At 36.4% G+C, this 107,045-nt stretch overlaps 4 protein-coding genes across 36 annotated transcripts; 1 reads left to right on the forward strand and 3 right to left on the reverse strand.

The window, feature by feature from the left end:
- The first annotated feature begins 5,450 nt into the window (after positions 1-5,450).
- On the forward strand, positions 5,451-57,568 carry LOC127495576 (TRPM8 channel-associated factor homolog). The gene is made up of 6 exons (XM_051862502.1): positions 5,451-5,971; positions 6,150-6,792; positions 6,863-7,037; positions 7,757-7,948; positions 26,535-26,774; positions 57,301-57,568. Exons 1-6 carry the CDS (start codon positions 5,451-5,453, stop codon positions 57,417-57,419), a joined length of 1,890 nt encoding a protein of 629 aa, XP_051718462.1. The 3' UTR covers positions 57,420-57,568.
- Positions 37,670-41,049, reverse strand: LOC127494997 (endonuclease domain-containing 1 protein-like). The gene is made up of 3 exons (XM_051861353.1): positions 40,431-41,049; positions 39,614-39,770; positions 37,670-38,456 (listed from the first exon to the last, which is right to left on the reverse strand). The coding sequence occupies exons 1-3, from the start codon at positions 40,725-40,727 to the stop codon at positions 38,056-38,058; spliced, it is 855 nt and encodes a 284-aa protein (XP_051717313.1). The 5' UTR covers positions 40,728-41,049; the 3' UTR covers positions 37,670-38,055.
- Positions 57,569-60,040: 2,472 nt separating the features above from the next.
- Positions 60,041-100,448, reverse strand: LOC127494995 (NACHT, LRR and PYD domains-containing protein 12-like). Of its 33 annotated transcripts, XM_051861317.1 has the most exons (16): positions 100,275-100,448; positions 98,853-99,903; positions 98,492-98,593; positions 98,231-98,344; positions 91,708-91,821; positions 74,421-74,534; positions 73,998-74,108; positions 72,112-73,920; positions 71,124-71,294; positions 70,541-70,711; positions 66,705-66,875; positions 66,213-66,383; positions 63,488-63,559; positions 63,008-63,178; positions 61,083-61,261; positions 60,041-60,695 (listed from the first exon to the last, which is right to left on the reverse strand). In XM_051861317.1, coding segments are annotated over exons 3-16 (3,426 nt in total). In that variant the 5' UTR covers positions 98,548-98,593; positions 98,853-99,903; positions 100,275-100,448; the 3' UTR covers positions 60,041-60,693. The 33 variants fall into 33 exon arrangements, with proteins under 33 accessions (XP_051717277.1, XP_051717284.1, XP_051717282.1 ...); XM_051861324.1 differs by lacking the exons at positions 98,231-98,344; positions 98,492-98,593; positions 98,853-99,903 and adding exons at positions 91,969-92,070; positions 93,290-93,396; XM_051861322.1 differs by lacking the exons at positions 98,231-98,344; positions 98,492-98,593; positions 98,853-99,903 and adding exons at positions 91,969-92,070; positions 92,330-93,396.
- Positions 93,799-105,554, reverse strand: LOC127494996 (protein NLRC3-like). Its single transcript, XM_051861352.1, has 7 exons — positions 105,374-105,554; positions 105,013-105,108; positions 104,743-104,856; positions 104,303-104,416; positions 102,389-104,197; positions 100,901-101,071; positions 93,799-93,946 (listed from the first exon to the last, which is right to left on the reverse strand). Exons 2-6 carry the CDS (start codon positions 105,060-105,062, stop codon positions 100,930-100,932), a joined length of 2,229 nt encoding a protein of 742 aa, XP_051717312.1. The 5' UTR covers positions 105,063-105,108; positions 105,374-105,554; the 3' UTR covers positions 93,799-93,946; positions 100,901-100,929.
- Positions 105,555-107,045: the final 1,491 nt, after the last annotated feature.

A 107,045-nucleotide genomic window follows, 5' to 3' on the forward strand; every position in this document is an offset into this window, starting at 1 on the left:
AAACTGTTTCGAAATTTATCGCTGGGGGCGATGATCTCTGTGAACCCATGAATCATGCAGATTCACTAAGATCACCCACCAGCGGTGAAATATTGAACAATTGTCTATGGTTTTTACCTGATCTCTGATCAGTTTTATACATTTGTAGACATTTTAATCAGACATTTGTATTATTATAAGGAATGATAGTAGTTAATAGTCTCTTATTGGCCTGTTTAGCTGAGACATCCATAGAATAAACAAAACAAGCCCTGAAAATTGATAAAAGAACACATTATACAGACACTTGATATTTAATGGTATTAGACGATTAGTTAATTGCATTTGATAGACTTGCCTGTATCTGTACTTAAACATTTAAGTTAATTCAATGAAAAGACCACATTAGGTCAACTCAATTAAATTGAGTTGTCAATTTCCCCATTTCTCAATTGAACTGAGGGAATCACTTTCCTCATATAATTTGAGTAGTCTCAATTTATTAGGGTTTACAGTGTATGTTTTCAATAAAACATTTGCAATGGGTTTGTAAAAGATGTTTTTATGCATGCTTGGCCTGAGTTTTTGTTGCATACACTGTTTTGACCAGCAGGCATTACCAGCGTGTGGAATCATTTTGAATCATTTTGCAAAGCAGTTGGCTCAATAGATTCAAAGCTTTGAAAAGCTTAGTTTGTTCTATCACTAGGTGGCACTCCGCCCAAGCTACACTGCATCCAAAAAATCCAAAAATAAACTAAATCTGCACAATAAGGCATCAAAGTACTATAAACATTAACATCAGGAATTTCAATAATTCTGCTTACAATGCGTATTGTAAATAAAACACTATACACATTCAACTGACTTGACTTTTGATGCAAACATGTAAGCCAAAAACTTCTGCAAGCTGAGACCTCTAAAATGAAAAAGGATTCAAATCATAATAATGCTTTCTTTTCAAGATACAAACATTTCTGATAAGTGTTTCATTTCTGCCAAGCAATATCAATATGAGATGTGTAACACATACAAGTTTACAGAGTTTCAGTAACAGTACTAGCTACATTAAACTACTATATTAAATGTTGAATATAATGTATAATAATTAGGCAATATTTGTGGGTCCTGATAATCCCAAATGTCTGATTATTACTTACATTATTTATATGCATAGTAGCTACAATTCTGAATTTCAAGTTCAGAATCATGAATATTTTTTTATTCTGGTGTCACCATTGTTTTACTGCTTTAATAAGTTCTCTCTTAGGTTTCAGCTATCCTAATTTTAATTTCAAGTTAAAATTCAGACACTGATGAACACCTGCTGTTAACAAGCAGACTCACAAGGAAAGAGAAACAACAAGAACAGAAAAAGATTCAATCAACTGAAGATAAAAGAAGACATTAAATCTCTCAAGATCTGATTAAACAACTCCACAAACAGCATTACCAGCTTCACTTATTACTAACCAGACTGACTTTATTTCTGTCAGACATCTACAGAACTTCTTATTGAGAATTAACAGAGGTTTAGATGTTGTTTTATTGTTTCGTTTGACATTACCATGATGGAGGTCAGTGTTTGCTTTAGTTGTGCTCTTGACCCTCATTGGCTGCTGTAACTGTAGTTTTAAATCATATTTGCTATATCAAAAACATATGGTATGGTGGAATAAGCTCAGCTTGCTGCTGTTCACTCACTTGTAGCTGTGAAACACCATGTCACTGACAGGAACATGCTTGGTGGCAGAAGGAACCATCTCACGAAACTAAAGACAGCTAAAAACAGTGACATCAGTGACTGACTGTGCATTTCTGAGCTTCAATTCTGAAGAATTTCATATTTAAAGTCACTATGAAAAGGAAGTTGTGATAGTCTTTTTTTCCCAATGGTAGCGTATATCTGAGTGAAAGGGCTTCTCAAATGAGAAAAAATTTAGGGCGGGACTTGATTTTGTCCATGGGGAATTGATTGGATGGTTGTGGTTTGCTATTGGTCGATCTCATGTGAGTGACAGGTTGTCCCGCCCTCATGCAAGTAAACACATCATCAGAGAAGTGAATTTTCACATTAATTAAAAAATAATAATAATGATGTGCATGGATAAATCCTTTATAATAAATACAGCAAAAAATAAGTATTGTTAATTTTGATTTCATGGTGACCACAATAAAGACATATACCGTGTTGTAATGCTTTGCTTGTTCCAGACTCGCAGTGAAGTTGAAACACCTGCAGGGGACTCCAGCGTTTTGACTGACATCTACATATCTGTGGAGAAAATCATTGATGGTGCCATTTCAGTTGAAAGACAAAGATAAATAAGCATCTGCTTTGGAAATAGAGGTAGGCACCTTTTTCTAGACTCGGGGTCAGGGTTAGTGTTGTCCACCACTATTCTGATCTACTTGTCTGTGGGTTCTCTGTTGTGTTAACTATGTCACTCAACTCACCCTGTTCACATATGCATAGCCTTTTGGAATGATGTGTGTCTGGAAGAACGTGGATTTGCCTGCTGCAAAAAATAATAACACAGGGGTTATATAATAAAAACTGATCACCGGGCAGGAGTAAGAAGAAAAAAACAAACACTGAAACAGGCTCACATCCAGGGAATCCCACTGCTACAATGACTTCCTGTTTGGTAGACGTGAGGGAGGTGTCATGCAGGAGGATCGTAAAGATGCATTTTAGAGTCTAATTTCCTCTGGACAATGATACAAAAACACAAAATATTATTACAGATGCTTAGTACAGTGATGTCCAAATGTTTGGGGTCAGTAAGAGGTTTTTTTTTTAATGTTTTTAAAAGCAGTCTCTTCTGCTCACCAAGACTGCATTTATTTGATCAAAAATACTGTAAAAACAGTAATATTGTTAAATGTTATTACAATTTAAAATAACTGTTTTTAATTTAAATATATTTTGAAATGTAATTTATTTCTGTGATGCAAAGATTTCAACATCATTATTTCAGTCTTCAGTCACATGATCCTTCAGAAATCATTCCAATTTGCTGTTCAAGAAGCGTTTCTTATTATTATCAAAGTTGAAAACAGTTATGCTGCTTAATACTTTTGTGGAAACCATAACACATTTTTTCAGGATTCTATGATGAATAGGAAGTAAAAAAAAAAAATAATAAAAAAAAAACAGCATTTATTTGAAATACATTTTTGTAACATTATAAATGTATTCAGTGCAATTTAATCAATCTTTACTGAATAATAAAAAAAATCTTACTGACCCAAAGCTTTTGAATGGTACTAACTAAGGTACAAAACATAAATAACCGTACATGAATACACAAGCAAATGTGTAAGTGAAACAAGAAGTATTCCTCTGGGGTGTAAAACTGAAGACCAGTGTTAAGGACAAACTGAGGGCACAACAGAAGAAGAAGAAGAAGAAGAAGAAGAAGAAGAAGAAGAAGAAGAAGAAGAAGAAGAAGAAGAAGAAGAAGAAGAAGAAGAAAAGTTGTGTTTTACCAAAAGCTCATACCATTGTAAAGTTTCCCTTTTTTGTTATACTAAAATGGAGCATGAAAAGCACAACAATGCCCCCTTGTGGCCAGAGTAAGCTATTACACATGATTTGCATCAACAATTCATTATAAAATACATTAACTCTTAATAACAGTAACAAATTCAATCTGCTTATGTGTAATAAAGACTGCAGTTAAGGTCATTATCAGTCTGTCACTGCAGGAGAAGTCTTTCTTCTTTTTCCCCGGAGCCCAGTTAGCAGGACGTCCTGCTGCATCTGTAAAATGAGGGGAAACATTACTGAGCATATGTTATTGGGTCATTTTGGGCTGTGCTGAAAATAAAAGAAAATGATAAAATTGTTGTTAAAACAATGTTTTCTGGTTGTACTTTATTTCAAGTGTGGGTATCTGCAGGTCGGAGTAATGGGTGAAAGGGAGGGGGCATTCGAACGGTCTGTTAGAGTGTGGGGTAGGGTTAGGATTGTACTTACAGTGTACTTACCTATGAAAGTACCCAGTAATATAAACTAACTACATGGGTTATGTGGAACCACATGTTTATGTGGAAGAATAATAAAAAGGCTTCCAAATAAAAATACCATTAAACTACTCTTTAGTTCAATGAAATTGGCCTCAAATCAAAGTACTGAGACTTGAATTGAATTGAGCTCACCTCCTACATAGAAGCTCTGTGACACGTCTATAGTCACTCCACCATTTGCCTGCAAAAGCACAATGGTGTCTTAAAGGTGCAACAAGCGATTTCTGAGAAACGCTGCTGAAAGTGGATTGGACCGAGCACCAAAACACACTTGTAGCCAATCATCAGTAAGGGGGCGGAGCTTTCAAGGGGTGTGATCCTTTTGGGTAGGGGCATGTTTGTTTTGGTTATTTTAAATATCAACATTACTGCACCTTTTATATACACAGGCTACTGTAACCAAACTTGCTGCTTGTTGTATGTAAGTAAAGCAAATGATACAACTTTATAATGCAATTCCTCTAATAGACAACTACAGATAACCACAATAGTGATTCACCTTCTCACACAGATGTTCCCACAAATACAAGGGGCTGTGGAAACAAACATCTGAAAAACACAATGTATTACCATTCATAAATAAATAAGTTAAGAGAAATACATCTACTACACTAAACTTTCAAACTTGCATTCAAAGCTTTCATTCAAATAGTTCGGGGTCAGTAAGGTAATAAATTAATACTTTTATTCAGCAAGGATGCATTAAATTGATCAAATTGACTGTAAAGACATTTATAATATTACAACAACAACAAACAAAAAAATTCTATTCCAAATAAATGCTGTTTTTTTTTTTTTACTTTGCTTTTGAACCCTGAAAAAAAAGAAAAAATCTATCACAGTTTCCACAAAAATATTAAGCAGCACAACTGTTTTCAACATTGATAATAATTAGTAAGAAAAGTTTCTTGAGCAGCAAATCCACATATTAGAATGATTTCTGAAGGATCATGTGATCATCATTAGATGAACAAACAAAATTAAAAAAAGGAGTATTTATGGGCATGCTGGGTGTGCTCCTTATGGGCCATAGTCATAGCCACAAACATATTCACCCAGTAATTACACAGAGCTAATAAGGAAAGTCATTTGAGCTGGTTTATCTACAGATAAAGGTGAGTGTGTGCATATTACATATATAGCCACAATTGGGATGGGATGTAAAGTTTAAATTGTTTATATCATATTTTTATATAGTATATTATACAATATAATTTTTTTTAACAAAATTTTTGTATTTTTCTAAATATGTGCAACTTGTTTTTGTTTTTTTCTCTCTTCTCATTTTCTGTCTTTGTGTAGGACTGAAAACCAATCGGTATCATTTTTCTGCATGCACAAGCTCTGGTTGAACAAACCCAGTGTTCAGACCCTGTACATCTGATTGTTAGTTAAGAGTGATTGATTTGAATTCACTTACTAAACAGAACTAGTCCACCATGGCACGTGAACAGGACTACTGCACTCTCATGTCTGGGCTGCAGGAGCTTGATTTCCAAGGGAATGCAGTGCCCAGCGATCTCGTACTAATAGGTGAACATGCCTTTCCACTTGCCATGAATCCACGAGGTCAGGTGCTGATGGCTGCATCTCATTACGGTCAGGGACGTATAGTGGTGTTGGGGCATGAGGAATACCTAACACGCTTTCCTGGCCTCATAAAGAATGCCATAATGTGGCTCATGCAATGTACCGGTGATGTTGGCATTGTAGGGATCAAGGGAAGTTTACATTCAGTAGCTGACAACTTGAACTGCTCCCCTATCAAGACAGAGCTAGGAGACTTTCGGGATGGATTAGCTATATATATCACAGATGCTTACAGTGTCGAGACCTGTGCAAAGGATCTGATTGCTTTCCTCAAAGCTGGAGGTGGTTTGATCATTGCTCGCCAAGCCTGGAGTTGGTCTTATGACCATCCACAAGAAAACACTATAAGGAACTTCCCAAGAAACAAGGTGTGCAGTGTTGCAGGAATTTATTTCTCTAAACACCCAAGAGAAGTTGGCAAATTTCCTGTTCCAAGAAATATCCCTTCTAATTGGCTTGCTGTATCGTAAGTTCAGAATACAATTTTTGCTTTTTACCCATTCTTTAACAAACCATGCGTTTTCACCATCTGTCTTGTCTTTTTTCAGAATAGGCAAAGACTTCAAAGATGATCTAGGGTTCCTGCTACAAGGTGTGTCCGAGTTTGACACCAAAGGTAGGGATATAGCATCTGAGGTGATGGTGCACGGACCATTAGCATTTCCCATTGCGGTCACTCCAGCTGGAAAAGCATTCATTGCTGGTGCCTATTATGGACAAGGTCGAGTAATTCTGGTATCCCATGAATGGTACCTGAGCCGGGACTCTCTGTCCACACTCATGATCAATGCTATCAAGTGGCTTGATGAGGGTCGGACGGGTGCTATTGGGATCCTACCCAAACTCAAAGCAGCCCACGCAGTACTGAGCAAATCAGGTTTAGATTGCCAGTTGACTGGCTTTAGAGAAGATCTAAGCGTCTACGTCTGCTCTTCTTACAGTGATGCCCAGTGTGCAGAGATCCAAGAATTTGTTGCTGAAGGCGGAGGTCTTCATGCCTGGCATTGGGCCCAGACCCACCCTGGCTGCAATGTGTTGACCGAATGCCCAGGAAATCACATTCTTAACAAGATGGGATTGAGCCTCTTAGGCAACACCTTGGGTGGAGGGTTATATAAGGCCCCAGAAATAGAGCATTGGTGTAGAGAGGGGTACCACTTTCGTAGCACGCTGCAGCGCTTTGTCGAACATGTAAGGCAGGGGCAAAAACTGACTGATCATGAACAGGGCTGCTTGAAGCAGCTGGGTAGGTGTTCCACAGGTGTGCAGTAATTGTCCTGTTGAGAGTGCCAAAGACCACCTGATGCTCCACATTGGGACTGAGGTATACAAAGTGTCACCCAATCCTGATGCCCTTCTTCCATACATCATCAAGGACAGACCCGACTTGCCCACTGTGTCTAATGCAAGAGTTCGGATCAGTGCAAACACTGCGGGTATGAAAGGTTTCTTGCCAAATGCAGAAGGAAAATGTTATTCCTTGTTTAAGTTTTACAATTTCTGAGCACTGTAAAATTACTTGTTTCAGCTTGTGAAGAATGGATAAGCACAGGCTTATATCTTTCTCCTGGTATGAAGACGTTCATAACAATACCTCCAAAGATTGTTGGAAAAAATTGGCAGGTAATCAATAAAGTCGATACTTCAATACTAAGTCTGTACTGAAATTTTAAAAATGTTACTCTTTGAGCGCTGTTGAGCGGATTCGTAAACACCTCTGATTGGCCATTGTGTTCACGCGTTCAACATTTATGTCTGTGATTAGCTACAATGATCAACGCACGGCTATGCACAGGTAGACGCCTGCTTTAAAACTCTTCGTGTGTATCTGTGTAAGTGTTCAGTGAAGAGTGACACTGATGACTATTTACAAAATTTTTTTGAAGCGTTGATCGTTGTAGCCAGTCAGAGACATATCTCATGAGCGTGTGAACATGGTGGCCAATTAGAGGTGTTTACGAATCCACTCAACAGCGCTCAAAGCGTAACATTTTTAAAATTTCAGTACAGACTTGGTACCGAAGTCGGCACTTTTGACAACACTAATATACATTGCATGTCATTCTAGAAACAAATTTATTGCTCATAGGGCTTGGAGAGCATGTTTTTAACATGAGAATGTACTCTATATAGGTGCAGCTTGGTTGCTAGACAGATAACACTGGTAGAGCAAACATCCTGAAACGGGCTCCTGTGGTCCATGAGCGATTCCACTTGGACAAAGAAATGGTCCAGGTCGGGAATCTGTGGGGAGGGCTCATCTACCTAATTGCACCTCCCCAGAGCAAAGTGGACGGGGTGGAAATTGTCGTGCAGGTCTCAGTACAGGCTCCATACTTCAAATCTGGTAAGAATTCTGAATTAATGTTCAGTGAGCATCACAGTAAGGTTTCTATTCAGAACATTTAAAGGTATGTGGTAAAACTTGTTTTGTCCCTCAGGAGAGACAAGTGTAGCTGACTGGGTGAGCAGGATCCGTTCTGCACCTGCCCCCTGGGCAGAACTTGAGTTTGAGAATATCATCATCACATTAGAATCCCAGTTTATAAGGAATCTGGACCGCCCTGATGAGGTGGCTAAACTTTGGGATGCCATAATGAGAAGCATAGCTGACCTGGCAGCCAAGCCTGCCAAGTTTCCCCACAAGGAGCGGTTTGTTGCGGATGTTCAGATCTCTAGCGGTCAGTGGTACTATTGCTGAGATAAAGAACCGTTAACCATCACAATTACAACAGAATCATGGCATTATTATTAATTATATTCACACAATCCTAACGATAATCCTCCTGTTACCCCCTCAGGTTTCATGCATTCTGGATATCCCATCATGATGCACTCCAAGTCTGCCCCAGAACTAATAAACATAGAGGAAGCCTATAAAAGTGGTCTTTGGGGACAAATTCATGAGTTGGGTCATAACCAGCAGCGTGGAGTTTGGGAGTTCCCTCCACACACCACTGAGTGCACCTGCAACCTGTGGTCAGTGTACATACATGAGGAAGTGCTGCGAATGAATAGAGCTAATGCTCATCCCGACATGATTCCAGAAAACCGCCAGGCTCGTACCAAGAGGTATTGCAATGGTGGTAAGGATTTAAATAGCTGGAGCGTGTGGACGGCACTTGAGACTTACATGCAGGTAAACAGACTGCGAATATTGTTTTAGCAGATTGTTTAAAGGTGCAGGTGATCTGGGAAATGTTAACATTAGCCTGCTAGCATTGAAATTTTAAAGCAAGAATGGATTATTTGTGAGCCTTGGAAGTAATGATTTACTCTTTTTTCAGTTAATTTTTAATAAGAAATTTGTCATTTAAAACAATAAAATCATGAAAAAATAAATATAAAAATGTTATTTTATGTAATTATTATAAAAATATCATTATATAAATATAAAAAATATATTTATACCTATTTTTGTGTGATGTTACATCATCTCTCTAACCTTTTTTTTTTTTTCTTTTCTTTTTTTTCAAGCTTCAGGAAAAATTTGGCTGGGATGCTTTTAAGAAAGTTTTTGCCGTCTACCATGATATGAGTGGAGTGCCAAATGACAATGCAGGCAAGATGAATCTGTATGCTGAGACCTTCTCCAAGGTGGTCAACCTGAATTTGTGCCCCTTCTTCAAAGCGTGGGGTTGGCCCATCCAGCCCAACACAGAAGAGAAGATCTCTCATCTCCCTGAGTGGAGTGACCATCCTATGGTCCAGTACGCATAAGAACGTCTCAGATAGCTTTTAAAGTTTGTAATTGAGGGGTAAGATTAAGTATAAAAGATTATATATGCTTATCTGGAGTTTCATGGACATTATTGTATTCATGAGCAATTGATTCATACCAATGTGAGGCACATACTTAGAAATATAATTTTGAAAAATCTGAATATTCTTGCTTTTAATAAAATGTGGCTATAGGGTAAGTGGGTTAAGGTTAAGTACAGTATAACCTGAACATGCATGTTAAAAACACAACATACACATAAAAACTAAAAAGTAAACCTTGGCCTGGTCCAGTTTAGTGCTGAAGGGGAAAATATATTTAGTAGTTTTTGTTTACATGTCACTTATATGCCCCAGTGGTCTTTTGACTTTATACTGTTTGTGATAGAGGCCTTTCATGGTGTTTGCTTTCACACTGTTCCTAGATTTTCATTTCGAAAAACAAGAAGAAAAATGTTTTGTACAAGTTTAAATGTGTTGCAGCAAAGAATGATGACTACTGACGACAATGTAGCAGTCGCCTCAATGCTGTATTGTTTTGTATGATAACATGTTCTGCCACATATATTTGGAATCATGCAACTGTCAAATTAAAGTGATCCTGGGACACTCCTGGGTGAAGTGTGAAAAAATATCACATACATTTAACAATATAACCAATGTCTCTCTGCATACATATAATAAACTCACATAAAGTGATATATACTATAGCTAATCTCAACTGCTTGATTGTTTATATCATTATTAAATGTAAACTATAACATCGCTCAGCTCTAAACTAAATCTGCACAATTAGGCATCAAAGTACTATAAACATTAATATCAGGAATTACCATAATGCTGCTTACAATGCGTATTGTAAGTAAAACAGTATATACATACAACTGACTTGACTTTTGATGCAAAAATATGTAAGACAAAAATTTCTGCAAGCTGAGACCTCTAAAATGAAAAAGGATTCAAATCATAACAATGCTTTCTTTTCAAGATACAAACATTTTTGATATATAAGTGTTTCATTTCTGCCAAGGAATATCAATATGAGATGTGTCACAAAAATGAAAATTTACAGAGCTTCAGTAACAGTACTAGCTACATTAAACTGCTATACTTAATGTTGAATATAATGTATAATAATGCAGTTGGGCAATATTTGTGATAATGCCAAATGTCTGATTTTTTCCGGTAAAAAGGGCTTACATTATATGCATAGTAGCTACAATTCAGTATTTTCAGGTTCAGAATCATGAATATTTTTATTCTGGTGTCACCATTGTTTTACTGCTTTAATAAGTTCTCTCTTAGGTTTCAGCTATCCTAATTTTAATTCCGTGTTAAAATTCAGTTTTATTGTTCAGTGACACACCCAATCAAATCTTGAAATATTGTAAATTCTTTATTAAGTTGTATGTACAATATATCAGGTGTCTAATGACTATATTGGCCAGACTCTGATCACGGATTCTCTTCTTGAAGTATTCCTCCTTCTGTGTCCCTGTCCCAAAAGGCACCCTAAACACTTACGGCCTTCCTATGAGTCCGCACTTTTGTGACGTAACGTCGCTTTGACTGTCGGGAAGAAGTCTGCCGTGGAGCTCGCACCAGTGCGGGCTCAGCAAAAGTGCGCATCGAGGGCGCATATTGGCCACAAAGGGGGCGCTCGTGAGCAGCCTTCTGAAGCCTAAAATTGACAAATGGGACACCCTATGGTCTCGTGGACTTAACAGACACACGCACGCGGCAGCCATTGTAAGTCCACAAGCCCGAAAGTGCATAGATGTGTGCCATTTGGAACAGGGCCTGTGGCTTATTGAAGCCTCGTACCTCTGTCACACGATGGACACACTCAGAGGGGACGAGATCAGCTGCTGCTGGTCTGGAGGTGATCCAGATGAGAGCAGAGGGAAGCAGATTCCCCGCAATGAGGTTCATCAGCACCACGTCCACTGATTTCTTTTTGTTAGCATTTCGTAGAGTCTCATTCCTTTTAAAATGTAAGGGAAGACGACACTCGTCCAGACCATCAAAGATGAACAACACTTTATATTTGTTACTGGATATTTCCTTTTTTTTTTTTTTTTTTTTTTGTTTCAGGGAAAAAGACATGAAGAAGATCTGAAAGACTGAGTGTTTTGTCCTTCATCAAATTGAGCTCTCTGAAAGGAAGTGGAAATATGAGCAGGACGTCCTGATTCTCTTTCCCTTCAGCCCAGTCCAGGATGAACTTCTGCACAGAGACTGTTTTTCCAATGCCAGCGACTCCCTTTGTCAGCACAGTTCTGATGGGTTTGTCTTGTCCAGGTAAAGGTCTAAAGATGTCATTGCATTGGATCGGTGTGTCCTCTGTTGCTGCTCTCCTGGATTGTGTCTCAATCTGTCTCACCTCATGCTCATTACTGATCTCTCCACTCTCACTCTCTGTGTAGATCTCATTCAGGAGTGTTGGGTTTCCCTGCTTTGCTGTTCCTTCATACATGTTGACATAAAAACTACATTTAACTAAGCACTCATAGTCTCTGTGAGCAACACAATATATGTTAAAATATCAGATAAAGATAAAAAAAACTATAAACAATGTATAAGAATAATTATTCATTATCAGAATACTGTTCTGCCATACTATGATCATATTTTAATAGAAATGTTCTACCTGAGATCAGTCTGTGTATCCCCAGATAGCATCAATGATCGAAATAACGTTGAATCAATGTTAATGTGTCAACGTTAACTGCATTGAATCAATGTCACTTTTGCACCCGCAATTAATGTTGAATCAATGTTAAAATTTCAACAAAAAATCAATGGTAATGGCATTGAATCAGGGTTACAATGTGATGTTGGTTCAACATCATGCTTACACTCTCAGAAAATGAAACACAACTACAACTGACTTAAAGCTACACAGCCTGAAATCAACTGAAGATAAAAGAAGACAATCAATCTCTCAAGATCTCAGCAGAAATTCTTTTTGAGAATTAACAGAGGTTTAGATGTTGGTTTTATTGAAAATGTTTGGTCACCATTTTGGTGGTCAGTGGTTCCTTTAGTTGGCAGTTTGACTCTTGCCTTTTTGTGTGAGTTTGTGGTCTTTATAACAGCACAGCTGTTTCTTTCAACAAAAAAACAGCTGAAGTTTATGTCAGTGTGTTTCTGATGTATTGTTATAAAAATATCAAACTTCGCGTTAATACAATTATGATACTGTCATATGCTTTGTCAGCACATAAGTTCTTGGGATCATATTTTCGTATTAACACATCAGAAAATGTTGTAATGGTGTATTTCATAAGAGAGTTAATTTTGCTAACCCTCCATATTCTCTGTTTTTTAAGAAGTTGTGAGTTAATGTGAATTTTTCCATATCAACACACCAGAAAATGTAATGCTCGGTTTTGTTTGAGAATGATTTTATCTAGTTTTCTACGTGCTAGCTTTAGATAATCACTGATTCTTGAGAAGTGGGGCAAAACAGGGTGCGAAATTGAAAAATAATAAATAAAACCTTATACTCAGACAAATTAAACTACATTTATGTATCTTATGTACTAAGCTACTGAGCTATGCTTTGATACAACCTCCCAACTTTTCTCTTTTTTATCAAAATTTGCTTTGTTTATGATGACTACAGTATGCCATCACTTGAACCACACAAAGAGGTCTCTTTCTCTTTGGTTTTTGACTGAGATTCAGCTATTGCAACAACAAAAAATCCATTAAACAAATGCCACCATAATGCTTCAGTGCTAAAAATGAACAACTATTTCTGCTCAGGCTTATACATGAAAACATAGCATACAATCCTCAACAGTGGTGACAATAATTATTCATACTGCAGTGCATGATGGGAGTTTTGTCCTATGGTAATACCCAGCATGCATTGCAGTGTGAAGCATTTTTCTTTTTTTTTTATCACCATTGTTGAGATTCATATGCTGATTCTTGATGTCTGTGTGTGTCTAAGTGATGCTGTAGTTAATTTTTTTATGCAGTGCATGGTTTTAAATTTGCTCAATGTATCTATTTGCTGCGACTCTTTCTTTTCATGCTATAGTTTCACAAGATTGGTAAAGCAGAACCAAAGTATACAAATGAAAATATATGATCAGTTGCTTTGGATGCCATCAGGCAATCTCACAATGACTACATATAAAAGCAGCTAATATCTGCTCACTGTAAAGCACTGACTTCTCTACTTTACGACAGCATATGCACTGTTAGAAAAATCTCACATAGAAAGTCAAGTGTCAAGAGCCCAACTTAATCAAACGCTGTTCTCCATGATGGTGGCGTCTTTTTTCTTTTCTTTTCTTGATCAATAAACTTCTGTTAACTCTCAATTCTGTAGATGTTTGAAAATAAAGTCAATCTGGTTAGATATAATATATGAAGAATATATGAAGCTGGTAATGCTGTTTCTGGAGTTGTTTAATCAGATCTACAGAGATTTAATGATTTTTATCTAAAAATGAGTTGATTTCATCTAAGGCTGTGACTGAAGTCAGTTGTAGCTCTTGTGTTTCTCTTTTCTTCAGTGATTCTGCTTGTTAACAGCAGGTGTTTATCATTATTGCTCAATCATCACTTAATTAATTGCTTAATTATCTCATTAACTTTAACTCTGCTTCAGTGTTATTTTAACACTATTTAGAGAGGGACCAAATGTACTCTGAGTAGAGTTGATCTCACTCCGGGGATTTTGCTGTGTAGTGTGTAAGCAATTTGAAAAAACTGTAATTTGATACGCTACTCTACATAAGAAGAACAGACATGCCAACTAGTTACTAACCCGATGCAGGCACATAGCTGAAGTGGACTGATATTGTCTTGGTCTAGAGCGAGGTTACGTAAGGTGTGTTTACCTAACGTGAAAATAAACAGGGCAGACAAAAATCTGCCCCAATGGCTCTCCATGAGAGCGTGCTGCAGTTCCATTTTTCACCACAGATTTACTTGGGAAATTTGTGGGGCACTGTAAAGCTAGGGAGAGCTCAGGGTCTGCCGCCCCGCTTAGTATCATGAATACATGCCTGCCGAATCCATATGCTTCATTTTAATATATCCTGCTCACTTTATGACTTAAAATAGTATATATGTATATGTATATTTACAATATTTTGATAATTTCAATGTTTTTTGCAGCTCTATTTATGATCATACAATCAAGACTGCAAATATTACAGTTTACAGTTGAGCTTGTATTTTAAAGCAGTAGAAAGCACATCATTTTCCCGCTTTTATCCTTGTCACAGCAACAGGGACAAGGTAAAAAAGCAAACAAAATAATAGAGGTAAAAAGTGAATTTTGTAATTGTTTTCAAGTCTCTTGTTGAGTTTTTACGCAATACACACATATTTAACCTGTGATGGTGGAGAGAGAGACTGAAGGGTGCATTTCCTGTTTTCTGTGTGCTCTTTTGAACCCATATCAGTGCATTGCCACAGTAGGATATCTGCTCCAAATAAACTATTTAAGAGTTAGCCAACATTTTTCAAATGCACAAACCTTGTGAGCAAATTTGGTATATTACAGATTTACACACATTTTCAAAACTTGAAATCAAGATACTACCCATTAGAATTGTGTGTTGTGTTTTTAAAAAATGTTTTATGAAATTGAGTCGAAGGCCAAGAATTAGTGTATGGTATAGTGTAAGGAACCTCTGACCACCAAAATGGTGACCAAACATTTTCAATAAAACATCAACATCTAAACCTCTGTTAATTCTCAAAAAGAACTTCTGCTGAGATCTTGAGAGATTGATTGTCTTCTTTTATCTTCAGTTGATTTCAGGCTGTGTAGCTTTAAGTCAGTTGTATTTGTGTTTCATTTTCTGAGAGTGCAAGCATGATGTTGAACCAACATCACATTGTAACCCTGATTCAATGCCATTACCATTGATTTTTTTGTTGAAATTTTAACATTGATTCAACATTAATTGCGGGTGCAAAAGTGACATTGATTCAATGCAGTTAACGTTGACACATTAACATTGATTCCACATTATTTCGATCATTGATGCTATTTGGGGAATCATTCAAAATTCTACAAAATCAGATGTTACCGAAACAGCCTGATGAATTCTTTATGCAATGAACTGCTCACCCAATCCGACAGAGCAGCTGTTGAATGAATCAACTTATGATTCACTCAACTGAACTCCAAGTTCCATGTAAATGAATTTCTTGTTAGTCCTATTTCTATATATGTGGAACATGAAAAAGTTTGTGTTGGTGCGAACATTCAGTACGAGGTACTTCAATCTTAGTTCACCCAAAAATGAAAATTCTGTCATCATTTACTCACCTTCATGTTGTTCCAAACCCCTAAGGCTTTTGTTCATCTTTAGAACACAAATGAAGATATTTTTAATAAAGTCTCAGTGATTTTATTCACATATAAACATTAATCTACTCACACATCAGTTGTGGTAAACGGAAGCTCAAACGTGCTTGCTTAACGTGCGAGAACCAATGAGGTTCATTCTCGTGTATTACGGAGCATGTTTGAGCTTCCGCAAGAAGCAATGATGTTTGTTCTCACTGTTTTGGATATTGATATTGCTATTTACCTGTTTCAAAGAAATATTAATTTGCTTGCTTTTAAAATAATGCCATATATGCCTAAACAGAAATTCTTAAATGCTATATGAGTGGAAGGTACCTAAAAAAATTAGTTGCATAGATGTATGGTATAAACAATTGTATTTGACTTGCTTTGTTTATGAAGTTGTGAAAAACAGAAACAGGTGTAAAATATGTGTGGGAGAAAATTGAGTTAAATGAACTCAGTGTTTGTAACCAACAACAAAAGTTGGTGGGGGAAATGAATTTGGTAATCCCCAAAAAAGCAGTATAAAAAGACTGAGGAGTGAAGCACAGCTCAGATGCTGCCTGCATTAAGTGTGAAGGACATCTGATACTCTATCGACGGACACTTAACAGCATCTCCAATATTGCTGATTAGAGTTTGACTTTAGAGCTTTTAGTTTAGCCGATTTTAAGTTTTATTTTACTTTGCATTAACTGTTTTGTATTGTAACTAATACAGTAAGTGATTTCATTGTTACTATTGCCTTCCGTGAGACTACAAAACTACAAAACTACAAAACTGAGCCTCGATAAAGAACATCCACAAGAGAGTCTTCTACGTCATTCCTAAAGAGCTTCAACCTGCGGGCGGGTGAGTGCTTTATGATTTAGGCTAGATTTGACTAACCTTACCCTACCTGACTAATCATACGGTTAAAGGTGTAAGACAAAAAGGTCACACCGAAGAACATTACGCATCAAGCGTGTACGGTTGAGCTTCTGGTTATGTTCGCTGATCAATATTTATATGTGAATAAAAGCATAAATTAAATCTGTTTATCATATAAAGCGATCGTGTCTCTTCAGAAAATCTGGACTAACTCAAGTAGTTTTTGAGATCTCTTTATGAACGTTTTGAAGCATCAAAGCGGTAGCTGCGTCGCTGTCAACTGAGGGACAGAAATCACTCAGATTTTATTAAAAAACATCGTCATTTGTGTTCCGAAGATGAACGAAAGTGTTATGGGATTGGAACAACATGAGGGTGAGTAAATGATGACATATATTCTCTTTATTGAGACATGTTCTTTAAAACCCCTTTTTAAATTTCCACCCTCATGCAGGAAGGGAACATATCAAAATAAAAAAATGAGCAAAAGTCAAATAATCAAAATCAATAAGGCAAATCAAATTAAAATAATCAACTCCAAATGATATAACCAATTAACTCAACATAATTAAATTAAAACAAACAATCTGTTACAAATACACAAAATTACAAAATTAACTAAATCACATACATTACTTCCAAATCGATTCACCACTAATAATAATGATAATAATAATTGTAATAAACCCTCATGTGGTGCAGAGGAATCCAATGTCTAACCTTGATTTTGTTCTTCTGAACTTTTACTGAATCTTTCAGTGAACTGTTTAACAACTGTTCAGCAGCAGAGCCAAACACACAAACACTCGAAATCCCACACCATTCACATCATCCCGTTATATCTCAGCAGAGGAGGGTTAAACAACAAACAGCATTACCAGCTTCACTTATTATAACCAGATTATTTGCACAAAGGTTCTTATTAAGAATTAACAGATGTGTATGGATGGTTTATTGAAGGTAATAAAGTTTGATGTCACCATCATGGTGAACAGTGTTTGCTTTAGTTGGGCTCTTGACCTTGACCTTTAACGTCAGAGTTTTTTTGGTTGTTGTCATTCAGTGTTTATAAAACAGCTGTTATGGTGAATGATCTATTGGTTCTGTACTGACGATAATATCATTAAGTATCCATAGGTTTCATCCCTGATCAAATCAGGGATGAAAGTTCAGTTTATGACTGATCAAAAGTATAGCTCATCAATGATGAGCTATACTTTTGATCAGTATATATATATATATATGAGATGTAAGCTTTGGGTTCAGTGTTTGTAAAACAATGTTTAGTATATGTATATGTATATATATATATATATATATGTGCATATATATATATATATATATATATATATATATATATATTTATTTATTTATTTACACATTAACAAATACTTGTCAAAAACACTTTTTGAGCTGGAATAGGTCTAGACACAGAGACATCAAGAATCAGCGTATAAATCTCAACAATGGTGACGTTCATGCTGCAATGCATGCTGGGAGCCATCATAGTTTAACTCATCCATGGCAGCATTGCAGCATGAAGCATGTCACTGTTGTTGAGATTTACAAGCTGATTCTTGATGTCTCTGTGACATATACCAATTCAAAACGTTTTTTTTTTTTTTTTTTTTTTTTTTTTTTTTTTTTTTTGCCAAATATTCTTTAAAAAAGTGGTTTATAAAAGGGTTCATTTCTTGAGGCTTCCCTTAATACCACCTGGTGGTCAAAGAATGTAAAACAATCAGATAGGTTATTACAGATGATCTGATGTGATCTGTGATACACTGTGTTTTGCACCAGTTAAGGCTTAGAAATAACAATGAAGAAAAAATCAGTTTCCCCATAGACTAATCTGTTTATATGAATATATGAAAATAATGTGTATTTACAATGATTGTATAACATAACTGTGTAATAAATGTATTGGTTTGAAATGAATGGGGCTATCAAATGTGTGTAGCCTAAATCAATTTTTTGGTCATAATAGGCAGGAGGGGCGATATTATTATTCTAAAACCACACATACAGTAATTCACTTTTTTTTTTTTACAGAAAATTTACTGTATTTTTTATAAAGTATTTTTTTCTGTTTTCTTAAATTACAAGCAAATGTATGTAAAATTACAAAAATAATCAGTAATTAAACGGTAACAAAACAGTTAAATGATAAAACGGTCAAATGAATGGAAGCCAAAAAACCCTGTAGAATTAAAGTAAAATATCCTAATTTAAATAAACCAAAAAAAAAACACTGTTATTTTAAAGGTATTTCCTGAATTATTACGATCAGATACCTTCACTTTAAAAAAATAATTAAAAATGACTGGCAACAGCGGCTGCCAAACAAAAGCCATAAAATTAAAGTAAAATATTCTAATTTAAATAAAGTGCAAAAAACTTTAACAAAAATGTTCTTTAAATGTTAAAAAATACTTTTATTTTACACGTATTTCCTGATTTGATTCAAATGACTGGCAACAACAGAACATGAAACACTAACAGATCTCTCAAGATCTCAGCACTTATTACAGTTTAGACTTTATTTCTTTTATACAAAGGTTCTTATTGAGAATTAACAAAGATTTAGATGTTGATGTTTTATTGAGAAAAAAAGTTTGAAGTCACCGTTATGGAGGTCAGCGTTTGCTTTAGTTGGGCTCTTGACCCTTGACTTTTTCCATGTTAGTGTGTTTCTGGCTGTTTTAACTGTGTTTCTAATGCATGTTTGTTATAACAAAAAGTGAAGGAAAAATTTTGATCAAGTGATATAGTTATCACGAAATGCCCTGTTACAGATGTAACCTTGTGATATTGTGGAATCATATTATGATAACCTGGTATTCTGATTTTTAAGTCTTTATGCAAAAATGTTTTCAGCTTTTTTTTCTTTTTTTTTTGGAGCACAGAGACATCAATAATCAACATATGAATCTCAACAATGGTGACAATTATCAAAGCTTTTTTGTGACTTTAGTAGCTTGTTTTGTGACGTTCAGAGTTGATCTGATTTTTCTTTTCTTTTTTTTTGGTCACCATTGTTGAGATTCATACGCTGATTCTTGCTGTCTGTGTGAGTCTGCATGACCTTGATGCAACTTTTTCTGAGTAATGATCTAATGAAATTGTTTATGGTATTATGGTTCTACAGTAGTGTTGGCATGTTAGATTACAACTAATATTAAACAATTCAGTCAGAGATCAGTCTCTATTATCAGTGAATCAAACCATTTTATTATGACTACATTATCTGATCTGAGCTTTTCTTGCATTTTTTGGGTCAAGAGCCCAACTAAAGCAAGCACTGACCACCAGAATAGTGATTTCAAACTTTAATAAAACATCAACATCTAAGTCTCTGTTAATTCTCAATAAGAACTTTAGTATGAAATAAAGTCTGGATTGTAATAAGTGAAGATGCTGAGATCTTGAGAGATCTGTTAGTGTTTCATGTTCTGTTGGGATTTAAAGGGTTTCTGTTTTGTGGGTCACCATTGTGCTGGAGAGTAGAGCCTGTGCTTCAGTTCAGGATGAGCCAGAAAACATGGGTGTTGTGTTGCATGTTGCTTTGTTTCAGAGACAGTAACATATAGCTACATTAATTCAATCATGTGTGCTGTTTCTGGTTGAATGCAAGAAATTCATATTTTGCAGTGTTTTGTTAATAACAATTCAGGATATACCTGTAAAACAGCAGTGCTTTTTCTGTAAGAGTGTTTGTACTTTCTTTAAATTAGGATATTTTAAGTTTAAGCAGGGCTGAGCCTGGTTAGTACCTGGATGGGAGACCTCCTGGGAAAACTAGGTTGCTGCTGGAAGAGGTGTTAGTGAGGCCAGCAGGGGGTGCTCACCCTGTGGTCTGTGTGGGTCCTAACACCCAAGTATAGTGATGGGGACGCTATACTGTCAAAAAGTACCGTCCTTCGGATGAGAAGTTAAACCGAAGTCATGACTCTCTGTGGTCATTAAAAATCCCTGGATGTCCTTCAAAAAGAGTAGGGGTGTAACCCTGACATCCTGTCCATCATGGCCTCCTAATCATCCCCATATATATACTGATTGGCCTCATCACTCTGTCTCCTCTCCACCAACAAGCTGGTGTGTGGTGGGTGTTCTGGCACAACATGGCTGCCGTCGCATCATCCAGGTGGATGCTGCACATCGGTGGTGGTTGAGGAGATTCCCCCTTCCATATGTAAAGCGCTTTGAGTACCCAGAAAAGCGCTATATAAATATAAGGAATTATTATTATTATTATTATTTATTTTGCAGACTTTGTTTGGCAGCAGTTTTTTTTCTTTAAGATTACGTTTCGCAGTGAAGGTGTTTTTATTATAATAATTTAGGGAATACCTGTAAAATAACTGTTTTTCTGTAGAAAAATTTCAATGAAAATTTCTGTTAAGGTTTTTTACACTTTATTTAAATTAGAATATTTTACTTTAATTTTAAGGTTTTTGTTTGGCAGCCGTAGCTGACAGTCATTTTACAGTGTATATATGCACTGGGCACCCACCGGCAGAAACATAAAGACAATAAAAGTTCAAAGACAATATTATAAAGATGGAGGCACGCTTGTTTCTCTGACGCATAAGGTCTATACTATATGAAAAGCGGCAATTCCCTATTATTCATTATAGCTATTGTAATGTATTTACAAAAATATATTATTCTGAATATTTTCAAATATAGCCTACTGTTATATCATTTAATATACTGATCATTCATATAGGCCTATAGGAAATATATTTTCTTTCCGTAAGCGTAAGCTGGGCGTATACGGTATGATTTTAGCTCGCAGGCGATTGTTTACTCTCGGGAGAAATCGCGTGGAAATGGTCGCGGCTCGCATTGTTACGATAATTTTTAAACATGTTTGAAAAATTCGGCCCGATTTTGACCAGTGCATAGGCTGTCCTCTATTGCCAAATCATACGCAAATGTCACATACGGTTCTAGATTAATATTATAACAGCCCATATGGCTGTCTGCACACAGTTACCTGGGGTGTGAAGTTCCTGGGATCATATTTCGATATGGATTTCGTTTTAGAATGATTTTATCTAGCCCTCCATATTCTCGATTTTTTTAGGAACTTCCGAATTTATATGACACCGCCAAAATGTTTTGTGGGCGCACACATGTAGGCTACCTGGGGTGTGAAGTTAGGATCATATTTCCATATCAACACATCACAAAATTTTATAATGCTGGATTTCGTTTAAGAAAGATTTAATCTAGCCTTCTACATTCTCGTTTTTTGAGAACTTGTAAAATAATAAAGTAATGATACCTCGAATGTGCTTTGACTGCACAAACAGTTGCTTGTTATGCCATTTTATTACTTTATTAGAATTTGCAACAGATTAAAGATATATTGGCTTCATCGCTTAACTTATTGACTAAAATATCTAAAGCGAGCACGTAGACTAGATAAATCAATTCTCCACTGAAATCCAGCAATACAACAGTTTCTGATGTGTTGATATGGAAATATAATCCCCGTCCCTCAAGCAAATGTAGAACAAAATATTATAAAAAGCGAGCACGTACCCACAGAAAGCCACGTTCTCGTGATCTTGCGCAACGTTCCCTAAAAGTTCTGTAAATTTGACGAAAATTCCGAACCTTTACAGAACATTAGGGACATTCTTCCTGAAGGTCCACATCGTGACCGTCTCGGAACGTAGTGGGAACGTTACTAGACGACGTCCTTAATACCAGTGGGGACGTTCTGAGAATGTTCTGGGAACGTAAAATTTCTAGCGGGGTAACCTGTAACCTGGTAACGTTCCCAGAACGTTCAGAGACGGTCTGTATTTTCTCATGGTATGGCATTGTAAAGTTTCCCTCTTTTAATACTAAAATGGTGCATGAAAAACACAAAAATTTATTATACAACAATTTATTATAAAATACAGTAACTCTCAATAACAGTAACAAATTCAATCTGCTTATGTGTAATGAAGACTGCAGTTAAGGTCATTATCAGTCTGTCACTGCAGGAGAAGTCTTTTTCCCCGGAGCCCAGTTAGCAGGACGTCCTGCTGCATCTGTAAAATGAGGGGAAACCATAACTGAGCATATGTTATTGGGTCATTTTAAGCTGTGCTGAAAAAAAAAAAAAAAAAAAAAAAAAAGATAAAATTGTTGTTAAAACAATGTTTTCTGGTTGCACTTTATTTCAAGCGTGGGTATCTGCAGGTCGGAGTAATGGGTGAAAGGGAGGGGGCGTTTGAACGGTCTGTTAGAGTGTGGGGTAGGGTTAGGATTGTACTTACAGTGTACTTACCTATGAAAGTACCCAGTAATATAAACTAACTACATGGGTTAAGTTTAGGTTTATGTGGAAGAATAATAATAAGGCTGCCAAATAAAAATACCATTAAACTACTCTTTAGTTCCATGAAATTGACCTCAAATCAAAGTACTGAGACTTGAATTGAATTGAGCTCACTTCCTACATAGAAGCTCTGTGACACGTCTATAGTCACTCCACCATTTGCCTGCAAAAACACAACGGTGTCTTGAAGGTGCAGTAAGTCATTTCTGAGAAACGCTGCTGAAAGTGGATTGGAACGAGCACCAAAACACACTTGTAGCCAATCACCAGTAAGGGGGCGGAGCTATCAAGGGGTGTGATCCTTTTGGGTAGGATCATGTTTGTTTTGGTTATTTTAAATATCAACATTACTGCACCTTTTATATACACAGGCTACTGTAACCAAACTTGCTGCTTGTTGTATGTAAGTAAAGCAAATGATACAACTTTATAATGCAATTCCTCTAATAGACAACTACAAATAACCACAATAGTGATTCACCTTCTCACACAGATGTTCCCACAAATACAAGGGGCTGTGGAAACAAACACCTGAAAAACACAATGTATTACCATTCGTAAATAAATAAGTTAAGAGAAATACATCTACTACACTAAACTTTCAAACTTGCATTCAAAACTTTCATTCAAAAAGTTATTAAGGTAATAAATTAATACTTTATGCATTAAATTGATCAAATTGACTGTAAAGACATTTAAAATGTTACAAAAAAAATTTTATTCCAAATAAATCCTGTTTTTTTTTTAAACTTTGCGTTTGAACCCTGGGAAAAAAAAAAAAATCACAGTTTCCACAAAATTTCCACAAAAATATTAAGCAGCACAACTGTTTTCAACATTGATAATAATTAGTAAGAAAAGTTTCTTGAGCAGCAAATCCACATATTAGAATGATTTCTGAAGGATCATGTGATCATCATTAGATGAACAAACAAAATGAAAAAAAATGGTATTTATGGGCATGCTGGGTGTGCTCCTTATGGGCCATAGTCATAGCCACAAACATATTCACACAATAGTTACTGGTTTATCTACAGATAAAGGTGAGTGTGTGTATATTACATATATATATATCCACAATTGGGATAGGATGTAAAGTTTAAATTGTTTATATCAGATTTTTGTATATTATACAATATAATTATTTTTGTATTTTTCTAAATATATGCAACTTGTTTTTTTTTTTCTCTTCTCATTTTCTGTCTTTGTGTAGGACTGAAAACCAATCGGTGTCATTTTTCTGCATGCACAAGCTCTGGTTGAACAAACCCAGTGTTCAGACCCTGTACATCTGATTGTTAGTTAAGAGTGATTGATTTGAATTCTCTTACTAAACATAACTAGTCCACCATGGCACGTGAACAGGACTACTGCACTCTCATGTCTGGGCTGCAGGAGCTTGATTTCCAAGGGGAAGCAGTGCCCAGCGATCTCGTACTAATAGGTGAACATGCCTTTCCACTTGCCATGAATCCAAGAGGTCAGGTGCTGATGGCTGCATCTCATTACGGTCAGGGACGTATAGTGGTGTTGGGGCATGATGAATACCTAACACGCTTTCCTGGCCTCATAAAGAATGCCATAATGTGGCTCATGCAATGTACCGGTGATGCTGGCATTGTAGGGATCAAGGGGAGTTTACGTTCAGTGGCTGACAACTTGAACTGCTCCCCTATCAAGACAGAGCTAGGAGACTTTCGGGATGGATTAGCTATATATATCACAGATGCTTACAGTGTCGAGACCTGTGCAAAGGATCTGATTGCTTTCATCAAAGCTGGAGGTGGTTTGATCATTGCTGGCCAAGCCTGGAGTTGGTCTAATGACCATCCACAAGAAAACACTATAAGGAACTTCCCAGGAAACAAGGTGTGCAGCGTTGCAGGAATTTATTTCTCTAAACACCCAGGAGAAGTTGGCAAATTTCCTGTTCCAAGAAATATCCCTTCTAATTGGCTTGCTGTATCGTAAGTTCAGAATACAATTTTTGCTTTTTACCCATTCTTTAACAAACCATGCGTTTCACCATCTGTCTTGTCTTTTTTCAGAATAGGCAAAGACTTCAAAGATGATCTAGAGTTCCTGCTACAAGGTGTGTCCGAGTTTGACACCCAAGGAGAGGCTATAGCATCTGAGGTGATGGTGCACGGACCATTAGCATTTCCCATTGCGGTCACTCCGGCTGGAAAAGCATTTATTGCTGGTGCCTATTATGGACAAGGTCGAGTAATTCTGGTATCCCATGAAAGCTACCTGGGCCAGGACTCTCTGTCCGCATTCATGATCAATGCTATCAAGTGGCTTGATGAGGGTCGGACGGGTGTTATTGGGATCCTACCCAGCCTCAAAGCAGCCCACACGGTACTGAGCAAATCAGGTTTAGATTGCCAGTTGACTGGCTTCAGAGAAGATCTAAGCGTCTACGTCTCCACTTCCTATAGTGATGCCCAGTGTGCAGAGATCCAAGAATTTGTTGCTGAAGGCGGAGGTCTTCTGATTGGGGGTCATGCCTGGTATTGGGCCCACACCCACCCTGGCTGCAATGTGATGTCCGAATGCCCAGGAAATCACATTCTTAACAAGATGGGATTGAGCCTCTTAGGCAACACCTTGGGTGGAGGGTTATATAAGGCTCCAGAAATAGAGCATTGGTGTAGAGAGGGGTACCATTTTCGTAGCATGCTGCAGCGCTTTGTCGAACATGTAAGGCAGGGGCAAGAACTGACTGATCATGAACAGGGCTGCTTGAAGCAGCTGGGCTGCGACTGTGCAAATTACCTTCATATGTGTTCTTATGACAGTGCCGCCTACACTTCAGTGCTAGCACTTCTTACTGACACAGTGAAGGAGGTAGGTGTTCCACAGGTGTCCAGTAATTGTCCTGTTGAGAGTGCCAAAGACCGCCTGATGCTCCACATTGGGACTGAGGTATACAAAGTGTCGCCTAATCCTGATGCCCTTCTTCCATACATCATCAAGGACAGACCCGACTTGCCCACTGTGTCTAATGCAAGAGTTCGGATCAGTGCAAACACTGCGGGTATGAACGGTTTCTTGCCAAATGCAGAAGGAAAGTGTTATTCCTTGTTTAAGTTTTACAATTTCTGAGCACTATAAAATTACTTGTTTCAGCTTGTGAAGAATGGATAAGCACAGGCTTATATCTTTCTTCTGGTATGAAGACATTCATAACAATACCTCCAGAGATTGTTGGGAAAAATTGGCAGGTAATCAATAGTCTATATACATTACATGTTTCCAATAAAGGAATAGTGTTGTTTGTAATATACTTGTCATTCTAGAAACAAATTTATTGCTCATAGGGCTTGGAGAGCATGTTATTAACATGAAGAGATACTCTATATAGGTGCAGCTTGGTTGCCAGACAGATAACATTGGTGGAGCAAATGTCCTGAAACGTGCTCCTGTGGTCCATGAGCGATTCCCCTTAAACAAACAAATGGTCCAGGTCAGGAATCTGTGGGGAGGGCTCATCTACCTAATTGCACCTCCCCAGAGCAAAGTGGATGGGGTGGAAATTGTCGTGCAGGTCTCAGTACAGGCTCCATACTTCAAATCTGGTAAGAATTCTGAATTAATGTTCAGTGAGCATCACAGTAAGGTTTCTATTCAGAACATTTAAAGGTATGTGGTAAAACTTGTTTTGTCCCTCAGGAGAGACAAGTGTAGCTGACTGGGTGAGCAGGATCCGTTCGGCACCTGCCCCCTGGGCAGAACTTGAGTTTGAGAATATCATCATCACATTAGAATCCCAGTTTATAAGGAATCTGGACCGCCCTGATGAGGTGGCTAAACTTTGGGATGCCATAATGAGAAGCATAGCTGACCTGGCAGCAAAGCCTGCCAAGTTTCCCCGCAAGGAGCGGTTTGTTGCGGATGTTCAGATCTCTAGCGGTCAGTGGTACTATTGCTGGGATAAAGAACTGTTAACCATCACAATTATAACAGAATCATGCCATTATTATTAATTATATTCACACAATCCTAATGATAATCCTCCTGTTACCCCCTCAGGTTTCATGCATGCTGGATATCCCATCATGATGTACTCCATCTCTGCCCCAGAACTAATAAACATAGAGGAAGCCTATAAAAGTGGTCTTTGGGGACAAATTCATGAGTTGGGTCATAACCAGCAGCGTGGAGTTTGGGAGTTCCCTCCACACACCACTGAGTGCACCTGCAACCTGTGGTCAGTGTACATACATGAGGAAGTGCTGCGAATGAATAGAGCTATTGCTCATCCTGAACTGACTCTAGAAAACCGCCAGGCTCGTACCAAGATGTATTGCAATGGCAGTAAGGATTTAAATAGCTGGAGTATGTGGACAGCACTTGAGACTTACATGCAGGTAAACAGACTGTGAATATTGTTTTAGCAGATTGTTTGAAGGTGCAGGTGATCTGGGAAATGCATTAGCCTGCTAGCATTGAAATTTTAAAGCAAGAATGGATTATTTGTGAGCCTTGGAAGTAATGATTTACTCTTTTTTTCAGTTAATTTTTAAAAAGAAATTTGTAATTTAAAAAACAAAAAATAAAATCATGTGAAATAAATATAAAAATGTTATTTTATGTAATTATTATAAAAATATAATTATATAAATATAAAAAATATATTTATACCCATTTTTGTGTAGTCTTCCATCATCTCTCTTAACCTTTTTTTTTTTTCAAGCTTCAGGAAAAATTTGGCTGGGATGCTTTTAAGAAAGTTTTTGCCTTCTACCATGATATGAGTGGAGTGCCAAATGACAATGCAGGCAAGATGAATCTGTATGCTGAGACCTTCTCCAAGGTGGTCAACCTGAATTTGTGCCCCTTCTTCAAAGCGTGGGGTTGGCCCATCCAGCCCAGCACAGAAGAGAAGATCTCTCATCTCCCTGAGTGGAGTGACCATCGTATGGTCCAGTACGCATAAGAACGTCTCAGATAGCTTTTAAAATTTGCAGTGCCGGTTTTATTGTAATTGAGGGGCAAGATTAAGTATAAAATTATATATGCTTATCTGGAGTTTCATGGACTATTGTTTTCATGAGAAATTGATTCATATCAGTGTGAGGCAAAAAAAAAAAAAAAAAAAATCTTGTTTTAATAAAATGTGGCTATAGGGTAAGTGGGTTAAGGTTAAGTACAGTATAACCTGAACATGCATGTTAAAAACACAACATACACATAAAAACTAAAAAGTAAACCTTGGCCTGGTCCAATTTAGTGCTGAAGGGGAAAATATATTTTTAACAGTTTTTGTTTACATGTCACTTATATGCCCCAGTGGTCTTTTGACTTTATACTGTCTGTGATAGAGGCCTTTCATGGTGTTTGCTTTCACACTGTTCCTAGATTTTCATGTCGAAAAACAAGAAGAAAAATGTTTTGTACAAGTTTAAATGTGTTGCAGCAAAGAATGATGACTACTGACGACAATGTAGCAGTTGCCTCAATGCTGTATTGTTTTGTATGATAACATGTTCTGCCACATATATTTGGAATCATGCAACTGTCAAATTAAAGTGATCCTGGGACACTCCTGGGTGAAGTGTGAAAAAATATCACATACATTTAACAATATAACCAATGTCTCTCTGCATACATATAATACTCACATAAAGTGATATATACTATAGCTAATCTCAACTGCTTGATTGTATATCGTTATTAAGTGTAAACTATAACATCGCTCAGCTCTGTCGCCATTATGTCACCATTATGGAGGTCAGCTCTTGCTTTAGTTGGACTCTTGACCCTTTACTTCTTCATGTTAGTTTTTCTCTGATTGATTTAACGGTGTTTTTAATGCATGTTTGATTTAGCAAAAAAATGCACAAAAAACTGATCAGATGATTTTGACTGTTTGTTGATGATACAGTTATCATATATAGCCTGATTCACTAATATCACAGAGTGTCAAATTTCTGAGTATGTTAGCCGTTAGATTCATATGACTTGCTATAACCTTGTGGACTCATTAAAAGTCCTATTTTAAGCCGTTACGTCAGAAAATATTCTTTTTTTTTTTTTTTTTTGGGGAGCACAGAGACATCAATAATCAACATATGAATCTCAACAATGGTGACAATCAACAAAGCTTTTTTAGTAGCTTGTTTTGTGACCTTCAGTTTTTTTTATTGTCACCATTGTTGAGATTCATACGCTGATTCTTGATGTCTGTGTGAGTCTGCATGACATTGACAAAACATGTTCTGTGTAAGGATGTAATAAAATTGTTTGTAGTCTCATCGCATTGCAGTATTCATATTGTAGAATGCTTTACCATGCTCCTATCTTATATAAACTGTTGTGTTTTTGCTGGTGGGATTCTCTGTGATTGATATGAGATTCTCTGGCCGTGATTAAAGCACATTCTAAAGCATAATCTGGAGTCTGTCTGGTTATTGCTGCGCAGCAAGTTAGGGAACACTAAAGACCTTATTCCCAAGTGATAGTGTTCAAAAGGGTCAAGACGTTGACCGACCTGAAGCCAGTTGTCGACTAGTAGACGCAGTGCTAGAGTATAAATATTTTTGAGTGTCGCCAGTAGACGCTCAGGTGTCAACTAGGAGACGCCCCACATAAACTTAAGTCAGGTGTGTAGGGGAAAATCTACCACAGTATCAAACTGCCAAAGTCATTTCAGTAACGAGGCTTCATTACGTCAAAACTGTTTCGAAATTTACCGCTGGGGGCGATGATCTCTGTGAACCCATGAATCATGCAGATTCACTAAGATCACCCCCCAGAGGTGAAATATTGAACAATTGTCTATGGTTTTTTTTCCTGATCTCTGATCAGTTTTATACATTTGTAGACATTTTAATCAGACATTTGTATTATTATAAGGAATAATAGTAGTTAATAGTCTCTTATTGGCCTGTTTAGCTGAGACATCCATAGAATATTAATATTAAATGGTTAAGGTCAAAATTCTGTCATAATTTACTCACCCTCATGTTGTTCTAAATATGACTTTCTTCTGTTGAACATAAAAGAAATTTAAACAGAAAACATAAACATAAAAGTTACATAAAAGAACAAACATAAAAGTTAGTTTAAATACTAACCTTCTTCAAAACATCTACTTTTATGTTCAAAAAAAAAAAAAAAAAGAAACATACAGGTTTGGAATAACATGAGGGTGAGTAAATTATGACAGAATTTTGACCATAACCATTTAATATTTTCAGGATTATTGAAGTCATTTTACTGGGTCATGTATCACTCTGCAATTTCTACATGTGAACTAAAATGATTTCAAGTTGATCTATTTATTTTACAAGTAATCTTACTTCACTTTCTGAAAAATATAGGAAATAGGCAAAAGAGTAAAGAAGAACTCGGTTAAACTAAAATGACTCAAACATTCCTTATAGTCAAATGAAAAGAAATTCAAGTCCTCTTCATACTTTCACTTCTTCTGCCCTCATGCTGTCCAGAAGGAACCACGCAGAAGCTTCTGACTGCTGCTGCTTTCTGTCTTTTGGGACTGTCATCATGTTTGGAGTTGCTCTTCTGTTTCTCCTTGTTCTCGTTCTCTTCGTCCAGCATTTGCTCTGCAGGATTCTCCACTAAACTCTCTTCCTTCTTACATTCTGCAGAGTATGCAGGCAAATTTATGCTTTTTAAAGGCAAGACTGGCAAAACCACTATTGACATTTCAAAAGATAATCCACACGGCTGAACTTTCTCTGTCAGTTTCATCCTCTAAGATCTGGTTTTCAACAAGTTTGTCCAGCTCACAGTCTTGACACAAGCTCCAATGCTCATTCAGATCGGCTTCCTTCAGTAAGCTGTGCTCTATTCCTTTAAGGATCTGAATGCGGGAAACCCCTTACAAAGCAACAGGAGAATCATGTGAGGTTTCATGATTAAAATAACTGGAAGCGTTTCATTGTTCAGGGCAGCTGTCATACATGTACCCGGTGTCTCAAATCTACTGCTATCTGCTCCAGGACTTCTGTCTTTCCCCTTCTTTTTATCCATTTTGATTTATAGAGGAGCAACTGGGTGGTGTTTGAAAATGTGACATATATTATCAGCACATCAGTCATAATAGTATATTATAATAATTGTATTATAACACATAAACACTAATAATTGATTGATGTGATGACAGGAGGTCGTTTATGAGTGTCAGCAAATACAGCTCTCTGAGACAAAATTTTTTGAGAAAAGTAATTAAACGACATCAAATTAATGATTACATTATAAATACGTGATGAATGTTTCATGGTTTAAACTACTGAAAATGCAAATAAAGCACAATAACTGTTATTTTCAGTTTATGTCAAGTTACGAAGCCAACATAATCCTTTAAAACGCATCCATCCAAGCTCCCGTAATCAAATTATTTGTAGCGGAAAATGAACTGCATAAAATCATCAGTAACACTTAAGTATAGGGAACACATAAACTATTAACTATGACTTTTCCCTCAATAAACTCCTAATTTACAGCTTATTAATAGTTAGTAAGGTAGTTGTTAAAGGGATAGTTCACCCAAAAATGAAAATTCTGTTATTTATTACTCAACCTCATGCCGTTTTACACCCGTAAGACCTTCGTTAATCTTTGGAACACAAATTAAGATATTTTTGTTGAAATCCGATGGCTCAGTGAGGCCTGTATAGCCAGCAATGACATTTCCTCTCTCAAGATCCATTAATGTACTAAAAACATATTTAAATCAGTTCATGTGAGTACAGTGGTTCAATATTAATATTATAAAGCGACGAGAATATTTTTGTTGAGCCAAAAAACAAAATCACGACTTATATAGTGATGGCCGATTTCAAAACACTGCTTCATGAAGCTTCGGAGCGTTATGAATCAGCGTGTCGAATCATGATTCGGATCGCGTGTCAAACCGCCAAACTGCTGAAATCACGTGACTTTGGCGCTCCGAACCGCTGATTCAACATGAGTGGTAATGAGGTGATGGCTTCTGATGTGGATCAGGAGGGATGCTGGAAAATGTAGTGCGGAAGAAGGTGCCAGTTGCTTTGAGGATTTTTGGGTGACGCTCAATACCGCTGAAGTTCTTTTCAAAACCTGTTTAAATTAAGAAATGGAAGGACACACTTTTCTCGACATTCCCTGTCTAGACGGTATCTAGGGGAAGCCCATCAACTCAGGATGACACATATTTAAATAAAAATAAATATACATATACATACAAAGGATACATATGGCCTACTCCAATTTAAGACTAGATTTATTAAAAAAAAAAAAAAATCAATATTTTGTTTTACATTTTTTTCTCTTTTTTTAGAGATATTTTGGTGTTCTGTTGTGTGCCTGGTCAGACATTATTTTATTATATGTATATTTATAAAATTATTTCATTAATTTTGGTTCATTTGTTAGACCCTTTCATTCTGCTTTACTTCAACAAAACAATGCTTTTCGATGATTAAACACCACGTGGTCTGAACTGAAGCTGGAATGATTTGTTCCAAAATTTGGCCAAGATACAAAAAGAAAGTAAAAGCATAGTTTGTCAGAAGCCAAAGGTGTGTTCTATTAAATGTGGGGTCTTTATTAAATTAAATTAAATTAAACAGATAACAGTGGTTTGCATTTCAGGCACCTTCACTTTTTAAATGTCCTTAAATAAAATTAATATCTTCCATTGTGTTCTTGTGCATCACTTGTCAGTAAATTGCCAATTATTTGTCTTGAAACCGTATCATCTGTAAATAACACCCATTTTCTGTGATGGTAAATGAGGAACATCAGTCTTTTTAGGCACTGAATTTCTGACCATTAGAACAGGCTTTAGAATACATATAACTTTGTCAAATTGTTAATAAGCTGTTCCTTCGGCTAAACTCTCTATATTGAGAAAAAAAAAAAAACAATGAAATAATCTGCAGTTGGCTTCAGAAATGCTTTCCAAGAACAATACGTATACAAGAGACCAGTAAAAGGGTGTGAAGGTTTAGATGGAAACTTTAATACAATCATATTAAATAGGTTAAAAGAATTATACAAAAATACATTTTCAGTAAATAGTAATAGACAGCATCTGGTAGACACATTTACAGCATCTATCTCTTCTGTAGTCAGACTTTCTGATTTTACTGAAAGTAATACAATTTTTGTGTTAATAAAGCATTTATTAACACACTAAGTAGCTATTACTATATGTCTAAATAATAAGATGCATAAATGAATGTTTAAATAGTTCATTAATCATTTACTTACACTTCCTAAATGATCTTATGAATCACTGACAACTCCTAAATAACTGGTTTGTAAATAATGTAATACTTATTTTAAAAATGATAAATTGATCAGTAATAAAGTATGAAAATACAAATATTAAACACATTATAGATATGCTTATAAATCAAGAACAAAGCATTTATAGCTGTATTTATAAACTGCTTACTAATGTCTATTAATGCTTTATAAGTGATGAATTGACTATTTACTAATGCTTAACTAATGCATCATAGCGTGCAGTTATTATAAAGTGTTACCAAGTGTTTTGAGGTCATAACATAATTGTGCAAGAAGCCGTATGAAATAATATGACAATTAAAAGAGAGGAGCAGGTGAAGGAGAATTAATCATCATTTGCGCTGTGATTTAGTGTGTTTACTGAGCATTTATTTTACAAGTTGATTTTAGTTTTAGAATTTACATTAAATAACACGTCTTACTGAGGACAGAGACGTGTGAATATTAGAGAGATGATCTTACCACAGTTTCTCCAGTTTACAGTGAGGATCCTGTAGTACATCAGACAGCAGATTTACTGATTTTCCTATTTTATTCCCAGACAGACTCAGTTCTCTCAGGTGTGAGGGGTTTGATCTCAGAGCTGAAGCCAGAGCAGCACAACCTTCATCTGTGAAACCACAACATCTCAACCTGTAGAGAACAATGACACACTCTTCACTCTCTGTTCAAATCAGATCAGCAGTGCATTTCCGAAAAGCATCGTTAGCCAACTAACATTGCAAGTTCCGTCGTTACTAACATAGTTCAACGATTTGGTGTTTTCCGAAACCATTATTCAAACGAACATTCGCAAACTTGTGTGGTTGGAACGATAGCTCTCAAGCTGTGGTTAGAAGCATAGTTTTTTGTTTTTATGACGTGTGGACTTAATAAATCGTTATCTTGAGCAAAATAAGCAAGCTGACTACTATTTCAAATATATACAAATATCATTTAGATATTTTAGTTTGTCAAGAGATTTTAAGCACCGTTTTTGAAGAGCGCACATGTGTGTACGTGCTCTGGTAAGTAAGAACGAGTCTATGAACGAACCTGGAAATAAAGCAAAATAACTAAAGTAGTCCTCATTGTCATAGTCACCCAGCCAGCACAGCTTTGTGGGGCCAAGATGGGTGTCACCTGGGCTGTCTAACTGGGGCCCAGCTGGTTTTGTCCGCAGTTTCCATGTAGGCCCCACATGGGTTAGCCCAGATGAAATGAACACTGCTCCATGTGCACACTACAGGCTGTTAAATATAACACAGAAACATGGTGACATGCTTCATGCCGCAATGCATTGTGGGAGCCATGGGTGAGTTTTGTATGAGGCACCCAGAATGCATTGCAGTATGTCACCATTGCTGAGATTCATACGCTAATTCTTGATGTCTGTGTGTGAGTAAATCTTGCAGGTGTTTTAAAGTGTTTAGTAAACAATGTGTTTTTCAGATTTTCTAGTTTATTAATCTGCTCTGATTTATTAAATTGTTTTAATTTTAAGAGAAATCCAGCACAAAGTTAATAACACCCTGTTGATAAAAAGCTAATTCATTAGATCAATAAACTAAATCACTATATTAAGTCAATTATATTCTTATCATCAAGCAGCTGACAACACTGTCTTTTGCCTTTCTTGCCATTTCAAACAGCTATAACAACCAAAGAAAAAACTAACACTTACAAACTCAAGAGTAAAACTGCCTAACTAAAGCAAACACTGACCTCGATAATGGTGACATCAAACCAAACTTATTTTCAACAAATCATCAACATCTAAACCTCTGGTAATTCTCAATAACAACTTTTGTAGATGTATGACAGAAATAAAGTCAGTCTGGTTAGTAATAAGTGAAGCTGGTTCAGCTGTTTGTGGAGTTGTTTAATAAGATCTTGAGAGATTTAATGTCTTTTATCTTCAGTTGATTTCATTGAAGGCTGTGGCTGAAGTCGTAGTTCTTGTTGTTCCTCTGTCCTTCGGTGATTCTGCTCGTTATCAACCAAATTATCTCATTAACTCCAGGATGTTTCTGTGTTACATTTAACAGCCTGTAGTGTGCACACTGAGCAGTGTTCATTTCATCTGGGCTAACCCAAGTGGGGCCTCCGTGGAAACTGCAGACAAAACCGGCTAGGCCCTAGTTAGACAGCTGAGGTGACACCCAACTGGGCCCCACATAGCTGTGCTGGCAGGGCATCAGTCCAGTTATGGCATTCACACTACATTTCCCATCATCCCTCCTTCTACTCACCTGCACTCTGTCAACAATCACCCTGATCACCACCAGCTGTCACCCATCACCTGCACCAGTTATAAGGACTCTCCACACACACTCTCTTTGTTTAGTCTTGTCTATGACACACTGGATGTGCGTCTTACTTACTTTAAAGACTTCTTACTTGTTGTTTGTGTCTGATTCCAAGTCTCCTTTCTCCTTTGTCTCCACACTGTAAAAGATTGTCCTGTGAATTTACAGGTTATTATTGGCAAAAAAATTGCCAATACTTTACTGTTAATTTTACAGTTCATTACCGTAATCTACATTGCAGTATGTTGCTGTAAAAATACCATGCACTTGATTAAAATTCGTCAACTAATTTCATTTGCAGAAATTGACTGCCTTAAATTGTTTAAATTCATAAACTTATATTTATAACTATATGAGCATATTATTCACTTGAACTTACTTCATTTGAGCCCACTAAAAAAAAGAAATAACCAAATTCACAGAAATATCAAGTCAGCTTAAACCTCTTGCAAAAAACTGCTAGCTAATAACAGCACATATGCAATTACAACTAGCTAACAACTACACAGTCACTGCCTTTAAACAAAGCAACATGCGGCATTACATCAATGTTTCTGGATCATCACTGACTGAAGCACAGGCTCTACTCTTCTGCACAATGGTGACACAAAACTCAGACAACAGAAACCCTTTAAATCCCAACAAAACATTAAACATCATAAACATCAACACATTTCCCATTAATCTAAACAAAGCCATATAATCAGCATTGGTCAGATATTAAAATTGTTATCATGAATATACCTTTCATTGGTATACACAGAAACAAAAACGAGGATAAAACACATCCTTGAGGCACCTCTGTCTTTATAATAATTGTATCAGACAGATTATCTTTAAGCAAAACTCTCTGTGAAAAAAAGAAAAAAAAAAAAAAATCATCAATCCATCCCAAAAGGTTACTATTTTTTCCATGTCAACAAGGCACTGGAATAAAATATTAATCTTAATTGAATTAAAAGCTGAACTGAAGCTTTTGGCAGTTTAATGTGTTTAGTGTCCATATGCAATAATGTAATTTAATATTTATATTGTGTCCTCAGTTCCCCTTTCTATGTAGGCAAACTGACGGCTGTCCAGCTGTCCTTAAGGAAGTCACTTTGTATGATGAACAGATAAAATTATACAATAATATTAGCAGCAAAACTGTTGAAAAAGTCAGAAATTTGTTTCTGGATAATCATTTGAAATTAACTCTAAATATGGGCTGTATCTATATGAAGTCTATGCAGAGACTATATATAAAGTAAAGACGTGCTTGAAATGGTATATACATATCTTATTGAGAGTGTCCTGAGGTAAAGACAAATTTCCATGAAAATGAAACTGACATTAAAATATTTCATTCCATAATTCCTGTTCAGGTTCTTCAGTGAAATTATTTGCACAATCTTTGTCGCCCTCTGCTGGTAGACAAATTTACAGCATCTATCTCTTTTATAGTCAGACTCTTAGTAAAACTTGTAAGAACTTTTCCCAACGCTGTCTGTATTCCACAATAAATCTTTTGTCTATGGCTTGTTTTTTCACTTTGCTTTAATGTTCAGTGAGCATCACAGTAAGGTTTCTATTCAGAACATTTAAAGGTATATGGTAAAATTTGTTTTGTCCCTCAGGAGAGACAAGTGTAGCTGACTGGGTGAGCAGGATCCGTTCGGCACCTGCCCCCTGGGCAGAACTTGAGTTTGAGAATATCATCATCACATTAGAATCCCAGTTTATAAGGAATCTGGACCGCCCTGATGAGGTGGCTAAACTTTGGGATGCCATAATGAGAAGCATAGCTGACCTGGCAGCAAGGCCTGCCAAGTTGCCCCAAAAGGAGCGGTTTGTTGCAGATGTTCAGATCACTTACGCTCAGTGGTACTATTGCTGAGATAAAGAACCATCACTATTACAACAGAATTATGCCATTATTATTAATCATATTCTCACAATCCTGAAGATAACACCGTTCCTCCTGTTCCCCCCTCAGGTTTCATGCATGCTGGATATCCCATCATGATGCACTCCAACTCTGCCCCAACACTAATAAACAGGGAGCCAATTTGGGGAGCCATTCACGAGTTGGGTCATAACCAGCAGCGTGGAGTTTGGGAGTTCCCTCCACACACCTCTGAGTGCACCTGCAACCTGTGGTCAGTGTACGTACATGAGGAAGTGCAGGATGTAATAATGATAGAAAAACCTCATATGCCAAAAGACCAAGCAGAATTTGATTTCTCATGTCATGATCCCTTTAATGTAATTGAGAGGTAAGATGAAATATAAAAGATGATATATGCTTATCTGGAGTTTCATGGACATTATTGAATTCATGAGCAATTGATTCATATCAGTGTGATGCACAAACTTATAAATATGATTTAAAATTTTCTGAATATTCTTGTTTTTAATAAAATGTGGCTATAGGGTAAGTGGGCTAAGGTTAAGTACAGTATAACCTGAACATGCATGTTAAAAACACAACATATACATAAACGCTAAAAACTACTTGTATTTACTACAATTAAAAAAAAACGTCAGTAAGGCATGGCATTTTGTATTGGTGTATTTCCCTTTTTTATCCAAGACAATAAATCATATATATTATTTTTAAAGACACTTAATGGTGCATAATGTTGATGTGATTTAAAAATAGAGCTTTATAGCCTTATAGCTTTGCATTGGCCGCTGAACAGCTTATTCACTGGTGCATCAGAGTATTGCTGAAGGAAGTTGACCATCTCATCTAGGCTGCGTTCCACGACAACATTGAGCGCAGTGTTGAGGGCAGTCGCAGCACCGCTTAGGATGGGGCGGCCATTATGATCGACGCAGCAGTAAGCGTTCCAGATGTACTCTGGGATGTTCACCCTTTTGACATTGTTTTTGATGATCCATTTGTTAGAAGAAGGGATGGCACCAACCAGCACATAAGCCTGATGACATTTTTTATTAAACAAGCTGGTCAGTTTAGACTCATGTTTGTTCCAAGCGTTCTGGTTCAGCGTTGGGTTTTGAGGCACCACGTTGGTCAGGGTAAAGGTGGCATTACGACTTGGAACTAACAGGAAGCAGGTATGATAAAAGAGAGAGAAAAAAAATTAAAAAGAAATTCATTCACATTTGAGGTGATTTTAGGATGTTTTCCTCCAGGAAAACCATTTTCAATGTGTATAAGTGAAGTGCCGTGTAGCCTTGTATGGTGTCCCATACTCGAACCCGCGATCTTCAAGTTACAAGTCTGACTCTCTAACCATTAGGCCACACAACTTATATTTATGTATACTAAGTGTCCACAAGAGTAACTTTTAAGTTTGGTAATAAATGTAATAAGGATAAATGTTAAAGGATTAAGGTTTTTGAGAAAAACATTCCAGGATTTTTCTCCATATAGTGGATTTCAACAGGGTTCAGTGGGCTGAAGGTCCAAATTGCAGTTTAAATGCAGCTTCAAAGGGCTCTACATGATCCCAGCCGAGGAATAAGGGTCTTATCTAGTGAAACAATCTGTCATTTTCTAAAAAAAATTAAAATTTATATACTTTTTAACCACAAATGCTCGTCTTCCACTGCTCTGCGATGCTCCACGCTTGACGTAATCACGTTGGAAAGTTCACGCGTGACGTAGGCGAAAGTACCGACAAAGCGAACGTATAAAGACAAACGCCCTTTAAAAAAAAAGGTAAAACAGCAGTGTCGGACGATTTTGAAGTTGGAGGAGTTTTTGCCCTACCGTGGTACTTCTGCCTACATCACATGACCTTTCCAACGTGATTACATAATGCGTGGTGGATCGCAGAGCAGTGCAAGATGAGTATTTGTGGTTAAAAAGTATATACTTTGTTTTACGTTTTTTTTTAAGAAAATGACTGATTGTTTCACTAGATAAGACCCTTATTCCTCAGCTGGGATCATGTAGAGCCCTTTGAAGCTGCACTGAAACTGCAATTTGGACCTTCAACTCGTTGAACCCTGGTGAAGTCCACTATGGAGAAAAATCCTGGAATGTTTTCCTCAAAAACCTTAATTTCTTTTCGACTTATGTCAAAGAAAGACATAAACATCTTGGATGATATGGGCATTGTTAGCTATGGTAAATTATCAGGAAATTTTAATTCTGAAGTGAACTAATCCATTAACTGATCTATCTGAAACTGTGACCTCAGTCCCTAAAAAGGTCAACAGGAGGGAAGGCTAATTCTTCATCAGTGGTTATACCTGCATGATGTCCGTTGGGATTTAGGTGACCACGGTCAAATCCCGAGTTTGTGTAGTCTTCATTTAAAGCTTGTTTCTCTCCCAGATAGATGTCCGGGTTCTGCTGTGACAGCTTGTACCCATCTTCCATTTCACTGGACCATGTGGGATTCACCAACTAGTAAAACAATCGTTTTGATGGCTTAATCAAGAGACATCAATATTACAGTAATATACCAATTAAAAAGTTATTAATAATTCTTTTCAAATTAAATTGGAACTATGTCTTTTTTTTTTTTTTTTTTTTTTTTACTAAAGTAAATATTTCTCAGGATAATATTTTATTATAATATTTCTTTTTTTATTATTATTATTATTATTATTATTTTTTTTTTTTTTTTCTATTCTCAGCTCACTGAACTCAACCTTTTGTGACAACCTGCCCCAATAGTGAGATAAGTTGTCACAGTGAAACTTGCCATTAAACAGCAGCTTTTTATTGATTTTCAGCTAAATTTAAAGAGTAAAACAGAACTTAAACAATAACTAAAAAAGATAACATATTTTGGGCAACAAATAATTAATGCATTATAATATAGTTTTTTTTTTTTTTTTTTTTTTTTTTTTAATTAAAAATATATGTGATCTGCCATTTACGAAAACAAAGTAACCCAAGTTTAAATAGAAAAGTAGAAATAGAAAACAGAAAAATAAGGTTTTTTTGTATTCATTTGATTTTCTTGTTTTATTGAAGTGAGAAACAAACTGGATGCAGGAACCAAATGCAACAATAATCAACACTTTCTGAAAGCACAATAGATGAATAGATGTAACTCACCTGAGGCTCCACAAACCAGCGTGACTCTCTGCCTCCACCATTACTTGTCTGAAAGATGTATGCAGAATAGACAGCTGTGCGGTGGTATGTGTCGTACAGTGTGGCGAAGTGATATTTGTCTAGAAAGCGCTGACATAAACGAACAACATTCGGTTGGGAAGCTCCCAATTTTGGAACTTTTTCCTTGTAGAAGAACTTGACGCAGTCAGGTGAATCCCTGAAATTAGCCACCACATGTCCATCTGCTGGACGCAAGAACAGTCCAGTGAGGAAACAGAGAATGAGAGAAACCTCCATAATGCAACAGGCTAAATACAACTGACACGTCTTATAACAGAGCTCAGTCCTTTATAACTCCTCTGTTGTCACTCCCCATGACTGTTAGCATTACAGATAAGTAAGATTACATAGAAGATCCAAATTTAGCAACATTTGGAGTAGTTGATAACATAATTAAATTAGGGCTAAATTAAGCACATTAAAGGGATAGTTCACCCAAAAATTAATATTCTGTCATTTACTCAATCTCGTGTCGTTCCAAACCCGTAAGACTTTCACTCAAACGAAGGTATATTAATGCAGGGCACTTTTTTTTTTTTTTTTTTTTTTTACATAAAGTTTCATGATTTAAAAATAAAATATAAAATAAATATATATATATATAAATGGAAAAAATTGCAAAAATTATTTCAATATAATTTAGCCTCCTCCCAATTGAAAGTAGCCTACCCAATAAATTATGATTTTATATACAGGTGCATCTCAATAAATTAGAATATCATGAAAAAGTTTTTTTTCTTTTCTGTAATTTAATTCAAAAAGTAAAATATATTCTATATTTATTAGACATAAAGTAAAATATTTCCAGACTTTTTTGTTTTCATTTTGATGATTACAGCTTGCTGCTCATCAAAATAAAAAAATCAGCATCTCAAATTATTAGAATATTTCATTTCAAGTTCTATTAAATTACCATTCTCAGGGTATAAATACTGGGTTTAGGTCAGTAATCCCAACAGCAGTCATGGAGAAGTCTGCTGACTTGACAGCTGTCCAGAAGACGATCATCAAGACCCTCTACAATGAGGGTAAGCCACAGAGGGTCATTGCTGAAAGAGCTGGCTGTTCGGAAAAGAGTTGACTGGAAGGGAAAAGTGTGGTAGGAAAAGGTGTACAAGTGAAAGGAATGACCGCAGGCTTGAGAAGTTTGTCAGGCGAAGCCGATTTAAGAACTTAGGAGAGCTTCAAAAGGAGTGGACTGAAGCTGGAGTCAGTGCATCAAGAGCCACCGCACACAGACGTCTTCAGGAAATGGGCTACAACTGTCACATTCCACGTACCAAGCCACTTCTGAACCAAAGCGTCTTACCTGGGCTAAGGAGAAAAAGAACTGGACTGTTGCTCAGTGGTCCAAAGTCCTCTTTTAAGATGAAAGTAAATTTTGCATTTCATTTGGAAATCAAGGCCCAGAGTCTGGAGGAAGAGTGGAGAGGCACAGAAACCATGTTGCTTGAAGTCCAGTGTGAAGTTTCCACAGTCAGTGATGATTTGGGCTGCCATGTCATCTGCTGGTGTTGGTCCACTGTGTTTTCTGAAGTCCACAGTCAACGCAGCCATCTACCAGGAAATTTTAGAGAACTTCATGCTTCCTTCTGCTGACAAGCTTTATGGAGACGCTGATTTCATTTTCCAGCAGGATTTGGCACCTGCCCACACTGCCATAGGTACCAAAAGCTGGTTCAGTGACCATGGTGTTACTGTGCTTGACTGGCCATCAAACTCACCAGACCTGAACCCCATAGAGAATCTATAGGGTATTGTCAAGAGGAAGATGAGAGACACCACCCAGATAGCATCAATGATCGAAATAATGTTGAATCAATGTTAATGTGTCAACGTTAACTGCATTGTATCAATGTCACTTTTGCACCCGCAATTAATGTTGAATCAATGTTAAAATTTCAACAAAAAATCAATGGTAATGGCATTGAATCAGGGTTACAATGTGATGTTGGTTCAACATCATGCTTACACTCTCAGAAAATGAAACACAACTACAACTGACTTAAAGCTACACAGCCTGAAATCAACTGAAGATAAAAGAAGACAATCAGTCTCTCAAGATCTCAGCAGAAGTTCTTTCTGAGAATTAACAGAGGTTTAGATGTTGATGTTTTATTGAAAATGTTTGGTCACCATTTTTGTGGTCAGTGGTTCCTTTAGTTTGTGTGAGTTTGTGGTCTTTTTAACAGTGTTTACCAAAGCACATAGCTTTCATCGTCATAAAGCAGAACTGTTTGCTTATTGTTCTCCACTCCTAGTAAAAAGCCGTCAGCCACATGAAAATTAAATGCCACTGCAAAAAGCAATCAGCTGTTCATTTGCTATCTTTTTGATGTTAGTGAACACTTAAACTTCTAATAAGGCATGTCATTTTCAGCATATCAAATTTGCTCAGTTAGTTGCACTGCATAGGGAGAACTATCCCAAATATCATATTTACAGCACTTCTTGAACATGCCAAAATTTATCCTTGCAAAACTGCTAATAGAGTTAAAATATTTGCAACATAAAGTAGATTAGAATGACTCAAATATCCCTGACACAGACATCAGGTTTTGCAGCATGTACACTGTAAAAAATTGTTGTAAAAAAAAAAACGGCCAAATTTCAGCAGTAACATGTTGTTTTCCATTAAAACAGTGATATACCATAGAAAACAATGCATTCTGGGTAATATGTGACGTTTTCGAGAAAGTAGCCTACAGCAATATACCGTGAATTAACAGCGCTTAAATTCGACACTCTGAGGCTGTGTTCCAAATCACACCCTATACCCTCATTCCCTATTCTCTACATTAGTTCACTAATATAGTCCACTTGACAGAGTGAATGAAAACATGTGTGAATTCAGACACTGATGAACACCTGCTGTTAACAAGCAGAATCACTGAAGGAAAGAGAAACAAGAACAGAAAAAGTTTCAATCAACTGAAGATAAAAGAAGACATTAAATCTCTCAAGATCTGATTAAACAACTCCACAAACAGCATTATCAACTTCACTTATTACTAACCAGACTGACTTTATTTCTGTCGGATGTCTACAGAACTTCTTATTGAGAATTAACAGAGGTTTAGATGTTGTTTTATTGTTGAACTCCATGATGGAGGTCAGCATTTGCTTCAGTCGTGCTCTTGACCCTTGATTCATTAACGCTAGTTTTTCTTTGTAACCGAGGTTTTAAAACATATCTGTTATATCAAAATTGCAATTATTAGTGCTTGTAATCATCAGAGTCTAATCTACTACTATATAGATAATCTTTTATGACACATACAAGCCATTATTGCTTTTAAAGTCGCACAGACATCATGAATTGGCTTTTGAATCACAACAATGGTGACAATCAAAAGCTTCATGTTGCAATGCATGCTGGGTACCAGCATAGTACTAAAATCATCCATGACTCCCATCATGCATTGAATAAATTATGCAGCTGAATTGCCTGGTTATTTTCTTAATCAAAACACTGTTATTTTACAGTTATTTCCTGAATTATTATGATCAGTTACCTTCACTTTAAAAAAAAAAAAAAAAAAAGGTCAATGACTGGCAGCAGCGGCTGCCAAACAAAAACCATTCAATTAAAGTAAAATATCCTAATTTAAATAAAGTGCAAAAAACTTTAACATAAATTTTCTTTAAATGTTAAAAACACTGTTATTTTACAGGTATTTCCTGATTTGATTCAAATGACTGGCAACAACAGAACTTAAACACTAACATGTCTTATTTAAAAAAAAAAGTTTGATGTCACCATTATGGAGGTCAGCGCTTGCTTTAGTTGGACTCTGGACCCTTGGCTTTTTCATGTTAGTTTTTTTTCTGATTAAATGTGTGTTTCTAATGCATGCTTGTTATAGAAAAAAAAGGAAGGGGAAGCTCTGGTTAGATGTTTTTGGCTGTTGACAGTATAGTTCATCATGTCAGAAAATGTTTTTTTTTTTTTTTTGGGGAGCACAGAGACATCAATAATCAACATATGAATCTCAACAATGGTGACAATCAACAAAGCTTTTTCGTGACTTTAGTAGCTTGTTTTGTAACCTTCAGATTTTTTTTTTTTTTTTTTTTTTTTTTGTCACCATTGTTGAGATTCATACGCTGATTCTTGATGTCTGTGTGAATCTGCTGACACTGACAAAACATTTTCTGTGTAATGATGTAATAAAGTTCTTTATAGTATTAAGGAGAAATGAAACTTAAGGATCTAAATATAGTAACTCCTTGATATTGAGTAATCAACAAACTAGTAAGCAAATGATTTGAGCAGATATTACTTGACTTAGTAAAAGAAGGATTTGATATATGAAGAGTTAATCATATTGTACAATGCTTTGCCATGCTCCTATCCTATATAAACTGTTGTATTTTTGCTGGTGGGATTCTCTGTGATTGATATGAGATCCTCCGGCCATGATTAAAGCACTTTCTAAAGCATAATCTGGAGTCTGTCTGGTTATTGCTGCGCAGCAAGTTAGGGAACACTAAAGACCTTATTCCCAAGTGATAGTGTTCAAAAGGGTCAAGACGTTGACCGACTTGAAGCCAGTTGTCGACTAGTAGACGCAGTGCTAGAGTATAAATATTTTTGAGTGTCGCCAGTAGACGCTCGGGTGTCAACTAGGAGACGCCCCACATAAACTTAAGTCAGGTGTGTAGGGGAAAATCTACCACAGTATCAAACTGCCAAAGTCATTTCAGTAACGAGGCTTCATTACGTCAAAACTGTTTCGAAATGTTTGTGAAATTTATCGCTGGGGGCGATGATCTCTGTGAACCCATGAATCATGCAGATTCACTAAGATCACCTCCCAGAGGTGAAATATTGAACAATTGTCTATTGTTTTTACCTGATCTCTGATCAGTTTTATACATTTGTAGACATTTTAATCAGACATTTGTATTATTATAAGGAATGATAGTAGTTAATAGTCTCTTATTGGCCTGTTTAGCTGAGACATCCATAGAATAAACAAAACAAGCCCTGAAAATTGATAAAAGAACACGTTATACAGACACTTGATATTTAATGGTATTAGACGATTAGTTAATTGCATTTGATAGACTTGCCTGTATCTGTACTTAAACATTTAAGTTAATTCAATGAAAAGACCACATTAGGTCAACTCAATTAAATTGAGTTGTCAATTTCTCCATTACTCAATTGAACTGAGGGAATCACTTTCCTCATATAATTTGAGTAGTCTCAACTTATTAGGGTTTACAGTGTATGTTTTCAATAAAACATTTGCAATGGGTTTGTAAAAGATGTTTTTATGCATGTTTGGCCTGAGTTTTTGTTGCATACACTGTTTTGACCAGCAGGCATTACCAGCATGTGGAATCATTTTGAATCATTTTGCAAAGCAGTTGGCTCAATAGATTCAAAGCTTTGAAAAGCTTAGTTTGTTCTATCACTAGGTGGCACTCCGCCCAAGCTACACTGCATCCAAAAAATCCAAAAATAAACTAAATCTGCACAATTAGGCATCAAAGTACTATAAACATTAACATCAGGAATTTCCATAATTCTGCTTACAATGCGTATTGTAAATAAAACACTATACATATTCAACTGACTTGATTTTTGATGCAAACATGTAAGTCAAAAACTTCTGCAAGCTGAGACCTCTAAAATGAAAAAGGATTCAAATCATAACAATGCTTTCTTTTCAACATACAAACATTTTTGATATATAAGTGTTTCATTTCTGCCAAGCAATATCAATATGAGATGTGTAACACAAAAGTTTACAGAGTTTCAGTAACAGTACTAGCTACATTAAACTGCTATATTTAATGTTGAATATAATGTATAATAATGCAATTAGGCAATATTTGTTGGTCCTGATAATCCCAAATGTCTGATTTTTACTTACATTATTTATATGCATTGTAGCTACAATTCTGAATTTCAGGTTCAGAATCATGAATATTTTTATTCTGGTGTCACCATTGTTTTACTGCTTTAATAAGTTCTCTCTTAGGTTTCAGCTATCCTAATTTTAATTTCATGTTAAAATTCAGTTTTACTGTTCAGTGACACACCAAATCAAATCTTGAAATATTGTAAATTCTTTATTAAGTTGTATGTACAACAAAGTTTTGAAAATTGTTAATGTTTTGGAAATAAATCTGTTATTTGAATTTTAGTTTCATTTTTAATTCTGTTCCAAATATTGTGATACGTATCGTATTGTGAACCCAGTATCACGATACTTATTGAATCGTGAGCTGAATGCATCACACCCCTAGTAAAAAGCCATCAGCCACATGAAAATTAAATGCCACTGCAAAAACAAATGTGCAATTAGCTGTTCATTTGCTATCTTTTTGATATTAGTGAACACTTAAACTTCTAATAAGACATGTCATTATCAGCATATCAAATCTGCTCAGTTAGTTGTACTGCATAGGGAGAACCATCCCAAATATCATATTTACAGCACTTATTGAACATGCCAAAATTTATCCTTGCAAAACTGCTAATAGAGTTAAAACATTTGCAACATAAAGTAGATTAGAATGACTCAAATATGACACAGACATCAGGTTTTGTGGCAGCATGTACACTGTAAAAAATTGCTGTAAAAAAAAAAACGGCCAAATTTCGACAGTAACATGTTGTTTTCCATTAAAACAGTGATATACCATAGAAAACAATGCATTCTGGGTAATATGTGACGTTTTCGAGAAAGTAGCCTACAGCAATATACCGTGAATTAACAGCACTTAAATTCGACACTCTGAGGCTGTGTTCCAAATCACACCCTATACCCTCATTCCCTATTCTCTACATTAGTTCACTAATATAGTCCACTTGACAGAGTGAATGAAAACACGTGTTAATTCAGACACTGATGAACACCTGCTGCTAACAAGCAGAATCACTGAAGGAAAGAGAAACAACAAGAACAGAAAAAGATTCAATCAACTGAAGATAAAAGAAGACATTAAATCTCTCAAGATCTGATTAAACAACTCCACAAACAGCATTATCAGCTTCACTTATTACTAACCAGACTGACTTAATTTCTGTCAGACGTCTACAGAACTTCTTATTGAGAATTAACAGAGGTTTAGATGTTGTTTTATTGTTTCGTTTGACAATACCATGATGGAGGTCAGCGTTTGCTTTAGTTGTGCTCTTGACCCTTGATTAGTTAACACTAGTTTTTTTTTGGCTGTTGTAACCATGGTTTTAAAACATATTTGCTATATCAAAAAAAAAAAAAAAAAAGAATGCAAACATATGTTATTACTGCAATTATTAGTGCTTGCAATCACCATTTTATGGCCTGATATTGTTCTCATCAGAATCTTACCTATTATTACATAAATAATCTTTTATCCTTTTGTCCTACAGTACTCCTGTGATTCTACACCATCATTGCTGTTAAACATTTTGAACGACTGAAAGTCACACAGACATCAAGAATTGCCATTTGAATCACAACAATGGTGACAATCAAAAGCTTCATGCTGATTGGGTACCAGCATAGTACTAAAATCATCCATGATTCCCATTATGCATTGAATAAATTATGCAGCTGAATTGCCTGGTTATTTTCTTAATCAAAACAGTTATTTTACAGTTATTTCCTGAATTATTATGATCAGTTACCTTCACTTTAAGAGGTCAATGACTGGCAGCAGCGGCTACCAAACAAAAACCGTTAAATTAAAGTAAAATATCCTAATTTAAATAAAGTGCAAAAAACTTTAACATAAATTTTCTTTAAATGTTAAAAACACTGTTATTTTACAGGTATTTTCTGATTTGATTCAATCTGTCAACAACAGAACTTAACCACTAACAGATCTCTCAAGATCTCAGCACTTAGTACAGTCCAGACTTTATTTCTTTTATACAAAGATTTAGATGTTGATGTCTTATTTAAAAAAAAAAAAAGTTTGATGTCACCATTATGGAGGTCAGCGCTTGCTTTAGTTGGACTCTGGACCCTTGGCTTTTTCAAGTTTGTTAACTGTGTGTTTCTAATGCATGTTTGTAATAGCAAAGAGCATAGGAGGGTCTCTGATCAGATGATTTTGGCTGTTTGTTCATAATATAGTTATCATGAAGTGGTCTGATTCACTAATATCATATAGTGTCAAATTTTTGAGTATATTAGCTGTTAGAGTCATATGACTTACTATAACCTTGTGATAGTGTGGAGTCATATCTTAAGTCATTATGTCAGAAAATGTTTTTTTCACAATCAACAAAGTTTTTTTGTGACCTTCAGATTTTTTTTTTTATTGTCACCATTGTTGAGATTCATACGCTGATTCTTGATGTCTGTGTGAGTCTGTTTGACCATGACAAAACAAATTGTTCATAGTATCACAGCTCTACAGTAGCATTGGCATGCTAAATTAATATTAACTGGTATTAAACAATTTAATCAGAGATCAGACTCTGGCATCAGTGAGTCAGACCACTCCATGATGGCTGCATCATCTGATCAGAGTTTCTTTTGCTTTGTTTTTTTTTTTTGGTTATAACAAATGTATATCAGAAATACACAGTTAAAGCAGCCAGAAAAATACTAATGTTAAAAAAAAAAAACAAGTATCAAGAGCCCATCTAAAGCAAACACTAACCCCAAGAACTTTAGTATGAAATAAACAGAAAACATTAGTGTTATGCTGTATGTTACTTTATGTCGGAGGCAGTATCATATAGTTACATTCAATCATGCATGTGTGGTTTTTCTGGTTAAATGCAAGAGATTCACATTTTACAGTGAGTGTGTTTTGTTAGTAACAATTCAGGATATACCTGTAAAACAACAGTGTTTTTTTTTTTTTTGTAAGAGTGTTTTGTACTTTGTTTAAATTAGAGTATTTTACATTTATTTTACAGACTTTGATTGGCAGGTTTTGCTGAAAGTCATTTGACTGTTTTTTTTTTTTTTTTTTTTTAAAGATTATTTTTTGCAGTGAAGGTTTTTTTTATTGTAATAATTCAGGGAATACCTGTAAAATAACAGTGTTTTTCTGTAAAAAAAAAGTTTAATGAAAATTTTTGTTAAAGTTTTTTGCACTCTATTTAAATTAGAATATTTTACTTTAATTTTAAGGTTTTTGTTTGGCAGCCGTAGCTGACAGTCATTGACCATTTTTTTACAATTTATTTTTTTACAGTGTAGAAAAAAGATCTGGTACGGTGGAATAAGCTCAGCTTGCTGCTGTTCACTCACTTGTAGCTGTGAAACACCATGTCACTGACAGGAACAAGCTTGGTGGTAGAAGGAACCATCGCACAAAACTAAAGACAGCAAAAAAACAGTGACTTCAGTGAAATCAGTGACTGACTGTGCATTTCTGAGGAATTTCATATTTAAAGTCACTATGAAAAGGAAGTTGTGATAGTCTTTTCTTCTTTTCAAATGAGAAAAAATTTAGGGCGGGACTTGATCTCGATCTCATGTGAGTGACAGGTTGTCCCGCCCTCATGCAAGTAAACACATCATCAGAGAAGTGAATTTTCACATTAATTAAAAAATAATAGTAATGATGTGCATGGATAATTCCTTTATAATAAATACGGCAATAATCCACAAAAAATAAGTATTGTTAATTTTGATTTCATGGTGACCACAATAAAGACATATACCGTGTTGTAATGCTTTGCTTGCTCCAGACTCGCAGTGAAGCTGAAACACCTGCAGGGGACTCCAGCGTTTTGACTGACATCTACATATCTGTGGAGAAAATCATTGATGGTGCCATTTCAGTTGAAAGACAAAGATAAATAAGCATCTGCTTTGGAAATAGAGGTAGGCACCTTTTTCTAGACTCGGGGTCAGGGTTAGTGTTGTCCACCACTATTCTGATCTACTTGTCTGTGGGTTCTCTGTTGTGTTAACTATGTCACTCAACTCACCCTGTTCACATATGCATAGCCTTTTGGAATGATGTGTGTCTGGAAGAACGTGGATTTGCCTGCTGCAAAAAATAATAACACAGGGGTTATATAATAAAAACTGATCACCGGGAAGGAGTAAGAAGAAAAAAACAAACACTGAAACAAAGGCTCACATCCAGGGAATCCCACTGCTACAATGACTTCCTGTTTGGTAGATGTGAGGGAGGTGTCATGCAGGAGGATCGTAAAGATGCATTTTAGAGTCTAATTTCGTCTGGACAATGATACAAAAACATAAAATATTATTACAGATGCTTAGTACAGTGATGTCCAAATGTTTGGGGTCAGTAAGAGTTTTTTTTTTTTTAATGTTTTTGAAAGCAGTCTCTTCTGCTCACCAAGACTGCATTTATTTGATCAAAAATACCGTAAAAACAGTAATATTGTGAAATGTTATTACAATTTAAAATAACTGTTTTTCATTTAAATATATTTTGAAATGTAATTTATTTCTGTGATGCAAAGATTTCAACATCATTATTTCAGTCTTCAGTCACATGATCCTTCAGAAATCATTCCAATTTGCTGTTCAAGAAGCGTTTCTTATTATTATCAAAGTTGAAAACAGTTATGCTGCTTAATACTTTTGTGGAAACCATAACACATTTTTTCAGGATTCTATGATGAATAGGAAGTAAAAAAAAAAAAAAAAAAAAAACAGCATTTATTTGAAATACATTTTTGTAACATTATAAATGTATTCAGTGCAATTTAATCAATCTTTACTGAATAATAATAAAAAAATCTTACTGACCCAAAGCTTTTGAATGGTACTAACTAAGGTACAAAACATAAATAACCGTACATGAATACACAAGCAAATGTGTAAGTGAAACAAGAAGTATTCCTCTGGGGTGTAAAACTGAAGACCAGTGTTAAGGACAAACTGAGGGCACAACAGATGAAGAAGAAGAAGAAGAAGAAGAAGAAGAAGAAGAAGAAGAAGAAGAAGAAGAAGAAAGCCTGAAAAGCTGTGTTTTACCAAAAGCTCATACCATTGTAAAGTTTCCCTTTTTTGTTATACTAAAATGGAGCATGAAAAGCACAACAATGCCCCCTTGTGGCCAGAGTAAGCTATTACACATGATTTGCATCAACAATTCATTATAAAATACAGTAACTCTCAATAACAGTAACAAATTCAATCTGCTTATGTGTAATAAAGACTGCAGTTAACGTCATTATCAGTCTGTCACTGCAGGAGAAGTCTTTCTTCTTTTTCCCCGGAGTCCAGTTAGCAGGACGTCCTGCTGCATCTGTAAAATGAGGGGAAACCATAACTGAGCATATGTTATTGGGTCATTTTGGGCTGTGCTGAAAATAAAAAAAATGATAAAATTGTTGTTAAAACAATGTTTTCTGGTTGCACTTTATTTCAAGTGTGGGTATTTGCAGGTCGGAGTAATGGGTGAAAGGGAGGGGGCGTTTGAACGGTCTGTTAGAGTGTGGGGTAGGGTTAGGATTGTACTTACAGTGTACTTACCTATGAAAGTACCCAGTAATATAAACTAACTACATGGGTTAAGTTTAGGTTTATGTGGAAGAATAACAAAAAGGCTGCCAAACAAAAATACCATTAAACTACTCTTTAGTTCCATGAAATTGACCTCAAATCAAAGTACTGAGACTTGAATTGAATTGAGCTCACCTCCTACATAGAAGCTCTGTGACACGTCTATAGTCACTCCACCATTTGCCTGCAAAAACACAACGGTGTCTTAAAGGTGCAACAAGCGATTTCTGAGAAACGCTGCTGAAAGTGGATTGGACCGAGCACCAAAACACACTTGTAGCCAATCATCAGTAAGGGGGCGGAGCTATCAAGGGGTGTGATCCTTTTGGGTAGGGGCATGTTTGTTTTGGTTATTTTAAATATCAACAGCATTTCTCAGAAATCACTTACTGCACCTTTTATATACACAGCCTACTGTAACCAAACTTGCTGCTTGTTGTTTGTAAGTAAAGCAAATGATACAACTTTATAATATAATTCCTCTAATAGACAACTACAGATAACCACAATAGTGATTCACCTTCTCACACAGATGTTCCCACAAATACAAGGGGCTGTGGAAACAAACACCTGAAAAACACAATGTATTACCATTCATAAATAAATAAGTTAAGAGAAATACATCTACTACACTAAACTTTCAAACTTGCATTCAAAGCTTTCATTCAAAAAGTTTGGGGTTAGTAAGGTAATAAATTAATACTTTTATGCATTAAATTGATCAAATTAACTGTAAACACATTTATAATGTTACAAAAAAAATCTATTCCAAATAAATGCTGTTTTTTTTTTTACTTTGCTTTTGAACCCTGAAAAAAAAATCTATCACAGTTTCCACAAAAATATTAAGCAGCACAACTGTTTTCAACATTGATAATAATTAGTAAGAAAAGTTTCTTGAGCAGCAAATCCACATATTAGAATGATTTCTGAAGGATCATGTGATCATCATTAGATGAACAAACAAAATGAAAAAAGGATTATTTATGGGTGTGCTCCTAGGGTGTGCTCCTTATGGGCCATAGTCATAGCCACAAACACCCCAACCAGCACAGCTTTGTGGGGCCCAGCCGGTTTTGTCCACAGTTTCCATGTAGGCCCCACATAGGTTAGCCCAGATAAAATGAACACTGCTGAGTGTGCACACTACAGTCTGTTAAATGTAACACTGAATCATTTTGGAGTTAATGAGATAATTAGGTGATAACAAACAGAATCACCAAAGGACAGAGGAACAACAAGAACTATGACTATAGCCACAGCCTTAGAAGAAATAACAACTCCACAAACAGCATTACTAACTTCACTTATTGCTAACCAGATTGACTTTATTTCTGACATACATCTACAGAAGTTAGTCTTATCATCAAGCAACTGATCACATTTTCTCTTGTCTTTCTTGTCATAACAAACAGCCACAACAAAGAAAAACTAACACTAAAAAAAATCAAGAGTAAAACTGCCTAACTAAAGCAAACACTGACCTCGATAATGGTGACATCAAACCAAACTATTATTTTCAACAAATCATCAACATCTAAACCTCTGGTAATTCTCAATAAACACTTTTGTAGATGTCTGACAGAAATAAAGTTAATCTGGTTAGTAATAAGTGAAGCTGGTAAAGCTGTTTGTGGAGTTGTTTAATAAGATCTTGAAAGATTTAATGTCTTTTATCTTCGGTTGATTTCATCTAAGGCTGTGGCTGAAGTCGTAGTTCTTATTGTTCCTCTGTCCTTCAGTGATTCTGCTCGTTATCACCTAATTATCTCATTAAAGGGATCGTTCACCCAAAAATGAAAATTCTGTCATCATTTACTCACCCTCAAGTTGTTCCAAATCTGTATAAATTTCTTTGTTCTGCTGAACACAAAGGAAGATGTGTTGAAGAATGTTTGTAACCAGGCCGCTTTGGGGCACCATTGACTTCCATAGTAGGAAAAAAAAAATACTATGGAAGTCAATGGTGCCCCAAAACTGTTCAGTTTCCCACATTCTTCAAAATAACTTCCTTTGTGTTCAACAGAACAAAGAAATTTATACAGATTTGGAACAACTTGAGGGTGAGTAAATGATGACAGAATTTTCATTTTTGGGTGAACTATCCCTTTAACTCCAACATGTTACATTTAACAGCCTGTAGTGTGCACACTCAGCAGTGTTCATTTCATCTGGGCTAACCCATGTGGGGTTTACATGGAAACTGCGGACAAAACCGGCTGGGCCCCGGTTGGACAGCCCAGGTGACACCCATCTGGGCCCCACAAAGCTGTGCTGGTTGGGACATTCACTCAGTAGTTACACAGAGCTAATAAGGAAAGTCATTTGAGCATTTGTATCTACAGATAAAGGTGAGTGTGTGCATATTACATATGTAGCCACAATTGGGATGGGATGTAAAGTTTAAATTGTTTATATCAGATTTTTGTATAGTATATTATACAATATAATTATTTTTGTATTTTTCTAAATATATGCAACTTGTTTTTTGTTTTTTTCTCTCTCTTCTCATTTTCTGTCTTTGTGTAGGGCTGAAAACCAATCGGTGTCATTTTTCTGCATGCACAAGCTCTGGCTGAACAAACCCAGTGTTCAGACCCTGTACATCTGATTGTTAGTTAAGAGTGATTGATTTGAATTCACTTACTAAACAGAACTAGTCCACCATGGCACGTGAACAGGACTACTGCACTCTCATGTCTGGGCTGCAGGAGCTTGATTTCCAAGGGAATGCAGTGCCCAGCGATCTTGTACTAATAGGTGAACATGCCTTTCCACTTGCCATGAATCCAAGAGGTCAGGTGCTGATGGCTGCATCTCATTACGGTCAGGGACGTATAGTGGTGTTGGGGCATGAGGAATACCTAACACGCTTTCCTGGCCTCATAAAGAATGCCGTAATGTGGCTCATGCCACGTACCGGTGATGTTGGCATTGTAGGGATCAAGGGGAGTTTACGTTCAGTGGCTGACAACTTGAACTGCTCCCCTATCAAGACAGAGCTAGGAGACTTTCGGGATGGATTAGCTATATATATCACAGATGCTTACAGTGTCGAGACCTGTGCAAAGGATCTGATTGCTTTCCTCAAAGCTGGAGGTGGTTTGATCATTGCTGGCCAAGCCTGGAGTTGGTCTAATGACCATCCACAAGAAAACACTATAAGGAACTTTCCAGGAAACAAGGTGTGCAGTGTTGCAGGAATTTATTTCTCTAAACACCCAAGAGAAGTTGGCAAATGTCCTGTTCCAAGAAATATCCCTTCTAATTGGCTTGCTGTATCGTAAGTTCAGCATACAATTTTTGCTTTTTACCCATTCTTTAACAAACCATGCGTTTCACCATCTGTCTTGTCTTTTTTCAGAATAGGCAAAGACTTCAAAGATGATCTTGAGTTCCTGCTACAAGGTGTGTCCAAGTTTGACACCCAAGGAGAGGCTATAGCATCTGAGGTGATGGTGCACGGACCATTAGCATTTCCCATTGCGGTCACTCCGGCTGGAAAAGCATTCATTGCTGGTGCATATCATGGACAAGGTCGAGTAATTCTGGTATCCCATGAAAGCTACCTGGGCCGGGACTCTCTGTCCGCATTCATGATCAATGCTATCAAGTGGCTTGATGAGGGTCGGACGGGTGTTATTGGGATCCTACCCAAACTCAAAGCAGCCCACGCGGTACTGAGCAAATCAGGTTTAGATTGCCAGTTGACTGGCTTCAGAGAAGATCTAAGCGTCTACGTCTGCACTTCTTACAGTGATGCCCAGTGTGCAGAGATCCAAGAATTTGTTGCTGAAGGCGGAGGTCTTCTGATTGGGGGTCATGCCTGGTATTGGGCCCAGACCCACCCTGGCTGCAATGTGTTGACCGAATGCCCAGGAAATCACATTCTTAACAAGATGGGATTGAGCCTCTTAGGCAACACCTTGGGTGGAGGGTTATATAAGGCCCCAGAAATAGAGCATTGGTGTAGAGAGGGGTACCACTTTCGTAGCATGCTGCAGCGATTTGTCAAACATGTAAGGCAGGGGCAAGAACTGACTGATCATGAACAGGGCTGCTTGAAGCAGCTGGGCTGCGACTGTGCAAATTACCTTCGTATGTGTTCTCATGACAGTGCCGCCTACACTTCAGTGCTAGCACTTCTTACTGACACAGTGAAGGAGGTAGGTGTTCCACAGGTGTCCAGTAATTGTCCTGTTGAGAGTGCCAAAGACTGCCTGATGCTCCACATTGCGACTGAGGTATACAAAGTGTCGCCTAATCCTGATGCCCTTCTTCCATACATCATCAAGGACAGACCCGACTTGCCCACTGTGTCTAATGCAAGAGTTCGGATCAGTGCAAACACTACGGGTACGAAAGGTTTCTTGCCAAATGCAGAAGGAAAATGTTATTCCTTGTTTAAGTTTTACAATTTCTGAGCACTATAAAATTACTTGTTTCAGCTTGTGAAGAATGGATAAGCACAGGCTTTTATCTTTCTCCTGGTATGAAGACGTTCATAACAATACCTCCAGAGATTGTTGGGAAAAATTGGCAGGTAATCAATAGTCTATATACATTACATGTTTCCAATAAAGGAATAGTGTTGTTTGTAATATACTTGTCATTCTAGAAACAAATTTATTGCTCATAGGGCTTGGAGAGCATGTTATTAATATGAAGAGATACTCTATATAGGTGCAGCTTGGTTGCCAGACAGATAACATTGGTGGAGCAAATGTCCTGAAACGTGCTCCTGTGGTCCATGAGCGATTCCCCTTAAACAAACAAATGGTCCAGGTCAGGAATCTGTGGGGAGGGCTCATCTACCTAATTGCACCTCCCCAGAGCAAAGTGGATGGGGTGGAAATTGTCGTGCAGGTCTCAGTACAGGCTCCATACTTCAAATCTGGTAAGAATTCTGAATTAATATTCAGTGAGCATCACAGTAAGGTTTCTATTCAGAACATTTAAAGGTATGTGGTAAAACTTGTTTTGTTCCTCAGGAGAGACAAGTGTAGCTGACTGGGTGAGCAGGATCCGTTCGGCACCTGCCCCCTGGGCAGAACTTGAGTTTGAGAATATCATCATCACATTAGAATCCCAGTTTATAAGGAATCTGGACCGCCCTGATGAGGTGGCTAAACTTTGGGATGCCATAATGAGAAGCATAGCTGACCTGGCAGCAAAGCCTGCCAAGTTTCCCCGCAAGGAGCGGTTTGTTGCGGATGTTCAGATCTCTAGCGGTCAGTGGTACTATTGCTAGGATAAAGAACCGTTAACCATCACAATTACAACAGAATCATGGCATTATTATTAATTACATTCACACAATCCTAACGATAACACTGTTCCTCCTATTCCCCCCTCAGGTTTCATGCATTCTGGATATCCCATCATGATGCACTCCAAGTCTGCCCCAGAACTAATAAACATGGAGGAAGCCTATAAAAGTGGTCTTTGGGGAGCCCATTCACGAGTTGGGTCATAACCAGCAGCGTGGAGTTTGGGAGTTCCCTCCACACACCACTGAGTGCACCTGCAACCTGTGGTCAGTGTACGTACATGAGGAAGTGCTGCGATTGAATAGAGCTAATGCTCATCCCAACATGACTCTAGAAAAACGCCAGGCTCGTGCCAAGATGTATTGCAATGGTGGTAAGGATTTAAATAGCTGGAGTGTGTGGACAGCACTCGAGACTTACTTGCAGGTACAAACTGACTGCGAATAAAGTTTTAACAATTTGTTTATTCGGTAAAACGCATGGGCTTATAAAAATTGTTTGATAATGTACATTTTTGGTTATATCATCATTGCCATTATTGTAATTTTTAAAGCAGGAGAGTTTAAAGCAAGAATGGATTATTTGTGAGCATTGGAAGTAATAATTTACTCTCTTTTTTTCAGTTAATTCTTAAGAAATGTGTAATTTAAAAAACAAAACAATCTTATGTGAAATAAACAAATATGAAAATGTAATTGTATGCAATTATTATAAAAATATAATTATATAAATATCTCTACCCATTTTTGTGTAGTCTTCCATCATCTCTCTAACCTTTTTTTCTTTTCTTTTTTTTTCAAGCTTCAGGAAAAATTTGGCTGGGATGCTTTTAAGAAAGTTTTTGCCGCCTACCATGATATGAGTGGAGTGCCAAAAGACAATGCAGGCAAGATGAATCTGTATGCTGAGACCTTCTCCAAGGTGGTCAACCTGAATTTGTGCCCCTTCTTTAAAGCGTGGGGTTGGCCCATCCAGCCCAACACAGAAAAGAAGATCTCTCATCTCCCTGAGTGGAGTGACCATCCTATGGTCCAGTACGCATAAGAACGTCTCAGATAGCTTTTAAAATTTGCAGTGCTGGTTTTAATGTAATTGAGGGGTAAGATTAAGTATAAAAGATTATATATGCTTACCTGGAGTTTCATGGACATTATTGAGCAATTGATTCATATCAATGTGAGGCAAAAAAAAAAAAAAAAAAAAAAAAAAAAACACCTTATAAATATAATTTAAAAAATTCTGAATATTCTTGTTTTAATAAAATGTACAAAATAGGGTAAGTGGGCTAAGGTTAAGTACTGTATAACCTGAACATGCATGTTAAAAACACAACATATACATAAAAACTAAAAACTAAACCTTGGCCTTGTCCAGTTTTTGCACTGACAAGGGGCATGATTGCTTTCTAATTACTGATTGTCAGTTTCATTGTTCAGTGACACACCCAATCAAATCTTGAAATTAAGTTGTATGTACAACAAAGTTATTGAAAATTGTTAATGATTCGGAAATAAATCTGTCATTTGAATTTCAGTTTCATTTTTAATTTTGTTCAAAATATTGTGATATGTATCATATTGTGAACACAGTATCGCGATACTTATCAAATCGTGAGCTGAGTGTATCGTTACACCCCTAGTAAAAGGCCATCAGCCACATGAAAATTAAATGCCACTGCAAAAAAACAAATGTGCAATTGGCTGTTCATTTGCTTCCTTTTCGCTATTAGTGAACACCTAAACTTCTAATGGGCATGTCATTGTCATCCTGACGGATCCACCCCATTAGTTGCACTTCATAGGGAGAACCATCCCAAATATCATATTTACAGCACTTATTGAACATGCCAAAATTTATCCTTGCAAAACTGCTAATAGAGTTAAAACATAAAGTAGATTAGAATGACTCAAATATCCCTGACACAGACATCAGGTTTTGTGGCAGCATGTACCACTTAAAGACATTTACACCAAGCAAACGGAGATACTAAAAGATGTGTGTGCAGCTGTCCAGCTGATTTTACATTGGATAAAAGCCTCCCTTTTACCCTGCTCTGACAGAGGGTACCCAACACCATGTCAATAATAACAAACAGATCGTGAAACCTAAAGCTATACAACTTTAAACTCTGAGGGCTAGCTGAGATTCTAGACCTGATTCTAGCTTGTGGCGGTTTGGCTGAGCATCCAGCTGACCTAAAGCTTCGCAGTCACACTAACCCTAAACGCTGATACAGATCATTTTTTATCACCAGGCCCATCTCAGCTCTCTGTGCCCTAGTGTGGCAGTGAGTAGGAATGCATTAGTGGAAACAAAAGCAGTGGCAGTAGTAATGATGACTTGGCTTACAGAAACACAGCGCCCTGTGCATCAGAACAATATTAGTCTCACTCACACAACATACAGACAGGGGAGTATGGGGGCGATTTAGACCGTCAGCACTCTAGTGGGCCAATGTCACATTCCTCTCATCTCTGCCTCTACACTGATGCATCCATCCATTTATCTCTTCATCTATTCATCAACCCAGCAAACACGGCCACTTCCAGCCAATGATTCATCAGTACATCTCAGCTGATCTGTTGGTCACCTGTCAGCTAGTATGAATCTAACTTTGTATTTATCTTTCTTTCAATCTGTCCTTTGGAATACGTATAACTTTGTCAAACTGTTAATAAGCTATACCTCCAGCTAAACTCTCCATATTGAAAAAAAAATATACAATGAATGAATCTGCAGCTGGCTTCAGAAATGCTTTCCATCAAGAATATGTGTCTAATTACCGGTAACTGTTTAGAGGAAAAATACAAGAAACCACAAAAGGATGTGAAGTTTTAGATGGAAACTTTAATACAATCATATTAAAAAATAGGTTAAAAGTATTTTACAAACATACATTTTCAGTAAAATCTTTGTGGACTTCTACTGATAGACAGCATCTGGTAGACACATTTATATCATCTATCTCTGTAGTCAGACTCTTTTCTGAATTTACTGAAAGTAATAAAAAAAAATTAAGTTATACTGGTAAATTAATCAGATTCTCCCGGTATAATAAACTAAGCTGTCTATATTGCACAATAAATCTCTTATTCACAATGTTTATGGCTTGTTGATTAAAATATGAGTGTTTTAGTTTCATCACTTCTTACAGTGTATATTGAGTGTTACACCATCAATGTAATCAATATCTAGTGTATCCAGAAATATTATGAACTGCTTATAGTGACTTTCAGCACTTATTTTCATGGGCCATTGCATATAAAATCGAATATTAAATTACAGAAGTTAGAAAAGTTCATTGTGGGAAACTAATTGAGAATAACAGACCCACAAAAAGATAAAAACGAGAAACTGGTGTGAAGTCACACACACATGTCAGTGTGATCGCTGTGTATCTCTGTGTCTTCAGTCTCTGTAGCTCCTTATTCACCATCAGCTGATCCTGAGGAAACTGGACTGACGTCAAAATACTGAGAGTCCTACAATAAAACACACAGACAGTCACATATGATTATGAGATATTACTGCTGTCACATCACATCAGGAGATCATTTCAGAACAAACACAGCAAGAGATATTAGTATATTTGTTTTAGTCAGAGATATGAATGAAAAACTGCTAATAGATTAATAACAGTAAATGATAAACAACTTTCTCTTGATCACTTACACACAAAGACACTGTAAGAGATAAAAATATATATATAGATAATATTCATTTCACAGAATTAAACTCTTATTAAACAGTTTAAAGTACAGAGACTAAAGTGGAGCTGAATTATTATCTTATATTCTCCAGTTACACACATATAAGGATGTTACTGAACTTGGGTCATTTTAAAAGCTTTAAATAAAAAATATACTCACAATGTTTTAGTTCCTTCAGTTTATAATGTGGATCATCCTTCAGATCAGAGAGAAACTTCACTCCTGATTGTCCTAGTTCATTCTCAGACAGATTCAGTTCTCTCAGGTGTGAGGGGTTTGATCTCAGAGCTGAAGCCAGAGCAGCACAACCTTCATCTGTGACACGACAATCACTCAACCTGTAGAACAATGACACAGTTTGAATTGTAGTTCAAGTGTCTGTAGTTTGTTATTTAACTCTGGTCTCAGATCAGTAGAGGAGATATAATGACAAGCATTGCCACATACTGCTGCTGACAGAATGAGATTCATGCATGTTGATACTCAATGTGCTGTTTGAAACTGTCATGTGCTTCAGGACTGACAAACACAGAGTTGAATGTGAGATACTCCCCACAAGAAATTTTACGTTCCCAGAACATTCTCAGAACGTCCCCACTGGTGTTAAGGACGTTGCCTAGTAACGTTCCCAGTACGTTCAGAGACGATCACGATGTGGAGTTCTTTTAAGGTTTGGGGGACTTTATTTGGCGGACCTTCACAGAACATTCAGGACGTTCTCTGAACGTTTAGGGAACCATATTTTATTTGGAAATGCTCTCAGAATGCCCCTGCTGCCCTTGTCAAAAAATTTAATTGAAAATTAGAGCTAAATTGACTATAAAAGTGGCTGTTCAAACAAAAACTAATTTTTCTTATATGTCTTACAAAAAAAAAAAAAAAAAAAAGCTCTTTACAGATATTTCCTGGATTAACATTATGAAACCATCTTTTTAAAACACAAATCTCTTGCAGTAAGTCATTAGCTGACAACAACACATGCATGAGCTAATGTAACTGCTGCATCACTGCATCAGCAACTACACAGTCTTACATCAATGTTTCTGGATCATCACTGACTGAAGCACAGGCTCTACTCTCCAGCACAATGGTAACATCACAAAACTCAGATAACAGAAACAGAACATTAAACACTAACAGATCTCTCTAGATCTCTGCATCTTCACTTATTACAAACCACTCTGACTTCATTTCTTTCATTCAAAACTTCTTAATGAGGTGTTGATGTTTTATTGAAATTTATAAATGTCACGGTTACGGAGGTAAGCGCTTGCTTTAGTTGAAAAACAGTCACTTGCTCCACTAAAACACTCTTACAGGAGGACATTTGCTTCACAGGATCCATGTGTTCCCATATCATTTATTAACTCGTGATCAAACTCATAATTGTGTCATGTTTTGGTCTCATCTGGCAGTTTATAAACTGAATTGAAATTAGATATTCAATAGAAATATTCAATGTCCTAATGTACAAAGTACGAACTATTGCCTTCACATGCACTGAGATCATGTTCCTCCAGATCATCACCCCTTTACCTCCAGGTTACAGCTCTGCACTGTAGCTGCGTCCTCCGGAGGTCGTATTTTAAGGCTGCTTACGTCATCAAGGAAGTCTTATTTATGAACAGTAACAATAATAAAATAGACTGTTATTCCTCGTAAGGAGTAAAATACTGTAAGTTCTTTCTTACTTTGCAATCTAATGGTTATTCTTCTTAAATGAGATCGCCACAATGACATAAGCAGCCTCATAATGTGAAAATTTTGATTATTTCATCAATAATATCTTAATTTGTGTTTCAAAGATGAACGAAGATCTTACAGGTGTGGAACGGCATGAGGGTCTGTAATAATTGACAGAATTTTCATTTTTGGGTGAACTAACCCTTTAAGTGTTGATTATGATGTGAAAGTGTGTATTTCAGTGTGACTCTCAGTCCTGCAGTATCATGTGACTGAGGAGCAGCTCATGTGTTCAATCATTTACAGCTCAATCAGCTGAACTCACAGCAGCAGAAAGAGGCTGAACACTTCAAATATACTTTACACTGTGATTTATGTGTGAGAGTCAAATATGATCTTACCACAGTATCTCCAGTTTACAGTCAGGATCCTGTAGTACATCAGACAGCAGATTCACTGATTGTCCTATTTTATTCCCAGACAGACTCAGTTCTCTCAGGTGTGAGGGGTTTGATCTCAGAGCTGAAGTCAGAGCAGCACAACCTTCATCTGTGAGATCACAATATCTCAACCTGTAGAGAACAGACACACTCTTCACTCTCTCAGTTCAGATCAGTTCAGTTCAGAAGTGAATCCATTATTAAAGAGAAAATACAAATTAAAGCACAAATTAATATGTTTGATGAATCATTAGACTGAGATCAAAAATGTCACAAAACATGACCTGAAGTATCATTCAATCAGGAAAAATAATATCTCTTATTTATACTATATTAAATGTTTGTCTTAATTCTCATTAAGAAGATTTGTATGAAAGAAATAAAGTCATACTGGTTTGAAATGAGTTCAGATGCTGAGATCTAGAGCAGTGGTTCTCAAACCTGTCCTGGAGGAGCAGCAGCCCTGTCTCTACTAATGAGCTCATGAGTTGAATCAGGTGTGACAGATGTAAACTAGATATTAGATAATAAAGGAATATAAATTAGGATATTTTACTTCAATTTTACTTCAATTGCCAGTCATTGATCTTTTTTTTTAAATGTTTTTTTAATAATCTTTTTAATACCATGCATTTGTTGTTGTTTTTTTGTTGTTTTTTTACAGTGTACATTGTCTCAGTAAACAAGATGCTGCAAAGAAAATGATCAGAATAAGAACCAAATCCTCTGTGCACCTTCCCAGAAATTATGATATATATGTCTATAAGACAAGTCCTATATGAATCTTATAGGAATGGTTCCAAAATATGATAGAAATTCTAATTAGAAACCTGTACAGTTTTCTTTCTGGAATCCTTTAGGATTTTTTATGTCAAGGATGTCACCTGGTAACGTTCCCAGAACGTTCAGAGACGGTCACAGTGTGGAGTTCTTTTAAGGGTTGGGGGGACGTTTGGTGGTCCTTCAGGGAACATTCAGGACGTTCTGGGAATGTTTAGGGGACTATTACTATAGGACGTTCTGTTAACTTCCCAAATGTCCTCTTTGTAACGTTCTTGCATGACCATAAAATAACCAAAATAAAACGTCCCCCTAAACTCATATCGGGAACGATATTAAATGACCAACAGAGGACCATGTGGGAACGTTCTGATAATGTCCCAAATGTCCTCTTTGTAACGTTCTTATGTGACCATAAAATAACCAAAATGGAACGTCCCCCTAAAGTCATATAAGGAACCTTGAACAGCAGCACTTTCATTACCAAAAGAGGACGTTTTAGGAACGTCCCTAATGTTCTGTAAAGGTTCGGAATTTTCGTCAAATTTAGAGAACTTTTCGGGAATGTTGCGCAAGGTCGCGAGAACGTCGCCTTCTACGTGGTTATGGACTATCAATTTGTGTGTGTGTGTGTGTGTGTGTGATTTTACACAAACACATGTTTAAAAAAGCATTTTAGAAAGTGTCAGTGCAGAAAGATGAACATGATGAACAGTGAGAATGAATCCAGCATGTTCTTCATTTCTCAGTTCTGACTGTTGAGCTCGAGTCTGTTTAAAGTCAAGAGACTGAAATGTTGATTGTGTGTGAAAGTGTGTATTTCAGGTCACATCCACACAAAGCCAGAACTTTCCCTATCCAATCTTTTTTTTTTTCCTTGTCTCAAGAAATATCTGCGTACACACGAAACCACCGAAACCGACTCAAAACGATGTAGTATACATGCCAGACCAGTATGTGGTGCTGTAATTCTGCCACAGAGATACACTAAAAATGGAGAATAAGACTTGGAGCATGCAAAAACCTTTCGCCCTGTATACAAACTTTAGTAAAGCTTAGAAATAAAGCTCGGCACGAACACAAGCATCTAGTCTGCTATTGTTGTTGTTGTTGTTGTTGTTCTTGCTGTTACGTGACGCAGAGGTGTAAAGTCCAGGGGTCAGAAAGTAAAAGTCCTGCCATATTTTTTATTCCACCCACTGAAGCAGTGTTAAAGTTAATGAGGTAATTAAGTGATAAATTGAGTGATGATTGACCATTACTGAAGACACCTGATGTTAACAAGCAGAGAAAACCACAATTTTTAAGCCACCATCGTGGAGATGAGTGTTTGCTTTAGTTGTGCTCTTGACCAACTAACATTAACTAACTCTTGACTTTTTAACATTAGATTTTGTTTAGGCTGGACTGAGGCAGTCAGCCAAGAAAAGAAGAGGATCAGGTGTTGTTGGTTATGTTTTCACATAATCATTTGTCCTGAATCTCTCAGTTAGATTTACATTTGATTACAGCAGCACTGTGATTCCACAACAGATCAGTTTTTTCAACATAATCTGAAGGATTTCTCAAAAGGTGTTCTGACCAAAAAAAAAAAGTAATTCATTTAGAGACACAGACATCAAGAATCAGCCTGTGAATCTCAACAACGGCGACAAGCAACATATTCTGATAAACAGATAAACTCTGAACATTAGAAAACAAGCTACTAAAAAGTCACATAAAAACAGAACAAAATAAATAAATAAAAATAGTGACAATAAAGGAAACTACTAAGACAATTAAGCTCATAATTTATTCATGCAGCAATGCATGATGGGAGCCATGGATGAATTTTGATTGGTGGCTCCCAGAATGCACTGCAACATGATTTATTATTCTCACCACTGTTGAGATTCACAGGCTGATCAATCATCACTCAATTTATCACTTAATTATCTCATTAACTTTAACACTGCTTCAGTGGGTGGAATAAAAAATATGGCAGGACTTTTAGTTTCTGATCTCTGGACATAGCAATGTCTGACAAAGGTAGAGATGTGGGGTGATAACATCATTGTTTCACAAAATATATGGATTGGCAGTACACACGAAAACACAAGGGGCCTGGTTTTAAAAAATAGCGGTTTCAGACTGCCAAAACGCCGGATCTGTCTGAACTAAACGCTAATATGATACAAAATTTTTACATATACATCTAAATGTAAACTCTGTGTGGACGGGCTCTCAGTGTGACTCTCAGTCCTGTAGTATCATGTGACTGAGGAGCAGCTCATGTGTTCAATCATTTACAGCTCAATCAGCTGAACTCACAGCAGCAGAAAGAGGCTGAACACTTCAAATATACTTTACATTGTGATTCATGTGTGAGAGTCAAATATGATCTTACTCTAGTTTCTCCAGTTTACAGTGAGGATCCTGTAGTACATCAGACAGCAGATGCACAGATTGTCCTATTTTATTCCATGACAGATTCAGTTCTCTCAGGTGTGAGGGGTTTGATCTCAGAGCTGAAGCCAGAGCAGCACAACCTTCATCTGTGAGATTACAATCACTCAACCTGTAGAGAACAATGACACACTCTTCACTCTCTCAGTTCAGATCAGATCAGTTTAGCAGTGAATCCATTATTAAAGAGAAAGTACAAACTTAAAGCACAAATCAATGCGTGATGAATCACTGAGATCTAAAATGTCACAAAATACAAAACATGATCGTGTGTGTGATTTTACAAACTTAAAAACAATACTTTAGAAAGTGTCAATGCAGAAAGATGAACATGAGAATGAATCCAGCATGTTCTTCATTTCTCAGTTATGACTGTTGAGCTCGAGTCTGTTTAAAGTCAAGAGACTGAAATGTTGATCAAATATGATCTTACCACAGTTTCTCCAGTTTACAGTGAGGATCCTGTAGTACATCAGACAGTAGATTCACTGATTTTCCTATTTTATTCCTAGACAGATCCAGTTGTCTCAGGTGTGAGGGGTTTGATCTCAGAGCTGAACTCAGAGCAGCACAACCTTCATCTGTGACTCCACAATCAATCAACCTGTAGAGAACAATGACACACTCTTCACTCTCTCAGTTCAGATCAGTTCAGTTCAGAAATGAATCCCCCGCTAGAAATTTTACGTTCCCAGAACATTCTCAGAACGTCCCCACTGGTGTTAAGGACGTTGCCTAGTATTGTGACAGACAGTCACAATGTGGAGTTCTTTTAAGGTTTGGGGGACCTTCACAGAACATTCAGGACATTCTCTGAACGTTTAGGGAGCCATGTTTTATTTGGAAATGTTCTCAGAATGTCCCTGCTGCCCTTGTCAAAAAATTGAATTGAAAATTAGAGCTAAATTGATTAACAAAAGTGGCTGTTCAAACAAAAACTAATTTTTCTTAAATGTCTTACAAAAAAAAAAAGCTCTTTACAGGTATTTCCTGGACTATTATTATGAAGCCTTTCTTTAAAATGTGAATCTCTTGCAGTAAGTCATTAGCTGACAACAGCACATGCATGAGCTAATGTAACTGCTGCTTCACTGCATCAGCAACTACACAGTTATTATCTTTAAATAAAGCAACATACAGCATAACATCAGTTTTTCTGGATCATCACTGACTGAAGCACAGGCTCTACTCTCCAGCACAATAGTAACCTCACAAAACTCAGACAACAGAAACAGAACATTAAACACTAACAGATCTCTCTAGATCTCTGCATATTCACTTATTACAAACCACTCTGACTTCATTTCTTTCATTCAAAACTTCTTAATGAGGTGTTGATGTTTTATTAAAATTTATAAATGTCACGGTTACGGAGGTAAGCTTTTTTTCCGGAGGTACTTTTTTTCCAATTGTTGTAACTGTGTGTTTCTAAAGCACATTTGTTACAAAAAAAAAGTTGAGAAATAAAAAAAAAATCTGATCAAAAGGATTTGGTTGCTTGTTGGTGATTTTGTCATCATGCAGTGGCCTTATTCACTTATTACTAACCAGACTGACTATTTCTGCTGGCTGGGAGGCGCCCCGCCAACGGGGTTGTGACAGTTAAGGGGAATGTTATTAAATGACCAACAGAGGACCGTGTGGGAACGTTCTGTTAATGTCCCAAATGTCCTCTTTGTAACGTTCTTTTTTGACCATAAAATAACCGAAATGGAACGTCCCCTTAAAGTCATATAAGGAACCTTGAACTGCAGCACTTTCTTTACCAAAAGACGATGTTTTAGGGACGTCCCGAATGTTCTGTAAAGGTTTGGAATTTTTGTCACCTTTACAGAACGTCATGTGCTTTAAGTACAAACTTAAAGCACAAATTAATTTGTGATGAATCATTGAGATCTAAAATGTCACATAACATGATCATGTGTGTGTGAGTGATTTTACAAAATTGAAAACAATAGTTTAGAAAGTGTCAATGCAGAAAGATGAACATGATGAACAGTGAGAATGAATCCAGCATGTTCTTCATTTCTCAGTTCTGACTGTTGAGCTCGAGTCTGTTTAAAGTCGAGAGATTGAAATGTTGATTGATGTGAAAGTGTGTATTTCAGTATGACTCTCAGTCCTACAGTATCATGTGACTGAGGAGCAGCTCATGTGTTCAATCATTTACAACTCAATCAGCTGAACTCACAGCAGCAGAAAGAGGCTGAACACTTCTGTAAGATAAACAGAACCTCAGATACTTTGATCTCCTGAGATATGGACAGTACAAACAACAAACAGCCATTTGTCTTCACACCCCACAGCATGAAGTTGCGGGAAAGCTTCCCACGTAGAAAGTGACATTCCCTAAAAGTGACGAAAATTCCAAACCTTCACAGAACATTCAGGGTGTTCCTAAGACATCTTCTTTTGGTAATAGAAGCGCTGTAGTTCAAGGTTGTTTTTTTTATATGACTTTAGGAGAACACTCCATTTTGGTTATTTCATGGTCAAAAAAAAAAAAAAACATTACAAAAAGAACATTTGGGACATAACCAAACCCTTTTGATCAGTTTATTTTCTTCTCACAACTTTTTTTGTAACAAGCATGCTTTAGAAACACAGTTAAAACAATTAGAGAAAAAGTAAACTTAAAAAGTCAAGGGTCAGGAGCCCAACTAAAGCAAGCGCTTACCTCCATAACGGTGACATTTATAAATTTTGATAAAACATCAACACCTCATTAAGAAGTTTTGAATGAAAGAAATGAAGTCAGAGTGGTTTGTAATAAGTGAATATGCAGAGATCTAGAGAGATCTGTTAATGTTTAATGTTCTGTTTGTTATCTGAGTTTTGTGAGGTTACCATTGTGCTGGAGAGTAGAGCCTGTGCTTCAGTCAGTGATGATCCAGAAAAACTGATGTTATGCTGTATGTTGCTTTATTTAAAGATAATAACTGTGTAGTTGCTGATGCAGTGATGCAGCAGTTACATTAGCTCATGCGTGTGCTGTTGTCAGCTAATGACTTACTGCAAGAGATTTGTGTTTTAAAGAAAAGGCTTCATAATAATAGTCCAGGAAATACCTGTAAAGAGCTTTTTTTTTTTTTTGTAAGATATTTAAGAAAAATTAGTTTTTGTTTGAACAGCCACTTTTGTTAATCAATTTAGCTCTAATTTTCAATTCAATTTTTTAACAAGGGCAGCAGGGACATTCTGAGAACATTTCCGAATAAAATATGGTTCCCTAAAAATCCCTCAGGGCGCGATTCTGTAATCAGATCAGCCCAGATTGCTGAGTGCATTTTTCTAATGTCAGGTATGCATCTTACTCTATTTCTGAGCATTTGATGTTTTGTATTGATCATCTTTGAATTGATTATGTAATTGGCATGATACATTTACCTGACTAATAAATTGTCACATTTTATTTTATTCTGACTTACTCTAAAATTATTGACTTATTGTATCCATTGTTACCGCAAATCTGCATCAGGTTAGTAACGGACTAAAGTCCAGTTTTGAGTGGAGCGTAGGGCACACCAACTGTGATTTTAGAGCTGTGATTTTAGAGCTTCAAGTGTATTTAGACTGTAAAGGCTAAAAAGGAAATTTCCGTTTAGGACAACAAAATGTTGATCGACCAACCTAAATAGGGTGAGCCTTACCTCTGTTTAATGTAATGTTACTCTAGTTAAGTGTACATGGGAAACCATGGCATAAACAAACCAAAGCTACTATGAGAGGAGTAATATTGGTCGGCTTATCTGTAGTAGTGGTTGTGACCTCTGACTTTAATTCAAGTGTATACAGATCTATGGGGACTAAACAAAATACTTTTAGACAGAGCAAGCATGAAAGCGGCCTTCTAAACAGTATAGTCAATTACCTCTGTCTAGTGACCAAGACTGGCTAGTTTGTGATCGTGGGCCCGCATAATAAATGAATGGCCAGTGCGAGGACCCTGTGTGACTCTGAGAACCGAATGAACGAGTACAATAAGAGTAAAGAGTTAAATAGAATATTTAAATGTACAGATAAATTATAAATATAATTATAAATGGTGAAAAATCAATTGGCATTCCAACCTAAATTCGAGGTCATAATAAAATGGAGTCAGATAAGAGTTTAATTGGAATTAAACTACTTTGCCACACTGAAAAGACTGAACGCGCAAGAAACCTTCCCCATCCTAATGGAAACCGCCATTGGGCCGATTAGGCAGGCCTTACACTTTAAATATACTTTACATTGTGATTCATGTGTGAGAGTCAAATATGACCTTACTCCAGTTTCTCCAGTTTACAGTGAGGATCCTGTAGTACATCAGACAGCAGATTCACTGATTTTCCTATTTTATTCCCTGACAGACGCAGTTGTCTCAGGTGTGAGGGGTTTGATCTCAGAGCTGAAGTCAGAGCAGAACAACCTTCATCTGTGACTCCACAATCCCTCAACCTGTAGAGAACAATGACACACTCTTCACTCTCTCAGTTCAGATCAGATCAGTTCAGAAGTGAATCCATTATTAAAGAGAAAATACAAACTTAAAGCGCAAATCAATGTGTGATGAATCATTGAGATCTAAAATGTCACGGAACAAAAAACATGATCCAGCATGTTCTTAATTTCTCAGTTCTGACTGTTGAGCTCGAGTCTGTTTAAAGTCAAGAGACTGAAATGTTGATTGATGTGAAAGTGTGTATTTCAGTGTGACTCTCAGTCCTGCAGTATCATGTGACTGAGGAGCAGCTCATGTGTTCAATCATTTACAGCTCAATCAGCTGAACTCACAGCAGCAGAAAGAGGCTGAACACTTCAAATATACTTTACACTGTGATTCATGTGTGAGAGTCAAATATGATCTTACCACAGTTTCTCCAGTTTACAGTGAGGATCCTGTAGTACATCAGACAGCAGATGCACAGATTTTCTTATTTTATTCCATGACAGATCCAGTTCTCTCAGGTGTGAGGGGTTTGATCTCAGAGCTGAAGTCAGAGCAGCACAACCTTCATCTGTGAAACTACATTCACTCAAACTGCAGAGAGATGAAAATCAAAAAGCATAATAGTTACACATTATCAAATAGCTATCAAAAAAGCTATCCAACAAATTTCAGTTCACACTAATAAAACTGTTAAGATTAAATTAATATTTATGTATTTATTAACTTAGAAACCAAGGGACTTCAACCGGGGGTCTGCAGCGGTACTGCAGGGGGTCCGACAACTAATGTTTGATCTCAAATAATTTTTTTGTTCAAAACTTAAATTAAAACTTGGGTAAAAAACATAAAGTCAAACATAAATATAAGCACCCTCAGTTGATACTGCAATATCATATTGGCGAAACAGGTTTGGCAATCACTCCAGTGCGCTTTTGTGTTTGCACTCGGGAGAATGTCAAATGTTTCTATTTACAGCATGCTTTTGCAGCGGTGAGAAATGTAGCCAATCACAGACATGTTTGTTGATCTCTTGAACGCAATGGCCAATCAGAGGTGTTTCATTTATTCAGAATCCACTCACTGATCTACATCTGCACTTTACTAGAGAACCCGCACTAATTTCAGGTACTCAGTGATTTGGTTCTCAATCATTCATCTCACAGTGAAATTAAAATGTGAACTTTTGGTCAACTTTAAGCCAAAGATCAAGTAAATGTTTAAACGTCCATCTGACTAGTAATATTAAAATGTATGACTCTGATATGTTAACAATACATCAAATTTTTTAGGAGATTTGAGCTACTTGATAAATGGGCTGTTTCTCCAGTTGTTTGTTCTTAATTTCTTTTATGAACTTTTATTTTCCTAATGTTTTAACAGTGAAGTGATTGTTCTCAGTGAAACTTACTCGACTGATCTGGATTCTTTAATCACAGGCAGCAGCTTCTGAAAAACTTTCAGAGTTTCAGCTTTCTTGTTTCCTCCAACAAATTTATTAATATCAAACTCATCCAGCTTCTTCTCTGATGTCAACAACACAAAAGCTACAGCTGACCACTGAGATGAAGAGAGATTGGTTTCCTTTATTCTTTCAGATTTCAGATACTGTTGTATTTCCTCCACTAGTGAATGATCACCCAGTTCATTCAGACAGTTGAACAGATTGATGGATTTCTCTGGAGACTCAATGGTCCTGATCTTCTTCTTGATGTACTCAACTGTTTTCTCATTGCTGTCAGATCTGCTTCTTGTCTGTTTCATTAGTCCTTGTAGGAGAATCTGATGAGACTCCACTGACAGACCCAGAAGAAACCGCAGGAAAAGGTCCAGATGTCCATTTTTACTCTGTAGAGCCTCATTCACAGCTCTCTGATGCAGCTCAGATAATGAAACATGTTCTGATGAATTGTGTTGAAACCAGTCCTTAACTTTAGACCGCAAATTCTGTTTGGTGATTTGGTCAAACACATTTCTGTTGTTGTTTGTACAGGAGAGGTGCACATATAGAGCTGCTAGATGTTCCTGAACGCTCAGATGAACAAAGCAGAAGACTTTCCCCTGAAACCAGCCAAACTCCTCTCTGAAGATCTGAGTGCACAATCCTGAGTACACTGATGCTTCTGTCACATCAATGCCACACTCTCTCAGGTCTTCCTCATAGAAGATCGCATTGCCTTTCACAAGCTGCTGAAGAGCCACTTTCCCCAGTTTGAGAATCATGTCTTCATCTGTCACCTTCTTCTCATAGTCCTTCTCATGTTTGATGTTGGTCTGAAGGATCAGGAAGTGTGTGTACATTTGAGTGAGAGTCTTGGGAATCTCTCCGCTTTCTGCTTCGCTCAGCATCTTCTCTAGAACAGTGGCTGAGATCCAGCAGAACACTGGGATGTGGCACATGATGTCGAGGCTCCTTGATGACTTCAGGTGTGTGATGATTGTATTGGCCAGACTCTGATCACTGATTCTCTTCCTGAAGTATTCCTCCTTCTGTGGCTCATTGAAGCCTCGTACCTCTGTCACTCGATGGACACACTCAGAGGGGACGAGATCAGCTGCTGCTGGTCTGGAGGTGATCCAGATGAGAGCAGAGGGAAGCAGATTCCCTGTAATGAGGTTCATCAGCAGCACGTCCACTGAGGCTGATTCACTTACATCACACAACCTCACGTCGCTCTGAAAATCCAGAGACAGACGACACTCGTCCAGACCATCAAAGATGAACAACACTTTATATTTGTCACTGGATATTTCCATTTCTTTTGTTTCAGGGAAAAAGACATGAAGAAGATCTGAAAGACTAAGTGTTTTGTCCTTCATCAAATTGAGCTCTCTGAAAGGAAGTGGAAATATGAGCTGGACATCCTGATTCTCTTTCCCTTCAGCCCAGTCCAGGATGAACTTCTGCGCAGAGACTGTTTTTCCAATGCCAGCGACTCCCTTTGTCAGCACAGTTCTGATGGGTTTGTCTTGTCCAGGTAAAGGTCTAAAGATGTCATTGCATTGGATCGGTGTGTCCTCTGTTTCTGCTCTCCTGGATTGTGTCTCAATCTGTCTCACCTCATGCTCATTACTGATCTCTCCACTCTCACTCTCTGTGATGTAGAGCTCTGTGTAGATCTCATTCAGGAGTGTTGGGTTTCCCTGCTGTGCTGTTCCCTCATACAGACACTCAAACTTCTTCATCAGATTTGATCTAAACCTGTTGAGGACTTCATGGCTGTAAAATTAAAATATCACATTATAACAATGTCTTTTTTACTCAGTATCATATCTTCAAATTAACTCTTTTTATACCTATCAGTCCGTGTATCTCCACTCTCAAAATCTATTATATTATCTATAGACTCGTCACTCCTCATAGACACACAGCTGGGCTCTGGTTCTGATCTCTTCTGATGAAATGAACTATAACAAAGAGAAATTAAAGTGAATGCTTTAAATTACTGTATTCAAAACAAACAAACAAACACTTAAATTCTTTTATCCATAGAAACACTTTTAAGATTTTTTTTTATTTACACTGTTAATACAAAAACTGTACATTTAACCTAGCACTCATAGATGTGTCTCTATGATCAACACTATATACGTTAAAATATCAGATAAAAATAAAAAATAACTATAAACAATGTACAAGAATAATTTTTCATAATCATAATACATTTCTGATAACACAAAATGCCATACTATAATCATAGTTTAATAGAAATGTTATACCTGAGATCAGTCTGTGTATCTCCACTCTTAAAATATATTGGCCGATCCAGAGACGCATCACTCCTTATAGACACACAGCTGGGCTCTGGTTCTGATCTCTTCTGATGAACTGAACTATAACAGAATAGATTTAATCCTTTATGATGTTTATCACTTTAATATAAGGTCTTACAAGCATTTATCAAAAAAACATCTTTTTGCATCCTAACAAAATATCATCTTGTCATCTTCAGATTTTTAACCATCATTTAATTTAATCTAGTGTTTATTCAAAGTACCTGCATCCTGGAGAAAAATCTTCATCTCTGGATGTTTGTGTGTCATCCTCATCCATGATGAAGCTGAACAGCTGAAACAGAATCTGATCCTCACCATTGACTCTAAATGAAAATGAGGAAACAGAGGCTTTTTCTCCCGACTCTCAGGATTATAAGACACTCAAATACACAATAATTGTATGTTAACACAAATGCTCAAATAAACCACAGACAACATGAAACAATAAAAGCATGTTAATTTGCTTCAAAATGAAAAATATCAAATGCATTTCAAAGAACTATTTATGTCCTTCAGAAAAAAATAATAATAGGGAAGTCTCCCGTAAGTCTCGAGACCTGAAAACTCACCCTGATCAACATTTAATCACTTATCGATTAAAAAAACCTCCTCCACCTTTTCTATCAAGTATCTACACATAAACTCATGTCTTAGCTTTTATAAAGTTTCCAATAGAAAAACTTTGATATTCCTGAAGAATTGATTCTGGTTGTTTAAATGGCGAAACATGAACTCTGCACAGTTACTTTCACTTTTTATTTGTGACGTGATTGATGATGCCGTCACATTACGCGCTCGAGCTCAAACCCTGTATAGCTCTGCGCAGTGGCGCTTCTAGACCACGGTAACTGGGGGGGGGGCCAGGCAGGGGCCACTTGTGATTTTAGTGGGCACACATTAACGTTTATCTTAGAGATATAGTTCACCTAAAAATGAAAATTCTGTCGTAATTTACTTACCCTCATGTCGTTCCAAATATGACTTTCTTCTGTTGAACATAAAAGAATACATTATAAGAAATGTCTCATTGTTTGTTTGTTTTTTTGTTTGTTTTTGTTTTTTGTCAATGGGCATCGAAACAGTTTAGATACTAACATTCTTCAAATCCTCTACTTTTATGTTCATAAAGAAGGAACTTAGCCTATACAGGTTTGAAATAACATGAGGGTGAGCAAATGATGACAGAATTCTAACCTTAACCATTTAATATTTTCAGGATAATTGAAGTAATTTACTGGGTCATGTCGTATCACTCTTCAATCCCTACAAGTGAACTAAAATGATTTATCTTCAAAATTAAAATTAAAAAATTAAAATTAGAAAATTAATTTATCTGTAATAATATCTTGCATGCTCAATTTATAAAAGCAAAACTAAACCATTTATTTTACATGTTATTTTGTAGCCTACATCTGTTCTCTGATAGCGGACACTTTGCAAAGTTTGCATAGTCTTGATTGTTATGTTGCTTAAAAACAAACATCTAAGCCTACTGTATAAGCAACACTGGACAATTGTATAGATTAGTATTATTTATACGTGAACATGACTGAAATTAAATATTAAATTTACCTGTATCTTTTCTCAGGTATCTCTTGTAGTACCTGCAGATGTGAAACACTGTCTCTGTGATAGTAATGGGTCGCTCATGAACAGTTCGTTCATTGAATTGGTCATAATTTATCTTTGGCTGCATTATAATGACTTCCTAATTCGGAATATCATCAAAAATTGCGTATATGGATGTGTTCTGAGAAATTAGCTATTGAAAAATTACATTTTAACTCCGCTCAAATGAACGAAATGACTTAAAGACTCTTTCATTTTGCTAAACGAAATTTAAGTCATCGAATCAAGTCAGTAAAATGATTTGATCTGCGTATGGGTAAATTACACAACACAACTTGTATAAAGAGAGCTTATTGTATAATCAAGTGCGTAGCAACCATTAAAGTCTTCTTTTTAAAAACTTTTAGTTAACGTAGAGTGATGAATCATTCATGAACGATCATTCATTACTACTCGCGCGCCGCAGCCTCTTCATGCGGATCGCTTCTTTGCATTTGGTCGTCGAGTAATTTCATCTTCTCAGAGTTTAAAAGGATAGCGCTGCACAATAAATTAGAAGCCTACTCTTTTCATCACTACCGCCACAGCAAAAGCGGCACATTGTACCAAACATTATAATGCGATATGATTCCAAATTTGGGGGGCCAGAGGGCGGGCCAAGCTTGTTGAAACGGGGTTCTGTCTCCTTCTGGTGGACAATATTAGTATTACAGCCTCCATCTCTCATTCCCATTGATATAAATGGCTGTTCATTTATAAATTGCTATTAGTGAGAAAAAATACAAATACAATCGGTTTCCAGCACCTTCAGTGCTTGGACTGCTAATTATTCCAACTTTAATTACCATCTAAACTAGCATGTGTTTCTACCTTGTCTTGTTTATGGCTTTCTTCTGCTGGTACTTACTCCCTGTTCCTGTAGGCATGTCTTCATGCACATTAGCCAGAGATGTCACGCTCTCTTGGTCTCCATCTTCACTGGCTGCGTTCCAATCAAAATGAGCTGTCTGAAGTGTACATATGAGTAGACTCACTTCCTCAGTTAAAATCAAGGGGTTGAGGGTCTGTCCATATAAACCATATAAAAGAGTGAAATAAGGACATTCAGTGTTCAAGTCCTGTTCATACTTTCACTTCTTCTGTCCTCATGCTGTCCAGAAGGAACCACAGAAGCTCCTGACTGTCCTGCTGATTTCTGTCTTTTGGGACCGTCATCATGTTTGGAGTTGCTCTTTAGCTTCTCCTTGTTCTCGTTCTCTTCATCCAGAGTTTGCTCTGCAGAATTCTTCACTAAACTCTCTTCCTTCTTACATTCTGCAAAGTATGCAGGCAAATTTATGCTTTTTTAAAGCAAGACTGGCAAAACCAATATTGACATTTCAAAAGATAATAGGTGCAACCTTGAGCATCAGCCACTAAAAAACATACTTGTCAACTTTTATTATATAAGTGGACGTGGCTGTGAAAACTGTCTGTCACCTACTTTTGTTGGAGGTTCTCTCACCAGGATCTGTCAGCACTCGTTTTCTTATGTTTGTGATCAGCTGTGTCAGCTGCCTGTGCTCAAATACTGAACTTCATCATCACAGATGAAACACCTTGACACCACATCAAACAGAAGGTAAGAGGTCTAAATACACAAACCCTGCCGCATTTCAGTAAGGATGTGGATGTGTGTCACAAACATCCAGGCTGAGCACTAAACAGTGTGGCTCAGATCCAGGCGTCTCGTAGTGCTTGATCGTAGGCTGATTCTCCGATCTCCTACAGTCCTGACGAGGATCACAACATTGCTTATGTGCAGCTGGTCAATAACAACATAAAATCACTGGAAGCATTTCATTGTTCAGGGCAGCTGTTATACATGTACCTGGTGTCTCAGAGCTGGTACCTTTCCACTTCTTTTTACCCATTTTAGTTTATAGAGGAGCACCTGAGTGGGGTTTGAAAACATGATGTGTATTATCAGCACATCAGTCATAATAGTATATCATAATAATTGTATTACAAAAAATAAACACCAATGACTGATTGATGTGATGACAGGAGGTCGTTTATGAGTGTGTCAGCAAATACAGCTCTCTGATACAAAATGTTTTGAGAAAAGTAATAAAGCGGCATCAAATTAACGATTACGTTATGAATCTGTGGTGAATGTTTCACAGTTTAAACTATTGAAAATACAAATAAAGCACGACAACTGTTATTTTCAGTTTAAGTCAACTTTCAAAGACAACAAAATCCTTTAAAACGCATCCATCCAAGCTCCAGTAATCAAATCATTTGTAGCGAAAAACTAACTGCATAAAATCATCAGTGTAAAGCATGTTGACCAGCTGCTTTGAGCATTTTCGGGTGATGCCTATTAAATTAAGAAATGGAAGGACACACTTTTCTCGACATTCCGTTTAGACGGTAGGCTATCTAGGGGAAGTCCATCACCTCCGGAAGATACACATTTAAATAAAAATAAATAAATATACATATACATACAAAGGATACATACTTCATTTTGTCATGTGAATTTACAGGTAATTACTGGCAAAAAAGTTGCCAATACTTTACTGTTAATTTTACAGTTCTTTACCGTAATCTACATTGCAGTATGTTGCTGTAAGAATACCATGCACTCAATTAAAACTCATCAACTAATTTAATTAGCAGAAATTGAAATGGTCTGACTGCCATTTAAATTCATATACTTACATTTATAACTATATGAGCATACTTCACTTGAATCCACTAAAAAAAATCAAGTTCAGGCTCTATTCTTCTGCACAATGGTGACACAAAACTCAGACAACAGAAACCCTTTAAATTCCAACAAAACATTAAACACCAACATCTAGTGCAAAAACACATTAAAAAACACTTCAACATTTACTCTGATCAATTATTGAGTTGTATTAACTTTCACTAATACTTCAGTGAAATTAACTTGTTTCATTTAATAAATTTGACTGTTATGTTTTACAGTACATTGCTGTTTTTTCATGATTTTACAGAAAACTACTGGCAACAGAGTTGCCAGTAAATTGTTGTTTTTCTACAGTTTGTTGCTGTAAAATTAATTTACAGTTTATTACTGTAGAAAAGTGTTTCGCTATGCGTGTTTATTCATCTTACACCTTTAACCCTTTAAATGCCACAACAAAACCCCTAGTGTTTAATGAACACATATGTGTCCACACTACAGAGTGTTAGAGTAACACTGAAGCACTGTTGAAGTTAATGAGATAATTCAGTGATTAATTAAGTGATGATTGAGAATTAGTGATAAACACCTGCTGTTAACAAGCAGAATCACTGAAGGAAAAGAAACAAGAACAGAAAAAAGATTTCAGCCTTAGATGAAATCAACTGAAGATAAAAGAAGACATTAAATCGCTCAATATCTCAGCAGAGGAGGGTTAAACAACAAAAATAATATTACTGACTTCACTTATTACTAACCAGATTGACTTTATTTCTGTCAGACATGTACAGAAGCTCTTATTGAGAACTAACAGATGTTGTTTTATTGTTTCGTTTGATGTTACCATGATGGAGGTCAGTGCTCGCTTTAGTTGTGCTCTTGACACTTGACTTGTAATGTTAGTTTCTCTTTGGCTACTATAAATGTTTTTTTTTTTTGTTGTTTTTTAAGACACATTTGTTGCAGCATGATGAAGTTAAGAGAAAATATGATAGTGTGTTGTTGGTTATGTTTTGATTATGACATGATTATGTACAGTGTCTAATCCATTATCAGAATTTTTTTTTTTTTTATAAATTTTATGTTACACTGTGATACTACAGCAAAGAATGAAGCAGTGCTGATCAATCAGTTAAAAAATTTTAAACTCATCATTTACAAAAAATGTTTAATCAATGGCATCACTTAGATTCACACAGACATCAAGAATCATCATATGAATCTCAACAACGGTGACAATCAACAAAAAAGATAAACAGATCAACTCTGAACATCATAAAAACACTACTAAAAGTCAACACAAAAAAAAAACAGCAAAAATAAAGGCAAACAGTAAGAATTAAAGAAAATAACCAACCAATTCAGCTGCATAATTTATTCATGCCGCAATGCATGCTGGGAGTCATGGATGATTTAAGTACTGTGCTGGTACCCAGCATGCATTGCGGCATGAAGCTTTTGATTGTCACCATTGTTGTGATTATTACGCCAATTCTTGATGTCTGTGTGACTCTTTCAGTAGTTCAAAACGTTTTGAGCACAATCTGTATTCAAAAATTCTTCATATTTTCTGGTTGTAACAGCGCTGATAATCTTAGGTGTAGAATCACAGGAATACCATAAGCAAAGTATAAAACATTACCTATATAATAATCGATTAGACTCTGATGAGATCAATATCAGGCTATAAAATGATTATTGCAAGCATTAATAACTGGCAAGCATAATCTGATCACATTTTCTTCCTAATAAATATTTTTTAAAACCACGGTTATAACAGCCAAAGAAAAACTAATGTTAAATAATCAAGGGTCAAGAGCACAACTAAAGCAAACGTTGACCTCCATCATGGTAACGTCAAACGAAACAATAAAACAACATCTAAACCTCTGTTAATTCTCAATAAGAAATTCTGTAGACGTCTGACAGAAATAAAGTCAGTCTGGTTAGTAATAAGTGAAGCTGGTAATGCTGTTTGTGGAGTTGTTTAATCAGATCTTGAGAGATTTAATGTCTTATTTTATCTTCAGTTGATTGAATCTTTTTCTGTTCTTGTTGTTTCTCTTCCCTTCAGTGATTCTGCTTGTTAACAGCAGGTGTTCATCAGTGTCTGAATTCACACACGTTTTCATTCACTCTCTCAAGTGGACTATATTAGTGAGCTAATGTAGAGAATAGTGAATGAGGGTATAGGGTGTGATTTGGAACACAGCCTCAGAGTGTCGAATTTGATTTATTCCTGTAGGCTACTTTCTCGAAAACGTCACATATTACCCAAAATGCATTGTTTTCTACGGTATATTACTGTTTTAATGGAAAACAGCATGTTACTGTAGAAATTTGGCCTTTTTTACAGCATTTTTTACAGTGTAGATTTAAACTAAATAAAAAATAAAAATAAATAAATAGTCAATATTTAATTTTACTTTTTTTTTCTTTTTAAAGATATTTTTCTGTTCTGTTGCATGCATGGTCAGTCATTATTTTATTATGATAGCCTATGTACATTTATAAAATTATTTTATTAATACTATTAAATTATTTAATTTTGGTTTATTTATTAGACCCTTTCATTCTGTTTTACTTAAACAAAACAACAGTTTTCGATGATTAAACACCACGTGGTCTGAACTGAAGCTGGAATTATTTGTTCCAAAAATTGCCTTAGATACAAAAAGAAAGTAAAAGACTAAGCTAGTTTTTTCAGGAGCCAAAGGTGTGTTCTATTAAATGTGGGGTCTTTATTGAAATTAAATTTAAACACAGATAACAGTGGTTTGTATTTCAGGCACTTGCACTTATTAATGTAAAAATATCCTTAAATAAAATTAATATCTTCCATTGTCTTCTTGTGTATCACTTGTCAGTAAATTGCCTATTATTTTGCTTGAAAGCATATCATCTGTAAATACCCATTTTCTGTTATGGTAAATGAGGAACATCAGTCTTATCAGGCACTGAATTTCCATTAGAACAACAGGATTACATATAATAGGAATACATAACTTTGTCAAACTGTTAATAAGCTACTTCAGCTAAACTCTCCATATTGAAAAAAATACAATGAATTAATCTGCAGCTGACTTCAGAAATGCTTTCCATCAAGAAGAATATGTTTCTATTTGTAATTACCGGTAACTGTTCAGAGGCAGGAGGAAAAATACAAGAAACCAGTAAAAGAATGTGACGTTTTAGATCGGGGTGGGAAACGTTGATCCTGGAGGGTGTTCTGAAATATTCTGAGATTTTCGGTCACACTGGGCGGAGCTTACATGAATATTCACGAGTTTCCTGTTTTGTGTTAAAGCGACTCTAAAAATTTTAGTGCACTGTCCTTGGATCACAGAACTGTTTTCGGTAACGTGATTGTGTTTCCGTGTCGAATGAAGTTAAGATTCTTTTTTATTAATAACTGTTTATGTATGCTCAACAGTTTGTAGGTTACATTGTGTCGTGAGATATAATTTATTAGTGATTACAGCCACTGGTGGTCTATCATTAGGAAATGAGCCAACAGCCATCGAGTTTGTTTTAGTACAACCGTTTTGATTTGATTTTCTTTTAGTTCGTTTGATAAGATAACTTGTATAAATTTATCTGTGGTGGCATAATAAAAGTTTCAGTTGTGATTATTTTGTCATTCCCTATTGCTTTCTCAGTTGATAGCCTGCATAACTTTAACCAGACATTATTATTTTTAAAACACATTGAGAGTTAGGTTTATGTTCCGTTTATGTTTTTGACATGCATGAATTAATGCATGTAAACCTTCTTTATCTTTTTCTGCAAAACACACAATGCTTTATATGAATAGAAACATGATGAGACAGTGATATTAGCTTCTCTGCAGCACTTTCACAAGGTTTTAGATTAATTCTACAAGCTTTCCACAACAATTAAAATGTTAAAATTGAATTACAAGTGGTTAAATTGATCAGCTACAAAATTAAAGTTACTAATGCGGGTTTTGTTTGCAAATATTTATATGAAGACATAATTGTCAAAAGTATGAGAAATATTATTGTTATGTGGATAATCAGACATACAGGTGCATTATTAGAATATTTAATTTCAAGTTCTATTAAATGACCATTCTCAGGGTATAAATACTGGATTTAGATCAGTAATCCCAACAGCAGTCATGGAGAAGTCTGCTGACTTGACAGTTGTCCAGAAGACGATCATCAAGACCCTCTACAATGAGGGTAAGCCACAGAAGGTCATTGCTGAAAGAGCTGGCTGTTTGCAGAGTGCTGTGCCAAAGCATATTCATGGAAAGTTGACTGGAAGGAAAAAGTGTGGTAGGAAAAGGTGTACAAGTGAAAGGAATGACCGCAGGCTTGAGAAGATTGTCAGGCGAAGCCGATTTAAGAACTTAGGAGAGCTTCAAAAGGAGTGGACTGAAGCTGGAGTCAGTGCATCAAGAGCCACCGCACACAGACGTCTTCAGGAAATGGGCTACAACTGTCACATTCCACGTACCAAGCCACTTCTGAACCAAAGCGTCTTACCTGGGCTAAGGAGAAAAAGAACTGGACTGTTGCTCAGTGGTCCAAAGTCCTCTTTTCAGATGAAAGTAAATTTTGCATTTCATTTGGAAATCAAGGCCCAGAGTCTGGAGGAAGAGTGGAGAGGCACAGAAACCATGTTGCTTGAAGTCCAGTGTGAAGTTTCCACAGTCAGTGATGATTTGGGCTGCCATGTCATCTGCTGGTGTTGGTCCACTGTGTTTTCTGAATTCCACAGTCAACGCAGCCATCTACCAGGAAATTTTAGAGCACTTCATGCTTCCTTCTGCTGACAAGCTTTATGGAGATGTTGATTTCATTTTCCAGCAGGATTTGGCACCTGCCCACACTGCCAAAGGTGCCAAAAGCTGGTTCAATAACCATGGTGTTACTGTGCTTGACTGGCCATCAAACTCACCAGACCTGAACCCCATAGAGAATATATGGGGTATTGTCAAGAGGAAGATGAGAGACACCAGACCCAACAATGCAGATGACCTGAAGGCCACTGTCAAAGAAACCTGGGCTTCCATTACACCTGAGCAGTGCCACAGGCTGCCATGCCGAATTGAGGCAGTAATTAAAGCAAAAGGAGCCCCTACCAAGTATTGAGTACATATACAGTAAATTAACATACTTTCCAGAAGGCCAACAATTCACTAAAAATGTTTTTTTTTTTTTATTGATCTTATGAAGTATTCTAATTTTTTGAGATAGTGAATTGGTGGGTTTTTGTGAGCCAAAATCATCACAATTAAAAGAACCAAAGACTTAAAGTACTTCAGTCTGTGTGCATTGAATTTATTTAATACACGAGTTCCACAATTTGAGTTGAATTACTGAAATAAATGAACTTTCCACAACATTCTAATTAATTGAGATGCACCTGTATATATACACTGCTGTGATTGTTCTGTCATTTCTTAATTGCTTGCTCAGTTGGTAAATAATTTCAAAGAGACTTTATTAAATCCTAAAGTGAAGTGTTATTTTTTTCATATTATTAGGAAATATTCTCAATCTTTTTTCCTACAAAATGATGCATTTCATTGACAAAACATTTTAATGTGGAAAAAACATGATGCACTGTGAATCAGGATTCAGTTTAACACAGTGGTGAAATGAAACTATATATGGAACTAAGTTGTGAAATGAGCAAACCTGCAGTATATTCACAATGAAATGTTTTAGTTCTATTCTACAAGCTTTCCATAACAATTAAAATGTTTAAATTTTAATTATGTTTATTTAGCGGCTAAAATAATAGACCATGTAGTTTCATTTTGAATAAAAAAGAGCAACTGATTCTGTGTTGAAATTTTATTCACAAACGAGAAGTCATGACATACATGACATACATAATTAGCAAAAACACTTGTATTTAAACACACACATTAACACACTTAACACAGGGTCTTGGGATCCCAGACAAATGAAAGTTTGGTCTGCTCATGTGATCCCAGTGATACCAGCCTTTGCTACTGACACATTCAATCTAAAATATATAATAAAATGACATTACAACAAACCTGTATTATTAAAAATTTTTAATACACTGTGAAAAAGTGAAAAAATAAAGTGTCTGCTTTGTCTGGTGTACAGGGATATTTATTGGCAAAAGTCATCATCTTTGGGAACGAATCAAGGTTATATTAGCTATAGACATTATATTAGTTATTACATGCATAATTCATCATGGCCTTTTTGGATAATCATTAAACTATATTTAAAGTACATTAATGTTTTCATGCATGTGTGCAGTTTTGGAAACATATAACACTAGAAATTCAAGTCTACCCAGATTAGAAGTGCTTCTGCAAACTAGGAAAGTTTACTCCTGCCTTCACCACAGGAGTTTACAGTTAATATTATTATGCTACCATACATTTTGGCAAACTTTAAAAACTATATGCTTTAAAGATTTAAGGTAAAACAGAAACAACAAAATGAGGCTACTTAAAACGCTATTGGCTCGTTTAGCGAATCTTAACGACACTTCTGGCAAATCATTGGCTGTGTTCATATCAAATAGCTAACACATGACACGACATAACGCAATTTAGCCTATATATAAAATATTGTGCGTCAGTAACAGAATGTCAGCTTGACTTTGTTTAACGCTGAAACACAAAACAGGAAACTCGTGAATATTCATGTAAGCTCCGCCAGTGTCACTGAAAATCTCAGACACCGAATATTTCAGAACAAGCGCCATTGTCCTTCAGAGTTTAGGTCCAACCCTAATCAAACACACCTGAAGCTAATCAAGGTCTTCTGAATTACTAAATTACAGGCAGGTGAGTGTTTTTTTTCAGGGTTGGAGCTAAACTCTGCAAGACAATGGCCCTCCAGGATCAACGTTCCCTACTCCTGTTTTAGATGGAAACTTTAATACAATAATATTTAAAAAAATAGGTTAAAAGTATTTTACAAATTTTCAGTAAAATATCTTTGTGGGCTTTGTGACCCACTCTTCTGTAGTCAGACTCTTGATTTTCTGAGTTTACTGAAAGTAATAATTTTTTTAAAAAAGATATACTGATAACTGAATCACATTCTCCCATTATAATAAAGTAAGCTGTCTTTATTGTACAATAAATCGCTTATTCACAATGTTTATGGCTTGTTGATTAAAATATGAGTGTTTTAGTTTCGTCACTTCCTGTAGTGTATAATGAGTGTTACACCATCATTGTAATCAATATCTAGTGTATCCAGAACAATTACAAACTGCTTATGGTGACTTTCAGCACTTATTTTCATGGGCCATTGCATATAAAATTGAGTATTAAATTAGAAAAGTTCTTGTGTAAGTTCAGGTCCTGTAATAGATCATTGTGGGAAACTGTAATTGAGAATAACAGACCAACAAAAAGATAAAAACAAGAAACTGGTGTGAAGTCACAGATTGCTGTGTATCTCTGTGTCTTCAGTCTCTGTAGCTCCTTATTCACCATCAGCTGATCCTGAGGAAACTGGACTGACGTCTAAATACTGAGAGTCCTACAATAAAACACACAGACAGTCACATATGAGTATAAGACATTACTGCTGTCACATCACATCAGGAGATCATTTCAGAAAAAACACAGCCAGAGATATTAGTATATTCATTTTAGTCAGAGATATGAATGAAAAACTGCTAATAGATTAGTAACAGTAAATGATAAATGATAACTCTCTTAATCACTTACACACAGAGACACTGTAAGAGATGAAAATATTCATATATTCATAGATAATATTCACATCACAGAATTAAACTCTTATTAAAACATTTTACAGAGACTAAAGTGGAGCTGAATTATTATCTTATATTCTCCAGTTACGCACATATGAGGCTGTTACTGAGCTTGAAATAAAAATAGACTCACAATAGTATAGTTCCTTCAGTTTATAATGTCGATCATACTTCAAATCAGAGAGCAACTTCACTCCTGATTGTCCAAGATTATTCCCAATCAGATCCAGTTGTCGCAGGTGTGAGGGGTTTGATCTCAGAACTGAAGCCAGAGCAGCACAACCTTCATCTGTGACTCCACAATCAAACAACCTGTAGAGAAAAATGACACACTCTTTAATCTCTCAGTTCAGATCAGATTAGATTAGCAGTGAATCCACTATTAAAGAGAAAGTACAAACGTAAAGCACAAATTAATGTGTGATAAATCATTGAGATCTAAAATGTTACAGAGCAAAAAACATGATCATAAGTGTGTGTGATTTTACAAAGTTAAAAACTACACTTTAGAAAGTGTCAGTGCAGAAAGATGAACATGAGAATGAATCCAGCATGTTCCTCATTTCTCAGTTCTGACTGTTGAGCTTGAAATGTTGATTGTGTGAAAGTGTGTATTTCAGTGTGACTCTCAGTCCTGCAGTATCATGTGACTGAGGAGCAACTCATGTGTTCAATCATTTACAGCTCAATCAGCTGAACTCACAGCAGCAGATCAAATATACTTTACATTGTGATTCATGTTAGAGTCAAATATAATCTTACCTCAGTGTCTCCAGCTTACAGTGAGGATTCTGTAGTACATCAGACAGTAGATTCACTGATTTTCCTAGTTTATTCCTAGACAAATCCAGCACTCTCAGGTGTGAGGGGTTTGATCTCAGAGCTGAAGCCAGAGCAGCACAACCTTCATCTGTGAGACGACAATCAGTCAACCTGTAGAGAACAATGACACACTCTTCACTCTCTCAGTTCAGATCAGATCAGTTTAGCAGTGAATCCATTATTAAAGAGAAAGTACAAACTTAAAGCACAAATTATATGATATTTTAGATCTCAATTTATCACACAGAGCAAAAAACACATGTGATTTTACAAAATTAAAAACAATACTTTAGAAAGTGTCAATGCAGAAAGAAGAACATGATGAACAGTGAGAATGAATCCAGCATGTTCTTCATTTCTCAGTTCTGATTGTTGAACTCGAGTCTGTTTAAAGTCAAGAAACTGAAATGTTGATTGTGTGTGAAAATGTGTATTTCAGTGTGTGTTCAATCATTTACAGCTCAATCAGCTGAACTCACAGCAGCAGAAAGAGGCTGAACACTTCAAATATACTTTATATTGTGATTCATGTGTGAGAGTCAAATATGATCTTACCACAGTTTCTCCAGTTTACAGTGAGGATCCTGTAGTACATCAGACAGCAGATTCACTGATTTTCCTATTTTATTCCTAGACAGATCCAGTACTCTCAGGTGTGAGGGGTTTGATCTCAGAGCTGAAGCCAGAGCAGCACAACCTTCATCTGTGATATCACAATAACTCAACCTGTAGAGAGATGAAAATCAAATAGCATAATAAATAGTTAAACACTATCAAATAGCTATCAAAAAAGCTATCCAACAAATTTCAATACCAATATAATTTAAAAATGCCAAATTCTTATACAAGTTTCATGGTCAAATTCACACTAATAAAAAAATGTTAAGACTGAATTAAATTAATATTTTGTATTTATTAACTAAGGGTCTAAGGAAACCAAGGGTTTTCAACCGGGGGTCTGCAGGGGTCCGACAATTTGATCACAAATAATTTTTTGTTAAAAATTAAAACATGGGTAAAAAACAAAGCCAAATATAAGCACCCTCAGTTGATACTGTAATAATATTATATTGGTGAAACAGGTTTGGCAATCGCTCCAGTGCGCTTTTGTGTTTGCACTCAGGAGAATGTCAAATGTTTCTATTTACAACGTGTTTTTGCAGCGGTGAGAAATGTAGCCAATCACAGACATGTTTGTTGATCTCTTGAACACAAGGGCCAATCAGAGGTGTTTCATTTAGTCAGAATCCACTCACTGCTCAAAACAATGAAGTTTTTGTTCAGTACTGAGTTCTGCACGCTCTTGAATCCTCTCATTAACAAACAAAGCCACGATGCAATAAGAGATTCATTATTCAGTATAGACAACTTTATTGATTAATGGAACTTTGTGAGATTGTGAACAGATGAGTGACAACTTGATTGTAAAGGGAGCGCTCTTTCAAGGCTATATATAATCCATTGAATAAAGGTTTTGTTTTTCTTGCTGTTGAGAGGAGCGATAGCCAATTACACACTGCAAAACAGGATGTCAAAATAGATACATGCAATGTAAATCCAGACTAACAGATTAATAGAAAAATATTCAAATCAATGAATTTTTGAAATTCAAGTCTCACTGTACATTGCTATTCTTGTTATGGGGAAGCTGTTTCTACACATTACATCTGCACTTTACTAGAAAACCTGCACTAATTTTTCAGATACTCAGTGATTTGATTCTTAATCATCCATCTCACAGTGAAATTTAAATGTGAAGTTTTAGTCAACTTTAAGCCAAAGATTAAGTAAATGTTTAATTTTCCACCTGACTAGTAATATTAAAATGTAAATTATGTGCAAGAACATTCAACTGGTAAACCTGAATTATTTATTCATTTGCAAATTCTCTGACTTATTTTGAATGTCTGAAGGAATTTTACATTGTCATCATGGTTCAGAAAAACACACCAAAATACTGACCACTAAACTCTGGACAACATCTGCAGCACTAAGAATTTATGAACTTTAAATTTTCCTAATGTTTTAACAGTGAAGTGATTGTTCTCATTGATACTTACTGAACTGATCTGGATTCTTTAATCACAGGCAGCAGCTTCTGAAAAACTTTCATATCTTCAGCTTTATTGTTTCCTCCTACAAACATCTTGAGATCAAACTCATCCAGCTTCTTCTCTGATGTCAACAACACAAAAGCTACAGCTGACCACTGAGATGAAGAGAGTTTGGCTTCCTTTATTCTTCCAGATTTCAGATACTGTTGTATTTCATCCACTAGTGAATGATCACCCAGTTCATTCAGACAGTGGAACAGATTGATGGATTTCTCTGGAGAATCAATGATCCTGATCTTCTTCTTGATGTACTCGACTGTTTTCTCATTGCTGTCAGATCTGCTACTTGTCTGTTTTATTAGTCCTTGAAGGAGAATCTGATGAGACTCCACTGACAGACCCAGAAGAAACCGCAGGAAAAGGTCAAGATGTCCATTTTTACTCTGTAGAGCCTCATTCACAGCTCTCTGATGCAGCTCAGATAATGAAACATGTTCTGATGAATTGAGTTGAAACCAGTCCTTAACTTTAGACCACAAACTCTGTTTGTTGATTTGGTCAAACACATTTCTGTTGTTGTTTGTACAGGAGAGGTGCACATATAGAGCTGCTAGATGTTCCTGAACGCTCAGATGAACAAAGCAGAAGACTTTCCCCTGATACCAGCCAAACTCCTCTCTGAAGATCTGAGTGCACAATCCTGAGTAGACTGATGCTTCTGTCACATCAATGCCACACTCTCTCAGGTCTTCCTCATAGAAGATCACATTGCCTTTCACAAGCTGCTGAAAAGCCAGTTTCCCCAGTTTGAGGATCATGTCTTCATCTGTCACGTTCTTCTCATAGTCCTTCTCATGTTTGATGTTGGTCTGAAGGATCAGGAAGTGTGTGTACATTTGAGTGAGAGTCTGGGGAATCTCTCCACTCTCTGCTTCGCTCAACATCTTCTCTAGAACAGTGGCTGAGATCCAGCAGAACACTGGGATGTGGCACATGATGTCGAGGCTCCTTGATGACTTCAGGTGTGTGATGATTGTATTGGCCAGACTCTGATCACGGATTCTCTTCCTGAAGTATTCCTCCTTCTGTGGCTCACTGAAGCCTCGTACCTCTGTCACTCGATGGACACACTCAGAGGGGACGAGATCAGCTGCTGCTGGTCTGGAGGTGATCCAGATGAGAGCAGAGGGAAGCAGATTCCCCAAAATGAGGTTCATCAGCAGCACGTCCACTGAGGCTGGTTCACTTACATCACACAACCTCACATCGCTCTGAAAATCCAGAGACAGACGACACTCGTCCAGACCATCAAAGATGAACAATACTTTATATTTGTCAGTGGATATTTCCATTTCTTCTGTTTCAGTAAAAAAGACATGAAGAAGATCTGAAAGACTAAGTGTTTTGTCCTTCATCAAATTAAGCTCTCTGAAAGGAAGTGGAAAAATGAGCTGGACGTCCTGATTCTCTTTCCCTTCAGCCCAGTCCAGGATGAACTTCTGCACAGAGACTGTTTTTCCAATGCCAGTGACTCCCTTTGTCAGCACAGTTCTGATGGGTTTGTCTTGTCCAGGTAAAGGTCTAAAGATGTCATTGCATTGGATCGGTGTGTCCTCTGTTGCTGCTCTCCTGGATTGTGTCTCAATCTGTCTCACCTCATGCTCATTACTGATCTCTCCACTCTCACTCTCTGTGATGTAGAGCTCTGTGTAGATCTCATTCAGGAGTGTTGGGTTTTCCTGCTTTGCTGTTCCCTCATACAGACACTCAAACTTCTTCATCAGATTTGATCTAAACCTGTTGAGGACTTCATGGCTGTAAAATTAAAATACTCCATTATTACATGAGTTAGCACAATGTCTATGATACTCTTTATGATATCTTCAAATTAAATCTTTTTACAGGAATGTTATACCTGAGATCAGTCTGTGTATCTCCACTCTCAAAATCTATTATATTATCTATAGACTCGTCACTCCTCATAGACACACAGCTGGGCTCTGGTTCTGTTCTCTTCTGATGAACTGAACTATAACAGAGAGATTAAACTGAATGTTTTAAATCACTGTACTCAAAAAACAAAAAAACAAAAACAAAAACATTCTTTTATCTATGGAATATAGAAACACTTTAAAGTTTTTTTATTTACACTGTGACATAAAAATTGTACATTTAACCAAGCACTCTCATAGCCTCTGTGAGCAACACTATATGTGTTAACATATCAAATGAATATCAAAAAAAAAAAAAACATGTATAAGAATAATTATTCATTATCATAATACTGTTCTGATAACACAAAATGCCATACTATAATCATATTTTAAAAGAAACGTTATACCTGAGATCAGTCTGTGTATCTCCACTCTTAAAATATATTGGCCAAACCATAGATGCATCACTCCTCACAGACACACAGCTGGGCTCTGGTTCTGATCTCTTCTGATGAACTGAACTATAACAGAACAGATTTAATACTTTATGATGATAATCACTTTTAATAATAATCACAAACATCTTTTTGCATCCTAACAAAATATCTTCTTGCCATCTTCAGACCTTTAACCATCATTTAATTTAATCTAGTGTTTATTCAAAGTACCTGCATCCTGGAGAAAAATCTTCATCCCTGGATGTTTGTGTGTCATCCTCATCCATGATGAAGCTGAACAGCTGAAACAGAATCTGATCTTCACCACTGACTCTAAATAGAAATGATAAACAAACACAATAATTCAGCTTTTCCTCCGACTCTCGGGATCAAGAGACGCGGCGTTCACTCAAATGTTGTAGGCTACAGTATGTTAACACAAATGCTAAAATAAACCACAAACACAAAACAATGAAACCATGTTAATTTGCTTAAAAATATATAAAACGCATTTCAAATAACTATTTACGTCCTTCAGAAAAAAAATATTAATACGGAAGTCACCTTTAAGTCTCGTGCCCTGAACACTCACCTTGAGCAACACTTAATTACCGATTATAAAACAGCCTGCACCTTTTCTACCAAGTATCTACACGTAAATTAATGACTTGGCTTTTATAAAGTTTACTGTAAAAAACGTTGATATTCCTGTAGAATCGATTATGGTTGTTTAAATGGTGAAACATCAACTCTGCGCATTTAATTTCACTTTTTATTTGTGACGCGAGCGATGATGATGTAACGTTTCGCGCTCAATCTCACACCCCATATATACGTCACGGCGGTGCACGTTTTGTGCATTTGTCCCTGAATAAATGATTGCATGTATTCGCTTCGTATAATGTTAGCTTACAGTATAGCACGGCAAATTTCTTGCGCGGTAAAGTTAGTTTTAGGTCAATATTCACAGGATATTCTCCATGGAGCGTAAGGGACCGTCTGAAAACTCCAAACACAGTGGAAAAATGTTAGAGATGTCCAGTCATTCATAATGATCTTTATGTATTTAGGAGATAACAAATTTCTATACTTTTTTAAACTACAAGTTAATCTATTGAACCATTGACACGGATTTTGATTGATCTATGAGACCTTACAAGGATTTCTTATCCTGTGTCTCCTTCTGGTGAATCACATTCTCCCATTATAATAAAGTAAGCTGTCTTTATTGTACAATAAATCGCTTATTCACAATGTTTATGGCTTGTTGATTAAAATATGAGTGTTTTAGTTTCGTCACTTCCTGTAGTGTATAATGAGTGTTACACCATCATTGTAATCAATATCTAGTGTATCCAGAACAATTACAAACTGCTTATGGTGACTTTCAGCACTTATTTTCATGGGCCATTGCATATAAAATTGAGTATTAAATTAGAAAAGTTCTTGTATAAGTTCAGGTCCTGTAATAGATCATTGTGGGAAACTGTAATTGAGAATAACAGACCAACAAAAAGATAAAAACAAGAAACTGGTGTGAAGTCACACACACATGTCAGTGTGATCGCTGTGTGTCTCTATGTCTTCAGTCTCTGTAGCTCCTTATTCACCATCAGCTGATCCTGAGGAAACTGGACTGACGTCTAAATACTGAGAGTCCTACAATAAAACACACAGACAGTCACATATGAATATGAGACATTACTGCTGTCACATCACATCAGGAGATCATTTCAGAAAAAACACAGCCAGAGATATTAGTATATTCATTTTAGTCAGAGATATGAATGAAAAACTGCTAATAGATTAATAACAGTAAATGATAAATGATAACTCTCTTAATCACTTACACACAGAGACACTGTAAGAGATGAAAATATTCATATATTCATAGATAATATTCACATCACAGAATTAAACTCTTATTAAAACATTTTACAGAGACTAAAGTGGAGCTGAATTATTATCTTATATTCTCCAGTTACACACATATGAGGCTGTTACTGAGCTTGAAATAAAAATAGACTCACAATAGTATAGTTCCTTCAGTTTATAATGTCGATCATACTTCAAATCAGAGAGCAACTTCACTCCTGATTGTCCTAGATTATTCCCAATCAGATCCAGTTCTCTCAGGTGTGAGGGGTTTGATCTCAGAACTGAAGCCAGAGCAGCACAACCTTCATCTGTGACTCCACAATCAAACAACCTGTAGAGAAAAATGACACACTCTTTAATCTCTCAGTTCAGATCAGATCAGTTTAGCAGTGAATTTATTATTAAAGAGAAAGTACAAACTTAAAGCACAAATTATATGATATTTTAGATCTCAATAATTTATCACACAGAGCAAAAAACACATGTGATTTTACAAAATTAAAAACAATACTTTAGAAAGTGTCAATGCAGAAAGAAGAACATGATGAACAGTGAGAATGAATCCAGCATGTTCTTCATTTCTCAGTTCTGACTGTTGAACTCGAGTCTGTTTAAAGTCAAGAAACTGAAATGTTGATTGTGTGTGAAAATGTGTATTTCAGTGTGTGTTCAATCATTTACAGCTCAATCAGCTGAACTCACAGCAGCAGAAAGAGGCTGAACACTTCAAATATACTTTATATTGTGATTCATGTGTGAGAGTCAAATATGATCTTACCACAGTTTCTCCAGTTTACAGTGAGGATCCTGTAGTACATCAGACAGCAGATTCACTGATTTTCCTATTTTATTCCTAGACAGATCCAGTACTCTCAGGTGTGAGGGGTTTGATCTCAGAGCTGAAGCCAGAGCAGCACAACCTTCATCTGTGATATCACAATAACTCAACCTGTAGAGAGATGAAAATCAAATAGCATAATAAATAGTTAAACACTATCAAATAGCTATCAAAAAAGCTATCCAACAAATTTCAATACCAATATAATTTAAAAATGCCAAATTCTTATATAAGTTTCATGGTCAAATTCACACTAATAAAAAAATGTTAAGACTGAATTAAATTATTATTTTGTATTTATTAACTAAGGGTCTAAGGAAACCAAGGGTTTTCAACCGGGGGTCTGCAGGGGTCCGACAATTTGATCACAAATAATTTTTTGTTAAAAATTAAAACATGGGTAAAAAACAAAGCCAAATATAAGCACCCTCAGTTGATACTGTAATAATATTATATTGGTGAAACAGGTTTGGCAATCGCTCCAGTGCGCTTTTGTGTTTGCACTCAGGAGAATGTCAAATGTTTCTATCTACAACGTGTTTTTGCAGCGGTGAGAAATGTAGCCAATCACAGACATGTTTGTTGATCTCTTGAACACAAGGGCCAATCAGAGGTGTTTCATTTAGTCAGAATCCACTCACTGCTCAAAACAATGACATTTTTGTTCAGTACTGAGTTCTGCACACTCATGAATCCTCTCATTAAACAAAGCCACGATGCAATAAGAGATTCATTATTCAGTATAGACAACTTTATTGATTAATGGAACTTTGTGAGATTGTGAACATAGATGAGTGACAACTTGATTGTAAAGGGAGCGCTCTTTCAAGGCTATATATAATCCATTGAATAAAGGTTTTGTTTTTCTTGCTGTTGAGAGGAGCGATAGCCAATTACACACTGCAAAACAGGATGTCAAAATAGATACATGCAATGTAAATCCAGACTAACAGATTAATAGAAAAATATTCATATCAATGAATTTTTGAAATTCAAGTCTCACTGTACATTGCTATTCTTGTTATGGGGAAGCTGTTTCTACACATTACATCTGCACTTTACTAGAAAACCTGCACTAATTTTTCAGATACTCAGTGATTTGATTCTTAATCATCCATCTCACAGTGAAATTTAAATGTGAAGTTTTAGTCAACTTTAAGCCAAAGATTAAGTAAATGTTTAATTTTCCACCTGACTAGTAATATTAAAATGTAAATTATGTGCAAGAACATTCAACTGGTAAACCTGAATTATTTATTCATTTGCAAATTCTCTGACTTATTTTGAATGTCTGAAGGAATTTTACATTGTCATCATGGTTCAGAAAAACACACCAAAATACTGACCACTAAACTCTGGACAACATCTGCAGCACTAAGAATTTATGAACTTTAAATTTTCCTAATGTTTTAACAGTGAAGTGATTGTTCTCATTGATACTTACTGAACTGATCTGGATTCTTTAATCACGGGCAGCAGCTTCTGAAAAACTTTCATATCTTCAGCTTTATTGTTTCCTCCTACAAACATCTTGAGATCAAACTCATCCAGCTTCTTCTCTGATGTCAACAACACAAAAGCTACAGCTGACCACTGAGATGAAGAGAGTTTGGCTTCCTTTATTCTTCCAGATTTCAGATACTGTTGTATTTCATCCACTAGTGAATGATCACCCAGTTCATTCAGACAGTGGAACAGATTGATGGATTTCTCTGGAGAATCAATGATCCTGATCTTCTTCTTGATGTACTCGACTGTTTTCTCATTGCTGTCAGATCTGCTACTTGTCTGTTTTATTAGTCCTTGAAGGAGAATCTGATGAGACTCCACTGACAGACCCAGAAGAAACCGCAGGAAAAGGTCAAGATGTCCATTTTTACTCTGTAGAGCCTCATTCACAGCTCTCTGATGCAGCTCAGATAATGAAACATGTTCTGATGAATTGAGTTGAAACCAGTCCTTAACTTTAGACCACAAACTCTGTTTGTTGATTTGGTCAAACACATTTCTGTTGTTGTTTGTACAGGAGAGGTGCACATATAGAGCTGCTAGATGTTCCTGAACGCTCAGATGAACAAAGCAGAAGACTTTCCCCTGATACCAGCCAAACTCCTCTCTGAAGATCTGAGTGCACAATCCTGAGTAGACTGATGCTTCTGTCACATCAATGCCACACTCTCTCAGGTCTTCCTCATAGAAGATCACATTGCCTTTCACAAGCTGCTGAAAAGCCAGTTTCCCCAGTTTGAGGATCATGTCTTCATCTGTCACGTTCTTCTCATAGTCCTTCTCATGTTTGATGTTGGTCTGAAGGATCAGGAAGTGTGTGTACATTTGAGTGAGAGTCTGGGGAATCTCTCCACTCTCTGCTTCGCTCAACATCTTCTCTAGAACAGTGGCTGAGATCCAGCAGAACACTGGGATGTGGCACATGATGTCGAGGCTCCTTGATGACTTCAGGTGTGTGATGATTGTATTGGCCAGACTCTGATCACGGATTCTCTTCCTGAAGTATTCCTCCTTCTGTGGCTCACTGAAGCCTCGTACCTCTGTCACTCGATGGACACACTCAGAGGGGACGAGATCAGCTGCTGCTGGTCTGGAGGTGATCCAGATGAGAGCAGAGGGAAGCAGATTCCCCAAAATGAGGTTCATCAGCAGCACGTCCACTGAGGCTGGTTCACTTACATCACACAACCTCACATCGCTCTGAAAATCCAGAGACAGACGACACTCGTCCAGACCATCAAAGATGAACAATACTTTATATTTGTCAGTGGATATTTCCATTTCTTCTGTTTCAGTAAAAAAGACATGAAGAAGATCTGAAAGACTAAGTGTTTTGTCCTTCATCAAATTAAGCTCTCTGAAAGGAAGTGGAAAAATGAGCTGGACGTCCTGATTCTCTTTCCCTTCAGCCCAGTCCAGGATGAACTTCTGCACAGAGACTGTTTTTCCAATGCCAGTGACTCCCTTTGTCAGCACAGTTCTGATGGGTTTGTCTTGTCCAGGTAAAGGTCTAAAGATGTCATTGCATTGGATCGGTGTGTCCTCTGTTGCTGCTCTCCTGGATTGTGTCTCAATCTGTCTCACCTCATGCTCATTACTGATCTCTCCACTCTCACTCTCTGTGATGTAGAGCTCTGTGTAGATCTCATTCAGGAGTGTTGGGTTTTCCTGCTTTGCTGTTCCTTCATACAGACACTCAAACTTCTTCATCAGATTTGATCTAAACCTGTTGAGGACTTCATGGCTGTAAAATTAAAATACTCCATTATTACATGAGTTAGCACAATGTCTATGATACTCTTTATGATATCTTCAAATTAAATCTTTTTACAGGAATGTTATACCTGAGATCAGTCTGTGTATCTCCACTCTCAAAATCTATTATATTATCTATAGACTCGTCACTCCTCATAGACACACAGCTGGGCTCTGGTTCTGTTCTCTTCTGATGAACTGAACTATAACAGAGAGATTAAACTGAATGTTTTAAATCACTGTACTCAAAAAAAAAAAAAAAAAAAACATTCTTTTATCTATGGAATATAGAAACACTTTAAAGTTTTTTTATTTACACTGTGACATAAAAATTGTACATTTAACCAAGCACTCTCATAGCCTCTGTGAGCAACACTATATGTGTTAACATATCAAATGAATATCAAAAAAAAAAAAAAAAAACATGTATAAGTATAATTATTCATTATCATAATACTGTTCTGATAACACAAAATGCCATACTATAATCATATTTTAAAAGAAACGTTATACCTGAGATCAGTCTGTGTATCTCCACTCTTAAAATATATTGGCCAAACCATAGATGCATCACTCCTCACAGACACACAGCTGGGCTCTGGTTCTGATCTCTTCTGATGAACTGAACTATAACAGAACAGATTTAATACTTTATGATGATAATCACTTTTAATAATAATCACAAACATCTTTTTGCATCCTAACAAAATATCTTCTTGCCATCTTCAGACCTTTAACCATCATTTAATTTAATCTAGTGTTTATTCAAAGTACCTGCATCCTGGAGAAAAATCTTCATCCCTGGATGTTTGTGTGTCATCCTCATCCATGATGAAGCTGAACAGCTGAAACAGAATCTGATCTTCACCACTGACTCTAAATAGAAATGATAAACAAACACAATAATTCAGCTTTTCCTCCGACTCTCGGGATCAAGAGACGCGGCGTTCACTCAAATGTTGTAGGCTACAGTATGTTAACACAAATGCTAAAATAAACCACAAACACAAAACAATGAAACCATGTTAATTTGCTTAAAAATATATAAAACGCATTTCAAATAACTATTTACGTCCTTCAGAAAAAAAATATTAATACGGAAGTCACCTTTAAGTCTCGTGCCCTGAACACTCACCTTGAGCAACACTTAATTACCGATTATAAAACAGCCTGCACCTTTTCTACCAAGTATCTACACGTAAATTAATGACTTGGCTTTTATAAAGTTTACTGTAAAAAACGTTGATATTCCTGTAGAATCGATTATGGTTGTTTAAATGGTGAAACATCAACTCTGCGCATTTAATTTCACTTTTTATTTGTGACGCGAGCGATGATGATGTAACGTTTCGCGCTCAATCTCACACCCCATATATACGTCACGGCGGTGCACGTTTTGTGCATTTGTCCCTGAATAAATGATTGCATGTATTCGCTTCGTATAATGTTAGCTTACAGTATAGCACGGCAAATTTCTTGCGCGGTAAAGTTAGTTTTAGGTCAATATTCACAGGATATTCTCCATGGAGCGTAAGGGACCGTCTGAAAACTCCAAACACAGTGGAAAAATGTTAGAGATGTCCAGTCATTCATAATGATCTTTATGTATTTAGGAGATAACAAATTTCTATACTTTTTTAAACTACAAGTTAATCTATTGAACCATTGACACGGATTTTGATTGATCTATGAGACCTACAAGGATTTCTTATCCTGTATCTCCTTCTGGTGAATCACATTCTCCCATTATAATAAAGTAAGCTGTCTTTATTGTACAATAAATCGCTTATTCACAATGTTTATGGCTTGTTGATTAAAATATGAGTGTTTTAGTTTCGTCACTTCCTGTAGTGTATAATGAGTGTTACACCATCATTGTAATCAATATCTAGTGTATCCAGAACAATTACAAACTGCTTATGGTGACTTTCAGCACTTATTTTCATGGGCCATTGCATATAAAATTGAGTATTAAATTAGAAAAGTTCTTGTATAAGTTCAGGTCCTGTAATAGATCATTGTGGGAAACTGTAATTGAGAATAACAGACCAACAAAAAGATAAAAACAAGAAACTGGTGTGAAGTCACAGATTGCTGTGTATCTCTGTGTCTTCAGTCTCTGTAGCTCCTTATTCACCATCAGCTGATCCTGAGGAAACTGGACTGACGTCTAAATACTGAGAGTCCTACAATAAAACACACAGACAGTCACATATGAGTATAAGACATTACTGCTGTCACATCACATCAGGAGATCATTTCAGAAAAAACACAGCCAGAGATATTAGTATATTCATTTTAGTCAGAGATATGAATGAAAAACTGCTAATAGATTAGTAACAGTAAATGATAAATGATAACTCTCTTAATCACTTACACACAGAGACACTGTAAGAGATGAAAATATTCATATATTCATAGATAATATTCACATCACAGAATTAAACTCTTATTAAAACATTTTACAGAGACTAAAGTGGAGCTGAATTATTATCTTATATTCTCCAGTTACACACATATGAGGCTGTTACTGAGCTTGAAATAAAAATAGACTCACAATAGTATAGTTCCTTCAGTTTATAATGTCGATCATACTTCAAATCAGAGAGCAACTTCACTCCTGATTGTCCTAGATTATTCCCAATCAGATCCAGTTCTCTCAGGTGTGAGGGGTTTGATCTCAGAACTGAAGCCAGAGCAGCACAACCTTCATCTGTGACTCCACAATCAAACAACCTGTAGAGAACAATGACACACTCTTTAATCTCTCAGTTCAGATCAGATCAGTTTAGCAGTGAATCCATTATTAAAGAGAAAGTACAAACTTAAAGCACAAATTATATGATATTTTAGATCTCAATAATTTATCACACAGAGCAAAAAACACATGTGATTTTACAAAATTAAAAACAATACTTTAGAAAGTGTCAATGCAGAAAGAAGAACATGATGAACAGTGAGAATGAATCCAGCATGTTCTTCATTTCTCAGTTCTGACTGTTGAACTCGAGTCTGTTTAAAGTCAAGAAACTGAAATGTTGATTGTGTGTGAAAATGTGTATTTCAGTGTGTGTTCAATCATTTACAGCTCAATCAGCTGAACTCACAGCAGCAGAAAGAGGCTGAACACTTCAAATATACTTTATATTGTGATTCATGTGTGAGAGTCAAATATGATCTTACCACAGTTTCTCCAGTTTACAGTGAGGATCCTATAGTACATCAGACAGCAGATTCACTGATTTTCCTATTTTATTCCATGACAGATCCAGTACTCTCAGGTGTGAGGGGTTTGATCTCAGAGCTGAAGCCAGAGCAGCACAACCTTCATCTGTGATATCACAATAACTCAACCTGTAGAGAGATGAAAATCAAATAGCATAATAAATAGTTAAACACTATCAAATAGCTATCAAAAAAGCTATCCAACAAATTTCAATACCAATATAATTTAAAAATGCCAAATTCTTATACAAGTTTCATGGTCAAATTCACACTAATAAAAAAATGTTAAGACTGAATTAAATTAATATTTTGTATTTATTAACTAAGGGTCTAAGGAAACCAAGGGTTTTCAACCAGGGGTCTGCAGGGGTCCGACAATTTGATCACAAATAATTTTTTGTTAAAAATTAAAACATGGGTAAAAAACAAAGCCAAATATAAGCACCCTCAGTTGATACTGTAATAATATTATATTGGTGAAACAGGTTTGGCAATCGCTCCAGTGCGCTTTTGTGTTTGCACTCAGGAGAATGTCAAATGTTTCTATCTACAACGTGTTTTTGCAGCGGTGAGAAATGTAGCCAATCACAGACATGTTTGTTGATCTCTTGAACACAAGGGCCAATCAGAGGTGTTTCATTTAGTCAGAATCCACTCACTGCTCAAAACAATGACGTTTTTGTTCAGTACTGAGTTCTGCACACTCATGAATCCTCTCATTAAACAAAGCCACGATGCAATAAGAGATTCATTATTCAGTATAGACAACTTTATTGATTAATGGAACTTTGTGAGATTGTGAACATAGATGAGTGACAACTTGATTGTAAAGGGAGCGCTCTTTCAAGGCTATATATAATCCATTGAATAAAGGTTTTGTTTTTCTTGCTGTTGAGAGGAGCGATAGCCAATTACACACTGCAAAACAGGATGTCAAAATAGATACATGCAATGTAAATCCAGAAAAATATTCATATCAATGAATTTTTGAAATTCAAGTCTCACTGTACATTGCTATTCTTGTTATGGGGAAGCTGTTTCTACACATTACATCTGCACTTTACTAGAAAACCTGCACTAATTTTTCAGATACTCAGTGATTTGATTCTTAATCATCCATCTCACAGTGAAATTTAAATGTGAAGTTTTAGTCAACTTTGAGCCAAAGATTAAGTAAATGTTTAATTTTCCACCTGACTAGTAATATTAAAATGTAAATTATGTGCAAGAACATTCAACTGGTAAACCTGAATTATTTATTCATTTGCAAATTCTCTGACTTATTTTGAATGTCTGAAGGAATTTTACATTGTCATCATGGTTCAGAAAAACACACCAAAATACTGACCACTAAACTCTGGACAACATCTGCAGCACTAAGAATTTATGAACTTTAAATTTTCCTAATGTTTTAACAGTGAAGTGATTGTTCTCATTGATACTTACTGAACTGATCTGGATTCTTTAATCACGGGCAGCAGCTTCTGAAAAACTTTCATATCTTCAGCTTTATTGTTTCCTCCTACAAACATCTTGAGATCAAACTCATCCAGCTTCTTCTCTGATGTCAACAACACAAAAGCTACAGCTGACCACTGAGATGAAGAGAGTTTGGCTTCCTTTATTCTTCCAGATTTCAGATACTGTTGTATTTCATCCACTAGTGAATGATCACCCAGTTCATTCAGACAGTGGAACAGATTGATGGATTTCTCTGGAGAATCAATGATCCTGATCTTCTTCTTGATGTACTCGACTGTTTTCTCATTGCTGTCAGATCTGCTACTTGTCTGTTTTATTAGTCCTTGAAGGAGAATCTGATGAGACTCCACTGTCAGACCCAGAAGAAACCGCAGGAAAAGGTCAAGATGTCCATTTTTACTCTGTAGAGCCTCATTCACAGCTCTCTGATGCAGCTCAGATAATGAAACATGTTCTGATGAATTGAGTTGAAACCAGTCCTTAACTTTAGACCACAAACTCTGTTTGTTGATTTGGTCAAACACATTTCTGTTGTTGTTTGTACAGGAGAGGTGCACATATAGAGCTGCTAGATGTTCCTGAACGCTCAGATGAACAAAGCAGAAGACTTTCCCCTGATACCAGCCAAACTCCTCTCTGAAGATCTGAGTGCACAATCCTGAGTAGACTGATGCTTCTGTCACATCAATGCCACACTCTCTCAGGTCTTCCTCATAGAAGATCACATTGCCTTTCACAAGCTGCTGAAAAGCCAGTTTCCCCAGTTTGAGGATCATGTCTTCATCTGTCACGTTCTTCTCATAGTCCTTCTCATGTTTGATGTTGGTCTGAAGGATCAGGAAGTGTGTGTACATTTGAGTGAGAGTCTGGGGAATCTCTCCACTCTCTGCTTCGCTCAACATCTTCTCTAGAACAGTGGCTGAGATCCAGCAGAACACTGGGATGTGGCACATGATGTCGAGGCTCCTTGATGACTTCAGGTGTGTGATGATTGTATTGGCCAGACTCTGATCACTGATTCTCTTCCTGAAGTATTCCTCCTTCTGTGGCTCACTGAAGCCTCGTACCTCTGTCACTCGATAGACACACTCAGAGGGGACGAGATCAGCTGCTGCTGGTCTGGAGGTGATCCAGATGAGAGCAGAGGGAAGCAGATTCCCCAAAATGAGGTTCATCAGCAGCACGTCCACTGAGGCTGGTTCACTTACATCACACAACCTCACATCGCTCTGAAAATCCAGAGACAGACGACACTCGTCCAGACCATCAAAGATGAACAATACTTTATATTTGTCAGTGGATATTTCCATTTCTTCTGTTTCAGTAAAAAAGACATGAAGAAGATCTGAAAGACTAAGTGTTTTGTCCTTCATCAAATTAAGCTCTCTGAAAGGAAGTGGAAAAATGAGCTGGACGTCCTGATTCTCTTTCCCTTCAGCCCAGTCCAGGATGAACTTCTGCACAGAGACTGTTTTTCCAATGCCAGTGACTCCCTTTGTCAGCACAGTTCTGATGGGTTTGTCTTGTCCAGGTAAAGGTCTAAAGATGTCATTGCATTGGATCGGTGTGTCCTCTGTTTCTGCTCTCCTGGATTGTGTCTCAATCTGTCTCACCTCATGCTCATTACTGATCTCTCCACTCTCACTCTCTGTGATGTAGAGCTCTGTGTAGATCTCATTCAGGAGTGTTGGGTTTCCCTGCTGTGCTGTTCCCTCATACAGACACTCAAACTTCTTCATCAGATTTGATTTAAATGTGTTGAGGACTTCATGGCTGTAAAATTAAAATATCACATTATTAAATGAGTTAATAAATAAGCAAAGTCATGTTTGTATTCTGTATCATAATTAAATCAAATCTTTTACAGTAACATTATACCTCATTTCAGTCTGTGTATCTCCACTCTGAAAATGTATTTGATGACCTGTAGACCCGTCACTCCTCATAGACACACAGCTGGGCTCTGGTTCTGATCTCTTCTGATGAACTGAACTATAACAGAGAGACTAAAGTAAATGCTTTATATTACTGTATTCAAAACAAACAAACAAAAATACATATATTCTTTTATCTAAAGAGTATAGAAATACTTTAATTTTTTTTTTTTTATTTACACTATGTTGACATAAAAACTGTACATTTAACCAAGCACTCTCATAGATGTGTCTCTGTAAGCAACACTATACCTTAAAATATCAAATAAAGATAATAAAAAATAACTATAAACAATGTATAAGAATAATTATTCATTAGCAGAATACTGTTCTGATAACATAAAATGCCATAATCATATTTTTTATAGAAATGTTATACCCTACCTGAGATCAGTCTGTGTATCTCCACTCTTAAACACTATTGGCAGATCCATAGACGCATCACTCCTCACAGACACACAGCTGGGCTCTGGTTCTGATCTCTTCTGATGAACTGAACTATAACAGAATAGATTTAATCCTTTTTGATTATAATCACTTTGAGATAAGGTCTTACAAGCATTTATCACCAAACGTCTTGCATGCTAACAAAACACTCGCCACCTTCAGACCTTTAACCGTCATTTAATTTAATCTAGTGTTTATTCAAAATACCTGCATCCTGGAGAAAAATGTTCATCTCTGGATGTTTGTGTGTCATCCATGATGAATATCAACAGTTGAAACAGAATCTGATCTTCACCACTGACTCTGAATAGAAATGACAAACACAATAATTCAGCTTTTCCTCCGACTCTCGTAGTAAAGAGACGCGGCGTTCACTCAAATACACGATGATAATTGTATGTTAACACAAACGCTAAAATAAACCACAGACAAAAAAAAAACAAAAAACAATGAAACCATGTTCATTTGCTTCAAAATAATAATAAAAAACGCATTTCAAATATTTACGTCCTTCAGAGAAAATATTAATGCGGAAGTCACCTGTACGTCTCGTGCCCTGAACACTCACCTTGACCAACATTTGATTATCGATTAAAAAACAGCCTGCACCTTTTCTACCAAGTATCTACACGTAAACTCATGACTTAGTTTTTATAGTTTTTATAAAGGTTACTATAAAAAAAAACTTTAATACTCCTGTAGAATCGATCATGGTTGTTTAAAGGGTGAAACATGAACTCTAAACATTTACTTTCACATTTTATTGTGTGACGCAAGCCATGATGACGTCACGTTACGCACTCGATCTCAAACACCATATATACGTCACGGCGGTGCACGTTTTGTGCATTTGCCTCTGATTCCTGAATAAATGATTACATGCATTCGCTTCGTATAATGTTAGCTTACAGTATAGCATGGCAATGTTCGCTGGATATTCCCTATGGAGCGTAAGGGACCGTCTAAACTCCAAACACAGTGAAAAAATGTTAGAGATGTCCAATCATTCATAATAAACTTTACGTAATTAGGAGATCACTACGGAGCCCCGGACATGACATGCAGGAAAAAAAATAGTAGGAGGGAACGAAATAGTAAATCGTGCGCACGATTTAATTTTTTTCTTGCATGTCATATGCTCCGTAGATCACAGATTTCTATACTGTAGGCATGTCTTCATTCCCATTGGCCAGAGATGTTCATATTAGTCATTCATATTAAAGTGATAGTTCACCCACTAATTTGGCGAATTTCACTGCCAAATCAAAAGCGCAATAGAACAGTTTTTTAAATTAAGTCACCAGTAAATTGTATGGCTCCTACAATAAATGTTGTATTGTCTTATATATGTTTTATTTTACCAGTTGTGGAATCCAACCATTCAACCATCTGAGGTAACGTAGTTAGCCTACTTTATTGAGTATTTCCATTTTATTTAACTTTACACATTTATTAATAGTAAATTAATAATTAATAAATTTAAGATCATCATGTTTGCAGCGAACAATATATTCAGACCTAGTGGAGTAATAGTATCTAGGTCTGAATTGAAATAGGCTATATTGTTTTAATGGATCACGCTACAGACATAATGATCTTATAATACATGATGCATTGCTGTGTCCGTTATCGCATAAATTCCCACTTTTGTACACTTTTGCTTTAACAGACATTAGACAACACTGCAAAATCAAGCTGTTATATTCATATATTTATTGTCCAACATTCCCAATTTTTCTGATGCATGTCCTTAATTTAATTTCATATGTTGGTAATAATTCAGTGTTTATAAGCCTTTTAAAGAATTTTAACCCAAACTGACTGGGTTTCTAGAGAGCAAAGGTTTTGTGAAAAAAGTGGAAGACTTAAACACAAAGTGTGTCAAATAAACTGTGTAAAAAGGATTTGATGATCGGTAGTGATAGTATTTTATTCTGTGTTGTCATCATTCAGGTTGGATTTCAGGTTTAATGTACTTTTTTTTTTTTTTTTAACAAAGCAGCTGATATTGCCATAGAAACTAGTGGACTGCCGACTCGCTTTCACCCCAAAATGGCGGAAACGCAGGGCTGCTGCTGGGCGCCGGTGTTTCAATGGAACGTTCTATTGAGTGTCGCTTCTTGTTAGTGTATAGTCTTTGATAGTGTGCACAGATCCACACTTCGAAAATCTACCAGGAAATAGTAGACCATGTGGGGACTTTCGGCATACTCTTTTCAACATACTATGCTTTGGGAAAC

The sequence above is a fragment of the Ctenopharyngodon idella genome, chromosome 15 (genome assembly GCF_019924925.1).
Source record: "Ctenopharyngodon idella isolate HZGC_01 chromosome 15, HZGC01, whole genome shotgun sequence".
NCBI classification, from domain to species: Eukaryota; Metazoa; Chordata; class Actinopteri; order Cypriniformes; family Xenocyprididae; genus Ctenopharyngodon; species Ctenopharyngodon idella.

Bases quoted from the DNA above. Each gene is read 5' to 3' on its own strand.
- LOC127494996 (XM_051861352.1), bottom strand. From the start codon at position 105,062: ATGGATGACACACAAACATCCAGAGATGAACATTTTTCTCCAGGATGC. The intron at 104,417-104,742 runs GTAGGGTATAAC...TCTCTGTTATAG, and splicing joins GATACACAGACTGATCTCAG to TTCAGTTCATCAGAAGAGAT. The intron at 104,198-104,302 runs GTATAATGTTAC...TTAATTTTACAG, and splicing joins GATACACAGACTGAAATGAG to CCATGAAGTCCTCAACACAT.
- LOC127494997 (XM_051861353.1), bottom strand. From the start codon at position 40,727: ATGGAGGTTTCTCTCATTCTCTGTTTCCTCACTGGACTGTTCTTGCGT. The intron at 39,771-40,430 runs GTGAGTTACATC...TTGTTTTACTAG, and splicing joins GCTGGTTTGTGGAGCCTCAG to TTGGTGAATCCCACATGGTC. The intron at 38,457-39,613 runs GTATAACCACTG...GCTTCCTGTTAG, and splicing joins TCCCAACGGACATCATGCAG to TTCCAAGTCGTAATGCCACC.
- LOC127494995 (XM_051861317.1), bottom strand. From the start codon at position 98,547: ATGGATGAGGATGACACACAAACATCCAGGGATGAAGATTTTTCTCCA. The intron at 74,535-91,707 runs GTATAACGTTTC...ATTCTGTTATAG, and splicing joins GATACACAGACTGATCTCAG to TTCAGTTCATCAGAAGAGAT. The intron at 63,560-66,212 runs GTAAGATCATAT...TCTAATATCTAG, and splicing joins TGTAAACTGGAGAAACTAGA to TTTACATCTGTCACACCTGA.
- LOC127495576 (XM_051862502.1), top strand. From the start codon at position 5,451: ATGGCACGTGAACAGGACTACTGCACTCTCATGTCTGGGCTGCAGGAG. The intron at 5,972-6,149 runs GTGCAGTGTTGC...GTCTTTTTTCAG, and splicing joins AACTTCCCAAGAAACAAGGT to AATAGGCAAAGACTTCAAAG. The intron at 6,793-6,862 runs GTAAGGCAGGGG...GGTGTTCCACAG, and splicing joins TGCAGCGCTTTGTCGAACAT to GTGTGCAGTAATTGTCCTGT.